This window comes from Protopterus annectens, chromosome 6.part0, assembly GCF_019279795.1.
Source record: "Protopterus annectens isolate FY-2018-M chromosome 6.part0, PAN1.0, whole genome shotgun sequence".
NCBI classification, from domain to species: Eukaryota; Metazoa; Chordata; order Ceratodontiformes; family Protopteridae; genus Protopterus; species Protopterus annectens.
Genome location: NC_056737.1, coordinates 950,485,612 through 950,629,790, shown reverse-complemented (window position 1 = coordinate 950,629,790; position 144,179 = coordinate 950,485,612).

Here is a 144,179-nt window from a genome sequence, read left to right as displayed (position 1 = left end):
AAACGTCTTAAATGCTGAACAGTTTAATGTGCATGTAAAATTTTATCAGTGTTTTGTCGATGACATATATTTTTTGGAAAGGAGACCTTGAAAGTTTAAATAATTTTCTAAGTGCTATAAATACAAGTACCTCCTTTCTTAAGTTCATGATGAAACATTCTTGTACTCACATATATTTCCTTGATGTAACCCTGTATAAGGGTATAGATGGGAAGCTGCATACTAAGAGATATAGAAAATATACACATAGTTATCTTGAATGTAATAGAATGCATCCACCACATATTTTTGAAAATGTGGTAAGAGGTCACCTTTTAAGAGTTTCTAGACTTCATGACCAAGAACAAGAATTTGAAACAACTATGTGTTCCACTAGTTTGGAATTTATAGAATGTGGTTATAAACCTTTTGAAGTTAGTAAAGCATGTGAGAGGGTTAAGTCAGACAGACAAAGTAGCGGACTTCCATTTTTTTCATGTAAAGAAAACCTAAAAAGACTGCCCATAATAATTGTTATAGCAATGTAGCTTATTGTATGACTTTTAGTACTGACAGCATAGATATAAAAAATATTACCACAAAAATTGGTATATTTTATCTTCTGATCCTACTCTATGTGAGCTTGTCAGTGCAGTTCCAAACTTTGTTTATAAAAATAAAAAACTGTTGAAAAGACAGCTCTGTTTCCCTAATACAAGTAAGCTAAGGCAACCTAGTATTATAACAACTAGTTTTGTCACCTCTATCTGTGGCAAATGCACTTTTTTGTAAATACATTGACATATCTAATACATTTATTCAACCAGGCAATAATAATCATTATGTTTTCAAAGTTAAAGCTAATTGCGACACTAAAAACTTAGTTAACCAAGCACAGTGTGTAATCTGTTCAAAATTTTATACAGGAAAAACTAATAGGCGACTTCTTAAGGAACGAATTAGAGACCATTATTATTGTGCTAATAAGGGCCATGGTTATAGTGCCCTAGCTAAACACATTCTAGAGAAAGGCACCAATCATTGGTTCAAGTTTATGGCAGTAGAAGTAATTTGTGAAAGTTTTAGGTCAGGTGATATAACTAACGTCACAGAAGGGAAAGAATTAAGATGGATTCTTAAATTATCAGCACATAGAGGCGCAGGCTTAAATGAATCAGTACCTCTTAAGCCAGTTCTGAAAGAAAGAAAGCTTTTTTTAAAAAGGTGTCTTGCTATGTGTGTCTTTATGCCAATAGCCCTTTATGGTTGCTGCCTTAAAAGAAAGATGTGCCTTTAAAAATTTGATGGCTATTGTATCTGCATGTTTTTTATTGGTAGATGTTTAACTGATTGTATTTTAAATATCTGAGAAGTTGTTTTTTGTATGGTCTGAAGAAGCAATTTTATCATGAAAGTGCTCACCTGTGTTCGAATAAAAGTCTGTTTGGATTTTATACTGCTCTTTGCCATTTGCTTTTTATTGGTTTGCTGTGGTGCTGTGTTCTACATTTTTCATCATTTTATCTGGTTCGTGGTTGAACACAGCTTTGCGGTCAGCAGGTCTTATTTCACCATACTTAAGAGACTATGTAAGAAAGCTTAATTTTAAGCTTCTGTATAAAACGGCTTCTAAACCTGAAAATGATTTTACAAGCCTAGTTCGTTCAACCCAACTTTAAGGGCTGAGTTAGAAATGTTCTTAACTGTAACAGAAATTCAAATAATTTAATTTTTTGGCAACAAGCCTGCACATAAATATTACAATCTCTCCTGTTAAGAAAGAAGTGTATTTTATAGTTTAGTGAAGAACAAAAATATTGTTACCACAAAAGGAGATAAAGGTAATGCTATTGTGGTGCTGGCAGAGAGATGTATGATATAAAAATATCAGAGCTCCTCTCAGATGTCCATTTCTATAAATCAGTTTCCTTTTCTGAAATCAAAAAAAGCATTTTCACAGATTGACTTTTTATAGAGGACTGGTTATGTAGTGGTAGGATTATGTATGAACTAAGTAAATTTTTAAGAGTGAAGTATCCAAAAATCAGTAGGATCTTTTTCTTGCCAAAAATACACAAAAATCTAGACAATTCTCCTCTGAGACCTATTGTTGCCAGCGGCAAAAGTAAAATGGAGGCTATGGCAATGTCGTGGACAAGCATCTACAAAAAGTTGCAAAACTAAGTAACTCATATATTAGAGATACATTTGATTTTATGACCAAAATTAAGAATTTATGTATAAGTGAAGCAGATTTATTAGTCACTTTAGATATTAAGTCGTGGTACTTACGTATTATCGCAACCAGATTTCTAAGCTGGTGTAATACGTAAAGTTATAGCGAAACAAGTTCATCTTAAAGTGAAAAGTGTTGTGCATGCTCTAAATTACTATTGTGTCACATTGGTTCTGAAACAGGAACAGGAATAAAGGCTAAATTCATCTTCCTGGGTAGCATCCTTTAGCGCTATAACTCAATGCAAAATTTCAAAATAGCAGCTATTCAGGCTACCAGATTTACCATTTATAAATGTTTTCACGAGTTTCATACAGTGAGGTATGAGCCCACTTCCTTCCCTTCTTTACATGCTGTTAGCTGTATCAGTTATCTTTACTTACATTTACTCTGCACCTCAAATTCATCGTTAAAGCACAGGTTTCTCTCCATCTGCACCACATGTTTCTGCCTAGCTGTTCATGTTTATTTGGCCCTGTGGTATACTGTCTCCCTCTCTATAGAGCACAAGTTATCTGTCTCTTTGAAAACATTGATATGTAGCCCAGCCATTACAAATTCAGACTTCATATCCTTCAGAAAACACGTGTAAACAAAAGGTGTTATTGCATCAAGTTTGTAAGTTTATTACAGCAGCTTAAGGACACATTAACGGAATTGATATGTTTTATTCTGCTGCTGTCACTTGTTGTTTAGGACAGGCAGAACTTGTTCAGTAATATGGGTTCTGACCATTACTGTCATACAGGGTGCTGAATATTTCCTAAGGTCGGATTGGGAGTGCTGTACTTGAAAGCAGAACAGCAAAAACTAAAAAGGGTTACAAAAGCAACGGGGACTGAGCTAAATGGGAGAATGAGGACTGTAAAAGGGCTTTGCTGTAATAAAGCTGGCTGAAGCATTGTGAATTACACAGTAATGTTCTTCCCTCAATTATTTTAAACCAAGACAGGAGTTAGATTACAGTACAAAATAATACAACATAATTAAATGCTCATTTATGTCATATAGGTTACAACTTGCTGAGAAGTGACACAAAGGAAGCATTTCTACATGTCCAGCCATGGTTGCGATAATGCATAAGTACCTAAGTTGCTTTACACTGTGATCCCAAATAACGAGGGAATGGAAGTAAGACTGGAATTCATGAAATTGAAACTTTTCTCTTTGAATACTATGCAGTCGTTGATGGAAATGTTATACATCATTCTCAGTCATAATTATTTTGAGTATAATTCAGGTTTATATTGTCAAACCAGTGGTGTGGAAATGGGGGCTGCAATGGACCCAGTTATGTCAATATTTAATGCACAGTTAGGTAAAAGCCAGTCTGTTTGAAAGTGTGTGCCACAGCAAAATGTTATTGTACAAACATTTTATAGATGATGTGTTTTTGGTCTGGAGAGAGGATATCAATCTGCTCAATTATTTTTTGGCTTATGTGAACAATGTTAGCTCCTTCCTTAAATTTACATCAGAAGTAAGTGATCAAAAAATCAACTTTTTGGATGTTACTGTGTTAAAAAAAATGAAAAATTGTTGACTACGATTTTTAAAAAAGAAATTCAAAATAATGTATATTTCGAGTATAACAACATTCACTCTAAAAGAACTAAAAAAATGTGGTAAAAGGCCAACTGATGAGAGTTAATAGGCTTACTAACAAAGATCAAGATTTCATGGAAGAAGGAGCTATCTTATACAATAAATTATCAGTACAGGCTATCCAGTCAGGTTGATCAAAGATAAGTTCTCAGAAGTTTGTGATCTTGGAAGTGTGGCAAGACCACCCCAAAATCACAGAAGAATGTAGATTACAGTATAGCAATGCAAATTAGTAATAGTGTTGATGAAAAAGCTATTTAAAAAATCTAATAATAAACAATTAGAAATTTTTGAAAAGCTTCCCTGAAATAAAAGATGTAGTTGGAGATCATCCGGTAGTTGTTCAAGAAAGAGGTAAGAGCTTTAAATATTATTTTCAAAAAAAGTTAATCCTACCCAAAACAGAATGTAAAACGCCTGGTATGTATAAATGGTATAACTGCAATTATTATTAATATTAATATAAAGGGGTGGATGAAATTATTGAGAACAATATTAAGGTCAAGATTAGGGACAAAGACACATGCAAATCGAAGTTGGTGGTTTATTTAGTTACATGTAACTCTTGCACTTCCTTTTATGTAGGCCACACCACTAGAGAATTGCATAGAAGAGTGTATGAGCACAAGTGTGCAATATCAAAATGTGATGAAAGAAATGCACTTAGTAGGCATTATAAGAGTAGTTAGTGTAAAGTTGATTTTAAATTTAGAGTTTTGGATCAAATAGAAACTTTATGAAAGGATATTTGATGCAGAGGAAGAACTAAGTTATAGAGAGTATCTGTGTCAGGTTAAGTTGAATGCCAGCTATCCACCTGGCTTGAATAATAGAGAAGAATTTACAACATATCTAAGAAGGAAAGGACTAAAACATTAATTGACTAATTAGTCAGCTTATTGATGTGATCTTACTAGTATTTATTGGACTTGAATTATGAGCTTATTCAGTCTGAAGAAGTCTTGTGGAACAGGATGAAAGTACTTACTGAATGTTTTTATTTTATTATGGAATAAAGTGCCCTTTGTTTTATACAGGAGCTGTTTTTTATTTAGTTTTTATATCTCTAAGTTACAGCTTTTACCATTTTGTGGCTATTGAATCAAAGGTTTCTATACACCTGTTGCCACTGTCCCAGTCTTGCATACCTTTTCCGTCTCACACCACCCCACAATGTCTCCCAATAACCATTGTGGTCTTTTGATGGCCTGTGTTTAACAACCCCCACTTCTGACACACCTATCACCTGACATAGAACTCCATCCAGCTGTATCACCAGAATTCTAAAGTTTTGCATCCACAATGCATAGAGAAATTAGCCTATAATTTGCCAAGCCCTCTCTCTCAGGCTTTCCCATTGCACAGTACTACAATTTCTCTGTTTCACAGACTTAAGTACCATACCTCTTCTCCTATATCACTAAATAACTGGACCATTTCCTTTTTTACTGCCTCTTGCACCATTCATTGTGGTCATTTCATTTCATCTGCTCTTAGCCATCTCCATGGGTTCCATCTTCACTTACTCCTCTGTTCCATATTCCATTTTCATTTAAAGTTTTTATTTTCATTTAAGGCATTTGTGCCATAATTTTAATCCTAACTTAACACTAGATGGGGATACACAAATTGAATACCTATTTTGGGTCGGGGGTTTGGGGAGAGGTACTATTCCCAGATATGATGTTTGTATCCTCACAAGCATTTATCTTCCCAGTTTATTGTGAACTGGTGTTTCATTAGCTTTGAGCATTAAAAGTTGGACACAATATATTTCTTCCTTGAAATAAACAGGTAGGATTGAATTTAATTTCCATAAGCATGATTTTTCTTCAGGCCATCACTACATCAAAATTTTGGAAAAAGGTCTAAACGACACCTCAGGAAATCTATAACCCCATGGTTTCTGGATGCCTGGCAGAATCCCAGGCTAATTCAGTTATTACAGTGCATTCTTGGTCAGATAGGATGTGTTGAAAAGATGCAGGAAAAATAAAGCTGAAGAGTAAAACTGAATTTCATTTTTTTTTTTATTATAGTTTTTATTCATGCAATCACTACATGAAAAAGGCTGTTTAAAAACCTCTGAAATGTACCTCAGTATGGGTCTCTATCAGATGACTGAAACGCCATTTCCGTGAATATGAAATGATCGACACGTATTGCGCAAACTATGTAAACACCGAACGTCCAAAACAGCAAAATCCGAAATGTCGAAGTGTTTTGGTTGGCCTGTCTACAGTATAGCTCCGTAAGGTAAGTTTGTGACAGTTATGGACCTTAGGGTAGGGTGCGGGTTAAGGTAAGTGTATAGATAGATAATGTATGAAAGATTTAGTGTAGTGTTAGAAGTAGGGTTTTGTTAAATGTATTTATGTGTATTATTTATTTTGTTAGGGTATATCTCTGTAGGGGAAGTGTGTGGTAGTTACGGACCTTAGGGTTAGGGAGGGGTTAAGGATAGTGCATAGATAGTTGTGTATGTGGGGTTTAGTGTAGTGTTAGAAGTAGGGTTTTGTTAAATTTATTTATGTGTATTATTTATTTTGGTTGGGTATATCTCCTTAGGGGAAGTGTGCGGTAGTTACGGACCTTAGGGTTAGAGAGGGGTTAAGGATAGTGCATAGATAGTTGTGTATGTGGGGTTTAGTGTAGGGTTAGAAGTTGGGTTTTGGTGCTTTACTTTAGGGTTAGGAGTAGGGTTTGGTTAGTGTATGCATGTATGTGGTTTATTTATTTTGTTTGGGTAGGTAGTATGTAGTGGGTGGTGGAGTTGGCCGACTATGACAGTTCGATGTTTTAAATTTTGCGGATTAGTGCATTTGGTCTATTCACGGTTCGATTAATATATGCCACTCTTTTGGTATTCACTGAAATGGATTTTTGCGGAACTGATATAAACCCCCCTCAGTCCATCTAGAACCCCATGGCTTAATACAAGTATTTTTCACTACACCGATTTCAGTGGACTCTTGGTCAGTTATGATGTGCTGAAAGGGAGCAGGAGAATACAAAGTGTGAAAGTGCGACTAAACATCTTCCTTCGATCTTATCTTTTCTTCAGACAATCACAGGATGACAATGTTAAAAAAAATTCCAAAATGAACTACAGAGCAAGTAGAACCCTTTTGGCTTTTAGGGGCCTTGCAGCACCCAGACTCCCATCTTAATACATTTCTTTCCTCCACAGTTACCAAAGTACATTATTGCTTAGCTGAAACACATTGGATGAATGAATGAATGACTGCAGGGAAAAAAAAAAAACTGAAGAGTAAGACACACCGAGAAAAATGAAGGAAAAAAGACCTCTGAACAATGAGTAGGCCCAGATGGCTCAGTTGTGGGGGGGTTGTCATGGCACCTTTCCACCTATGACATCAGATTACCTAAGGCTGGCCCTGCAAAGGAACATGTACATTAGAAAACCCTTACTGTAACATACATTTAACACATGATTATCAGACACTAAACATAACACATACAATTTCCATATGAACAACCCTCCAGAAGCATTCGAACATAAATAATTGGAGAAGCTTATTTGCAATTTACCATACTCTCTACTAGCATTTTGCATAATAATAATAAATGCTGCCCAGGTACTAGGCTATTGACCCTAGGGCCTATATAAGCCTAGCCAAACAGTATCCTGGCTTTTGCCACTCAAGAATATTATTTTCCTATGCCCCTGTCGAGCAGAGCCACAGAAGTGATCTCCGGGGTGAATTTCCTATCTCCAATCCAATCATCAAGATTGTTCTTGAAGAGTGCTAATGAGGAGCTTTGTTTGATATAGATAGGTAGTTTGTTCCAGAGTATGGGAAGTCTCTGGGACAGGAATCTATCCCTCCAGCATGTTCTGTTTATTGTGGTGACAAGGTTAAGTCCCTAGAGCATGTAGCTCAGAAGAATTGAGATTTCTTTAAGTGGAGCATGTCCAACAGCTCTGGGTTTGACATAGCTTTGTATGTTAGGCAGAGATCGCCTTTGAGTAGGCGATATGCGACGGAGTAAAGCTAGAGTTTTTTGAGACGGTCTGCGTAGGGCATCTGTTTGAGGCTGGTAATCTTCTTTGTGAGGTATTTCTGCGGCCTTTCCAGTTGTTGCAGATGTCTTGTGAGGTATATACCAAAAGGGGTGTTGTACTCTATAATGGGTCTAATGAGTGACTAGTAGAGGGGAACAATGACCTCTTTTTTCCTGGATGATAGACCTTTTGCGATGAGGTGTGCCACATAGAAGGATTTCCTTCCTGACTACTGTGGCGATGTGATTATCAAAGGAGAGACTACTGTCTACCTGTGTCCCATGGTCTCTTATTACACTTTTGGTGTTAAGTAGACTACTGCCTATGTGGTAGTTCATGGGTACAGAGTTTTTACCAAAAGGGATTTGACACCAGGCATCTGCCTCAGGAAGACCATTTTGTAGGATGTCCACATTAGGAGTTTTGATTATGGCTCCTAGTTTGCAGTCATCTGCGAACTTCATTAGCCAAAGACTTTCTGTGTTAGCCTGTACTTCAGAGAAGTATATACCAAACAGGAGAGGACCCTGGACTGAACCCTGTAGTACTCCACTTGTCACTGGTCTGAAGTTGGATTTGGAGTCTGCTACTTTCACAGTGTGGGCTCTGTCAGTGAGCCAGTTGGCAACTCATCTTGTGACATAGGGATTTATACCTAGTTTAGTGAGTTTATCTATAATTCCAGAGTGGGGGATGGTGTTGAAAGCCTTGGCGAGATCTAGATAGGCTGTGTGAACCACCTTACCCTCATCTATGGCTTTGGTGACAGCTTCAAAGAAGTCTATCACGTTTAGGAGACATGATCTTCCTTTTACAAACCTGAACTGGGTGGGGTCCAGAGTTTGGAGATTACCAATGTCTTTGTTTATAAGTTCCATGATGATATGTTCCATAGCCTTGCAGAGCAGGCTCATCAGGATAATAGGGCGATAGTTCCTTGGGTCCATGGTGGCTCCCCCATGTCTGTAAATTCTACCTTTTGGCCACAAAAGGTGATTACTCTCCAGTTTATTAACTTCAGTTAAACAGTTTAAAAGTTTTATCTTATGCCATTTTCAGTGAAGTCCCCTTTTAAACTGGGACAGCATCTTATTTCCCATTATGGTCTTCATCTTTGCTTCCAGATGCTATTCCATCATTCGTTCTCTTTTACCATCAGCATCAATCATCTCCACACTCCTCACTGTACCCTACATTCAGTATAGACAAATTTAAAAAAAGAAAATTAAAGGAAAGGAAAACAAAAGAAAAGAAAAGGGACACAATTAAGTATCCAAGATTGGTCAACTAACTTGCTGTGTCCCTGTCTTTGCAAATTACTTGCTAAGATACCTGATTGTTTATAAAGTTGCTAGCCAATTGCATTTCTTCTCTATCATCTTTTGACTAAGTCCATTTTCCACTGCACCAGACCCTTCCCATTCTGGAACATTTCTCCATTTGACCATCATCTGCTCCTCTTTCATCCCCTCCTCCTCCACCAGTATCTCCTTCATGCTTTTCTCTCCCAAGTCAGCTCTACTGTTATTTAGTATCTCGAAGGGGGACCTGTCTCTAACTAATTATTCCCTTCCTGCCATACCTTTCAAATTCTTTTGCTCAAGAATAATGTGTGAACATGAACCCCAAATCAGGCACAGTTTATCAATGTTGTTCTACTTCACTTAAAAAGTTCATAGAACAATTAATTTTACATTAATGTTCATTTTTAACAATTAATAATGATAAAACTCTTATGTATGATATTATTGTCTGACTGTAGCCCTCAGTGATTTACCATAAAATTCAAAAAAGTTACAAGGGACATAGAAAATATATATGGTAAAATCAGGGATGTTCTGCAAAATGAAGGACCGCTGAGGGGGATGCTTCTAGCCCCTTTTTCCACCCTGGTCAGGATTCAGGACATCATGTTACTGGATCCCACTGAGGTAACAGGGATATTTTTTGGTGCTGTTCCACAGTTGTCCCTCTCCATAGATCCCATACTTCTGACCATGCTGGACTTTCTCCAGGTGCTACCATGTACTTCCACATCCCCCTTCATGTATTTGAATTACTTGTATCCATCACACAGTCAACTTCCTTCATCTAAGTTTGCCTCTTGTCAATTCTTTGAACTATAACTTTCTCCAAAGAATGGCAGAAGTAAAGTCATTCCTGTCAATTTGCTATTAATATGACAAGATTCACAAAACACACTACCCTTGCTTGTTTAATATGCCTCACTGTTGGTACCAGAATAACCTGCTGCTAGGAAAGTGCTGATGAAAAATCATCTACCGGTTTGACTCTTGTTCCATCTAGTATCTATCCTTTTTGCATTGTAGCTTGCCTGAGCATCCGTTCCCTGGTCAGATGACTGTGGGACATTAGTAGGATTTGCATTGTAGCTTGCCTGAGCATCCGTTCCCTGGTCAGATGACTGTGGGACATTAGTAGGATGGGTCCACTTTTCTTGCTGGTGCTGACCTGTCACCATTCTCCTCACTCCATGTGCTGTGTCAATTTTGCCACTTCCTTTAATCATGTCTGATGTCCAGTCTTGATAAACAACAGCATTTTGTCCTTCTTCTACATTTTCTGCAAGGCTGATCATAGATATATTGTCAGGTTTACAGCTGCAATTTGAGTGCATGCACCTCTTCCCCATGTTTGTCTAACAGCACCTCTACTTTCAACAATCTAGGCCCGTCTGCAAATCTTCTGCTTCACCTTCACTCATTGTAACTGAACATAGCCTTTGCTTGCAGGTCTTCAAGTCCATCTTCCTTATTATGATTATGTTGAATTTATCCTCCATCCTGCATCTGAATCGCTTTGGATTTCAGTAGCGCATGCTACTCCACTTCCTCTATTGCGTCACCACTCAACCAAAGCGTTATCTTGAATTAAATTGTTATCTTTCTCAATTTCCTTCCTACTAAAGCCTGAGCTCTGTGACTAGGGTTGCCAGGCTCACAGTGGGTCTGAGGAGCACTCCATATGTGGTGCATCTGCTTTTATAAAAACTGGGATAAAGCTGGCAGTGATTAGGAGTGGCATAAAGCATCTGATGTTCCTCGCTCGTCATTCATTCATTCAGGTGTAAGCAAGACCAAACAATATTTTGTAAGGCTATATTGGCAAGAAATTTAATTATATATACCTAAAATATTCAACTTGTTCAATAGAAAAAGTTTAATGTTACCACAATTTTAGAGATACCTGGGTTGTTGTAAGAATGAAGACAAATATTTCTGGACACAAACTATTTCTAAAATATTGTATAAGAATCGCTCATCAAAATATATATGCGCACACACATAAAGTAGCACCATCCGTCTCATTTTATCATATGTTTTTATTCCTATCTGGAATAATGATTAAGAAACCTTGTTCAACTTTTCTTTTTATATGCCAGTGCCACATCATCCAGCATTTAGTTACATTTTATCATCTTCTGTGAATTACTACACACTCACATTGGAGCATCCCGTGAATATAAACATATTTAGCCTGCTGTATGCCATTAGTAGGAATGTATGTAGTCTGCTATATGGGAATAATACTATATTTATAATGTGGCTTGGTCATACACTATTTTAAGTATGAAAGTGTCCCTTGAATTCCTGAAGGCTAGCCCCTAATAGAGATGTCAAATATCATGTTTGTCCATGTCCTGAAATTCCTATAAGGCCTCTTTTACTCATTTTTGAGGGTGTAAGCTATGAAAGACTGTTTAATATTCCTGTTATTTATTTTCAAAATTCATAAATTTTGTTTCCAAAGATGTAGCACATGCCAGCTGTTGGATATATAACCAAGAGGTATGAGAGAGTGTGTGTGTGTGTGTGTGTGTGTGTGTGTGTGTGTGTGTGTGTGTGTGTGTGTGTGTGTGTGTGTGTGTGTGTGTGTGTGTGTGTCTGCATCTGTAAGTGTTGCCCATATGCTTGTATGTATTGTGTCTGTCTCTGTGTGGTTCTACATGCGTGTTTGTATGCCTATGCGTGTGTGCATGTGTGTGCATATGTGCGCATGTGTGCCTGTGGGCATACATGCTGAAGGATCACATGTCATCAGGCATCACTGCAAAGAATTTCAATAGAAGCAAAATAAAATAATACCTAACAAAATAATGTTTTTCACTTCATGCTAGGCATGCTAAAGCTATCCTGCCGACATTCAAAGCGGCAATACTATTGAATTTCACAACAGCAGTACATTTGCAAGCATACCAATCTTACATTTGTTTCAGTTTTCCAGATCTTTGTTTAAACTCCCATCTCATATTTTTGAACTGTGGCCACTTCTATTTTCCAATAGGAATAAATGCACTCATGTGTTTAAATTAAAGAAACGCTCACTAAGTGCACTTAATCAAGTGTTATCATGGGACATAATTAAGATCTGTTTTAATCTACAAATTAGAGCTTTAATACATGCAGATTTTTCACTGAAAGGGTGTAAATGACTAATAAACCCCATTTTCACTTTATGAAAGAAAATATTGCCCTGTCTTTGTGTTGTACCATTACTGTCTCTATCTAAGATATACAGACATCTCTTATCTTACAATATTTGCAAAAAGTGCTTTATGTGCATGCTAAGTCACAGAATCATTCCTGTAAATGTTCTTTGTTACCTGCTTGAAGGCAATAATTGCAAATAATTAAAATGCTATATTTTTTCAAGAATTCTGCCCAAGCTGCTAGGTTTGACTGACCCCTTTCTCCTTGCTGGTTGTTGCACAATCTTCTTTCCTTCTATTAATTCACAACTGCCTTTCCATTGTAACCTCTCTGTTTGACTGTGTTTTCTTAGCTACACCACCCTTCTCTGTACTGCACCCAGCTCCACACCTACACTCCTTTCATCTGTGTCCTCTTCTTCTTCACTGGACAAACATCCTCTTGTGATGCAGTATGCATACATGCTTTCATAAGTCATTCCAATAGCAAACAATGTTGACATTCTCTTTACTTAGTGCAATTTATCTTACTTCATAAGCATCCCTAGGTGACCCTGACAATCGCCTTATTTGCCATAAAAGGGCTAACAAATTAGAATTTACTTAGCGCAATTCACTGTCATTACAGCTGACAGGCAGTACATAATAACAAATGTGTTTACTTATTTATTTATTTATTTATTGACATTTGTTAACCGGGTTTGTCCAACTGGGCTTGTGGCCCATTTTCAGTGGAGACCCGAGGAGAAAAGATCCAGTAGTACATTTTAAACAAGTACAATTTTAAACAATATTGATATAATAGCAGTTATAGCAAAAAGATTCACATATGTTGGGTTACATACATAAAGTTAAAGTTGCATTAAAAAGAAGCTAAGTAACAATTTTCCACTGATATAGTTCAATAGGTCAACAATAAAAAATGTTTGTTTGTATAAAATTATGCAGATGCATAGTAGACACATTGGAGAGAGAGGTGTAATGAGGTACTAAGTATGAACCTTATGAGGGTACATAAAGGGAAGGTAGACTAGGTAGGATTATGGCAAGGGCAGATTCTGGAATTGAGAAAATAAGCTTTTAGTTCATTTTTAAAGTGTGAGGTGTGGGAGACTGAACGTAAGTCAAGGGGAAGTTTGTTCCAAGCACGGGCAAGGGAGTGTTTGTAGAGTAGTTTGCCTACTGACCTTTTTGGGTGGTAGATATCAAGTAATTGTTGGTTAGAAGTATGGAGGGTCCAGGATGGGATGTAGATGGAGACTAAGGAAGATAGAGATGGACAGAAGGAGGGTTTATAAAGAATAGAGTGTAGCAAATGGAATTGATAAGATAGCAGAAATTGGGGAAGTTCAAGCCATTGAAGAGAGTTTTAAAAAATGCAGTGGTGTGAGTTGTATGGGGAGTTAGTAATGAATCTGGCTATTTTATGGTAAGTCTGTTGGAGTTTGTTTAGAGTGGAGGCCTGGATATTGATAAGAACTGGGGCGGCATATAAGAGGGAGGGGAGGAGGAGTGCCTGGCCCAAATCATTTTCTTACCAACTTTCCCCTTACATTTTGAGCATTACATGGAATTAATAATGTATAATAAAGGCATTTATGAGAGGGATTATGCCTTAAATAGCGCAAAACAAAGAAAAGCATTTGCATACCAGCACTACTGGTCATCCTTCAAGTTATTCAAGTGTATTCAACGGATTGGTAACAATCTGACCATGCTCTTATTCATGGCCAAACCTATCGGACCATTAATACATCTAGTATGCTTTTCATAGCTTTATAATCCATGCATAACAATCCTACTTGTTTGTCACCCATGACTTATTCTGTAAGGAATGTAGTATTTCATAGTGTGACCTTGTTAGATCCAGACCTTCACAATGGCAACATGTGATATAGGACACTTTACTGAAGGATTATGAATTAAATGCCTCCCTTCATGAATGACCACACATATAGAAAGCATCACTAAGTGACCACCCACAAAACAACTGTACACATAACCTCTCCCAAAGCACAAAACAAAAAACAAAGCAAACATTTCCCCTGCTACTTATATAGACAGTAGCTCCAAGATCACACCAGCAAAAAGAAAGTGAAACTGTACTATGTAATACTGGCTCTTTCCTCTTCTCTGTGTTTATATGATCACCCGCTCAGCCATGTGCAATACATAATGGTACTGCTGAGTGACCGGTATACTCAGCTACTGACAGTGTTCTGTGAATTGTGCCTGTGATGAGTAGACCTAAGACAGTGTAGATTCACTGATTGTTAGACTGAAATCTTGAAGATTCGTTGATGAGTCCCGTTACAGTGTGATCTGTTGTAACATGGAGGAAAGAGACAATGTCATAGAGGTCATCACAGACATCACAAACCAGCTAGAACAGTCCTAATCATCTTGCTACTGTGCAATTGAAGGAAAGAGATCATGACATCATCCTACAAAGAGCTGAGAACCCATATGTCCACTATCCAATACTAGTGACAATACAGATCCAGTCATTCTGTTCATCACTGTGCACTCTGCATGCACTGACTCAAGTGTTACTACCCCACTAGCATCCTGTGGAAAAGCACTGTGGCCTGCACAGTATGGCCTTGCTTATCTGACTAGGCCTGCAGCATCATATGCCATTGCCAAAAAGTGGTTACCAGCACTGAACACAAATATCAGACTGTAGCACCTATGGAGTAGCTGGTATATTCATCATAAGCATCAGAAACTGCATTACAATGCATTTTTATTTATTTGTTTGTTTGCTTGTTTAGTTAGTTAGTTAGTTAGTTAGTTAGTTAGTTAGTTAGTTAGTTAGTTAGTTAGTTAGTTAGTTAGTTAGCTATATTTGTTCACCAGGGTAGTGCACTGATCAATACTGACCAAGTTCAGGCTCAGCATCATAGTAGTGACATTTAAAAGAAGTGATATATAGGCGAGTAGCATATAGAGTAATGCTTGGTGGCACAGTTTTGCAATTAAAATTTTGCCTTACAGGGATTGATTTTCCAGTTCTGTTCCTTATTAAAGTGCCTCATACCTGAAGTCTGCCAATCCCCTCTCCCCTGTGCCTGCATCATATCTCTGCCAGGTAATTCTATCTTTCCTCACATCTGAACAATACGTGGTACATGATGAAATGGCATAAGTGTATATACACACACACACACACACACACACACACACACACACACACACACACACACACACATATGTGTGTGTGTGTGTGTGTGTGTGTGTGTGTGTGTGTGTGTGTGTGTGTGTGTTTGTCCTGCAATAGACAGGTCATCCGTCTAGGATTTGCTGTCTGCCTAATCTTTGTCCTGCAATAGACAGGTCATCCATCTAGGATTTGCTGTCTACCTAATGTTTGCTGACTGTATGTCAGAACAGGCTGTGGCTCACCTGTGATCCTGAAAAGGATAAAGTAGAAATCAGAAAATGAATAACTCAATGAGTTCAGAGTTTATTGGTTTTATGTAACTGAGAATGTATTCTGATATTTATAACCAGGCATCAAGTCACTAAAAACACCTTAATTTGGTTGAAACACAAATAATTAGAGTATATTGTGAAAATTAAAAACAGCAACCCTGAGCAGATTAACAGCCATGCCCCAAATCACAAAATCAAAGGTAAACGCAATATATATGGGCATTTTAGAATAGCCAATGAACCTCCATGTTTTGGGGAGGTGAGAAGAAACCAGAGTACCAGAAGAAATCCCCCAAAGACACAGGAAGAACATATATTCTCTACACAATCACTGACCAAGGATCAAGACAGAATAGCTTTCTCTAGATGGCAAACAGATGGTAACCGCTGTGTCCCTGTGATGTGATTAGAAATGAGGTCCCAGGTTTAGAATTATGCCGTGGTGGTACAGCGGTAGCATTGTTGCCTCACAGCAAGAGGTTCTCCTGTTTGAGTCTCGGCTAGAGTGCCTTCTGTGTGGAGTCTGCATGTCCTCCCCGCAGTCGAGTGGCCTCCAAAAGACATGTGACATGTGAATGGGCGTGCCTTCGCTGAAGGTTGGGCGTCAGGCTGGCAACTTGGCACCATAAAAATCAACTTCCAATCATTAGCGGACTGGAGTTCCACTGTGGCGACCCCTAACCAGGGAAAGCCGAAAAGACAAACAAAAACTTGGGCAATGAGAGACTCTTCATTAAAATCATTCAGTTTGGATGAAGTTGCACATAGAAAAATGACAGACTTGCTGGAGATAATGAAGTGAAAGCAGTAAATAAATAAATAGATTAATTAATTAATTAATTAATTAGTTAATTACTTACTTTCCAAAACACAAGATAAAGTGGAAGACAATGTAAATACATTCAAATAACTCGGATATATCAATAATTTAGAAGAGATCAGCATATTATGCAATAAATAATATTCAAGAGGAGCATCTGTGGCAAAAAGTTGTAAATATGACAGGAGACTCGAAATAAACATGATGAAATATTTTTCCACGTAAAGGGTAGACAGCAGGGGAGTTATAGAATAAACAAAGTACTCCAATACAAATGAGGTTAACACCTGGAGATTTCAGAAATAACATTTAAGGATGAAAAGCCAAAAATTAAAAGGACTTTATAGACAGAGATGGATGGTAAGATGTGGGTTTAACGTGTGCATTTTGTTTCACTTCTGATGAAAAAAAGGCGCTCACATCTGGCTATCAGTTTTCGTAAGGTCATTGTCTTCTTCTTCTTTCCCGCGACAGCCTGGTTTCCTTCTCTCCTCTAGATGGATCTCCAGTTTTGCTAGAGAGTGCATAACAGACATTTTCACCTTGAGAACTGACACCAAGGGCTGTGTAGGTAACACAAGTAAATGAGGAACCATCTTTGTCAACATAACATACAACAAGTAAGTATAAAGGAGAGCAGAGAAAACAGAGAAAACAAAAATAAAATTAGCTTTTTCTTTAGAATGTGTACATGGGCAGCAAAGTGCTAGCAGGAATCCCATCTATCAAAGAAAGTTCATTCCTTTACACCTGATGCAGTGCCACGGTTTTCTGCTGTATGATTTATACACTTGGTAGAGTACACATTCAAAGTCAATGCTCGAGTTGTAGCATGGAAGATGGTCAGGTGGTTGTTAATCAGCTGGGTGAATTAGTATTTTCAGTCATTTAACTGAAAATGCAGATTCCTCTAAGTGGATTATAGCAAAGGGTATCTCTCTTTTTCCCCATATTGCAACAGTTTTGGAGCTGCTTATAACAGTAGTAGTTGTGAAGAGTGCAGAACCCCCTAGTGTGTGAAGTTGGCGCCTACACCACCCTCAAAAAACATAATCAAATTCAGTTTTGCTGGCTTCTTTGTCAACTGAGACATCATCTAGTGGTTAAGTTTTTGTAAACTGGCATTCAATTTTTAATAGCAGAGATTAAAAACTGATGTCTCTGAAAATATTTTATATCATATATGCCAATGCATGTAGATCCAACTGAAGGGCTCATGCCAGTTCGAAAGCCCAAGTAACTGCAAAATGTATGTTGGTCCAATAAAAAAGTATCACACCATGCCTGTGTTCCAGTCTCTTTATATATGACAATAAAGTCACTCAGACAATAGTTTACTGGTAACATTGAGTTAACAACTAAATGTTTACAAAACATGCAAAGGTTTTAATGATTTCTTACTCAAAACTACATGAAGACACAGATATAGTGAGCAACTCTTATGAAAACAACATATGATTAGACATGAAGTATGTCACTTGAATGGATTTATTGCAATTAATCACAGCTCATTACTTGACATGCAATTAATTACCATGAAAACACCTAAAGCTATAAAAAATTATGCCCTCAGGTAGTACACTTAAAACATTGTACAACACTCATAAACAATATTTTTGTAAGAGGGATAGGCCTCCTAACCCCACCCCAACTCCCCAGTCTCTAGATATTGCCACCTCATGATGACAGGAAAAAGGTATAAAACAAAAATAAGGCTCATCTATTTAATTTTTATGGGCTGTTTAAAGTACACTGCTGTATCTGTATCTTTAAGTTTGTTTGTATTTCATTTGGGACACTCTTTTACTCTGCTTTTACATCAGGAGGTCTGGGAGGCAGTAGGTGTTTACCTGGTCTCCCTGAGCCGAGAAGCACACAAAAAGCTGTAAGTGTAGTTTTCGTATTGGCCTGAGGGCTCAGTCAGTTTTCTATATTTCCAGTGCTGGTATAAATTTGGCACATTTGCACGGAGCTGTTTGCTGTACCAGTGCCTTGTAAAGACACAAACATCAGGAAACATTTGCTTATTTTCATTATAATGTGAACGTTTACTGTTCTAGTTACCTTATTATAGCATCCAGCACTATTGCTGTTCAGAGAGCACCTGATTTGGCACTGGACAGCATCACTGGTTAGGTTAGCTCCAGATTACACCACGTAAGTGCACCTCCGTCATTAGCTTATAAGCACCCTCCACTCCTATCCTTTCAAGTACACATTAAGACCTCCTACCATGCATGGGCACTTTCTTGCTATCTCTGCATCCAGCTTGGTGGACATGAGTTTCCTGAGGCAATATAACAACTGCCTTATGTGCACTGACAGCTACTTAATTCTCGAACAGACAAATACAGTAGTTACACATTGATATCAGAAGCTAGATTCTCACATACAGACACAAAAAGCAATAAACATGTTGTCAGCAGCTCACACAGATCACACACCACACCCACAAAGGACCATACACATAGATTCACATGTAACTTACCCAAACCTCAAAGGCCTCTTAGGCACAGTCCTCAGAAACTCTGCATGTACACAAACAAGACAATTCCCATCCCAACACATAAAGTCATGTCTCATTGTGCCTCATCTAGCAAGCCCATAAGGTGAAACACTCCACAACTCAGTATTCTGTTCAGAGGTGACTCCATTGTGAGACACACTGATGACCTTCTTACCAGACTGGAAAAAGGGAAGGTTACAGTTAGTTCCCTGTCAGGGGCCCAGGATTCAACAGATCACACAAGAACTCAGATCACTTACCCCTAGGTACTAGTATGGCTCATTTATAGTCCACATGGGCATGAATGACCTGAGACATACCTCCTTGGAGTATATGAAGATAGTCATGACTTGAGCTCTCAGAATATGTGTCACAGTTAGGTAAGAGCCTAGCACTGAGCAGCATTCTATCATATCCATGATGATGCCACAATGCCAGCAGAAAATGATTGATTTTAACAATTGGCTTAGCTACTGGTGTCATTCTAAAGGTGTCCAATACTTGTCAGCCTGGGAAGACATGGCTGCTTTGCCAGTGATGGCCTTAACCTGTCACCTCTAAGCTTTCAGATACTGGCCAAAACATTATGAACCCATATAATGCCTTTCTTGGGCATTGCCACAAAGATAAACCTTTCAGCATAACAAAAAGCTACTCAGGACAAGCTAAAGGTGTTACTGCTCAATTTTAGGAGCCTCAAGAAACTGCACTCCCTGGAAGCCCTCCTCAGCCTGGAGAATGCTGACATCTGTGCAGTTACTGAAACATGATTCAAAGCCATAAAAGCACACTGCTGTGCAGGGATATAATGCCTTTCATACATTCTGACCACCCACTGAACATGAAAGAGCTAAAATGTGGAGGTGTATCTATCTACATAAAGGATAAACACACCTCAAGGCTGGTCAAACAATATGACATGCTTGAGCTACTCCATATCCAACTAACCATGGGAAAAATCCATTACCATATTCATGCTAGCTACATGACCCCCACTATGAACCAGAAACCCATACATCATACCTGAAGTTATTAGAATCATTCACCATCAAGCCCAATACTATACACATGGGTGATTTTAACTACATGACCACTAACATGCAGGTCCAAAGATTTCTTGACTTCATAAATGTAAATGACCTGGAACAGCTAGACAGCACTCCCACTAGGGAAACACATATCCTAGATTTGGTACTCACAAATATGTGAGATTGCTGCACCCCCCCCCCATGTCATGTCATCACTAGTAATATCAGATCACAAAGAGGTCTTCCTTGAAATAAAGGTAAAACTAGTCCCCCCACCTAACGCCAGAAACTTTTAGTACTTTTCTAAGGAAAATTATCTCCTATTAAGGGATGGCATAGCTACTTTTCAAGCTCCCCTAAACGCAGAAAACACAGAAACCTATGCAGAGGCATACAAAAAGCCCTCTATGACCATATAAACAACTGCATAAAAGCAGCAGTACCAGACTAAAATAAACCATGTTAAACCACAAAAACAAGCCACCCTGGTAGACCCCTAATATTAATATGTTGTACAACAAAAGAAAGAAAGTCCTACTGAGAAGTAAGGGAATGTACACAGCAGATAAATAAGGCCCTCGTTAGTCTAAACAAGAGACTCAGGATACTAGTCAAGTCTCTGAAAGCAGGATTTAAGGTAAAAATAGCCTTCAAAGCTAAGGATAACCATAATACATTTGTCATTTATGTCCGCAATCTTAACAGCAACACCCAATAATGTGCAAAATTAGTTGCAGATGGTATCACCTATACTCAGCTGGAAGACCTAGCAAATCTGCTGGCTGAAAAATTCAACTGAAATTTTACCTCTCCATCAACCTAAATTATCCCCCAAAGAATACCCACCACCACTCCACCACCAATTGTCACCAAAGAACATGTTGCCACTGTGCTTTCTAAAGCTAAAAACACTGCTTCAGTGGGGCCTGACAGTATACTAAGCAATAGTATATACTTGTAAACAGCTTAAATTAGGACTTATCAGGCTTATTAGGATCTCTATTTAACCACAGCCTCTGGACTTGCTTTGTCCCGACAGAGTGCAGGACAGCAACAATCATCCCTCTGCATAAAGGGGGACCATCTACTGACCCAGGAAATATCAAATCCATACATTTGACTTGTCTTACATGTAAGGCCATGGAAAGAATAATCATGGACCAATTAAATAATGGCATAGGAGACCTCCAAACACTGGACCCAACCAAATTTGGCTTTGTTAAATGCTGGTCATGCCTACTAAATCTGGTGGATTTCTTTGAGAACATCACTAAAGCCATTGATGAGGGTAAAACAGTACATACTGCCTACCTCAAACTGGTCAGGGTATTTGATACAATTCTCCACTCAGGCATTATAAATACATACACAAAACCAGGGAAAATCCCTATGCCACCAAATGGATAGCCAATTGGTGCATGGACAGAACACATGTGGTTAATGTGGTGGAATCTAGGTCCAGCAAGAAGCCAGTTGCTAGTGGTGTGTCACAGGGCTGGGATCACTCCTGTGCATAATATACTTCTCCTTTGTCATAGCAAATGTGGAAGGACTCTGGATAACAAATCTTACTGATGACTGCAAGTTGGGGGAAATCACTGAATCATCTAAAGATGTAAATATCCTCCAGGAGGGTCTAGATCCGACAAATGATTGGTGCCATAGCCATGGCCTAAAGCTAAATACAAAAAATGCATTATCATACCTTTTGGGAAGTCAAATACCCCTGCAAATTACAACAACAATAGCATGCCACTTAGAGTGGGCTCAGAAGTAAGAGATCTAGGTACACATATAGATAGTAGCCTGAACTTTGACTGCCATGTGCCCACAGTGGTGAGGAAATCCTTTTATGTGGCACAACCTATAAGTAAATGTATGGCATCCAGATCCATGGAAATTATAGTCCCGTTGTACTCATCTCTCATTAGACCAAAAACAGAGCACAGTGCACCATTTTGCATGTACTTGACTAGGCACTTACATCAGCTGGAGTGACCTCAAAGATTCCTCACAAAGAAAATACAGGGTTTAAACAACTTGAACTATGTGGATATACTAAAAGCCCTATCTCTTTACTCTGCCTCCTGATTATTAAGGGGTGTCCTATGCCTGACCTACAAGGCACTCACAAATCCAAATGAAAAAATAAGACTAACTTCTGAAAAGTAGATAGGTAGTGATAGGTGCCTCCAAAACCACACCGCAAACACAACAAAGTCTTAAGTTTAAAATTGGATCCAAGTAAATAAAAAAAAAAACTTGTTTGTATAAAAAAAAAATTTTGGATTTTTATTTACTTGGATCCAATTTTAAACTCAAGACTTTGTTGTGTTTGCTGTGTGGTTTTTGGAGGCACCCATCACTCACAAAGCCGGCCTTGATGGAGCTGCTACACATCTGCAAGTCAAACAGCATGTGGGTCACGCAATCTAGGATTCTAAACTTAGCGACTCTAGCAAAACATGCTTGAGAGACAGATATGTGTCTCAGAGATCGCCCCTTCTTTGGAAAAGGCTTACTATTCATGTTAAGTAGAGACTTTCCCTGGCCCTCTTCAAACACAGTTTGGATCAATGGATGGCAAATCACAAATTCACAGCTGGGGTAGTGCCTATGCCCCTTATGGACAGGGGCAATCTGTAATACACTCAATACACAGGTGCAAATCCATGCCATTCTCATACCCCTAGGGGACATATATTTGGTAAAATCGGGTTATACTGGCTAGGCTTGTAAGGGCCATTAAGCAATTAGCCCAGTAATCTCCTATGAACCTATTTATCAGCAAATCAAATATTTTTGAAGGATAGAGCAAAATTAGAGATAGTTGAGAGGCATAGGGTTGCAATGCCTTACACTGCACAATTTGTTTTATTTATTTAATCAAATTAGACATCTAAAATGCACTTAGTCAAGAAAGTAGCTATAAATGCTGGATACATTTGCGTGTGTGTGTGTGTGTGTGTGTGTGTGTGTGTGTGTGTGTGTGTGTGTGTGTGTGTGTGTGTGTATATATATATATATATATATATATATATATACATACATACATACAATAAATACTTACATATTTTGGATGCAAAATACTTCCTCCAACAACAATTATGCATACTTCAGAAAGTTTGAAACAGTAGACGGCAGAACTATTTTACATCACAAATATAAAAATTTTATGTACTAATAAAAATGCAAAACAATTTAATATATAGCCAATTTTCTAAATGCAATAATGCCCTCTAGGGTGGGTGTTATCTAGTAAATAAAGTAACTTGTAGAAATGATGAGGCCTGACAATATGGCTCTCTGCCTATGGCCATCAGGTCGCACAACATGATCCATTATTCCCTGAATATGCCAACCCTGTCAGGCATTATTGCTTGCATAATTCATGTACTCTATATAATGAGCACAAACTGATGTAGCTATAGTAAAAGACAAACTGAAACAGTACAGTGACCTAAGAAATGCCTGCACTACAGTTGTCATTCAGTTTCTGCTAAGAAATGCCAATGAAATGATGATGATGATGTAACTGAGTTGAAACATAGAGCCGGAGAATGTAAATTTGATGAGTTGCATATTTTACTCAGAAATAGAACTGTCTGTGGCATAAAAATGATAATTTCAGAAATAAACATTTGACTTTACATTGAATAAAGTTGCAAATGTGTATAGAGCTAATGAGTTAACAAGTACACAAATAAAGAGATATAAAACTACCATAAACTGAGAAATAAAAACAAAAAACACCAAAGGCCAGTGAACCAAATTTTAAGTACATACACATACATGTACATATTATAAGTACATACACTCTATTGCCTCGTCTTGGAAAAGCCTCCAAGGCTATTCTGAGCCGAGGCACTAGAGTATATGTACTTATAATAAATTTGGTTCACTGGCTTTTGTTGTTTTTTGTTTTATAGAAATGAAGAGAGCTTGCAAATGAAATGGAGATGTGAAAAATTAAATGACCCAAGAAAAATTCAGTTTGATCCAAAGAATGGAAGAGGATTAGTAGTCCAAATGGAAAGACCATCATATACACAAACATCGATAAGGAGTATTGGTATGGAGCAGTACATATTCCGGTTTATTCCAAACATATTAGACGCTTCTACACCCTTATGAAGATTGCCTGAGAGAAATATAAAGTGCATAGGGAACAGGAAGTGGAGAAAAGTTTCAAAATGCTTAAAAACTCAGTGGTATTCTCTCCAACTCTTCATTATTATGATGTCATAAAAGCAGTTATGTTCCAAGTGCATGCCACTCAATTTGTTGTAGCAGTATGCAGAGAACAATTGCCTGTGGTTCTGCAGCGTTGATTTAGTTACAAATAAGATATATACAGGCTGTGAAAGGGCTATAAGTTATTGTGTGTGGCTGTAGAGGTCTATGAGTATATATATATATATATATATATATATATATATATATATATATATATATATATCTAGCCCTAACCCAAACCCTAACCTAAGGGTCCGACACTACACCACACTCTCCCCCCCCTGCACCCTAACCCTAACTCACCACTACCCCCACCTCCCGAACTACTGCTACACTCTACCCACCTAACCTACCCCTACCACCCCTAACTCTATATATATATATATATATATATATATATATATATATATATATATATATGTATGACAAGCAAGTGTGTTTTATATAGATATATATATATATATATATATATATATATATATATATATATATATATATATATATATATATACACATGTTGTTGAGTCTTTTGGCTTTTCCCGGTTAGGGGTCGCCACAGCGGAACTCCGGTCCGCTAATGATTGGCAGTAGATTTTTACATACCGAGTTGCCAGCTCTGACGCACAACCTTCAACAAAGGCACACCCATTCATGCATGTCTCCACACAGAAGACATTCTAGCTGAGAATCGAACAGGACAACGTCTTACTGTGAGGTGACAATGCTACCATATAGATATATTTAGATAGATATAAATTTAGATAGACATACAGTTTATAAATACACATACACCTCTGTGTGTGTGTGTGTGTGTGTGTGTGTGTGTGTGTGTGTGTGTGTGTGTGTGTGTGTGTGTGTGTGTGTGTGTGTGTGTTTGGTGCACGAGTGTGTGTGTGTGCACACATAACAATACATACATTGTGATTAAACTATGTGCAAGGTCTGTTGTTTAAATCAAACAGAATAATTATGACTGATCAACTTTGTGAAGAAAAATTTGGAGAAAACCATAATGTACATCTTGAAAGTATCCAGAGTAAGAAAAGAGAATGATATGTTATGTTTTGGCCTGGGACATCACATTAGGCTAAAATGATGGTAAAGAATTATCAAGTAAGCAACAGTGTTTCACAGAAGCAATGTAAAAGAAGAGCTTATTCCATTTAAAATTCAAGAAAAAATATGGTGCAAACTTGCTTCATTTTTAAAGATTTTCCTTATTTGCATGGATTACTCTTCAAAGTATCCTGACATGACTAAAATGAGAAATGTTCTACCAAATTCTGTCATAATGTTCCCCAAGATAATATTTTTCAGCTATGAGATTTCTGAAGTCATTGTCTCAGATAAGGTCTTTAGTTTATGAGTCAAGAATTCCACTAGTTTTTGCAAGAATGGGAATTTATAGATGTTACTACCAGGCCAAGATATACCGCGGTGGTGGTGTTGCGGTAGCGTTGTCGCCTCACAGTTAGACGTTGCCCATTCGATTCTCAGTTAGAGCATCTTCAGTGTGACAACATGCGTGAATGGGCGTTCCTTCGTTGAAGGTTGTGCGTTAGGCCCGGCAAGCCAGCACGTAAAACTCTACTGCCAATCATTAGCGGACCGGAGTTCCACTGTAGCGACCCCTAACCGGGAAAAAGCCGAAAGACACAAACAAACAAACTACCAGGCCAAGATATCCACAGTCCAATGGTCAAGCAAAGAGGGCAATTCAAACTATTAAAAAGGCATGAGAAAGTGTTACTGCTAGTGCAAAGCAAGGCTGATATCTAGCTTTATCAGAGTATAGAAATGTTCCGTGGCAACCTAATACCATATCTCTTTCAGGATCACTGTTAAAAAGAAAACTGATGGCAAATTTTAACATTGTCATTAATGTTGCTTCAATCTATTTCTACAACACCTGTGCAAAGAGTTTGGCAGGAAGTCCAGCAAAAACAAAAGACTTACAATGATAAAACAGCAGAAGTTTTGCCTTCTCTGGGTCCAGAAGTAACAGTGAAGAGTACAAAATCCAACTACCAAACATTCAAAGCAGCAATAAACAGTTGTACTAAAGTAACCGCAACTCCTAGGTCATACATTGTTGAAAGAAGAGGCAGTCATTTATGCAGGAGAAACAGGATGCTTCTCTCAAAAACAAGCTTGATGACATTATAGAGTCATACAATCATAGAAAGTTACCAGGCTAATAGTGCTAGGGCCTTTACAAGCCTAGCCAAGTTCTTACCCTTATTTCCATGATCAGCATCTATTGCACCTGTCCAAGAGTAACACAGGTGGAACCCCAGGGTGAATTTACAGTCACCCATCCAGTCGTTCAGACTGAATTTGAATAGGGCCAATGAGGTGCTCTGTTTGACATGAAATGGATGTCTGTTGCAAAGGTGTGGTAACCTCTGGCAGACAACTCTGTCCCTCCAGCAGATTTAATTAATGTCACATACCAGGTGCAAGCAACCCGTGTACCATTTGAATTATGGACATGCAGCATTTCCAATAAAGCAGTGTCAGAGATTGCCTTGTATGCAAGGCAGAGATCTCTTCTGAGTAGTCTGTATAAAACAGAATAAAGTGACAGTGATTTCAGGTGATCCCCATATGACAGATGCTGAAGACCTTGAATTTTCCTTGTTTGGAACATTTGTAGTTTTTCCAGTTGCTGCAGGTTCTTGGAAAGGTACATACCAAAAGGGACTTTGTACTCAGTTACTGGCCTGATGAGGGAAGAGTACAGCGAGGTTGTAACCTTTTTTTTCTGGAGGCAATGTCCTAACTTACGAGATGAGCAATATAGAATGCCCTTCTTATTATGGTGGAGACATGGTGGTCAAAGGTTAGGTTGCTGTCAACCTGTGTGCCCAGGTATCTCACCACTGAGTGCATATTTAAGGTGTTGCTGTTGATGTGGTAGTTAGTAGGAACATCACTTTTACTGAAAGGAATGATAATACGTATTTTTGCATTGAGTTTAAGGCCATGAATTTGGCATCAATCATTTGTTTGTGTAAGGCCCTCTTATAGGATGTTGACATAATTTGGAGATTCTATGACCACTCCCAGTTTGCAGTCATCAGGAAACTGTGCCAGCCAAAGGCCTTTAGTGTTTGCTTGTATTTCGGAGAAATAGAAATACAAACAATAGAGATCCCAGGACTGATCCCTGTGGAACACCACTGGTTACAGGTCTGCTGTTGGAGGTGGATTCCTTTATTTTGACTATATGAGTTCTATCAGGGAGACAGATTGTGACCCATCAAATGATATGTGGGTTGATGCCTAGTTGGGTGAGTATGTCAATGATGCCTGAGTGGGGTATAGTATTAAATGCCTTGGCTAATTCCAGGTAGGCTGTATGCACAGATTTCCCCTCATCCAGGGCCTTAGTGACTATCTCAAAGAAATTCACCAAGTTTAACAGGCATGATCTCCCTTTGACCAATCCGAACTGAGTAGTGTCAAGTGTTTGGAAATTACCTATATCTTTGTTGATAAGGTCCATGATGATTCGCTCCATGGCCTTGTAGATAAGGCTAGTCAGGCTGATATGTCTATAGTTCCTGGGGTCAGTGGAAGCACCACCTTTGTGCAAGGGAATAATAGTGGCCATTTTCCATTCAGCTGGTACATTCCAGGACAAAGGCCAACTTGCATCAGTTGCTACCAGCTGAGACAGAAGAATCCCAGGACATGACACATTTAGTGGGTACAGAATACTCACCATCACTTAAAGACCACTCAGAAAGACAATGTTTTCCGGAGACTTTTTTCAGAGATAATCAGTGAATTACCTACTAAGATGGCTACTAGCTGAGACAATATTTTCTTAGAGAGATATTAGAAAAAGCACATATGGAAAAATCAAGATTCCAAGAAGATGGCATGATTTTAAAATATACCTTTTGACTTATAGCAAAGACAAATTAATACAGCTGCTATAAATTAAATTATTAATAAAATTATTATTGAATTATTTATGTTATTAAGTGCTGTTTGTTGAACTTTGAGACTTATGGGTTGCTTGTGTGGCATACATAGACACTGAATGCATAGTATTAAATTTATGCATAATTATAGTAAAAACGAAATCTTAAAGGGGAGGATATGATATACAGACATAGTGAGTGTATTTTTAAAACAGCCACAAGGCTTATGTGGGTATCTTTGTGGATTCCTTCCACATTCAAACAGGTTTCTGCCATGTCAGTAAAGAGTCCACTCCTGTGTGTGGCACTATTACTCTACCTGGTATGGCTTGTGGTGACACAGAAATGAGCCTAGAAAACACTGGCATGTTTTTATTTGCAGCACAGTGAGCTGTGCTTTATGCAAACATCTGTCAACTTTAAGGCACACTTCACTTAAATGTTTTGTACATTAATAGTCATGTGATCATGTGCTTTGCTTCATGGATTTGTAACACATTTGGTTTGAAATCCATTTTGGATTAGCAAAGTCTTTGCTTATATCTAGACAAGGAATATGCTGCCAAACTTTCAAGGACCATTGCCTTCCCAATTGTAATAATTGTAATTTTGCAAAATAAATTCAAATAAATCTTCTTTCTCTAAAGTAAACTGGGGACCAGGTTGATCATGAAAAAGCCTCTGCTGGTGTTTAGAAATGCGCAGTATAACTAGGGTGGATTCCACACATTCCAAATGACCAGCATGAGCAGGGACAATATGCTGATTAGAAAGTAGTCGCCAAAGCCTCACTGAAGGACACAGAGTGTCATGATCCTTGAGGTTTAGAGCCTCTGCACAAAAAGAAGAACACTAGGGATGACAATAATATGTTGCTACTGGTTAATGTGCTGTGAAAAAGTACCAGTAAAATGATGCAATCTCAATGATATTACATCGCAGTTGCACAGATAGGTCTTGACAGTAAATCTATCCATCCACAACTCCTTTTTTTCATTTTTACACATCTGATCAGGGTGTCAGTTGGCTCTAGGTGATTGTCCCTGTTAAAATGTTTTCATGACAGGTTCTGTAATCTTAAGAAGTAATGTCCTTTATAGATGGAGGCAGAACCCATCACCAAGAGGATTAAGTTTAAGGTCATATTTCAATATAGTTCGTATAGAACTTACTGGATGATTGATTGGGGGAGGAGGTTCTAAGTAAGTGAGAAAAGGTTTGCACTGGACATGGTAAGTTGTATGATCATTGCTGGATAGGACAGCTTAGCCAGTAGACTGGAAGAAACAAAGGGGGTGGAAAGGTTTAGGGGGAGGTGATACACAGTTGATTGACCAAAACTTAACCAGCAGGGGTTCAGGAGTAAAGATTGCATAAAGAACTATATGGTAAGATGAAAACTTTGTAAAATCACTTCCTACATTATAGAAGGGTGGTATTTATCTATTTATTTATCACATATTCTTATGGTTACTTTTCTAGTACGGACTATAACTTGTTTGTACTCCGGTGGATGAGATTTTTTTTTTTATTTTTTTTTTTTAATTTGTTGTTTTTATTTTATTTATTTATTTATTTTTTGTTGTTGTTTTCTTCTAGTGAAAGTCCAGGCTATGATGTCCTCTGCAAGACAATAGTGGATTTGGGGAGGGATGTCTCTAATTACCGTGTGTTTTATTTTTTCATAATTTTTATCACAGTGCACTTTGGTGTGAGTGTTCATTGTTTTTTTACTTGCTGTATAACTATAAATTGGTAGAAACAGCTTGCTCTGCACAGGCTTTAAGCAGTAAAAGGCTACATTTGTAGAATATACAATGTAATGCAATGTAATGCAAAGAAGGGCACTGTAAAATATTGTGATTTGATGCTTATGACTGCTGTGGTGCAACATTATCTTTCACAAGCAATATATATTAAAATGCAACAACAAGCCCAAATGGTTGATAAAAATGTGGAAGCTGATTGCTAAGCATAGCTATGATAGCAGGAGGATACTGCTCATCTGCAAATCTCTTCCACTGAATGAATAACTAATTCTGTAGTGAAATCTGTCTCTTCTTTCAAAGAAGATGTGCATATGTGTTTGCATATTTGTATGTGAGTGTGTGTGCATTTGTACATATATTCACGTGGATGCATGCAGTGTGCATGTCGGTGCACATATGTGTGTGTGTGTGTGTGTGTGTGTGTGTGTGTGTGTGTGTGTGAGTATTTCTACATTAGTCTGTGCATATCCAAACATGAACATGCATATGTGTATTCACATGGATGCATGAAGTGTACGTATCGGCGTGTGTGTGTGTGTGTGTGTGTGTGTGTGTGTGTGTGTGTGTGTGTGTGTGTGTGTGTGAGTATTTCTACATTAGTCTGTGCATATCCAAACATGAACATGCATATGTGTATTCACATGGATGCATGAAGTGTAAGTGTGTGTGTGTGTGTGTGTGTGTGTGTGTGTGTGTGTGTCTGTGTGTGTGTGTGTCTATGTGCATGTGCACGTATGTGTATGTGTGTGTGTGTTTGAATGTCAGTATGCACGTGCATATCAATTAATTACTGCCTAAAATGCAGAATCAGAAAACAAAAAATTATAAAGACTGATTATTACTTCGTAATACATATTTCTTCATTTGAAATACATTTCTGTTGGTAGTGTTATCTGCAGTGATCATTATCGGTTTGGTGGTACAAACAGCCTTTAAAATGTGACATTTTTTGTGTAGGAGAAGATTTCCAAAGTACATACTAAAATATGAGGGAACATAGGGAGATAGTGCTATGTTTTATTTATCTGTACAATTATACTCTATATCCTAAAAAGCTGGAAACGTGGTTTTTGTTTTATCTTTGGGTTGCAGATTAGTTCTGCATTTGTTTAAGAAATGATGTGAAAGATTTTAATACCCAATAATAGTGGTAACATAAAAGCACAAATCCAATTTTAGTCCAAGTGTTCCTTGCCAAGCATTGCTTGTCAGTCTTCAGTCGTACTGTATAGGGACCAGCAACAGAGCAGTGGCAGCAAAGAAATATAAAGTCCAGATTTAATTCTGATACAGAGAAATACAATTTCAAAACTGGACGTCTTATCGAAGGCATGTCCCATTGGAGAACTCATTTCCCTAGCAAAAGGCTGTCACTGCCATTATGTCTTACAAGGAACCAATTTACTACTGCAGCTAAACAGGGTTACTGGTGCTGTTGTAAATTAAGTATTTGAAGTTATCGCTGCAAAAAAAAATATAGTATTTCGAATGTCACTGAAATAGGAAGGTATAATTGAAAAGTATCAATCAAAGAGGTAAAAGGGGTTCAGAGGCTAAGACTGCAGGTTTTAGTAACTGCCTTTCTTCTTTGCAAATACAGCATCAAATGCACTGGAAAGTTATTTCGCATGATACTTGTCATGTGTCAGAAGTAAAATACATTTTGCTGGTTTTCTTCTATACTTCAGTGAACATAATTCCACAAAACAAGGGCCTCGGTATCAACCTCCCACATATCTTCATTCAGATTTCTTCATTATTAGCTGCAATGCTAACAGAACAGCATTGTGTTGATTCATTTCTAGTATCAAAAGCTACTTCACTAACATTAAACTCCCATGTGCCGCATCATTCCTATTAACCTAATCTTATAGTAAGTACAGCAACAACGTCTTATACAGGGTACCTATTATAACAGGCAGCTTCGTTCAACACAGTAAGGGAAAAAAGCAATTTCTTTTGGGGTGTAGGATGCCTCCATTTACTCTTTCTTTTAGTGTTAGTAACCTTTGTCTTTGTCCCAAGGTCAGATTGTCCAAACAGCGGACAAATCAGGTTGCATCATTTCTGACCATGGATATTCAACTGGATGCATTTCAGAAATGACAACCAAGTAACTCCATTCAAGTGATATATCTTTAATTCCAATACTTTGTAATTATTTTACTCACTGTAGTCTCCCACAAACATTTTGTTTATTATTTTTTTCCCTTGTTTTTACTCCATCTGTTTGTGGAGGATAAAAAAATATAGAAATACTGGGAAGTTGCTTAGTATGGCTTACTCTCACCAGAGGTCAGCTTATTTCTTCTGAAAAGAGTTTTTCTTCCTTAGATTGTCATTTGCCTGCCAGTTTTACCCACTTCAACAACCTTTATTAAGTACAAACTTTCTTCAAATACTGGTAAGTAGATATGTGGCTTTATTCAAACTTCACAAGCAGAAAACATCACTATAGCATTGCTAGTTAAACCAATATCCTGACTGTTCCCTTCTGCATGAACTGTTTCTATAATAGGTCAGAAACAAACATCTATCTGTTTAGTAGTGCTTTGCCTGAGGTCACTTCCACGACTGCATTCACTACTGCATCCACGACTGAGTTCAGCACCTCTAGGATTCTGGATCTCAGTTCTGACATCCATTCGCTATATGTGTGGTAAGTGCATGTTCTCCTTATGTGTGTGGGAGGTGATCAAATACTTCAGTTTCCTTCCATGTCAAAAAAAATGTGCTAAACTTAGTTAAATGATACTATCCATATATAGGTTCATAGGTTCATAGGTTCATACTAGGCTATCTGCCCTAGGGCATTTATAAGCCTAGCCAGAATGTGTTTGGCTTTCGCCACCCATTTTAAATTTATTTTGCTATGCCCTTTTTCGAGGTTAATATACTGTGCCTCTGTCTAACAGTGACACAGAAGTGATACCCGGGGTAAACCTACGATCTCCCATCCACTCATCAAGATTCCTCTTGAAGAGAGTCAATGAGGGACTCTGCCTAACCTGGACTGGGATTTTATTCCAGAGTGAAGGGAGCCTCTGGGTTATGAATCTGTCCCTCCAGCATGTCCTATTTATTTCATTGCTGAGGTTCAAGTCCTCGAGCGTAGCTCAATGGGATTTGGATTTTCTGAGGTGCAGCATGTCCATTAATTCCGGGTTGGACATGGCTTTATACGTCAGGCACAGATCGCCTCTGAACAGGTGGTATGCCACTGAGTAGAGCTGGAGTTTCTTTAACCGGGCAGCATATGGCATCTGTTTGAGCCCTTTGATCCTCTTGGTGAGGTACTTTTGGGGTCTTTCCAGTTGCTGCAGGTGTCTGGTAAGGTACATCCCAAAAGGGGCATTGTACTCAATTATGGGCCTGATGAGGGATGAGTGAAGAGGCACGATGACGTCCCCTGATCTAGATGTGAATCCCTTCATGATTAGGTGGGCTATATAAAATGTTTTTCTAACCACCTTGGCCACGTGGTTGTCAAATGAGAGATTGCTATCAACTTGGGTCCCCAGGTCCCTAATTACTTCTTCTGTACTTAATGGATTACCACCTATGTGGTAATTTGTGGGCACTTTGTTTTTGCCAAAGGGGATGACTATACACTTGGCATTTAGCTTGAGGCCATGGCTCTGGCACCAGTTGTCTGTTTCTATGAGGCCCTTTTGGAGGATGCTTGTGTCGGCTGGAGAGTCGATCATGGCCCAGTTTGCAGTCATCTGCGAACTTGGTCAGCCACAGTCCTTCCGTGTTGGCCTGTACCTCCGAGAAATATATACCGAACAAGAGAGGTCCCAGGACTGAGCCTTGTGGGACACCACTTGTAAATGGTTTGGAGTCTGACATGGCTCCAGCAATTCTAACCATGTGGGTTCTGTCCTTGAGCCAGTTTGCAATCCATCTAGTGACATAGGGGTTTATATTTAAGCTGGTGAGCTTATCTATAATGCCCGAGTGGGGTATTGTATCAATGGCCTGTGTGAGGTCCAGGTAGGCTGTGTGGACCACCTTCCCTCGTCAATGGCCTTGGTGACTGTTTCAAAGAAATCAACCAGGTTTAAGAGGCAGGATCTGCCCTTAACAAAGCCGAACTGGGTAGGATCCAGTGTTTGTAGGTCCCCAATATCTTTATTTATGAGGTCCATGATGATCCTTTCCATAGCTTTGCAGACCAAGCTAGTCAGGCTTATGGGGCGATAGTTTCCAGGATCTGTTGAGGCACCACCTTTATGGAGAGGGACCACTGTTGCTGTACGCCACTCTTTGGGCACATATCCTGTAGTAAGGCTGAGATTGAACAGTAGTTTTATGTTTGGGTTTAGCTCTTCTTGGAGTTCATGTAGGACGCAGCCCGGGACACCATCTGGTCCCATTGATGCTGTGTTTTTTGCTTTGGAGAGGCGGCTCTTACCTGGGCATCTGAGATGTCAGGGGCAGCACTCTGCTGGGATAGATATTTGCCCTTTTGGTGGGGAGAAGTTTGCGCTGAACCTGTCAGCTAGGATGTTGGCAATGTCTGTGGGTTTGGTGTATTTTTTGTCATTTTGGACTAATTCTGAGCATATCTGGGAATTACCACCCAGGTTCCTAACATAACTAAAGAAAGCCTTGTGATTATCCTTAGTGTCCTGTGCAATTTTTCTCTCGAAGCTGGCCTTAGACAATTTTATGTGTGCCCGTAGTTTTTTGCTAATACTGATCAGTGTTGCCTTCCCTTTTTGGGATTTTGATCTATCATTTAGTAGCTTCCTCCTTCTATTGTATAGTTTGTTTATGGCTGGGGTCCACCACACAGGACGTCTGCCTTTGGAGGATTGGGTCTTGGTTTTATTTGGGATTGCATGATCCATGCATGCCTGAAGGTGTTCATAGAATGTGTTTATAAAGGATTCTGTGGTCTGGGCCATATTTTCCACAGGCCCGGGGGCTTTGAAGGATTCCACCTCAGTTTTGAGGAGTGTGAAATTTGCTTTAGAGAAGTTTTTCACTGTGGTTTTCTGGGCAGGGGTGGGGTCGGATGTGAATATCCAGTGAGATTAGTTTATGGTCTGATCTTACCAGTGAGGGATACACTTCTGGTCTGGAGCACAGAGTCCCCATGTTGGTGATGATCAGGTCCAGTATGTTTTCCCCTCTTGTGGGAGTGGTAACAAGTTGTTCCATAGCATTTGAGTTTATAAATTCTAGGAACCTTTGGGCTAGGGTGTTGGAGCTAGAGTAATGCTCCCAGTCTATGTTTGGGTAGTTGAAGTCGCCCAATATAATGGTGTTTGGAGAGACCTTCATATTTTCCAGTGTTCTCAGGAAGGCCGTGTGGGGTCCCTGGGTTTGGGAGGGTGGTCTGTAGCAGGCTATAAACTGGAAGGCAGTTTTACCCACTGTTAGTTGCACATGGATAGTCTCTGATGCTTCGTGCTTTGCCACCAACCTGGAGGTGTGGGTATCTTTGATGAATATCGATACTCCCCCTCCTTTTGTGGGTCGGTCCAAGTTTTGGGGCCGAAAAGCATGGTATGAGGTATAACCTGGTAGTGCTGGGGTGCTCTCGGGAGCCCTGAACCAGGTTTCTGTTACTGCACAGATATTGATGTTCTCCATGCTAAGGAGAGTTTGAGTGCATGCATCTTGAGGTTTAGACTTCTGGCATTGAGTAGCATTACTCTTAGTTTCTTATCCCTTGTGATACCTATGGAGGTGGGTTTGTCTTTTGAGCCTTGCCTATAAAAGGCACTATGGGGGTAGCAAGAGCCTTTGCCAATATCCAAAAGCCCAGGGGTGACAGGTGCAAGCCGTCCCTAGCGAAGCATCGTGGCTTGTCGAGCATATCATCCCAAGCTGACAGGCATTGGATCCCCTTTGAATGACACCAGTACTTAAGCCAATTGTTGAAATTGATCATCTTGTCTTTATATTGTGGCATCATTCTTGGTGAGGGTAAGATGCTACTCAAGGTCAGGGTCATACCGGCCTGGGCTACATGCTCAGAGAGCTCCTTTATGTCTCTTTTCATGTAGTCCAGGGAGGTACGTCTCAGGTCATTCACACCAGCATGGACAATGACTGAGTCATATTTGTACTTGCCTTGGAGTGACCTGAGTGCTTGTGTTATGTGGCAGATCCTAGCCTGACAGGCTGCTCACCGTGACCCTCTCCTTGTTCAGCCTGGTGAGCGGGACGTCAGTGTGCCTGACGATAGAGTCACCTATTACAAGTGTATCAGGTGTGTTGTTTAGTCTTAAGGGCTGTGACTGTTTGGCACACTGGCTTTGTGAGATATGTGTTGCACGTGTTTTGTTTTGGGGTAGCGGCTGCTTGGGTGTCTGCTTTGGAGGTCTCTGCTGCTTGGCAGATCTTTATTTAGAGCCTCGAGTATGTTTTGTGTGATTATGTGTTTGGTTTGCTGTCGTGGTAGGTCTATGTGAGACTGGAATTGTAGTGAGTGTGGTTTCCTTCTCCTCCTGACTGGTTATGCCAGTACTGAGTTGAGAGAGCTTAGCCTCCAGTTTGGCTATATGGTTGCATCTCTCACATGTGTTGGAATTTGTTGGGAGGAGGAGAGGGTTGTCTGTGTACATGAGGCAGTTGTAACATTGCCTCAAGATTCCCAGATTCACCAGTTGGACCGGAGAGGAGATTGACAACTGACCTTTGGACATGCTAGAATAATATTGGGAATTCCTTAATAATTGAAAACCAGGGCCAGTGGGGAGTGAGGGTGTAGTGCTTTTAATTTTTAGTGCTGACTTATATAATTGCTTTAGTGAGCAAGTGCCAGGTAACTTAAGTGCAATGTGTTACAGGTAACTTAAATGCAAAAACGACAAACAGTAACTTTCTTTCAAGTGAAACAAGGAAATAAGTACAGTAAGCAATGCAGATATCACTAGTGATCCACAGAAGTGCTGGGAAGCCGCGTATTAGGTGGAATTAGCTTTCCAGGGAAATAACAAGCAAACAAACAACAAGCATATAAACAAAGCTAGATTCAGCAGGTCTGGATCTAGTCTATGCTACAGCAAACAAGGTGTACCAATTTCAGTAAGATACAGTTCAAATATTCAGGCACTATAAACCTTTAACCAGAAATTCCCAGCTCAGAAGGGCAGAGTCCAGCCTCTTCTCCCACAAGAGTGCAGACCACAAACCTTCTTAATGTAAAATAACTGGCCTGAAGCCCAAGTGCTTAAACCAGAACTAATACACTTTAAGAATAACAGACACTGGGCTCTCAATCAGCAGTTCCCAACTTAGAAGGATGAAAGCTACCTGTCCTGCCACCACAGTGCATGCCACAAACCTTCCTAATGTAAAACAACTGGTCTGAAGCCCAAGTGCTTAATCCAAAAGACTTAGAATGATAGCTACACTTTAATCAAGTTACTACCAAGCAGTAATAAATACAATTGAATACTTTAGAGAATGCCTGGATTAGTGCTCAAGTTACACAAACAAAGCTAGATCCAGCAGGCCCGAATCCAGTCTATGCCACAGCAAACAAGGCGCACCAACTTCAGTAAGAAGCAGTTCAGATATGCATGCACTATAAGCCTTCAACCAGAAATTCCCAGCTCAGAAGGGCAGAGTCCAGCCTCTCCTCCCACAAGAGTGCAGACCACGAACCCTCTTAATGTAAAATAACTGGCCTGAAAGCCCAAGTGCTTAAACCAGAATTAATACACTTTTAGAATAACAGACACTGAGCCCTCAATCAGCAGTTCCCAACCTAGAAGGATGTAAGCTACCTGTTCTGCCACTACAGTGCAGACCACAAACCCTCTCAGTGCAAAACAACTGGTCCGAAGCCCAAGTGTTTAAACCAAAAGGCTTAGAATGAGTTACACCAAGCAGTAATAAATACAATTGAGTACTTTTAAGATGATGCAAAAGTAAAAAAGTAGGTAGAGACACAAGTACAGTAAAAGCAGATGAATTTTTTTTTTCTGAACAAGTGCTGAGATCAAAGAAACAGATTTGAGTGCTGAAACTAGAAAACTGGCTAGTTATAAGAAAAAAAACTAAGCTAGAAGGCTTCCTCCAACACAGAAGGGTTTGGGGGCTCAGAAGCCTACAAATAGTCTATACCACTTAACAGGAAAGGCAGGAAACAAGCTTAAATTTTTTTTTTTTTTCTGTTTCCCAGTAGGAGTGCCTGAAATCAGAATATGATCTCACTGCACTCAGTTGAGTGAGCAAATGAGATGGGCCCAGAAGGAGTATCCAAACACAAATTTACAAGAGGGGCGGGCAGTTGCAAGGCCACTAAGATTAACACCAAAACAAAAACAGGGAGGGTGGTTTGGACTAACTGAAGAGCAGAGTCAAAACTTCCAGTTCAGTTAATATTCCTTCCACACAGTTAAAATCAATTTAAATACTGTATTTTTTGGAAAAAAAGAGCAGATAAAGGTACTTAAATTCTCTTATACGTCCAGTTGAATATAGCAAGTTCTTAGCTGGCCAAAGCTGAGGTTTTTAAGCAGAAAATATTTCACACTGTACCACTTAATTAGGCAAGGACAGGAAATCAAAGAGTGTGACTACCCCCACACCTGTAATTACTAGCAAATAACAAAATTCAGCAAACACTGACTAACTTCCAGTTCAGCTAATATTCCTTCCACACAGTTAAAATCAATTTAAATACTGTATTTTTTTGAAAAAAAAGAGCAGATAAAGGTACTTAAATTCTCTTATACGTCCAGTTGAATATAGCAAGTTCTTAGCCGGCCAAAGCTGAGGTTTTTAAGCAGAAAATATTTCACACTGTACCACTTAAATAGGCAAGGACAGGAAATCAAAGAGTGTGACTACCCCCACACCTGTAATTACTAGCAAATAACAAAATTCAGCAAACACTGACTAACTTCCAGTTCAGCTAATATTCCTTCCACACAGTTAAAATCAATTTAAATACTGTATTTTTTGATAAAAAAGAGCAGATAAAGGTACTTAAATTCTCTTATACGTCCAGTTGAATATAGCAAGTTCTTAGCCGGCCAAAGCTGAGGTTTTTAAGCTAATATGTGTTGTATTTGCTTTGCCTTCCCTTAAGGCTTGAATTGTGTTGGAAAAGCACCAGTTCACTTATTTGTGAAATTAATCAGTGAATACGTTCAGTCCAACAATATGTTCTATTCCTCTGCTTCTTCTGCCCGATTATGTTTCTGTCCCAGATAGCAAGTGTTGCTCTGCAGATAAAGCCTAGGCCAAAATGGGCCAAGGACTGTGGTATGCTTTGTCTCACAACAGGCATTGTGGCAGGAGCCTCCCTATACTCAACAAAACTCTTAAACATTCCTTAAAGAAAAAGGCAGCTATAGTTGTGTGCCCGCAAATGGTGTATGTTTTCTAAACTGAATTCGATAAGCAGCTTTTTCTAGTATTAGCACTGTTTTTAATCTATTTGCTTTACAGTATTGCCAGATGGTTCCTGTATTTGTTTTTATGTGATCTCCCCTGATAATTTCCATTCAGAACAGATATGATACACATATACTGAACCATAACACAAATTAGCATTGAAGGGACGTTAGCTGTTGAGGACTCAGACACCATCTTAGCCTGGGCAAGACTTTAAGTTTCTGATTCACCAGGAAAATTGTCAAAGAAGACAGATGACCATGCAAAATCTTAGGCATCAATGGCTGACAGACAGTACAACTCCTATAATTGTTTTCTGCACCCAAAACAAACAACCCCTGTGAGGGATCTGTCTCCTACAATTACATGTTCCTGTTTTCAATGCCATATGTAAATGTTTTAAATCAGTAAAAACCAAGAAGAGGAGGGACCCCAGTGGAGATTCTTTTCTGCCCAATGGCTGAGTAAGAGGTACAAATCATATGGCTCGGACACTGAATTTAAAGTAATATTTATTTATTTATTTATTTATTTATTTATTTATTTCACATTTGTTAACCGGGTTAGTCCAACTGAGTTTGCAAACAAACCCATTTTCAGTGGAGACCCGAGGGGAAAAGCCCCAGCAAACATAAGTAAAGATAAAGTGACAATATGCAAATATTAAAAAACAATCATAATACAAAATAATTGTAAAAAAGAAAAGGTTATTAACTATTTGCATTGCATTGATAGTAAGCAACACATTTTCAGTGGAGACCCAAGGGGAAAGAGCCCCAGCAAACATAAGCAAAGATAAACATACAGGACAAAAACTGTTAAAAATAACCATGCAAATACGAAATTAATTATAAAGAAAAAAAATATATATATATGAACATTAAGGGTTGCACTGATAACAGTGGTCTAAAATGTACTACATATAGGACTAAAAACAAAAATATAATTGTTTTTCAAAAGAAGGACAATGTATAGACATTGATAGGAAGTGAGGGGAAAAAAAGATAAATAGTCTGGATAACGGGAGGTGGAGAGAAAGGAGGGGGCTATAGTCAGACTATAGTAGTAGAGCTGAGGGTTTAGGAGGTTAGTTTAAGCAGAAGTTACTAACAGAGAAAGAAAGTTAGGAGATGCAACAGGTTATACAGTAGAACAGACTAAGACTACGTGTGGTCAAGGCAACGGTATGATTTCAAGTTTAGTAGGTGGGATTTAAGTTCCTTTTTAAAACAGGAAAAGGAAAGGTTGGATCTAATATGGAGAGGGAGTTTATTCCAATTTAGTGAGACAGAGTGTTTATAAAGTAGTTTCCCAATATTCCTTTTGGGTTTATAAACTGAGAGAAGATGCTGGTCAGCACTCTGGAGAGGCCGGGGGGGGGGGGTAGAGAGTAACATGGGAGGTGAGAGCAGGGCAGGCAGGCAGATTGTTGAGTATGGAAAAGGTAGTGTGGAGCTGTGATTGTAGGAGAAGGTGCATAAATTACAGCCACTGAAGTTTTTTTAGTGAGAGGCAGTGATGTGAAGAGAGGGGTTGGTTTAGAATAAATCTGGCAATTTTGTTGTATGTTTGTTCCAGTTTCTGCACTGAGGTAGTTTGGATATTTGTAAGGATGGGGGAAGCATATAGAAGACTAGGTAAGAGAAATACCTGCACAAGAGTGTGTTTAGTGGCAGTAGTGAGGAATTTTTTGTTCCTATAAAGTTGTCCAAGTTTTTGGTGGGTTTTTTGATGGTCTGTTGTATGTGCAAGTCAAATTTTAGTTGGTCATCAGTTATTACCCCAAGGAGTTTGGTGTGTAAAACAGGGAAGATAGCAGTGTCATCTAAGGAGGTACGGGAAAAGTTGGATTTAAGATGAGAGAGTGTCTGAGGTAGGAAGAGAAGAAGTTGAGTTTTCTTAGGGTTAAGGATTAGTTGATTGTTTCTGAGCCATTTTTCAACAGAGATAAAGGAAATTCTGTGTTAGTGTGTGTAGTTCAGAGATAGTATTGGAGATAGAGAAGAGAGTAGAGTCATCTGCGTATTGTATTACAGATGAGAGACTGCAGGAATAATGTGGGTTGTTGGCAAAAATGTTGAAAAGTAGTGGTCCAAGTATGAAGCCTTGGGGTACTTCTGTTTGAACAGCAAGGAAGGGTGAGAAAGCCTGCTGCAATCTAACACCTTGTTTTCTACCAGTAAGGTAGGATTGGAACCAGACAAGAGTAGAAGGAGAAAGGTTTAATAGTTCACTACTTGACTGGCAATTAGAAAGTTGTGAGGTAATTCACATCTATATGTTCATAAGTTCATAGGAGGTTACTAGGCTAGCAGCCCTAGAGCTTTTACAAGCCTAGCCATGTTAATCCACGTATCCCCATTTGTTCTTTTTGGGCAGTTCACAGATAAATTTATGAACAGCACAGGTCTGTGATCAACAATGGCTACTCCCCTCCATGAGGGACATGGATGTCTCTAACGCATCCCTGGCTCCATTGGTTTCAGGTCATATATCAGATGTACAGCATAAGGGGAGAGTACCCAGGGTTTGGCTTGCTGCTTTAACATATGGCTATCCTTGGCAGGATAGCCCATCAGTTAATAATGCCACAACAGTGATCAAGGAAGGGCATCACTACATGCTCAGCCAGAAAAAAATTTGTAGAAGGTCACACTAAAAATATCACCATCTGACATCACCTAACAAAAACAACACATAAAACACTGCACTAAAGGATCCAATTTAATATGATGCAATGTTTGTTGCTGACATTGTCTGTTTAGGTCTTATATGTACCAGCTATGGGATGCTTGCTTTCTTACTGCTTTGTTGTTGAATGAGCCCCACCCAATGTCACTCAAAACCACTAAAATGGCACTATGTTGCTGTTAGTCTATTATCTACCTAACTTCCCAGTTGGAAAGCATATGATAAACTAAGACAAAGAGATGCATATAATGTCACCTGGGGTGGGTAAAGTAATACACAGTGCAGAATTCATTCCTGCATCCCATAAAATTCCATAAATTAACTATCAGCATTATCCATGCTAGCCTACTGCTTAAGGTTGTGTATTCTAGCTATTTTATAAGGTTAAAGTGGAAATAACTGACACAAATATGAAGATGCGCAGAAAGTTGAGCAGTTCCTTTCCCTGAAGTTATGCCTTTGTCTTACTTTTGTAAGGCTGCTGTGCACTGCTCATCTGAAAGATAAGTAACCAGATTAGTGCTTGTACATGCTGTTCATCAGAGATTTCTTTGACTATTACTGAAATACGTTTTTCTTGAACATATTAAGCAACTCTCCCCCAACCCTTGCTTAAGGACCATGTTTTTTTGGTGACAACATATGCTTACCATCCCTGTAAGGCTGCTGGACTGTGGAATTGTGGGAAAAGGCTTACACAATGTGGCACAGTACACAATAAAGACTGAAGTACTGTTTCCACAATAATAATGCCGCAGCATAACTTAAAATAAATCATGCAATGACATTATTTATGGAAAAAGTAACAAAAAGTTTTATTTTAAACAATTAGTAAACATAATTGTCACACTAGATATTACTGTCTATAGCACTAATACAAAAATAAACACCTAATATTCTCAAATAACACGAGCTGTTAGAATGTCATTGAACACACATGTAAACAGCATAAAGTTCCCTGACACAATGGCATTATAGAAAAGGTAAAACAAATTATTTTGAAAATAATCTAATTGTACAATAATAAACCATGATGATTATGAATAATGATAGCTTACCACAACTACCTCCATGAAAACATGCCTAAAGGTTAAATAAGTCATCTGCTCTCCTCCTGAAGGGCATTTAATATTGTACTTCCCTTCGATCCTTAACTATCCTTCACTCTTTTCACATCAAATGTCCCATTGAATATTGCTGGTTCAGATGTGCCAAGGCATAAACCCTAACTGTGTCTCAGCTGATCCAGGATTAGTTAGTGGTCTGGGATTTTGAGGGGGTGACAAGGGTTCTTGAGAATGAGTGGGTGATGCGGGCACACACATACTGGGCAGATGGACATAGTCCGGTCTGCTGCAAAACTGGCATCAATTGGACAGAAAAGTGCATGCCATGCAGCATATAGGCAGTGGAACATCAGACTGTATACAAGAATGTGCATGCTCACAGGGAATTAATAGCAGCCACTTGGCAGCATGGTAGCTAAGTGGTAAGATCTCTGCTTCATAACTCCCAGGGTTTGGGTTTCAATCCTGGGCACTGATCATTGTCTGTGTGGAGTTCTGTATGTTCTCACCCATATGTGTAGGTTTTTTCCATATATCCCAGTTTTCTCCTACCATACAAAAACATGCTGCTTGACAGGTTAAACTAAATTCTCTAGATATGTGATGTATTTACTATTGTAGTTGTGCCCTGGACCATGACTGATAAGAGTCCAGAAAGGAGCAAATAAACAGTTCACTTATGCTGTTAACAAATAAGTGTGTATATATATATATATATATACACACACACACACACACACACACACACACACACACACACACACACACACACACACACAAACACACACATATCTACCCATCTGTAGATATACACAAATACATACTGTATATTCCCCTGACATGATGTTGTACACACATACGACCCTCTCACAACTCCACATATATGCCCCTCTTAAAAGTGCTTCTAGTCTCTAATAAGAAGAAGTCTAGTTCATTTAGTCTTTGGCTGTATCCTTTGCCACCCATCCCACACATCATTCAGGCGTTTTTTTTTTTCTCTAGACTCCTTCCGGAAGCTTGATGTGCCTGTCTTTCTATGGCCTTCAGAACTACATTCAGTACTTAACATGAGGTCACACCAAAGCCTGACAGACAAACAGCATTAACACTCCACTTCCCATTTCTCCCTTGAACAAACAATGTGGTATTCTGATTGCTGCGGACACTCTCCTTTCACTCTGTTTCTAGTGGTCTAATACTGGTGTGGTCAACATCTCCACATCACCTTCTCTATTGTGCTAGCCATCAGATCTGCTCTCCTCTGCTTATACTTTATGTTAGACTTGCTGTGGCCCAAGTACAGCATCTTGTATTTGTATTTCTGACCAATGAACTGGTTGATCTTTCCAGATCCTTCCTTCCTCCCATCCTTCACTGCTGTACCTATTTTTGTGTCTTCAGATTGTCTTTTTCTTTAGCCGCTCAGATATGGCCGAGGCAAACACATTGAAGACTACTGAACCCAGCACTAACCCATGAGGTACTCCTCTAGTCACGTCTTACTACTGACATCACCCTTTTTCTCCATAGCCCTATGTGACCCTCTGTGTTTTACATATCAACCATGCAGCAATTCAATTCCTTATTCTCTGTCCTATCCTAAACCCCTCCAATTTTCCTATCAACCACATCTGTTCAACCAAGTCAAATATCTTTATGAACCCCAGAAAGACAAATCCTGCATGTTATCTCTTATATCACATATGACACAGTTATGAAACTGGAGCAGGTTTAACTGACAGCTCCTTCCAACCATGAAGCCATATTGTTTGCTTTCCCTATGACCCTACACATCAGAATGTTATCCATGAACTCCCCTGCCACTGCTGTTACACTAATGAATCTTTATATCCCCAAGATTTTTCTTCCCCCTCCATGTACAAGAGTACCATACACTCTGTCCACTTACCATTGAGCACTTCTGGTGACTGATCTGTAGTTGACCTGTACCATTTCCCCTGCCCCTGTCTGTAAATGTCTTTTGCTTACACTTACCAAGGGTACCAGAACTTATCAGATGTCTAGGCTTAAAAAGGCCCCACTGGTCATTAGCCTGGTGCACACATATTTACCTGTGAAGTTATGAACCAGGTGTCTATCAGAATAGTGGACAGAATCTTGAGTATTCTTACAGGTTCATAGGTACATAGGTATGCAGTAGGGAATAACCACTGGGGTCTTTTTAAGCCTAGCCATGCATCCCAAATCTCTGACAAGTTCTGGCACCCTTGATACTGTAAGCAGGGGCTTGGAAGATTAAGCATTCACAAGCAGCAGCCTGGGAGGTGAACCATTTACAGGCTGTCTGTATTCATTAGGAACATAATAGCCAAACCAGTGGTGAATTTCCTGTTCCCCATCCAGTTGTCCAAGTTACAGTTGAACTGAGTTAGGGAGAAACTCTGCTTCACATGGATAGGGAGCCTTCTCCAGAGAAGGGGTAGTCTCTGGGATACATACCTGTTGCTCCAGCAAGTCCTATTTTTATGACAGGCAAGCATTAAGACTTTTGAATGGGTAATTCTGGTGCAGTTTGTTTTGTGGATATACAGGATGTTCATCAGCATGGGTTCCAAAGCATGTAAGAGACAGAATACAGCTTTGAGGCAGTCTCCAAAGGGCGTATTATTTGCATCTTGTATTCCTTTAATGAGGAATCTCTGTGTACATTCTAATTGTTGTACGTGCCTGGTTAGGTACCTACCAAAGGGGCACCTTACTCAATGATAGGTCTGATTAGTGGAACAAAGCAATCCCTGGACCTAGATGCCATTTTCTTTTATCAATTGCACAACACAGAATGATTTCCTGACCAAAGTAGACACCTGATAGTCAAAGGTTAGATTACTGTCTACATGTGTCTCCAGGTCCTTGATTATTAGGTTGACTCTTAGGAGTGTGTTGTCAATATGGTAGTCACCAACAACCCTGGTGATCCCCTGAAAGAAGTCCACTAAGCTGAGCAGTATGATCTGCCCTTGACAAAACCAAATTGGGATGGGCCCAGTGTCTAGAGCTTTGCTATCTCATTAGTGACAATTTCCATGATAATTCTTTCCATGGTTTTGCATATGAGACTACTGAGATTTTTGGATCTGTAACTTCCAAGATTTGTAGATGGCCTGCCTTTGTTGAGAGGGATGGAGGTTGCCATTGTCCATTTGTGAGGCAGAAAGCCTGTTTGGAGACTATGGTTAAATAGTGATTCCAGATGGCCTGATAGGTCATGTCTCATGCAATTTAGCAAGCAGTCTGGAATATTGTCAGAGCTCATCAATACATACTTATTAGCCTTAGAGAGTACTGATGACCTGTTCCAAAATGACAGTTGGGGGAATATATCTGATGATATTTCCTGGAGGAGGTTGAGTGGGAGAAAGGTGAAAGGTTAGAAATTAATTTTTCTACCAGAAGTCTTGTTATATCTTCTGTCTCATTATAGGTTGTTCCTTTAGCAATGAGCTCTGCACACAATTACATATTGCCATTGAGGCTGCAAGCATAACTGAAAAATGGTATGTTGTTGTCCTTGGCCTGGGAGGCCAGATTTACCTCAAATGTGGCTTTGTAAATTTTATTTGTTCTCTGAGTTGTTTGTTTAGTTTGACAAAAGCACCTTTATCCTGCTGGGTGCAACACTTCCTAATTTTTGCCATGCATTTTTTCCATGTGCTATATGGTCTGTTTATGTTTTGATTCTAGCAGGATGACTTATATTTTGAGTTAGTTCTGTACTTATTCATGGTAGATACAGCTGCCTCTATTTATGAATTTATTAACGTGTTTGAATAGTGTTTCTGTGAACAGTTCCATGTGGGCAGCAGTGCCTGGGCCATGGTATACTGCAACATTTCAGAGATTCACCCCTCTTCCTCTACCATAAGTCTCAACATAAGTTCATATCGTGTACACTCCATTTCCTGTCCGTAGCTTAGTGTTCTTCTGTCTCTCTAACCTCTCATTTTATGGCCCCTTTATGTAAATTGCTACTGTATCTCCTCTCTCACTTCTTCATCACCCCTGACAATTCATATCTACATCTCCATGTGCCGCCAACTGCTGTCACAGGCCTGCGTTTTTTTATAATGCCAAAAAGGTCTGCCCTCCACTCATATATCACTGCTTACAGTCCCCCCTCCCCTCTCCCCACACATTTAAATGCACACACATGGACAGATGCACACACACGCTCACACACACACACACACACACACACACACACACACACACACACACACACACACACACACACACTATTATTGTATTTGCATTGCAGATTTGCAGTGAGCCCAACTACTTCAATTACTTTTGTATCTGAAAAGTCTCCTGTCAGTGAATTATTATATTTTATTTATTTATTATGTATTTATTTGACATTTGTTAACCAGGTTAGCCCAACTAAGCCAATGGCCCATTTTCACTGGAGACCTGAGGAGATAAGCTCCAGCAATACAAACATAAAAAGATAAAATGGTAGGCAATATACAAAATCCAGAAGTACAACATAAGCAAAATGTCATATGCAGCAATCAGGTGAAATGAATAACTGTAATAAAAATAAAACAAAATTAAGTAAAGACTCCTTTATCATTGAAAAATAGTTCAAAGAATTGCTCTTTGTGAAGCTGTCCTGCACCCATGTACATCTACTAGGATGGCCCTTAGCTAACTAGTTTTTTCTCCTGCCAGTTGTTAAAAAAATTTATGTCTAACCTCCTCTTTTATGGTACCATTGCTATTGTTGACACATGAAGACGTTTGTTAGTAATTATGAAATTAGGCAGTATTCCCATGTGTACTGAATACTTCAAAAAAAGAAATTTACAAACAATTACAAACAATTACATGGCATCAGGTGAAACGTCAGATGATGTTGAAGAAAACTGTCTTTGACATTTACTTTGTAAGTTGCACATCTTGAGAGATACTGAGTGTTATTTATATTGCTAATTATACAAGTATGTATGTGTTTTTGTATTTCTGTAAAAATCACAATAAACATGCACTCAAAGAGGAATTTATTGCTGCTACAGTATATGTCCAGGTTGTACGGTTTACAAGATATGATAATTTGTGAAAGTTTAGCAAAAACATAATTCTGGGTTTGTGAAAATTATTAATATATTATACACCCGCGGTGGTAGTGCTGCGGTAGCATTGCCGCCTCACAGTAAGACGCTGTCCGGTTCGATTCTCAGCTAGAGCGTCTTCTGTGTGGAGACATGCATGAATGGGCATACCTTCGTTGAAGGTTGTGCGTCAGGCCTGGCAAGCCGGTATGTAAAAATCAACTGCCAATCATTAGCGGACCGGAGTTCCGCTGTGGCGACCCCTAACCAGGAAAAGCCGAAAGATACAAATTAATATATTATAGTATTTATGGAAATACTATGACTGCACTGACTGTTATGACTGCAAAATATATTTCTTACTAATAACATTGCTATTCATACAGTTCTAATAGCTTTTGTTTTTCATAAATTATTTCCATTTGTTTATCATATGCTTTTATATTGAATTTTCAGAAAATGCTTTAGAATGCAATGATGTGTGTAGGTTGCTAGAGGTGTGACATTCCACACCACATAGGTGTTAATGAGCTAAAGGACTCAGTCCTCTTCAAACACATCTTACAAAAACACTGGTCCAACTGTAATCACCTGTACTAGAACACATAAAGCCATTGAACACTTGAGCTACAAGTCAGAAAATGTACATTTTCTTCAATTCTACACCCACCTACCCCTCATCTTTAACTCTTACATGCACATGCCTACTACATCCCAACAGGCCAATTTAAAGCATCTACCTCCAACTCAAAATGGAATGCATGTCACAAAAATAACTTCTCTACATTCAAATATACCAAAACATCAACATCCAAAAATGACATTACTTACGAAAGAAAGCAAACATTTCCCAAATTCTTTTTTTTCTCAATTGTTTTTATTGAAAATTTTAGCAACAAAACATTAATATATAATAGAAATATTATAAAATAACTATATGTGTTTGTGTGTGTATATATATATATATATATATATATATATATGGGTCCATGTCATATGGTCGACTGTTCATTTGACCTAAATGTCATTTGGTCGACAGTTCATTTGATCGACAGGATTTTTAGGTTGGGGGGCTTGCCCCACACAATAATGGGGGGCCCCCCCACCCCCTAACTATATATATCAACACTTTGGGGAAGGGGCAATTGCTTGTCGATCAAATGAACTGTCGACCAAATGACATTTAGGTCAAATGAACATATATATATATATATATATATATATATATATATATATATATAGATCCCCTACAGAAGACCGACAGCTCAAAACACCGACACCCACATCGCCGACACCAAAAGCCCGACACATGAAATACTGATAACAGCGCAACTGCAGAAAAAAGGAAAATAACATTTCCTTTCTTCTGCTAGCACACCCCTGTAACTTTAATATACCATCTCCGAGATCACAGTACAGTGCAGGAATGGAAATATTTACATTTCACACTATGGAGACTTACCGTTTCCCCATTGTCGGTATTTCGTGTGTCGGGCTTTTGGTGTCGGCGATGTGGGTGTCGGTGTTGTGAGCTGTCGGTCTTCTGTAGGGGACCCATATACATATATATATATATATATATATATATATATATATATATATATATATATATATATAATCTAGGACTATTGAACACAAGTTCAATAGTCCGAATCCACAATCACCAAACACAATTTAACAAAAGCACTTTCACCGAAAAAGCATTTTCGTTAAAGTGCCTTAAAAAAAAAATAAATAAATCTACTTGTGTGCCCCCCACACCCCCCTACTTTAATATTCTCACTCCAATATTGCACTACTGTGAGGAAAAGGGAATATTCCCTTATCCGCACCCCAGTATGATCTCCGCAGCAGTCATTCCCCTACGACTCCCTCTAGCTGCAGGCATACATCCGTGAAAGTGCTTTTTTGGTAAAAAGCACTTTCGCGGAAGTATGCCTGGCTGTTTGTTTGTGCTTCGGTGAAAATTTCCTTTTGGGATCAGTACCGATCCCATATATATATATATATATATATATATATATATATATATATATATATATATATATATATATATATATATATATATATATAGATTCACTTTGAATCATCGAATGTTCAGAACATTGATGTTCTGATCATCGAGACCAGAACATCGATGTTCAGAACATCGAAAGTTCAAAATGAACCATAAAAAAAAAAATTACAAACACTATGTTTGCACCCCCATCCCCCTACTTTAATATTCCAACTCCGAGATTGCACTACAGTGGGGTAAGGGAAATCTCCCATTTACCGCTATATGCAGTAGCGCTAAACAGAAGATTTCCCATACCCTACCTGCCAATGCCAACACTCAGATGGCACACACACACACACACACACACACACACACACACACACACACACACACACACACACACACACACACACACAACATGCAGGGCACCTTGCTGCCCTGCATACGCACCCAACATTCCACAATCTCACTTACCTGGCACTTCCACTTTAAACCTTCGATGTTCTGAACATCGATGTTCTGGTCTCGATGATCAGAACTTTGATGTTCTGAACATTCGATGATTTAAAGGGAACCCATATATATATATATATATATATATATATATATATATATATATATATATATATATATATATATATATATATATATATATATATATATAATAAACAACTAAACTTACTATTTACAATGGTGTCTATTATAAAACAAAGCTTTTTAAACAGAAAAAGAAATATAAGAGTAGTTGTTAGTTAATTATTAAAGACTGTTTATCAAGCAGTTCTTTGAATTTCAACCATATATTATATGAAGAGGTGATTCTAGATGTTCTTGTCTTGATTGTGATAAGTTTAAGATGACAAACTTCAGTTGCCAAGTGTACAAATTCCTTCATAGTAGGAGTCATCTGATTCTTCCAATTCTGGGTGATGACTTTTCATGCTAATGTTAAGATACTCCATAAGAGAGGATATTTTATTTTCATGACACAAGGGGGAATAGGTGTATTAAATAAAATATTTGGTCAGCATAAATTTATCATTAAAAACAGACTGTAAAAGAGAATTCATATTATCCCAATATGTTTTAAGTTTTATACAATCATAAAACATATGCTGCCAGTCAGCTTGACCCACACAGCTATGTCTCCTTCAATTCACATATTCAGATATCCACTACATGTCACCAAACATCAGGGTCTAGGCACACAATTTCAGGAAGATGTTTCCATAAGAACAGGATACTTGATTAAGTTGAGAGAAAAGAAATATAAGAAAAGCAAAAGAGTTCAAATTACAACTTTGAAAACTGAAATAAGCTGGGCAAACAAATTAAGCATAGTGTGAGAGAGGATAAACAAAAATTTGAACTCAGGTCTGACCATAAGCAAATCACCCTTAACATCCACATCCCACCCCCACCACCCAGTAAGGAAACCTCCTTAAAAAACTTCCCCAAAGCCAACTTCATGCTACTGAAGTCAGAAGTGACAAACTTCACGACACCCACGCAGACGGGATCTGGAAGTTCGATTACAGAATCCTACACTAAGGCACTGTACAAGCACATCCATTCGTGCATGAATCATGCCATCCCAAATAGAACCAAGATGCTCTTCTCCAAAAAAGGAAGCCAATCTGGTGGTCCCCTGCTATAAACCAATTATACAATAGAAGAAACTGTTGCAGAAAAGAGGAAAATCCCAGGATGCAAAAAACTCCCTCACCAGCCTCAGTAAGAAGCTGAGATCCCTCATAAAATCCTCAAAAGTTAGTTACGAAAATAAAATTGCCAAAGATTCCAAAGGCAACCACAAGGCATTCTATAGTTATGTCAAGAATCTAAATGGCAATGCTCAGATCTGCTCCGAGCTACAACAGAATGGCATTAAATATACTGATCCCAAGGATATTGCCCATATCCTGGCAGATCGATTTAGTGCCAACTTCACCCCCCTATCACCCCCTAAAGGGCCCATCTCAATACCAAAAGATTGCCGAATTCTGGTAATCACGGCCACACAGGTAGAGACCACACTCTCCAAAGCTAAGAATACAGCATCCATGGGACCAGATGACATCCCAGGCTGTGTACTACATGAACTACAAAATAAACTGGCACCTCACCTAAGTGTCATGTTTAATCATAGCCTCACCTCAGGCTTCGTGCCCACTGAGTGGCGCATAGCTACAGTTATCCTGCTCCACAAGGGAGGATCCACCTTGGATCCCGGGAACTACTGTCCCATCAGTCTGACAAGCCTGATCTGCAAGGGAATGGAATGCATTATCATGGAACTTATAAACAAAGACATTGGCAACCTTCAAACACTAGACCCCACCCAGTTTGGGTTTGTGAAGGGCCATTCTTGTCTCCTGAATCTGATTGACTTCTTCGAATCAGTCTCCAGAGCTGTGGACGAGGGTAAGGCAGTCCACACAGCCTATCTGGATCTTGCCAAGGCCTTCGACACCACCCCCACTCTGGAATCATAGATAAACTTACTAAGCTGGGCATAAATCCCTACATCACTCAATGGGTTGCCAACTGGCTTACTGACAGAACCCAGACTGTAAAAGCAGCCGACTCCAAATCCAGCTCCAGACAAGTGACACGTGGAGTACCTCAGGGTTCAGTCCTGGGACCACTCTTGTTTGGCATCTACTTCTCTGACTGCAAACTGGGAGCCATTATTGAATCCCCAAATGATGTGGATATTCTACAAAAGGGCCTTACAGAAAGAGATGCCTGGTGCCAGAGCCATGGGCTCAAGCTTAATGCCAAGAAATGTATAGTTATCCCCTTTGGAAAAAAACATGTACCCATGAATTACCACATAGGTGGCAGGACACTAAACATCGAAAGTGTGATGAGAGACTTAGTGACAAAAGCGGACAGTGGTCTCACTTTCGATAACCACATCACCACAACAGTCAGGAAATCCTTCTATGTGGCACACCTCATCACTAAGGGCTTTTCATCCAGAAAAAAGGAGGTAATTGTCCCACTGTACTCATCCCTCGTTAGACCCATTATAGAGTATAATGCCCCATTTGGTATGTACCTCACAAGACATCTGCAACAGCTGGAAAGGCCACAGAAATACCTCACTAAAAGAATCACAGGCCTAAAGCAGATGCCATATGCTGACCATCTAAAAAACTCCAGCTATACTCTGTGGCATATTGTCTACTCAGAGGCGATCTCTGCTTAACATGCAAGGCCATGTCAAACCCTGAGCTGTTGGATATGCTCCACTTAAAGAAATCCCAATCCCTCAAAGCCACATGCTCCAGGGATCTAAACCTTGTCATCACAATGAACAAAACATGCTGGAGGGATAGATTCCTGACCCAGAGACTCCCCATACTCTGGAATAGACTGCCCATACATGTCAAGCAGAGCGCCTCATTGGCCCTCTTCAAAAGGAGCCTTGATAATTGGATGGGAAATAGGAAATTCACCCCTGGGATCATGTCAGTTGCCCTGCTAGACAAGGTCCCGAGAATTAAATATTGTGGGAAGAAATATCCAGGGAATTGTTATGGCTAGGCTTGCATAGGCCTTAGGGCCGATAGCCTACTACCAACCTATGAACCTATGAAGAACATTTATATAAAGATATTGAGCATAATAGGAAACCATTTTATTGATACACAAGATGCAGAAGAGCTAAAGGCATACAAATTGATAAACTGTGTGTAGATCATAAAATTTATTCTGTGATAAAACAGATTATAGATATATTTACAACAGAATATGCAAAACGTTTTTTGCTGCCCAAAGGGGGTGATAAGTTGTCCTAGTGATATCCAGGTAACCTCAGATATCAAAATCAAATTAGATTATATTGAACTAGAACTATGTAAGATGGATCCAAACATAGCATGGGGAACAGATTTAGTAATAATGACCTGAGAACCTTTCAGCAAGAATTTATAGTACCATTAGATCTATTATTTACTACGTCATATCAATATGGGGAGATTCGTCAAGATTGGAGACATGCGCTTATTAAACCTATCTTTAAGGGAAAGGGGAGTAGGACAACCACAGAGTCATACAGACCCTTAAGTCTACTTTCATGTTGTGGAAAAATAATGGAGAAGGTTGTATTGGATATGTTTTTGTCAGAACTGGAAAGGCTGGGACTTGAAACCATATATCAGCATGCATATGTTGAAAATAGACCTATTACCACCTGTTACATGATGTTCTATGCCAATATAATAACAGCTATGAATGAAAATGTGTGCTGTGATGTAATTTATGTAGATCCAACTTCAGTATTTGACAGGGCCATACACAAAACACTGATCAATAAATTAGAATAACTAGATATTGATGCACTTTTGATAAGATGGATAGCTGCATGGCCTACAAATAGGACATGGCAAGTATTATACAGCAATCGGGCAGCTGAAATTCTTGGGTGCAGTTAGGGTATCCCACAGGGCTCTGTCCTAAGCCCGTACTTGTTTATATTGTATCTTTCAGATCTATCTTTTTCATCTGAGTTGTTCTACAACCTGTATGCAGATAACTTGAAATTGGGTAAACCGCTTACATGTCTTACAGATAGGGCATGTGTGCAAAAGAACTTGACTAAATTGACCATTTGGACACTGAAGAATAATATGCTTATAAATACATCAAACACTAAGCATATGAAATTTTGAAGACATACATTGAAAGGTGACCATTTAATACAGCACACAGTGATTAAAACTGTAGATTAATTTAAGAACCTGGGTATATGGGTAGTTCCAGCTTTGAGTTTTTCTAATCATATCAACCAATAGAACTATAGGTTGTCTAAAAAGATTTATAAAGTCTAGGAAATCAGAAATGATGAAATCATTGTTTGCTACTTACATTAGACACAAACTTGAGTATGGAATAAGAGTATGGAAACCTTATAAGAAAACAAGCATGAGTAAACTGGAAAGAGTACAGCGAAAGTATACCAAGGGCATCCATGGATGTGAACTATTAAGTTATTATGAAAGATTAAAATATCTGAACTTGTACAGTGTCTCTTACAGATATTTAAGAGGAGACTATTCGATTATATAGGGCATTTAGAGACAGCTACCTCTGGGAATGTTCGCGGTTATCAAAAAGTAGTAGAGAATCATCAGATAACCTATATATAAGATTCTATAGGAATGAGAAGTGCACTAATTGGCTCTCTGAGAGAGCTGATGGATGGAATAGACTACCAATTTAAATTAAAACTAGCAATAGTTTAGATATTTTAAGAACAGCCTGAACATTTATTATAGGAATAACTGCTTTGGTACATTGGCAGGCTAGAAGGGCATTAATGCCCGTGCTTGAAATTTCTGTATGTATGTATGTATGTTTGCATGTTATGATGTACACCAACTTTAAGCACATACCCATTTACCTGTCTTACAAAAGCAACAACCCAGATATATAGAATTATACCTGAATGTCCACAAACACTGAACACCGAAACTCTAAAAATCAGATTACTTACTCAAGAAATATAAAGTTTCCCAAATTTTTGATGACCCGCCCAACTTCTGCTTTACCTTATTCAGTGCTAGAGCACCAGTCATGTTCTGTTCTTGCTAAGTTCCGCAGCTCTGGTTGTGTAGGCTACCTTGTCTCACTCAAACGTATAGTTCTTAAAAGACAAACCACACACAGAGCTATTGATAAAATGTAGTTAATCAAGGCAACGAATTTGCAGAAATGAGTTTCGTAAATATATGGCATAAATGTAAACAAAATAATTGCATTAACTCATTCACTCCGTTGGAGCTCAGGAAGTTTGCACTGTAACTTCCAATGGGCAGAGCCTAAGCCTTTTGACAGAATCAAATTATGTCCTCACATTTCAAACTAATGTTCATATCTCTGGAACCATAGAGGCTATGAAAGAAGTATAAATGGCAAACTCTTCAGCGCAAACTGTTTTTATAGTGGTAGTATTTTAGGTTCTAAGTCCTAAACTGAATTTTATATGTCACAGTAAACAGTAACAATCATATTTGTAAAATTTTGTAAACAGCTTACTATAGCTCAGCAACCACTGAAGTTATATGCACAGTGTCAGGAGCATTTTATTCATCTATGTGAGAGCTTTCATATGAAGTTAAGGAGTTTTTTCTGTATTACTTGGTTGTTTAGATATGTAGAAAAATGTGAAAATTATATCTATATAAATTAATATCATAAAAATAATATCCTTTTACCTGCACTACACAGAGGTCAAAGATTAATGCAGTTGAGTTTGCCATTGTGTAACCTTTAAAATGAAATCTTTTAAAACTTTTGCATAGCATGGTTTTGGAATTATTGATGCAAATATGAACAAAGCAATATTTGATGACTACAGACGTCAGTAGGAGTTAACTGCAGATGCACCTGGAGGCATCACTCGGATGCAATGAGCTAAAAAGTTAAGACTACTTTCCTTGTTTACTTTAAAATAGTTTTCTCACATTAAAATGCAACTGTGAATTAGAACTGTAGGTACTTGCTGCCCAGGTGCCATCACCCAAAATCTGACACCTTATTAACTGAGTGCCGACAGGGACAAGTGAGCTAACTCAAACATCCACATATCCTTTACATCCCACAAAAATGATTTACAGAATATATCCACCGTAATTACACACATTTCACAAAAGCAGCCCCCCACACCTATAATCAGGTATACTAGCAAGCTCATAACCACTCAGCATCTGGCCCCCATGTCTCTGATAGACAGAGGCAGACAACAATGCCCAAACTAAAATACTCTCCCTCCGCCACATAACCTATAAAAACTTCCTGAGTACCATACTCCCTCGCCCCCTCGTAATAAACGTCATGATACATAGGGACACATTTTGGTTAGACCGAATGGCTAAACTAATAAAGGCCTTGTTGTTATTAGCCTAGTATATACCTATGAAACTATGACCCTGTGAACATCTAAATTCTAAAAATCAAATCACTTATACAGGAAATTTAAAATTTGTCATATTCCTACACCACACTAATGGTATAGAGAAATAAAGTACTGACTATGATTCAAGTGTCTCAAGCTCGATTAGTGAATCAGGTGTTTGATAGTGCAAGCAAAGAGGACTGGTGCACCTATGCCAGGGGTAAGAGAGCATGGTGAGAGTCACTGTAGTAGAGCAACAATGAAGGACAGAAGTCAGAGAGAAGCCACAAGGAATGTAAAAGCAGCCACCACTCTATGGGCCCAGGGTGAGGCATGCATTCAGCCTTACTCCCCATTGTTTGCCATGAGTGATAACATTAGTATGTAAGAGAGGGATGTTAGGGCAAAGAAAAATCCTGAACTCCTTCAGGATGATGGCAGCACACCTACTAGCTCAATCTTCACTGACAGAGCCAAGCAAATCAAACAGAGAAGCCAGTGTCCTTGACCTGGAGAAGTAAATATACCAAGGGAGCATTCTAGGGGATAGGTTTGATGGTAAGAAGGATGCCAGGGGCAAAAAAATAATAAGTGGAAAAAAATTCACATTCTTCACTTATCTACTCCACCAGCCTTTATCTCGAGTATCCCCACATCCACTGCACCCCCAGAAAACCAGCTTAAAGCACCCTCCTCACCCTAGTCACACGTCAAACAAAAACAACCTCACTCAATATACTCACTCTATATACAGTCAATATATTCACTTATGTTAAATACCCATAAACACTCAGCACCCAAACAATGAATATCAGATTACTTATTCAAGACACTTTAAATATGCTAAATTCCTGATCCACACATCCTCTCCAACATAGCTCATACAGAGACACACATTTGCTATATTCACTCAAGCCAGCTGAAACCACCCAAATCCCAGCCCCAGTGAAACATATATCCCCAAAACAACTGCTCCAACTATACTCACCTATACTAGAATGCCTGTAATCACTCAACACTGAAACTCCAAAGCTCAGATTACTTACTTAAGAAACTTAAAATTTCCCACATTTCTGAACAACCTATGTCTCTCCTTTTAATTCATACATCTACATATTTATACATTTCAACAAAGTGACCTAAATTACCCATGTTTCACCCCCAGCCTAGTGTAAGACTTCTTAAAAAAATAATTTCTTCAGTCATATTCACTTAAACTTAAAATGCTTCTTGATGCAGCTCATATCAATAATATTTAAACTCCTCCTAAAAAGCAGCACAGAAAGTAGCCCTGGTTGACTACCTTCAGCACCTTTGTTGGCCCCTCCTTCCCTCCATCCTAACCATCCTAGTAGCCTGCCATGCTCTCCCTTAAAGTTTGCCCTACTAAATACTAGAAGCATCAGCACAAATTAGAGCAACTTGATGTAGTCCCAGTAATACTGCACACAGACATCATGGCCATCATAGAATGCTGGGAGAAAGTTTGCACCCACCAAATCTTTATTTCCTTATTCACATTTATATATTTAATACGAGCGCAAAGAATACAGCTAGTGGCAGATCTCTGTGACTTTAGTAAAACAGCATTCATTCAAAGTGCATACCATGAGCAATAACTCCCAGTGCTCATGACCCAAACTGGCTAATAGTTAGGCTCATGCCTCCCATCCATCTCTCCTTTCATAAAATTATAGAATCATAGAAAATATGATGCCATGTATGCATTACCAGTAGCCTCTTAGACTATATCTCCTTTTTCCAAGGCACAATAGGTCAGTGTGAGCTTACTGAAACCCATCTAGCTGTCTGACTCCTTTTTCAAGGAAGTGTTTTGCATTGCTTAATTTGGAGTATGAGTTTTTCCATATAAGAAGTAAATATAAATCGGTCTTTCCAATGTGTTTCGTTTATTTCCTGAAGCAGGCTTGGATCCCTGGCTCTAGTGTTTATGGGACTGTTTGATTTGTGTAGATATAAAAGTTCTTGTACTACTGTGTCCCAACTGGCTCAAAAGACAAGCCACAAATCACCCACATGGAGTTTTTAGGACACTGAATAAAGGGACTGTGTTTCCAGGCTCTCCTGGTAGTTCTTTCCTCTTAAACCTGTGTTATCTAGTATACAAATGGAGTCCAACTGTCTGGATAATTAAGGATCTAAAAGCTCTAACATAAGCTATTGTCTACATTCCACCAGCAGTCTCTACTGCTAACAAAGGAAGTGTTTTGCATTGCTTAATTTGGAGTATGAGTTTTTCCATATAAGAAGTAAATATAAATCTGTCTTTCCAATGTGTTTCGTTTATTTCCTGAAGCAGTCTTAGATCCCTGGCTCTAGTGTTTATGGGACTGTTTGATTTGTGTAGATATAAAAGTTCTTGTACAACTGTGTCCCAACTGGCTCAAAAGACAAGCTACAAATCACCCACATGGAGGTTTTAGGACACTGAATAAAGTGACTGTGCTTCCAGGCTCTCCTGGTAGTTCTTTCCTCTTAAACATGTGGTTATCTAGTATACAAATGGAGTCCAACTCTCTGGATAATTAAGGATCTAAAAGCTCTAACATAAACTATTGTCTACAATCCACCAGCAGTCTCTACTGCTAACAAATACAATCTTTTCACACTTTTAGAAAGATTACTATACTAGGAAACTTTAACTTCAATATCCCAAAACTCTGTTATATCAATAACTATCTCAGTGACTATAATCTTAATTGAAATAGTCCAACTGGACCAGACTACAAAATAAATAATCACTGCCTTCATTAACTCCTTATTACCAGCTCCACAAATATCTGCCGGATTGCTGTAGATACAAGACTGATCCCCTTTGTGTAAGTGCAGACATGATATCTGCCACCCCAAATAAAAGTTACGTACCATAAAATCCAGTGATGTATCTGGTGCCTTCCTATACAGAATCAAAGAAAACTTAGTTAAACCCTTACTAAACCCCCTGTTAAGAAGAATAAGCAAATGTCGTCCTGAAGACATAACCCTCATCTTAGTGACTGGCTACAGTGCTATTATTCCATTGAGTGAATGGTCACATTATTACCAGTTTTAGACCCATCAGCCTTAAAACTTTCTAGAATGATTTAGGATACGTAATTCTTTTGCACGTTGAACATCATGGGTTTATTACAGGTAATCTTGCCTTTTGAACTCTGAATTCTTTCAAACGGTACCAGTTGTTCCTGCCAAAGACCATTCTTCTCAAAATCAAGAATAGGAAATAAGCTCCAGAAAACAAAATATGCAAAGGATTCAAAGCTGGTATCATAATTGCTTCAATAAAGGATCATAAAGTTCTCCAAGGAGGTCTATAAGAAATGTGTATTTGTTGATGTAATAATAACCTTCCCATAAATGTCACGTTTTTAACAGGTAACAGAGTGACTGATATAAGATTTCTGCCTTGTTATTCTGGGTGATCAGTCCAGAACTCTGGTGACTGAATATGCATAGTTTTCATGTTGTGTTGATGTCTGTGCCAACTTTCTCAGACTACTATGGATTTTTCCCATCTCCCCAAAACAACTGATTGACGTATTATGCTGAACTGTCTGACTCCCTAATGCCATTTCAACAGAACTGTCATCCACTCATAGTACAGTGTTCACAGTCCATCTGAATAACTTAACTGCAGTCCACAGTAAAGGTCACAAGACCATTGAAATACATGCTCCTCCATGGGGAGGGGGGTAATGTCTCCACAACATCTGCTGCTTATTCATTACAACTCTGACATCACACTACCTTGGGGGGAAAAGAAATCACCAAGATAGTGCACACTCAGTGTTTCCTGCACATACCCTAGAATAGCACATTACTGAGCAGAATTTAGAGTGTCATTCACTAGTATAGTGATTTTACTCCCGGTACCCATATTCTCCATATTTATCTACATATATATATATATATATATATATATATATATATATATATATATATATATGTGTGTGTGTGTGTGTGTGTGTGTGTGTGTGTGCATGGGTCTATGTCAAATAATCGAGCAGCCATATTGTCGAACGTTATCTCAACAACAATGCAGCCCATCAAACCCCCCCAAATACCCTCCCCCCACTAATTATATATACCAACTCTAAGATTGCATCACAGTGGGGAAAAGGGCAAATTTCTTGATCTCTACCATAATGCGATCTCAGTCAGAATGATTCAATGGCCTGCATTGCTGACGAGATGATATGTTCAACAATGTGGCCATTCGATTATGTGACATAGACCCTATGTGTATATGTGTACAGTAATTTTAATGGTTTGTTTAAATGAACCTCACTGCATTGAAAAAGATGCATCAAAGACACAAGCTGTCAACGACCCACACTAGTGAAAATCATCTTATCATTAAACATATTAGTTTCTTTTTTCAATCATTCAAGCAATTTCCCAGCCACATATTCCAACACGACAAGCACACTACTGTCATACTTTTTAGTCATAAAAGTAAATTACACAGAATGATTTTCTGATTGCATAAACAATGAGTCTATAATCATTAAACCTCAAGTGGCCAAACTCACAAATATATGTTTTATGTGGATTTTTTACCTCCCACCCCTCCAGCATGGGTGGCTTTGTCACATATCCCCCTTACTTAAATAAACTAACTCTTTGGTTGCACAGCCATGTCCAAACTGAAACATGCATAGTTATGCTATAGCTGGCAGTGTGTGACTATAGTGTAACATAACAACAGCAGTTGATGAATCATGCAGCAAAATCTGCACTTAGCCAAAGCAGGTTTCTATCAAATGATCTGCTCATGCACACACAAACACATATCTATCTATTTATCTATCTATCTGCCTATCTATTTATCTATGTATCTATGCATCTCTCTATTTATCTATCTATCTATCTATCTATCTATCTATCTATCTATCTATCTATCTATCTATCTATCCATCTCTCTGTCTATCTCTCTATGTAGCTACTTATCTATCTATCCCTCTATTAATCCGCCTATATATTTAGATATTCTATCTATCTATCTATCTATCTATCTATCTATCTATCTATCTATCTATCTATCTATCTATCTATCTATCTATCTATCTCTCTATGTAGCTACTTATCTATCTATCCCTCTATTAATCCACCTATATATTTAGATATTCTATCTATCTATCTATCTATCTATCTATCTATCTATCTATCTATCTATCTATCTATCTATCCATCTCTCTGTCTATCTCTCTATGTAGCTATTTATCTATCTATCCCTCTATTAATCTGCCTATATATTTAGATATTTATTCTATCTATCTATCTATCTATCTATCTATCTATCTATCTATCTATCTATCTATCTATCTATCTATCTATCTATCTATCTCTCTGTCTATCTCTCTATGTAGCTACTTATCTATCTATCCCTCTATTAATCCGCCTATATATTTAGATATTCTATCTATCTATCTATCTATCTATCTATCTATCTATCTATCTATCTATCTATCTATCTATCTATCTATCTATCTATCTATCTCTCTATGTAGCTACTTATCTATCTATCCCTCTATTAATCTGCCTATATATTTAGATATTCTATCTATCTATCTATCTATCTATCTATCTATCTATCTATCTATCTATCTGTCTGTTTATTTATCTATCTGTTTATCTATTTATCTACCTCTCTATCCAGAGAAAGAGAAAATGGTAGGCAACAGTATAAATGTTTACTAGGGTGTACCTGCCCAAGTAAGAAAAACAGATTCTGTAGCTGTTTGAATTCTAAAGCACATATATGTTCACACCAGAGACACCATGGTAAAGCTGAATTGTCTAACCCAGTTTTGCATACAAAACTGTTTTATGTAGTCTTTGAGCAAGTCAATCAAAACACCATCTCATCACCTCAAAAATTATCTCCAATATAAAGCTTCATTTTACACCAAAACAAGCACAGAAGATGCCCTCCAGCAACTTGATAACATCTGCAAGCAGTTAATCTGCAATAGGTTGGAAGATATACCTGTGTTTCACATGAAGAAAGTGTTTTGTTTTGTTTTGTTTTTGTCAGTGTAGGCCAGAACATGTCCTGGAAGGCAATTGTTTCACTTCATTACTTGGAATTTATTCTCTGGCTACCTTGGACACAAAAACAGGTAGTTGGAAAAATCATATGCCTCATTTCTTCCCAGTGAGTATAGTTTCATAGTTTCATAGTTTCATAGTTTAGTACTAGGCTATCTGCCCTGGGGCATTTGTAAGCCTAGCCATAGTGATGTGGCTTTTGCCACCCCATGAAATGGTACAAAAATGTACAGAATAAATTTAGAATACTGTGCCTTTGTCTAGTAGTGACACAATGAAGGTCCCCTTAAATAATAGAATTAGTTTACTGTGCCCCTGTCTAGCAGTGACACAGATGTGACCCCTGGGGTAAACTTACAATCTCCCATCCACTCATCAAGATTTCTCTTGAAGAGAGTCAGTGAGGGGCTCTGCCTAATATGAACTGGGATCTTGTTCCAAAGCCTGGGAAGCCTCTGGGTTATGAATCGATCCATCCAGCATGTCCTATTCATACTTGTGCCGAGGTTTAAGTCTTTAGCTCTCGTGGTCCTGATGGATTTGGATTTTTTGAGGTGGAGCATGTCCATCAGATCCTGATTGGACATGGCCTTGTACGTCAGGCAGAGATCACCTCTGAGCAGGCGGTATGCTACTGAATAGAGCTGAAGTTTCTTTAGTCTGGCAGAATAAGACATATGTTGCAGACCCTTGATCCTCTTGGTGAGGTACTTTTGTGGTCTCTCCAGCTGTTGCAAATGCCGGGTGAGGTACATACCAAATGGGGCATTGTACTCAATCATGGGTCTGATGAGGGAGGAGTATAGGGGTACAATGACATCCTTGGATCTGGATGTGAATCCCTTCATGATGAGGTGTGCAAGGTAGAATGTTTTTCTAACCACTTTGGCAACGTGGGTGTCAAATGAGAGGTCGCTGTCAACTTGGGTCCCTAGGTCTCTGATTACTTTTTCTGTACTCAGTGGGTTGCTGTCTATGTGATAATTTGTGGGTACTTTGTTTTTCCCAAAGGGGATAACTATACATTTTTTGGCATTTAGTTTAAGGCCGTGACTCCGGCACCAGTTGTCCATTTCTGTGAGGCCTTTTTGTAGGATGTATGTGTCTACTGGTGTTTCGACTATGGCGCCTAGGTTGCAGTCATCTGCGAACTTTGTCAGCCACAACCCTCCCATGTTTGCTTTAACATCTGAGAAATAAATGCCGAACAAGAGGGGTCCCAGGACAGATCCCTGTGGGACACCACTTGTGACTGGCTTTGAGTCTGACATTGCTCCAGCGATTTTAACTTTATGGGTTCTGTCCTTTAGCCAGTTTGCAACCCATCTAGTGACATAAGGGTTTACATTTAAGCTGTTGAGCTGTAACCCTACAAGAACAATTTATTATGGCTTCTTATTAGACCCACATTTGTTCACCATATTTGAGACTGATACTCTTAATGGCTCTGGAGATTTGCTGCTTGCTCATTATGCAGATGACACCACAATTGTATAACAAAGCTTACTCATGTCTGTTAAGGCAAAGTTGTATTCTAGCTTTCACTATCTGCAAATGTCACTTTATGCAAAGGGGATGTAAATAAATACCTCTAAAAGCAATGCAATGCTGTAACCCTACAAGAACCTCCAGTCTTTGCCTTTGACTCTTCCAGTTTCACTACTATTGTTGAAACCCAGAGTCAGTCTGCCTCACATAACCTCCTCGATCTCTTGACCATTTAAAAAGTCGAAGATTTTTGGCTGTGTCAGTGGGTCAATGTAACACAAAAGCCTGAAATAAACATTTTAAAAATCTGTCGTATATAACAGGTGGGATTAATATTTTGCACTGCCCATATTGCTTTGGAACGTGAATGGCCTCACAGGTATAGAAAAAGGAATGAACACTGAATTATATTAAGAAACGCAGAGAGCAAAGAGCTATGCTACAGGAGACACATATTGAAAGAAGTGAGCATATGATTTTGATAAAGTAAGGATTTCAGAATGGATATTCAACAGAATATCAAGGACAAAGGAAAAGTGGAGTATTTATATTAATTACTAGAGGCAGTACAATAGTGACAGAAAGAGAAAAAAGAAAATAATTGTAGATCTGTGGTAATAAGAGGGCTATTGGCAAGGGAGGAGGATTATGCTGGCATGTATTTATATTCCACCTAAAACTGCTATCATTGCACTTAAGAAAAGGTTGGGAGAAATAATCAGCTTTCAGCAGGGAATATTACATGTGCGTTGGGATTGGAACTTGATTTGTAACTGTTGGGATGTATCCGGGGGACATAGAAGGGAAAATATATCAAAAGAGGGTAGATTTCTGAAGAAATTTATGAAAATGGTGAGTACAGAAGACTTGAATTCAGAAGTAGGACCTCAGTGAGAATTTACATATTATTCCCAAGGTACAATAACTGGGCTAGACTAGACAGAAATTATATTTCACAGGAACATGTGCATTTAATTGAAAACTTCAGCACACATCCAACAAGTATTTCAGATCATGTGCCAATAACAACTAAGATAAAAATGCAGGATAATGAAGGTAATTACACACTGGTGCTTCCTCATCTCACTGTTAAAAAGAGAGGAATTTAAGGAACGGGTACTGGAAATTATTCAAGAAATATTAGATAAGACAGAAATGTCTTCAGAAGTTATAGCTAGTGAGTGGAATAAAATGAAAGGGGGGTTAAAATAGAGTAAAAATAAAAGAAAAATATATGGGTTAAAAAGTAATAAGAATTATTTAGAGGGACTGACAAAGAAAGTATTGCAGAATATGAGGAATCTCACAGACCAAGAAGATGCACAACTGCAGAGTGCTAAAGAGAAATGAAGGGCCTACCTAGATAATATGCATGAGTTTAGAAAGAGTACTGTAAAGCAACTGTTTTCTGATAATAACTGCAGAGCACAAAAACTTTTAGCACACTGACTTATGCAATAGAAGGTACTTAGGGAGCATATAACAAGAAAAAGTAACCATAGATCTTGTAGAGGTATTAGTGATATTTCAGAAATGTTATGAAAATTTGTATAAAGCAGAGAAATGTGAAAATAAGACACACGAGTGGAAATATTAATGGAAGGTTTAAGTAAGCCAGTCCTAGATGTAAATGCATCCATCCATACTCAACCCGTTTTCCCATTTTTGCACATGGGGTTGGGATGTCACTTCAACAGTGAAAATCATCTAGAGCTAAGGATTACACCACCGGGTGGTTAGGCCTGCCGTGGTACTTCATCAGTATCACACAGGCTCAAAAACTAATAGTTAAGATAGGAGAAGATGAGATAAAAATGGTGATGCATAATCAATTTGCAGGAAAGTCTCCAGGGATACATGGCAATTCCTATGTAAGTTTGGAAACTAGGAAGGAAGAAAGTGGTAAAGATCTGGAAGATTTTGTTTAAGAGTATTTTAAAAGGAGGGGAAGCACCAACATCCTGGAAGAAAGCTGTGGTGGATGTAATACATAAAGACAGTAAAGACCCATCAGACCCAGCTTCATATAAGCTAATTTCATTTTTAAACCATGAAAAATTATGAAGATGACCCTGCTAACCCCCCACTCATCTCTCCTATTTGTCTAAGGTCACTTCAAGCCAGACAGCTGTCTTCAGTATAGCCTAGCTGTACTCGGTTGCATACCAATTACTCAGAGGTGATCTCTGCCTGGCATACAAGGCCATGTCCAACCCAGAATTGATGGACATGCTCCACCTAAGAAAAACAAATCCACGAGAGCCACATGCTCTAGGGATCTAAACCTCACCACAACGATAAATAGGACGTGCTGGAGGGACAGATAGATTCCTGTCCCAGAGACTCCCCATGGTTTGGAACAGGATTCCAATCTACATTAGGCAGAGCCCCTCACTAACACTCTTCAAGAGAAACCTTAACGAATGGATGGGAAACAGAAAATTTATCCCAGGAATCACTGCAGTGGCTCTGCTGGACAGAGGCACAGGGAACTAATGGCTCTGCTGGACAGAGGCACAGGGAACAAATCTAAGTGGGCGGCAAAAGCCAACACATTCTGGCTAGGCTTATAGATGCCCTCAGGCAGATAGCCTAGTACTTACTTATGAACCTATGAATCTATATATGCCTTTGTCACAGGGTATTTACCCTGTCATTCAGATTTATATTTCCCTACATTCTCCTTGGCATTCCACAAACCTGCTCTTTTTCACCTACTCTTTTCCCAGACCTCAGCTGTCTTTAAGATTACATTTGCATTACCTGTAGCTGCCTTGAATTGTTCTGCACATTTTTAATGCCCGAAGCTCCTTATCTATGGTGGCAGGAAGCATTCAAAACATTGCTGCCATCTCTGGACTTCTTTCTGTTGTCTCTAGATGTAATAATAAGCTGTCCGTCACAGGCTGAAGCCAACTTTGGTTCATCTTTGGAAAAGCCCATCTGAGCCTGATTCTCTGACCATGCTTTCTCTTCCAACTGCATACCTCTCAACCTCTTAGAACAAGAAATCTGGACAAAGGAATAAATAAAAGTGGTACAAAGGCCCAAAAATAGGGACAATTTTTAAATATTGCTCTTACAAACTTATAATGTTGATATAATAACAGGTTGTGCATTAGCATGAATTTTCTGTAGGGTACAAAATCTGAAACTTAAATGTCTGTCATTATTTTAACTTCAGTCTTTAATGATTTGCCACTAATTTGCCAGAAAAGCACAATTTTATGAAAAATGGACCAAACATATGAGGCAAAAATCTGGCTATTCTGCAAAAATCTGTACTGCTGGGTCTATATTAAAAGAACAAATGTTTACTTACCCAAATACCTAAACACCGACACATCATCATCGAACCGTGAAAATATCGATCGTCCTGAAGTGCGAAATCGGAAACGTCGAATCGTCATGGTTGGCCCTTCTGCAGTATAGCTCCAGAAGGTAAGTGTGCGATAGTTACAGACCTTAAGGTTAGGGTGCAGGTTAAGGTAAGTGCATAGATGATAATGTATGTTAGATTAAGTATAGGGTTAGAAGTAGGGTTTTGTTAAGTGTATGTGTGTGTGGATTATTTAGTTTGTTTTGGTATAGCTTTTTAAGGTAAGTGTGCGATAGTTACGGACCTTAGGGTTAGGGTGCGGGTTAAGTTAAGTGCATACATGGTGGTATATGCAAGACGTAGTGTAGGGTTAGAAGAAGGGTTTAGATTAGGGTTAGAAGTAGGGTTTTGGTTAGTGTATGTATGTGGTTTAATTTGTTTGTGTAGGTAGTATGTTGCAGGCGGTGGGGTGGGACAACTATGACAGTTCGACTTTTTGAATTTTGCAGTTTAGGGCGCTCAGTGTATTTGCAGTTCGCGGAATATGTTTCGACGTTTAGGTATTTGGGTAAGTAAACATTCATGCTTATAATATAGACCCATACAGCTGTGAGGTATGCGTCCCAAGGGTTCATAATGAAACAGTGCCATTTGCAATTAATTCCCTTTGCCTTTCAGGCTGAATCTCTGCTTTTGTTGTTCTTTTGCACTACTCATCACCTCTCTTCTCCAACAATAATGCCAAAAACACACTGAATAGCAACTGCTTTCATGGTCCATACTACTAAACAGCTATTAATTTCAGGTTGCAAGTATATCCTAACATAGTACAATACCTTAGTTTTTAAATCCAGGCCTATAACGTTTATTTGGCCTTACCCCACAATACCTCAATACTGTCCTCAGCCACTGCAACTGGAAACCACTATGAACCCTAGGATTAGACCAGGCAGTAGACTACTTTAATACTATATTTATTAATGTTCTTAACACATTCACTCCCAGTAGGAAAATTAGACTGAACGCTAACTATGTACCTTGGCTAAGTAGAGACACTAGACCCCTACTAAAAGCCAGAGATAAAGCCTGGAAAATCTGGAAGAGTGAAAACACCACTAGCTCCAAGCAAAACTGTCAACAGCTTAGAAATCAGGCCAAAGATGAAACCAAACAAAATAAGCAAAACTACTTCCTCAGTGCCCAAAACAAATGCTCAAAAAATCCGCAAAAATTCTGGCATTCTATTAACTCTACTAAAACCAGGCAAGACCACTACTCCAGCTCCAAACTCTGCAGATAATACTTGAGACATAGCCAATCAATTTAATCACCACTTCACAAAATCCATCTTAGCCCTCTCCAGTCAGTTAACCAATCACAGCCCATCACAAACCCAATCCAATCTATCTGAAAGGTCCCACTCCTTTAGTCTATCACCTGTCCCCACCTCTCCAATTAAAAACTCTTTCTAAAGCTTAAATGCACTACCCTTGCAGCCAACAGCATACCTGCTACCGACCTAAAAATGGCCAATGTCTCTCTATCATACCCCATCTCCATCCTAATCAACTGCTCCATACAGGAATCCTATATACCAAAACTCTGGAAAGTATCTTATATTATTCCTCTTCATAAAGGCGGTAACTCCTATGACTTCTCCAGCTACCAACCAATTGCCATCCTATGCCGCCTATCTAAAATTCTAGAGAAATGCATCCACTTGCAAGTCATGAAATTCCCAAACACACATCAGCTCCTCTCTACCACAACATGGCTTCGGCCCACATCACAGCACAACCACTGCTCTTCTTTCCTTCTCTAATCTAGTTAACCTCCACAGGAACAACAACAAATATACATCTGCCACTTTCCTGGACCTCTGAAAGGCATTCAACACGGTCTCTCACTCCATCCTGTTAGATTCTTTAACCTCACTATCTTTCACAACATCTACCATAGCCTGGTTCAGAAGCTACCTATCTGACAGGCAACAATCTGTCCAATGGCAAGGAACACTATCCCCTCAACTTTCAACTACCATAGGAGTCCCACAAGGCTTTATACTGGGCCCACTTCTCTTTTCTATTTTCACAAACAACTTTAATAGCTCAACCCAGCATGCCACACTTATTCAATATGCAGATGATTCAACCTTGATCTGCACTGCCTTATCTCCCACCATTCTACAGCAACTTACTCAGGAAACATTTAACTCTGTAGAAAAATGTATCTCGTGTATCCAATTTATCCTAAATCTCAAGAAGACAAAACTACTGCTATTTTCCCCTAATAAATCAAAAGCTCCCCTCTTCTTCCCTATCACATCTAAAGACGACACTACCATCTCCCCTTCTAACCACACCAAACTTCTGGGCATTGAAATTGACAATAATCTTCACTTTGATATCCACATCTCCCACACCATAAAATTGGTTCACAAAAAACTGTGCTCATTATATAGGCAAAAAAACTTTCTCTCACATCAAGCAAGAGACACCCTTGCCCAAAGTCACCTCCTCTCCACACTATTGTACGCAGCACTGATTTTCACCCATATTAGAAAGCCTGGCCTAGATAAACTAGAATCCTGTTTCAATAAGATAGCCAAGTTTGCAACAAACTCCACTTACAGAACACATCACTGTACTGCACTAAAAGAACTACAATGGCTTGAGTTGCCCCAACTTCTTAACTACCACAGCTAGTTACTGCTTATAACATCCTCAAGAACCCTAAAAAAAACCTTCAATATCCAGTCTTCTTACTCACTACACTGCAAATCGGCATCTCCAAGTTAGTGAAACATCTCTCCTCTGCATCACCAGGGCAAACAATACTGCAGGGAAAGCATTGTATTCCCACACCGTTGCTAAACACTAGAACTCTCTTCTCCATTCTCTGACCACTGCCTCTACCACCCCACAATGCAAAAACTCACTCAAATCACATCTACTCCATACCTGGCTATGCCCCTGTATCACTTAACTTACTCTCACTCTTTCCATCTCCCCTTCATGTTCCAACTTCCTAACTGCTCACCTTAACCCTGTACATTCAAAAACCCAGCCAGTTCCTCTGCTACTACTCTTGCAGGCCTAATGCTCCTCTCCTTAGTAACAGCAGTATACACCTGTGCATTAAATGCAACTGTAAATATCTACTCCTTAGTGACAGCAGTATACACCTGCGCATTAAATGCAACTGTAAATATCTACTCCTTAGTGACAGCAGTATACACCTGCGCATTAAATGCAACTGTAAATATCTACTCCTTAGTGACAGCAGTATACACCTGCACATTAAATGCAACTGTAAATATCTACTCCTTAGTGACAGCAGTATACACCTGCACATTAAATGCAACTGTAAATATCTACTCCTTAGTGACAGCAGTATACACCTGTGCATTAAATGCAACTGTAAATATCTACTCCTTAGTGACAGCAGTATACACCTGCGCATTAAAGGCAACTGTAAATATCTACTCCTTAGTGACAGCAGTATACACCTGCGCATTAAAGGCAACTGTAAATATCTACCCCTTAGTGACAGCAGTATACACCTGTGCATTAAATGCAACTGTAAATATCTACTCCTTAGTGACAGCAGTATACACCTGCGCATTAAAGGCAACTGTAAATATCTACTCTTTAGTGACAGCAGTATACACCTGTGCATTAAATGCAACTGTAAATATCTACTCCTTAGTGACAGCAGTATACACCTGTGCATTAAATGCAACTGTAAATATCTACTCTTTAGTGACAGCAGTATACACCTGCACATTAAATGCAACTGTAAATATCTTAACTGTTTTCTGCTGGATAATGCCTAACTTCATCCAATATGTGATACATAATCTCAGTGTGGGGAGTGTTAAATATCTACTCCACATTGTATTTTTCACATGATGATTGCACAGCACTGTATAATTGTTACTTTTATTTTTATTTATATTGTTATTCTTTATTGTTATTTTTTTATTTTTATTTGTTACTATATTGCCTCTTTTGTTGAACCAAAGTTGGAGCTTTTCTCCCCGGGCCTCAGCTGTAAATGGACCTGGTCCAGTCGGAATTTCCCAGTTAACAAATGTAAAATAAATAAACAAATAAAATAAATATGTTGCCTCACTATCAGTACAGAGAATATACACAGGGAACTGGCTAGTTAGTTACAGATGACAGCATCATACTTGCAGAAGGTTCTATACCTTGAGAAACTATTTAATATTCAGTTATTTAGGATGGTTTAAATAATAAAATGGACACCAACTGCATATGGCCAGCTTCATATATTTCTAACTGTCAAATAATACAGGATACTAAACTGCATGCATACTGAATTCTGACATAGGTTAGGGTTTCCAATGTTCTTAAAGCTATGCACATATTTTAGAAACTTATCTACCCATTGCTAACTATTTAAAATACAAAAAACACGTCACATAATATGGTACAAGGGAAACATGCAGCATACAGTATGACCATACTTCTTTACAGGAATATTATAAATGCTAACAAGCATACATCCCCTGTGAATCATTATTTGTGCCATGCTCTCTTTATATTGTTTCCAGTGACCATCCTAAGGTAGGCATTAAGACAAAAATATTCATCATCTACTGAAGAAAGGCATCTCCCTTTCCAAAATGAAGAACCATGTTTGTTGAATGTCTGTGAGCCTGGGGAGCTTACAGGATATAAAACTAGTCCCACTGTTCTTAAGTTTGCATAAGAAGGATATAAGACCCTATAGCTGTATAAAGTGTGAATGTGCAACCTCAAGAGAGATAAAACAACTTTCTCTTTTCTAAGACCATGAATACCATAGGCAGCATTATGTTATGACCCTACACCCCAAACCCCTTACATTGTCTTTAATTGTATCTGTTTAGGTAAACGAATCATTTTTCAATGTACCATCCGATAAGCCCCTTTAACCGAACAAGCTCAGTTTCATAAGCTTACTTTTCATTTTTGTCACCTCAGACTTACTGTAGGACATAGGACATTACTAGGCTAATGGCTCTGGGGCCCTTCATAGGTTCATAGGTTGGTACTAGGCTATTGGCCCTAGGACCTATACAAGCCTAGCCATAACAATTCCCTGGCTATTTCTCCCCACACTATTTACTTCCTTGGACCCATTACAAGCCTAGCCAAGAGTTTATCCCCAAAAAAGAAACCTCAATCAGCACCTGTCACCCCTGTCAATGAGGGACAAAGGTGGAACCCCTGGGATAAATTTATGGTTTCCCATCCACTCATCAATGTTGTGTTTGAAGAGGGCCAGTGAGGTCAGTCATCTGCATTGCAAGTGTGGAGGTCTTGCCAGTATATAAAAATGTATTTAATGCCATACCCATCTGAATTGTTTATTCATTTATTCTAATTTTGTAACTGTCTAACTAGACCAGTAATACTGACATTATTCATTGTTTAGTACATTACTAATAATATTCCTAACCAACCTTGTCTTAGTATTATATAGGTATCTCTAATATCATCAGAACAAGCACTGTTCAGATATAAAAAATATAGGTTTATGTAGTTGACCTATTATTTGTATTTTAGTCTTTAATATCATCCAGTATCAAATTATACCATCATAAAAATTTATACTACATCCAAAAAGTTATATTACTACTGGAAAAGTCCATTTAAAAATTTAAAAAATAGTTGTATATTCAAGTAACACAAATATCCCATATACTCTATAGAAAGACTTTCAAATCAAAAAAAAAATCATCAACACAAATCTGTAAAACATACATTAGATTTAAAATTTTTACCATCAAAAATATAAATTTCTTGTTTCATTCATTAAAAAACTTGTTTTATTAAGTACATCTGTACGGTTTGGTGTGCCCATAGCTTAAATATGAAATACAATAAATTATTAAATAAAAAAAAATTATTAGATAACACCAAAAACCAAAATAAGAACAAATAATTAATATACCTTTGTTAGCATCAGGATCATCTAAACCAATATACCATTGCTTTAATTTTAATATAAAATCTATTGTGTCTTTTTTATCACAAGCGCATAAAATGGAAAATGGATATAACTGCTTCTGTAAATACACAGATATTCTATCCCACATCCAACCAAAACTATTCACATAGGTGGATCATGCCAAGACTTGCACCAAGACTTTGTGGATTTTCGGTATGCCATATAGTAGGAAGTAGTAGGTAAAGTAACTGTAAAATAATGAATCTATATCACCAGATAGCTGTAAATCATAAAAAAACAAATGTTAATATCTAACTAACATTTTAACATCTACACATGTTATAACTTTAAAACTACTTATCTAGTAGTAGTATCAGAGACAGGAAAATATTTTTTTGCCCTGTATTTAACACAATCAGCACCCCATCGCCTGCTTGATCACAATGTTTGAATTAGCCTGCAGCTTCTTAAGGGCTACAAATTCAGGATAAGACAAATTATAGTTCTTATAACCAGTCGATACAATGGTGATGTGGGTACATCTACGAATGGAGGTAATGCTGTTGTAGCTAACAAGATTGATGAAGCAAAGGGCTCACATCAATCTATACTTACTTTTTTTCAAAAACCATTTCAGTTATGTCGACAAACAACACACTCGCAAAACGGCGGAAGAACAACAGCCAGTAAACAGCTGAAAATAGTCCAGATAGTGGCAAGTTGTTTAAATCTTTCTGCCTTTGTTCTAGAGGCTGCACATTTTAGACTTTTGCAAAAGGGACTTGGGTTTATACCCGCTGCATCTGATAATATTGTGAGTGCACTAGTAGATCTTAAACAATTTACTAGGAATGTAAGTTTGAAATTATTATTTAAACATACCAGTTCTACGCAAATGAGTTGTAAAAGATCCTATTAATGTTCCTGTTGTTACTGCATTTTACGATTTGTGTGAGAAAGATTTAAGATGTCTCTCTTCTGAAACTGGTTATAAGAACTATAATTTGTCTTATCCTGAATTTGTAGCCCTTAAGGATCTGCAGGCTAATTCAAACATTGTGATCAAGCAGGCGGATAAGGGGGGTGCTACTGTGTTAATGGACAGGGCAAAATATTTTTCCTCTGTCTCTGAATTACTACTAGATACTTCAGTATTTAAAGCTATAACACATGTAGATGTTAAAAAATGTGTTAGTGATATTAACATGTTTATTTATGATTTACAGCTATCTGGTGATATAGATTTGGATTTATTTCATTATTTTACAGTTACTTGTCCTACTATTCCACAGTTATATGGCAATCTGTGTATTTACAGAAGCAGTTATATTTATCTGCTTGTGATACTGTGCTAAAGACACACATAGATTTTATATTTAAATTTAAAGCAATGGTATATTGGTTTAGATGATCCTGATGCTAACAAAGATGTAATAACGTTAGACATCACTTCATTGTTTACAGTAATTCCGAATGATCATGGTATTAATACAATTTGTGAATTTTTAGTACAGTCTTCATCCTTTACAGCAAGGTATATTGAAATTATTTGTTCTTTACTAGATTTGGTGTTGTCTATTAATGTTTTTTTATTTAATAAACAGTTGTATTTACTTATGCAAACTTAGTTTTGCTTCAATGGGAGAAACTTTATATTTTTGATGGTAAAGAATTTTTAAATTCTAATGTATGTTTTTACTAGAGATTTGTTGATGACTGTTTTTTGATTTGGAAAGGGTCTTCTATAGAGTTACATGAATATTTGTGTTACTTGAATAATACAACTAATTTTTTAAAATTTAAAATGGACTTTTCCAGTAGTTTAATAAACTTTTTGGATGTTAGTATAAATTTTTATGACGGTATAATGAATACAAACGTTTATAGAAAGGAAGTTAATGCTGGGAGGTATTTGTATGGTTCTAGTATGCATGCTCCACATGTTTTTAAAAGTATTGTTATGGCACAGTTTGGTAGGATTAGTAGACTTAATACGGATGATTTTTGTTTTTTGAAACAGCTAGATGAGGCGATCAAAGAATTTTTTGGATAGTTAGTTCCCCTTTGATACTGGATGATATTAAGACTAAAGTAATAACAAATAGGTCAACTACATATAAACCTATATTTTTTTCAACTAATGAATATCTGAACAGTGCTCATTCTGATGATATTAGATACCTAACTTCATATAATACTAAGAAAAGGTTGGTTAGGAATATTATTAGTAAATACTGGACAGTATTGATGGCATCTAATGAAGTTAGGACAGTTTTAGATGATAGACCTATATTTGCCTATAAGAACATGAAGACAATAAAAAGTATGTTATGTTATAAAGATTTTAATGTTGAATTAGATTCAAGTTGTACTTTTAGGAGGAAAGGTTCTTTTGGTTGTGGTAACTGTACTTGCTGTGGTGATATTTTGTCCATGACATCTGATAACAGCATCTTTATGCACCCAATAACACATTAAAAATATACATTTGATGTGTTGGCTACATGTAATACTAGTAATGTGGTTTATTTAGCAACTTGTACTGTGTGTTGTTCATTTTATATTGGAAAAACCACTAGAAAACGAACACAAGTCTGAGATCGGAAGGGCCTGTGAAAATAATGCATTGTTTAAGCATATTAATATATATGGTTCATGTCATAGGTTTAAATTTAGAGTGATTGATGCTGTTTGTTTACCTATTAGAGGAGGGGATGTGGGAAATTTGTTAGAGGTTAGGGAATTTGAATGGATTGTTAGACTTTCAGCAGATAACCAACCGGGTTTGAATTCTGCTGTTTCTCTTAAGTTGAAATAAGGTTATATATGTATAAAGTCTTTTAAACTTGTAAATACATTTATATATGTATGTATGATTTTTGAATTGTGGACATTAACGTGTAATTCTGTATGGTACTATTGCTTTAATTTGTTCACATGATGTTTGGGCTGTATGTCATGTGATCTTATGACTCCTATTTAAATGTTCTTTTAAACTGAACCTGTACTAAACATTTAGAAAGGGTGTAATACCTGAAAGCTTTGTCTTGTCATAAAGGTTGTTGTTTTGCTCAGCGTCTTTGTTATTTTTGGATTTATTGATACAGTGGGTTGTGTACAAATTATTCATTCTTGACCCAGGTTTTTTTAAAATCACAGAGACATGAGTACGTCAGATTCAAATTTACATGGACTATATATGATACAGTAAATGAGTGTAAAACTGCAAAAGTGGAACAACAACAGAAATAAACATCAGTAAATGATGATGGACCAGATTCAGTAAAGCCTACAGTAAGTCTACAGTAAGTGTACGCTAAGTGTACATGGTATGTATTCAACAACATCCCTACCATATTTTTTGTGCTTTCTAGTCACTCAGAAGGATTACACTAAGTGTACATGTAGTCTACACTTTGTGGTTACCTTTATGAATCTCTGTCTATATTTAAAGCTGCAAGAAAATCAGTAGGAAAACTGAAATTAGGGGGGAAAATTGTGCGTTATTCCTGTGTTGTCTATTCACTCAGAACAGTGTACACTTGGTGTACACTTTGTGTAGGCATTATTGAATCCTGGGGGATATTTATAGAGGTACTACAAAGTGTTAAATGATAAGAAGCTGTTGGTGTGAATGAGAGGAGATTGTATTATCGATTAGGAAAGCGATCGTCGGTGAATGTGAACATATATAGCTGAGACTGATGCATAGGAGTTTAAGCTGCAGGTATGTTTTGTACTGCTTGCTGAATGCTTAGGGTGCTCATCAAAGACTTAAAAGTAGATGCAAAACTCCAAATGCAAGTGCAGCTAAAGAATGTCTTTGAAGCCCTTTAGAGTATTTTCTTTTTTAATGTTAGCAGGAAGGTGATTCCATGTGCCTGGGGTTAATTTATTAAATGCCTTCTCACAGACTAATTAATCGAATGGAAGTATTATTAAAAAATAGTATCTGAATACAAACATCTCAATGTCTATGGCTGTTCCATAGCAGCTGGTAGGGTTTTAGAGGCAGACAGAACTGTTGGTTAAAAGTTATAAATGGAAGTGAAGAACATCATATTTGCTCTGTTTTACACTTAAAGCCTTTCAAATAAGGAGAATCAGGCAAAACCCCAACAGTGCGCTGTTTAAGTGTACTTTATTATGCCCTAACCACATTAGATTTTTGCCCTAACCACATTAGATTTCTGTTTAGTATCCTGGAAACTGCTCCTTTCTCTCCCAGGGTTGGTGCATGAGAAACAGAATTAGACAAGAGAGACCTGACATGGTAACTAAGATTTAATACTGCAACACTCACTACTTTAAAAGAATACACATCTATTACCCCCATTCTAAAAAACAGAGCAGCTAAACTTTAATATTAGCTAGGTCTGTACACTTTATAGCCATTTACAAGGCACATATTTAAACCTATTTCCAAACTTTATATTCTTAGCACTTTAACCTTACAATAAGTTATTTGAATATTTTTTTTTTATGTATTCACACAATTTGTTTCATAGGTTTTCGATATAAATTATACACGCAGAGTTGTATTTCTATGAATTTTAGGTACAATGAATTTTTAATGTATTAAAACTGTTTTACCTTTTATATCTCTAGCTTCGACTTCTTAATTGATTATGACTGATGATTGGTCATTTTGTAACTTATGTTAATATTTAATGGAGTTTCTAACTTGTAAGCAATGGTTCTAAAGAAGATCCAAGGTTTGGGATGAAAGCACTAAACCGTATTTATGTGTCTGTTTTATAATACAAGTGATTTTTGAACTGAGACTGGAGTTCATGGCATTATTTACTTATTTACAAAGTTTCTAAGATACTGCTAAGTGTTTGTAAACCTGCAACTTTCTTACTAGTCTGCACAGTTTTTGAAGTCACCAGGTAGCATTGCTAAGCTGACCTAGTTACTAAAGAACTTCTACAAGTGTATTTGAGACTGTCACTACTATTTAAGCCACCCAAGTGTTACTATGTGAGCCTCATTGTGTTAACAGATTGCAAAAGTTGGCATATTTACCTACTAAGAGTTTAAATAAATGTATTTTCTTTTCAGAAGATTGTCGTTCCTAGATATTTTGTGAGGAATGATAAAAAATAAGGGGTGGGCTGTATTCCAGTTTTGAGATCAACACATATCTAGGTATAGCATGTCGTGTATCAGGTGAATACAAATGTGAAATTTTGTAGCTTGATTTTAGTTGGCCCAGCACTTTGCTTGCAGTTGGTTTAACATGATATTTGAATGCTTCTGGATTCCAGTGTTAGTACTAAGAATGTCTGTTGGTTCATGCTGGGCATAGTTTTTTCTTGCAATTTTTTGATGATAAAAGGAGTCTGGTTAGCTAATAATTACAGTGTACCAAAGAACAAACTCCCTGATTTACATGCGTTAATATTAACTTGATTAGCATTGGTCCATTTTTAACGTCTTGGAGAAGATTTTTGTTGAAGAATTATGATGGAGTTGCCAGAATGTAGCATGAAGATATCATCAGCATAAGGAACCACTTTTAAAGGAGGTAGATCATGTGTCAGAGTATTTATACAAAGAGACAATAGAACTGACCCTAAAACCGACCTTTGATAAACATCACAGGCGAATGTTCCTACATATCAGAGATGGAAATTTACTGCAAAGTGAAAGGTCCTATCTGCTATGTAATACTTTAGGCATAACATTGCATTACACCCAAAATTAAGTCTAGAGAGCTTAGGTAAAAGCAGGTTAGAGTCAATAGTCTCAAAGCCATAGATTTATGAAAATTCTTGCAGATGGTGTACTTTCATTCAGAGCTAAAACTATGTATTCTAGCACCATAAGCACTTCCCTGATCTGGTACCCCCCTCAACTTTCAGATGAAGATAAAAAAAAGAAGAAGGTCCTTTCCAAGGAAAAAATGAAACTGTTCTCCTTTAACAACTGTAGGAAAAAACTAAATGCTACACATGAAATGCTAATGCTCTTAATCCCTGACTGCTAATAGAGTATATCGTCATTCATTTCTAAATAGCAGTACTGTACTTCCTCCTGATCGCCATCTGATAATTGTACCTCCTGACACTTTGTACCCAGTGCAGCTTCCCCCTTTTCCCCACCCCCAGCAATATATCTGCTTTCATTCATATTGTTGTGTGTGTATGTATGTATATATATATATATATATATATATATATATATATATATATATATATATATATATATATGTGAATGTGTGCATATATATATTATATGTGTGAATATGTGTGTGTGTATGTATATGTATATATATATATATATATATATATATATATATATATATATATATATATTCTTACAGGCGCAGTGGTGCAGCAGTTAATGTTGTTGCCTCACAGCAAGAGGTTCTCTAGTTCAATTCTCAGTTAGGGTGCCTTCTGTGCGGAGTTTGCATGTTCTCCCTGCATTCACGTGGGTTCCCTCTGGGTACTCTGGTGTCCTCCCACATTTTAAAGACATGTATTTGGAGCGTTTCTACCTGGGCCTCAGCTGAAAATAGGCTCTGCCCTAGTCAGACTTTCCCAGTCAACAAATGTTAAATAAAATAAATAAAAAATAAATAAATATATGGGTCTACTGAAAAAGAAAAAAATGACCCAAATATTGACGTTCACAAGATCGACCATAAAACGTCGAATTTGCAAATGTTAACATGCCACTACATGTACAAAAGTAGACTTTAAAAATAGTATCAGATACCATTTTTTGCAGGGGGCAAGATCCCCTGCACCCTGCACCCCCACCAACTCTGAAATTGCACAATGTCTGGGAAAGGGCATTTCAACCCCAAGAATTGTGCTCTCTTGCACACCTGTTGGCCATCTGTTTAGTTAACAAAATTTTGTTGGCTAAAATTATATATATATATATATATATATATATATATATATATATATATACACACATATGGTTTACCTTCATATTGTCGATCACAGTATGGTCGACCCCGCTTCCACAAATACCAAAGTGTTACTGTCCAAAACGCTGAACACCACATTTCCAAATGGCAAAATCTCGCCCTCTTTTTGACACATGGTTGCACTGGTGTGGAGGTATGGCGCGGTCGGAAATGTTGAAATCCGACATTTATTCAACATTTGGAAGACTTCGAAGTTCTGGTTTCACGGAAACAGTTTGATGAAGTGGCCGTTCGATCATGTGTGATCGACAATATGAAGGTAAATATATATATATATATATATATATATATATATATATATATATATATATATATATATATATGGTTCCCCTTCAGAAGGTTGAATGGCTGAAATCTCGAAATGCATATGGTCGAGACCATATGCTCGAAATTTCAGAAGCTCAACCTTCTGAATGGGGATCGGCATACAGCGTACAATGGGAGATTTTCCTTTCTGTGCTGTAGTGCGATCTCGGAGTTGGAATAAATAAGTAGCGGGGGGTGTAGGGAGCGCAGCCCCCCATGTGGGGGGTGCAGGGGGGCAGAAACATTGTTTTGTGTTTCGTTGTCTTTTTTTTCCCTTTCAGAAGGTCGAGCTTCTGAAATTCGAGCATATGGCTTCAGCCATATGCATTTCAAGGTTTCAGCCATTCGACTTTCTGAAGGGGTACCATATATATATATATATATATATATATATATATATATATATATATATATATATATATATATATATATTAAAACAAAGAATTAGAAGGTCACACTGAAAAACCAATCAGAAAAAAACTAAATGAAAACTCCAGCCAAGCTAGAACTTCCAATGAGTGACCTCCCAGACCTCCTGTAACAGAGGCACATGGGATATTATGAACATCAGGAGTTTCAGCTTATATATATATATATATATATATATATATATATATATATATATATATGTAGAGAGAGAGAGAAGAGAGAGAGAGGGATTCTGCTAATCGTCCTTTCCTTTAATGATTTGGAAAGTTTCATAAAGTGACGTAATAACAAATCAGATTTATATATGACAGAATGAATGACTTTTATCCTCTGTATTGTACCTGTAACAGTGATTTAACTTGATTAATGTAACAGTTTTTCTGTATGTATGTATGGAGCTTTTCTCCCCGGGCCTCCACCAAAAATGGACAAGTATCCAGTTGGACTATCCCGGTCAACAAATGTAAAATAAATAAATAAAAATAAATAATAATTTCTAAAAGGGAATTTAACTATTTTCAGTTCCCCCGTATATAAAAATATAAACACAGATATGGATATAGATATAGATATACATATACATATACATATACATATGCATACAAAGATATATAAGGGTGATGATTGTTTAAGAACCAGTGATCGTGCCGAAGCCATTATGAAATTATAAAAGTTGAGCTGTTCAAAAGAGAAAAGTCCATAGTTATTAATATGATTACATTTGTAACCAGTTTTTCAAAAACATTAGTGAAAGGACAGAGATTAGCAATTGGTCTATAGTCTCATAATATGGTACAATGTCAGAAGTAATTGAAAGTTTGAAAATGAAAGTGAGAGTTATTGCAATTCTTTTTTTGTGTGTGAGGCCATTCTATGGCCTACTGGATAGGCTTTGCTGATGGTAGCTTCAGACATTTTGTCTAGTTAATCAAGCATTTTTGTTTTTTGACTTGCAATTAAAAGGCTGGGTTTACACTTCCCTAAGGATACAGATCATTGATTAATGTTTGTATCAAGCAAAAGAGCAGGTTATGTCATAAAAAAGGAGTTCGCTGAAACAAATAGGAAGGTTTTGTATTTAGAGACAATGGGGTTTGTTAGTGATATTTATTATTTTATTTTACATTTGTTTACCAGGGAGGTCCGACTGGACAGAGCTGTCTGTTTTCAGTGAAGGTCCAGGGAGAAAAGCTCCAGAACAATTGCTAACAAACTATACATAAGATATTTACACTTTCAGTTATACAAATATAGCAGGTAATAACATTTGATTCTATAAGGTATCTACGTAAGCATAGAGATTTAGACATACAATTAAAAGTATAGCAGGTAGTAACATATGATGGTTGTTCATACAGTATGTTTAATAGAGATAATCTTGAAGATGTACTGAAGATAAGACAAGAAAGGAAAACTAAAAAGGGAAGAGAATATAGACAAGTTCATATGATATGCCTTGTAAGTTAAGTTGATAGCCTACCTGAAGTGTTTGAGGTTAACAGAAAGATCTGATTGCCTCTTTATAATACACATGGCTTTGTCTGCATTGGTGGCTAATCTACATGCTTTTCTAAGATTGAGTTATTCTTGATGTAGTAGATTTTCAGGTTGATTAGCCTTCCAGAGCTTCCAGGCTGCAACTCTCTGTTTCATCAAATGCTTTAGGTTTGTGTTATTCAAGGGTAGCATTGTCTTTTTGGTTTCCTGTTTCCTAACTATTGCAGAGAACCCAGAGTCGTGAATATTTCCGAACTCGTCTGTGAAATATGCTAAGAGTTTTATCAGGATTATTTTGGGTATGTACTGGGGACCAGGCTATGGTTTAGCTCTGATTGTTTGTTTCAGAGAATGATCTACCTGTATCTATCTGAAGTGTGTTTTTTTGTGTTTTCAATAACCAGGTGGAAATAACAGGACAGTGACTGCTAAAGCCATGTATGTCCCCTGTTGGTTACAGTTAGATTGAGAAATAAGTATTAATTTGTGGCAAGGTTAGGTCTTGCTATGTCCTTTGTAATCTGATCAATACCTTTGAGGATGAGGTGTTGCCTTAGATGAGATCTGAATTAATCTAACACATTTACATTGAAGTGCTCATTGGAGTGAATTTAGGGAACATGTCATTTAATGTTTTTAGTTTTCTTCATTGACAAAGGCTGAGGTGTGTAGGCTACAATATAGTATGTAGCTGACAATGGCCTCCCATGGTTATGTGTGCTCTTAACTGTTTGGGGCAAGTATCATTGGCAGGATTAGCTAGGGTGATATTTGATAAGGTAAGACAGGTGTCTTTTCTAGTGAGGAGCATAACTCTACCTCATGGTAGGTCTTCAGTCAAAATGAGTTATGTGATTGGCCAAAAAGTCCAAGCAAAATGGACACTTAAGTGCACGACTCTGGCCAAACGGTCAAGAAAACATAATCAAGCAGTTTCAGGTAAGAAAAAAAAAAGAAAAATCACAAGATGGAGAATAAAGAGAAAAGTGAGCAGCAGCTGGCTGAGTTTAAAGCAGCTCCACAGGAAGAACAGCTTTGTAAAGTATTCCAAACTCAGTGGCAGTCACTGATGATGTAGGCCTACTGAGAGAAACAATAGACAATCAAAAAGAAAAGTCAGTAAGCTGAAAGAAATAATCGTCTCCCTATTGAAATGTTGGCACACAAAATGCCGAGTGCTGACAAGCCAAAAAAGGCCTAAAACACAAGAGAAGAGCGGGTCCCAAAATTTCAAAGGGTTACCAAATAATCAAGGCCATGGTAGAAGACGGAGCAGCACCGAGATCAGAGGTACTGGAATGCACTAGAAGGAAAAACTACGACTGCAAATAAGAAAAGTGAATGACCCAGAAAACATATCTCGATGGAACAGCATATGAGTATCAGAGCAAGTCCTGGATATAGAAATGAAAAGAATGCTGCTATAATTGCTAGAAACATGATTTCACTTACCCAGATTACAAGAACTAGTAATAGAAACAATCCACAAGAATTGGTACAATGCAATGTAAACTTAAACCGGTAAACTTAAACAGATAAACCAGAACACTTAACGTGATACAGTTTAATAATATGTTTGTAAAATTGATGGTGGGGTAATTATGATTCACTGTATAAATGAAGAATACAGATGGATGACTTGATGGGGCCACTGAGACTCCAGGGAATTCCTGCATGGATTAACTACCCTGGTATTTTTAATTGTAGTATGGAAGGAAAACTGACACAGGTTCCACAAAGGAGAAACATGAACTTTTGTTACAGAGATTGTGCACAGTGGAAGCTGGAACAACAAACACAAAAAAATGCATTCAAATATTGCACCAGAAGTGGACTGGCAGGAAACTTGCTGAGGGCTAGAGAGGAGTTCAAATTGCAAGGGTCACAGAGAACATCTGATATAGATCAACCAGTGGGAAAAAGAACTAAAGAGAAAGTAAACAATGACACATGTTGTGATATTGTCAAGATGTGTGAGAAAGATGAGATCCTGGGCATAGTAGACTACAGAAAAGAAAGGGAGAAGAGGGACACATTCAGGAGAGAGAATATCACAAATATCTGGGAGTATATGTAGGACACACCTTAAGTGGCACAATACAAAAGAATTTGGCAAAAGGAGAGAGAAAATACAGGGATACCAGAGAAGGGAGGACATAAAATGTGCACACAGCTAGGTAAAATCAATGTGATTAGAATGATGACTTTCACAGTCATAGTACATGTGCTATAAAACCTGCCGGCGGACCCAATGGATACCGAGCTACAAAAATTAGAGAATGACTTGGGATGATAAACAGAGACAGAGATAGGGAGAAGGATGTCAAAAAAAACAAAAAAAATGTTAAGCTAAGCTAAGTAGGAAAAAAGAGGGCTGGGTACTCCTACACATACCCATCCAGGCTTTAATATGTACCCTACTTAGGAGACCAAAAGACAAGAGGAGAGAGATGGTGAATATCATGGTGGCGAAAATGTAAAAGAATGAATAAAGAGACATTAAAAAGATGGGACAACGTCATGGAGAAAAGGAAAACAAAAAGATGCATGGAGGAACATGCATGGTGCACTTTCATAGAGAAGAAACGACAGAAAAAGAAAAAAAGGAATAAGCGAAGTGTGAGAATTAAGAAAAAAAAGAAAGAGGTAAAAGGATAAATGATATTCATGACCGTACAGGAATTAATACAGCGATTTGGAAAAATAAATGACAGACGTACACCAGACTGAGAGAACAATGGCTGCAGGAGAGGGAGAAAGCAGACATTCAGCAATGGAAAAGAAAGGAGAGAAGGAAAAAGAGAGCCTGGTGAAGGAATGGGAAAACAGAGGAAAGGCAAAAGCAATATGATTTATAAAGACCTGTGGGGAAATGTGAGGAAGCCACAAAGAAAGAGTTAAGCAAAGGTGAAGAAAGGTTGCAGACCATGGAAGCTGAGTAGCAGAAAGTCCTCAAAACAACAAGAGAGATGCTGAAAATGCAGTGGGTTGGAGATCAGATGTTGATTCTGATGCACAGATGGTATATCACATTGAAAGGATTATATAAGGAGGAAGGGAAAGTAGACTGAAGATGCTGGGGATGCATAACAAAAGAGGCAGGCATGAAACATGAGTTCCTGAAGTGTAGCTGGGCACAAACGGTCTAGACAGAGACTCTGAAAATCTATAACAGGACATATAGAAAAGAAAACAAAAACCCCTGGGAATTTTACATGCAAGGTACAGGAAATGAAAAGGGGGCTGGCACAAAAAAGAAATGTAGGCAGTAAGACTAAAGGCAACATAACTGAAAAGTGTTAGAGCCAGAAAATGGAAAACAAGGGACAAATGCCAGGAAAGGTTTCTGGACAGGGGATTTTTTAACATTGCAAGAAGTATAAAGCAGAAAAAATGAGAAGGTGGGAGAAAAAGAAAGGGAAGAATAGAATGAGTAGCAACTACTACTCTAAATGAGGGAATGGGGAGAGGTGGTGAAAGTAACTAGAACAGCAATGAGGTGCAATGAAGCACTGGTATAAAACAAAAAGTGTGCCATGGATAAGGATTGCACAGTGTGTAACTGAGAAAGAACAGATATTAAAAATAAGGTCTGTATATCTATATATGGGATTCATACTGATCCCCGACGGCACTTTTTGCCGAAGCAGAAATCAACAAACATACTTAACCGAAAGTGCTGTTCACCGAAGCAGTACTTTCGGATATGTATGCTCATTGTGCCGGTCGCACTACAGTGCGGATAAGGGAAAATTCCCTTTTCCCCACTGCAGTGCGACCTTGGAGTGAGAATATTAAAGTAGGGGGTGGGGGGTACAATCCCCCACATGAGGGGTGCAAGGGGGCTTGCCCCCCTGCATAAAAGTAGATTTATTGGGTGGGGTTTTGTAACACACTTTAACGAAAGCGCTTTTTCAGTGAAAGCGCTTTCGTTAAAGTGTGTTCGGTTATTGTGGATTCGGGATGTTGAAGTTTCGTTCAACAGTTTTATATATGTATATATATATATATATATATATATATATATATATATATATATATATATATATATATATAGGTCCCTATCACATAGTCGAACATTTACAATTTCAAACGACATATGGTCGAGACCATATGTTCGAATTTGTAAATGTTCGAGTGTGTGAATGGAAATCTCCATAAGCAGAGGCTTCCATTCACTTCAATGTGGTGCAATCTCCAAGTTGGTATATTAAAGTAGCGGGGGTGTGGGGGTGCAGGGGGGTTGCTCCCCTGCATACAACAATTTTTATATTTGTCCATTGTGTTTTTATTTTTTTATAAAAACCCTGTCGGCAGCATCCTCAACTAACTGGTATGTCTATATAAAATGTTTTCTCCCATATTGCTTTTTTAATGTTGTTTTGTAGAAATAGTAGACAGATTCAATTTAGAAAAACACTCTTTACACAGCAGGAGAGTTTTTCTGATAACACGAACGGCCAAAGTCACTTTGTTTCTTCTTAAATTGGCTGTATTGTTGTCTAAGATAAAGTTATTAAATTGAAGTGATGAGTTTAATTATACAGCCTGTTTTTAAGCCGAAAGCATAGTAATCTGTTTCAGTTGCTGAGGTTTAATGCTTCATGTGATAGCTCAACTCTAAATGCTGTATTGTATGGTTAAGTCGGTGTTAAAGAACAGTAGCAGTTGTTAGCGCTATCAGCTGCATGCCTATGACTACATACGATCAGCTTTTTAAACCAAAACAAACTGTTGTATTATAAATAAAGTGCATGCATGTTCTTTTGTAGTATTGCTGCTACCTATCTTGTTGGCCCCTTGCAATTGGGTTTTTTAAGCAACTAATGAATTGTTGTTAGAACCAGGATAATCTTACCATAGCTGTAGCTTGCGGAACCTCTAGCGGACCGCAACCATGCTTGTAAATTGTAAAGTGCATTTTTCTAGCGCTACAATCTAGACTTGTACCTACTCCTTTCCTAATTTCCCTTCTGGTCTTACTCTATCTCTCTTAGGCAGTTCCCTTGCGACTTAGCCCCTTCAGAGCAAGGAAAGACTACCATTCCCCACTGGAAAGACATAAGAGCAAGGCAGTAAGACAAAACAGCACAGCAGCTTCTACCGAAGAGCCAAGGTGGTTTACAAATATAACACTTTATTGTTTGAGACTGCTGTCTGTGGGTCTAAGGTACACTAAATAATTTCCCTCATGTACCAGGTTTTCTCCCAAATAACAAAACCTTAGTTAAATATGTTCATTCCAGCTAAAAACCTTAGTTAAACTACCTGCATTTACAGCTAAATACATACCTAGCTGAGCTTTAAGCTGTTTGATATGGTATAGCCCCGCTCCGCTCGCCCTTGCTTCGCTCGGGCTCTCTCCGCTCCCCTCCCTGCCCCCTATTCCCACCCGTCCCCTCTATATCTACATTTATAACCACATAGCCACGCCCCCACCACTCTGCTCCAATCACCTTCTTGCTTAACTAATTATTTCTCTTTGTTCACATCACTCTTCCTCATTCTGCTACTTACACTCTTTAGATCCTACCTGCCTCTCTTCCTCAAACCTTATTCTCCAACAACTGATAGTGGACTACTAACTCACTACCCCTACAGACATGTGGTACTCCATTCTACTACCCACCCTACTAGCCCCATACCTCTTAACCTTATATGAAACACAACCTCTCCTAGGACTCCATGCCTCAAATGGTCATACCAACAACCCTGAAACCAAACATACCAACTTTTATCACATCAGTAATACCAAGCCACTTCTTATATCATGCTCCTACTCCCAACACACTCACACCAGTAAAATCAGCCCTAGTCTCAAATTCTGTAAAATAATAGATAAATTTATGAAATTTATTTCTAAGTTAAGACTCAATCTGTTAATTGATGGGGACATACACCCTAACCCTGGCCCTACCAACATTAATAAATCCTCTCTCTCTATCAGCAACTTAAGCTACACCCCTACAATTCCCCATCCACCCAACTCTCTCTTAACCTGTCATCTCAACATCCGAAGTATCAATAACAAACTGCATGAACTTCATGCACTCCTTGTTGATCTCGCCCCTGATATTCTGTGTCTCTCAGACCTGGTTAAAACCCGCCACTTCTGATAATGAAATACTTCCCCCTGGGTATAACATACACAGGCTGGACCGAGCATCCAGAAAAGGGGATGGGGTAGCGGTACTATACAAATCTGATATGATTGTAACTACAGATGTTATTCAACCGCATCAGACCAATAATTCTGAAATCCTAGCTACCAAACTGAAACTTAATAACAGTAAACATATCTACATAATCTGTGTGTACATTCCCCCATGTAATAATATAGCCACACTGAAGACATCCTTCATTGGATATCCATCCACTACCCCCAAGAAACCATGCTTCTCGGTGACCTTAATATAGACTGGAGAACTTGTTCCTCTGAATCTCCTACCACTCATATTAACTTGCATTCATTCAAGCAAGTTTTTAACACTCCAACTAGAACTGGTAAGCCCAACCAGAAAGAAAGTATACTTGATTGGGTACTCATTAACAATCACCCCAACCTGTATACATATGGTACCCTCTCTGATAGTCTAAGTGATCACCATCTCACATATGTAATCAAGCAGAAAGTATGCAACCCCAACCAACCTCTACTAAGACATGTCAGAAATAAAAAAAAATTTGATTTAACCAAATTCCAACTAGAACTAAAATCCTGCAATTGGTCTATGCTAAAACGCCTCCCCTTAGAAGAAGCAGTATTGTACTTTAACAAAAAATTCCTTGAGATTCTTGACTTTCATGCACCCATCCGCTCTAAAAAAACCAAGCCAAAAACTGCACCGTGGCTCTCAAAAGAGACCAGGCTTAAAATTAAACTCAGAGACAAAGCTTGGGCTTTATGGTGAACTACTAAACTCCCTCAGGATCAAATTGAATACAGGCAACTTAGGAATTAAACTAAAAAACTTACACTACTTGACAAAAAACAATACTACAGTAATCTACAATCCTCTAACAAAAATAACCCTCAAAAGTTCTGGGCTGGACTAAACAATCTAATACACCCTGGCAAAAAGACTACCCCTGTACCTGTGGCCCTCACCGATAAACCCTTAGAAGTAGTTGCAGACAGTTTTAATCGCTTCTTCACCGAGACTATCCACACCCTAGCTAGGAACTTGCCCCCTAGCCCCTACAGCCCAAACAGCTCCACCTCTAAAAATCTTCCACAATTTAGCTTCCAACCAATTGCTACATCATTTATCCACACCTTACTCAGAAAACTAAAACCTACCACACTCGCAGCTGACCAACTTCCAGCTGAATACCTACAAAAATCTGCTGACACCATTGCCTATCCAATCTCAGTACTTATACATCGCACAATAATAGAAGCTAATATTCCTAATATCTGGAAAATATCTTATGTCATCCCTCTCCATAAAGGGGGAGGCTCTACTGAACTATCCAACTATAGGCCAATAGCCATACTCTCTCCCCAGCACTACTACAGCCCTGTTAGCCTTCTCTAACACCATTAACTTTCATCGTAATAACAACCATATCTCTTCAGCCCTATTCCTGGACCTGTCCAAAGCTTTTGATATGGTGAATCACCAACTATTAATCCATTCCCTAAAATCACTCTGTCTAGATCTAAAATCACTTCAATGGTTTGATTCCTACCTAAGTGGTAGACAACAAGCCGTACTCTGGCACTCTAAACTTTCCACCCTATTACCAAACAACCTGGGTGTTCCACAAGGGTCCATACTAGGTCCTCTGTTATTCTCCATCTTCATCAATGATCTTCACACTGCCATTCCTAAAGTTAACTGCATCCAATACGCAGACGACTCAACACTAATTTGCTCAGCTACATCCCCTACAGAGTTACAGCTAAGTACCCAAACAACCTTTAACACGATAGAAAACTGGCTATCCAACCACCGCCTGATTCTAAACCCCAAAAAGACTAAAATGCTTATATTCCTACCAACACAAAAGTCCCTCCCCATAAACTTCACAATCAAATCCAAAGATGGCACAATTATCTCTCCTAACCCATCTACTAAACTTCTAGGTGTCACTATTGACAACCACTTAAAGTTTGACCTACACGTTAACCAATTGATCAAAACCATCAATAAAAAACTAGGTTCACTGTACAGATTAAAGAACTTTCTAACTCCCATAGCCAAGGTAGCCATTGCCCGTTCTCATCTTCTCTCTACTCTCCTGTACGCATCCCCTCTTCTTCTAAATAACAACAAGTCCAATCTAAATAAACTTACTACCTGTTACAATCACATTGCCAGATTTGCCACTGGGCTCCCTTTTAGAACACATCACTGCATCAATCTAACTCAGCTCAGTTGGCTCGAACTTCCTAGTCTAGTGCTATACAACCGACTGATCATAGCCCACAAAATCATAAACATCCCTGAAAACACCCCTTCACTCAAACACCTAGTCACCCTGTATAACAATCCACGACCACTACATTCTTCCAACAAAGTCCTCATCCAGACTTACAAAACTAATAACCTAGCCGGTGACTCTCTCCTGTCCAACTCCCTAGGTAGAACCTGGAACCTTTTACCCCCTGAGATTACCTCAATTTCTTCCCTAAATCACTTCAAAGCCAAGCTAAACTACACCTGGGGTCAAAAAGGCCCTGCTACTGTACCAAGCCTGGCTAATCCTCACTCTACACAATGTATTAGCCATAATTCTCTCCTTCTAACTAATACATTTCACTCTCACTTACTAACGATGTTAGCTTGTGGTTCCTATGACAATATTAGTAATGTCAACTTCTAACTCCATGTTCTAAAATGTTTTTCGTCACTTCTTCAAGCAACCCAATACTTTTGTACATTGTTTTTGTCTTTTGTTTATGTTTATGTTGCTGTTTTTGTTGGAGCTTTTCTCCCCGGGCCTCCACTGAAAATGGACATATATCCAGTCGGACTATCCCGGTTAACAAATGTAAAATAAAAATAAATACAATAAATAAATTATAGCTAGTCGAAGTTTTCAGACATATATGTTCGAACAACATATGTCAGTCGAAGTTATGTCACTTTGACTACGTGATATAGACCCAGATATATATATATATATATATATATATATATATATATATATATATATATAGATATATATATATATATAGATATATATATATATATATATATATATATATATATATATATATATATATATATATATATAAATATATACAGTGGGTATAAAAAGTGTACACACCCCTGTTAAAATGCCAGGTTTTTGTGATATAAAAAAATGAGACCACAATAAATCATTTCAAAACTTTTCCCACCTTTAATGTGACCTATAAACTGTACTATTCAAATGAAAAACAAACAAATGTGTTAGGGGGAAAAATATAAAAAATAAAAAACGTACAATACGCTGATTGCATAAGTGTGCACACCCTTAAACTAATATTTTGTTGAAGCACCTTTGATTTAATTACAGCTTCAGTCTTCTTGGGTAGGAGTCTATCAGCATGGCACATCTTGACTTGGAAAATGTGCCCACTCTTCCTTGCAAAAGAGCTCCAAATCTGTCAGATTGCGAGGGCATCTCTTGTGCACAGCCCTCTTCAGGTCACCCCATGTATTTTCTATTGGGCTCTGGATGGGCCATTCCAAAACTTTAATTTTCTTCTGGTGAGGCCATTCTTTTGTTGATTTGGATGTATGCTTGCGGTCATTGTTGTGTTGAAAGGTGAAATTCCTCTTCATCTTCAGCTTTCTAGCAGACACCTGAAGATTCTGGGCCACAAGTGACTGGTATATGGAACTGTTCCTAATTCCTTCCACCTTTACTAAAGCCCCAGTTCCAGCTGAAGAAAAGCAACTCCAAAGCATGATACTTTCACCATCATGCATCCTCCCAACCCCAACACGGTGGTGCTACATGCTGTCCTGGTCCCTGCCTTTTAAATCAAGCTTCTAATAAACCTGCAAAAGCTGAAAGTCTCACACGCCCTTTAGGTGTGCTTCTTCACCAGATGACATAATCTCCAGCAAAAGTGCAGTCCCTGAACAACATCCCTACCTCTTAAATCAAGCTTCTAATAAACCTGCAAAAGCTGAAGGTCTCACACACCCTTTAGGTGTGCCGCTTCACCCGAAGACATCATCTCCAGCAAAAGTGCAGTCCCTGAACAATGTCCCTGCCTCTTAAATCAAGCTTCTAATAAACCTGCAAAAGCTGAAGGTCTCACACACCCTTTAGGTGTGCTGCTTCACCAGAAGACATCATCTCCAGCAAAAGTGCAGTCCCTGAACAGTGTCCCTGCCTCTTAAATCAAGCTTCTAATAAACCTGCAAAAGCTGAAGTTTTCACACACCCTTTAGGTGTGCTGCTTCACCAGAAGACATCATCTCCAGCAAAAGTGCAGTCCCCGAACAATGTATGTTATATAACAAGCATAAGTTACCATGTCCTGTTTTTGACTTCTGTGAGCCTTGTTAAACTATTACTCCTGGTCAGCGTCAACAACTTCACTGTGTCCCCCCTTACCTGGGTTCTCCCTGGCCATTAAAACCCATCTCCTTCCCTCTAATCCTCATACCTCAGCCTTTAAATAGCTCTACTGCAGCCATCTAGTCTTCCTCTTGGCTACCCCCTCCATTGCTCACCCATCTTCATTAATAACTGACCCTCAAACATCCATTGCTCCCTAGCCATAGCTTGAATCACCCTTCCTTCACTCACACAGCTCTCAACTAGACTCTCCAGTCCCTATCACTCCTTTCCCTACCAGTTCCTCTATACCCACCCCTGTAGCCTAACTCCTAGCTTGGTCTCTTAATATCCCTCCCATAGATTTGTGCTACAAATCTCAAGTTGACCATTACTGTAACAGCAACCCAGTAAACACTATAGCTTAGATCTCTCTTCTATTGCATTACCCTACTACTCCCACTGATTGCTTTCCTTGACTGCTGCTGCTACTGATTCCTTAGACTGTGCTGCCCCACTCCGTTCGCTGCGCTCACTCCGCTCCCCTACCCTACCCCCATTCTCACCTACCCCTGGGCTACTGTAACTTATAGCTAAACATCACACCCACTGGCAATTCTCACACATCCCAATTATCCTATCATTTCTCTCCAATCAATCACAAACCCCTCCTCCCACCTCACCCTCACTCACACATATCCCACCCTACACACAGAAACAAATCCATATCCACTTTAATACCACTTACACCACAATAAAAATAATGCTCAAAGCACACAACACTTCTCTACTACAAACATTAATCTATCCAGCTACTGCACTTACCTTACTCCTACTCTCCTTTCTCTCCTCCTACCATATCCAACTCCATTTCAGTAACCCACCACCATGGCAAACTGAACCCATAACTAATCACAATCAGCTCAACTGCTCCACAATTACTCCCAATGCCTTACCTCCTGTGAATCACACTCCTATATGTACTTCCACCTGAAACTAAAAACCAACCCTTTCTCCTATCAAAAGCAATATAAAATACTAAACAGGTTCACCAAACTATACCATAACCTACTACTAACACTCACTTGTTGCTGTGATATACACCCCAATCCAGGACCTACACCAACTGCCACATCTAACCCTAACATAGTAAACCCTTTATATAACCGACCCACCTCATCTCTCCTCTTCCTAAACATAAATATAAGAAGCATACTTAACAAAGTTCAGGACCTTCATGCCCTATTAGCCTTATACAAACCAGAGATAGTCATACTAACTGAAACCTGGCTTAAACCACATAATCAGAACAATGAGATCATAGCACCTGGTTACAATATTATTAGGAAAGATAGATTAGACAAAAAAGGTGGAGGGGTAGCAATATTATTGCAAAACCATCTAACTATAGAGCAGTTTGGCTGTGATAACCTGGATGTAAAAGACATAGAAATTATCCTAGCCAAATTTAAACTAAACACCCACAAACAAATTATCATTGCAGGAGCCTCCCTCCCTCCAGGCAATAACATTAATTCAACAGAAAACTTACTAAACTGTATCTCTAACTCCCTTCCTCATGAAACCATACTACTAGGAGATTTTAACATAGACTGGCTCACTTGCTCCAACCACAACCCCTCTAACCACATTAACCTCCACAGGTTCACCCAAATAATACATACCCCCACCAGAACCGACAAAACAACCAAACGTCAGTGTATCCTAGACTGGATACTGTCATCCCACCCCACTCTTGTACAACAGTCAGGGACTCTACCAGACAGTCTAAGTGACCACCAACCAATCTATTTAATTATGAACAGATCCAACCAACACAACAATCAGCCCAGACTTAGGGTCATACATAACAAAAGAAACTTCATAGCAGCTGATTTTAACAAATCACTACAATCTTGCAATTGGACTCCCCTTAAACACCTACCACTAGATGAGGCTGTACAATACTTTAATTCCACTTTCCTAGATATCTTGAAATTCTATGCACCCTCCAGAACCATCAGGATAAAAAACAACTACGCCCCATGGCTCACAAATGATACTAAAACTACCATGAAAGATAGGGATAAAAGCTGGACACTACATCAAAAAAACAAAACCCCTACCCTAAGACAAAATTATTTGGAACTTAGAAACAAAGCCAAAAGACAAATTAAAGCAGACAAGACCAACTACTATAGAAAACTTCAAGTAAAATTTGCCCACAACCCCCAAAAATTCTGGACTGCCATAGCAGGAATACTCTACCCAAGAAAAGCCACCACCCCTACTCCTGTACTACCAAATAATGAAACCAATATCCCCACCCAATTTAACAATTTCTTCACATAAATAGTACTAAAACTCTCCAATGCCCAAATAAACACAAACACACCAACACAACTAACCACTCCAACACAGCATAATAACCAAAACACCCCTACCACCTTCTCCCTGCAGCCAGTCCCTACCAAGACAATATCAAAATTACTTAAGAAACTAAAACCAACCACCCTAGCTGCAGACAAGCTGCCTGCTGATTTCCCCCAGATAGCAGCAGAAGCTATATTCTATCCTATCTCTATCCTCATCAATAGATCATTATCTGAACACAAAGTACCCACCTTGTGGAAAATCGCACACATCATTCCACTTCACAAAGGCGGGACCTCTCTAGAACTGACCAACTACCGACCAATTGCAATCCTATCCCCTTTATCCAAAATACTGGAAAGGGTTGTTCACACTCAGCTAATACAGTTCATTCTACAACATAATCTCCTCTCCAATACACAACATGGATTTGGACCATCACACAGCACTACCACTGCACTTCTCTCTTACACCAACATAATTAACCAATACAGGAACAAAGGACTATTTGTATCCTCCATTTTCTTAGACTTATCTAAGGCTTTTGACATGGTGAATCACAACATGCTTCTTCAAACCATGTCAAAACTAAACATATGCCCATCACCATAGTTCACCAACTACTTATCAGGTAGGCAACAAGCAGTTCTATGGTGAGATAAACTATCCCCCTTACTGCCAGTCTCTATAGGAGTTCCCCAGGGATCCATCTTAGGCCCACTATTGTTCTCCCTCTTCACCAACAACATCTCCTCAATCCTACCCAAAGCCTCAGTAGTGCAGTATGCTGACAATACCACAATTATATGTGCCCTGCCCCCACGATAAATGAACTACACTCTCTTACCCAAACTAACTTCTCCCGAGCTGAAACCTGGTTTGCCAACATCAAACTTATACTCAATCCAAACAAAACAAAACTGATCCTCTTTAAACCTGGCAGACCCCATCCTTTAAATGAGAACTTTAACTTAATAGCCAAAGGTGATATCCAAATAAAACTTGCATCACACACAAAACCTCTAGGTGTTGAAATCGACAACCAGCTAAAATTCGAAATCCATATAGCCCAGACTATCAAGAAAGTCAACAAAAAACTAGGACTTCTCTATAGAAACAAACAATTCATGACTAAACAAACCAAAGTTACTATCACTAGAACACACCTCCTGTCTATACTGCTCTATGCCTCCCCCATACTAACCAACCTGAACCAAAAAGAACTAAATACAATGGAATCATGTTATAACAAGATAGCCAAGTTTGCCACAGAATCCACACATAGGTCCCATCACTGTTTATCCCTAAAGCAACTCAAATGGCTTGAACTGCCACATGCACTACTATTCAATCAAATCTCAACAGCACAGAAACTCTTTTACCAACCAGATTTAACCCCGGCACTCCAACATCTAATTCAGCCATATACCAGCTCCAAAGAGCTAAGATCCAGTAACCAGAACCTAATAAAGGTTATTAGACACAAAAATGAAGCAGTTAAATCTCTGTTTGCCTGTACAATTGCCCAAACTTGGAATGTTCTACTAGGCCACATAACTTCTACTACCTCAACTAAAATATTCAAACACAACCTTAAAAACCACTAAACTAACAATTGGCTCTGTTCATGCTACTCCCCTGGGTAAGCCACGCTAATAATCTGCTAACTTCTCTGTCAAAACTAGCAACTACCATCCCCTAAAGGAATAAACCTTTAAATCTCTATAAACTTCACTGTATTAGTTAACATTCTCAAAAAGCAACAACAATCCCTATGCTAGCTATATCTTACTTACATGGACAACTGCAATTACTGTCTGAACAAAAAATATTGCCTTTACCTATTCCTTTGTGTCATGACTTTATACTTACTTGATATTTTCATAAGATTGTTGTATAAATGAAACTGTTATGTGTAACATAGACCCTGCATTGTACTTCTTCCTTGAACTGTTTTGGAAATTATACTTGGAGCTTTTTTGCTTTACCTGTTTTGTAAATGATACTTGGAGCTTTTCTCCCCGGGCCTCTGCTGAAAATGGACCTGTGTGCAGTCTGACTATCCCGGTAAACAAATGTAAAATAATAAATAAATGCTTCACTGCGGAGATGGTTTTCTTTTGGTGATGCAAACTGTTGTTTTTGCGCCAAACTTACCCTTTGGAATTCTGGCCAGAAAGTTCAACCTTGGTCTCATCAGACCATAACACATTTTCCCACATGCTTTTGGAAGACTTGATGTATTGTTTGGCAAATTTTAGCCAGGCCTGGATGTTTTTATTTGTAAGAAAAGGCTTATGTCTTGCAACCCTACCCCATAGTTCAGACATATGGAGAATAAGGGAGATTGTTGTCACATCTAGTACACAACCAGTATTTTCCAGGAATTCCAGCAGCTCCTTCATTGTTGCTGTAGGTCTCTAGGCAGCCTCCCTGACCAGTTTTCATCTTGACTTTTCATCAATTTTGGAGTGACGTCCAGGTCTTTGCAACTTAACTGTTGTCCCATATTTTCTCCACTTTTTGATGACTATCTTCAGTGTGTTCCATGGCATAACCAATGCTGTGGAAATTTTTTTGTACCCTTCCCCTGACTGATACCTTTCAACAATGAGATCCCTTTGATGCTTTGTAAGTTCTCTGTGAACCATGGCTTTTACTGTAGCAGGCAACTGAGTAAATGTCAAGAAACTGCTTCTAGGACAGTTGAACTTTATTTGGGGTTAATAAGTCTCTTTAATTGATGGCAGGTGTGTACTCAAGAAGACTGAATGCTGTAATTAAATCAAAAGGTGCTTCAGCAAAGTATTAGTTTAAGAGTGTGCAGACTTATGCAACTAGTGTATTATACATTTTTTATTTTTTATATTTTCCCCCTAACAGATTTGTTTGTTTTTCAATTGTATTTGGTGTAGTGAAGTCCAATCTCGGAGTTGATACATGGGGGGGGGGGGTGCAGGGGTGCTTGCCCCCCTGCCTATACTTGTAGAAGTGCATGTAGTTCTGCTGCAATATAGTTGTATTGCTGTACTGTGTTTTTTTTTCGATATTTTGAGTTCCAGTATTTTGAGTTTTCAGTATTTTGAGCTTTAGAAATTTGGTCCTAGTATTCTGAGTATTTTGAAAATCAGTATTTTGAAGTGAACCCTATATATATATATATATATATATATATATATATATATATATATATATATATAAAATACATACAGATATATATATGTATGTATATATATATATATATATATATATATATATATATATATATATATATATATATATATATATATATATATATATATATATATGTAAAAGTCCTAGCAACATTGGCAAATGGTATTTTGGTTAGCATCTGTTAATCGACACAGTTTTTTTAAAGTTTTGCGTGAGCCAAGATTAATTGTTAATGAACGCATAGCAGCATGTTGAGGTGCATAATGTCAATCAGTTTGTTTCAATATTATGTGTAAATATTATCTGATCAGTTTATGAAGATCCATATAGACAGATAGATAGATAGATAGATAGATAGATAGATAGATAGATAGATAGATAGATAGATAGATAATGGGTATATGATCAATGACCGAACATGATCAGTGACCAAACAGCAACATGATTGAAGACAGTTTCATAAAATAGAACTGCTCAAAAATGGACTTCCCCAATGAAAATAAATAAATAAATAAATTAAGTGTCCCCCACATTCCCTGCTATTTAATTATATCAAATGTGAGACTGCACAATACCAAAGATAGGGTAAAAATGCTTCCTATTGCCAGTATTCAGTGATCTCACAAAAATACCTGTCTCCTACTGATTCTGTTCAAACTGTATTCCATTCAGTTACTTTACTCATCAGAGAATACATTCAAACAGATTGTCATTTGAGCAGGCTCTCTGAACCCATATGTGAGAATATATGTATGTATATGTATATATATATATATATATATATATATATATATATATATATATATATATATGTGTGTGTGTATATATATATATATATATATATATATAGAGAGAGAGAGAGATATGTACAGATGGATAGATATAGCTATAGATATATATAGACATAATGTCAATCAATTTGTTTCAATATTATGCATAAATGTTATCTGATCAGTTTAAGAAGATCCATATAGATAGACAGACAGATAGATAGATAGATCGTTAGATATGGGTATATATGATTTCTATTTCCCAGCCACTCATCAAGATGGGAGTGGGGTGCTCTGTTTGACATGTATGGGAAGTCTATTCCATAGCATGGGCATTCTCTGGGTTATGAAACTGTCCCTCCAGCATGTTCTGTTGATTGTGGTAATGAGGTTGAGGTCTCTGGAGCATGTGGTTTGGAGGGATTGGGATTTCTTTAGATGCAGCATTTCTAACAGAGCTGGTTCAGACATGACTTTGTAAGTCAAGCAGAGATCGTCTCTAAGTAGGCGATATGAGACAGAAAATGGTTGGAGTTTTTTTGAGACTGTCCATATAGGACAAGTGTTTAAGGCCTAGGATCTTCTTTGTGGCCTCTCCAGTTGTTGCAGGTGTCTAGTGAGGTACATGCCAAATAGGGCATTGTACTCGATGACGGGTCTAATGAGGGAAGAGTAGAGGGAGACAATGACCTCTTTCTTCCTGGATGCAAACCCTTAGAATTGAGATGTGCCACATATAAAAACTTTCTGACCACAATGGTAATGTGCTGGTCAAAAGAGAGGTTGTTGTCAACCTGTGTTCCCAGATCTCATAATGCCTTCTGTGTTCAGTGGACTACCATCGATGTGGTAATTCATGGGAACTGGGTTTTTCCCACAGGGGATGAAGACATTTTTTGGCATTGAGCTTAAGGCCATGGTTCTGACACCAGTCACTGGTCTCAGTGACACCTTTCTGTAGGATGTCAACATCACTTTGGGAGTTAATAATGGCTCCCAACTTGCAGTCGTCTGCAAACTTTGTCATGCAGAGTCCCTTCGTGTTGGCCTGGACTTCTGAGAAGTAGATACCAAACAAGAGAGAACCCAGGACCAATCCCTGTGGGACTCCACTCATGACTGGTCAGCAGTCTGACTTGGAGTCAGCTACCTTCACACTGTGGGTTCTATCTGTAAGCCATTTTCCAACCCACCTAGTGATATAAGGGTTGATGCTTAACTTAGTGAGTTTTTCTATGATTCCTGAGTGTGGAATGGTATCAAAGGCCTTGGCCAGATGAAGGTAGGCTATATGAACTGCCCTGCTCTGGTCACTGACTCAAAGAAGTCAACCAAGTTGAGCAGGCATGATCTACCCTTCAGAAAACCAAAATGTGCGGAATCCATAGTTTGGAGATTCCCTCTATCCTTGTTTATTAGGTCCATGATGATGGGTTCCATAGCTTTGCATATCAGACTTGTCAGGCTAATGCGGAGATAGTTCCCAGGGTCTGTAGTCACTCATCCTTTGTTGAGAGAGATGACTGTAGCAGTGCGCCATTCGGTAGGGACAAACCCTGAGGTGAGGCTGTGATTGAACAGGGCACACAGGTGAGGTGCCAGTTCACTCTGTAGTTCATGTAGAACACAGCCAGGGATATTGTCAGGTCTCATAGAAGCTGTATTCTTGGCCTTGGACAGTGCTGTTTTAACCTGTGCAGCAGTAATACTGGGTGCCAGGTAATCTACTGGTATTGTGATTGGTCCTTTGGGGAGAGGGATAAATTTGGCACTGAATCTGTCGGCCAGTATATTGGCAATATCTGTTAGCTCAGTATAGGAGGTACCATTGTGCAGTAGCTCAGAGAAAATCTGGGTATTGCCGTGGAGATTATTTACCTAACTATAGAAGGCTTTGTGGTTGTCTTTACTATCTGCTGCAATTTTGTTTCCATAGCTAGCTTTAGAGGATTTGATGAGGGATCTCAACTTTTTGTTGAGGTTGATAAGGAAGTTTTTCCAGTCTTGGGACTTCATCTTAGTCTGCATCAGTTTCCCCCTTCTGTTGCAGAGTTTGTTTATGGCAGGGGACCTCAGATTGGCTTCCTTTTTTTGAAGGAGAGCATCTTGGTTCTATTAGATATGATGCGATTCCCGCATTTGAGTACATGTTTGCATATTGCATTGGTGCATGATTTGGCAGTCATGCAACTATTCTCCATTTGCATGGGTGCCGTGAAGTTAGCCACCTCTGTTTTTAGGAGCCCAAAGTTAGCTTTGGAGAAGTTTTTCATGCTGATTACCTATGGGGGTGGGATGGATGTGGATTTCCAAGGTGATTAGTTTGCGGTCGGATCTAACCAGGGAGGAGTTGACTATTGGTGTAGAGTAACAGTCACCCATGTTAGTAATGACCAGGTCAAGGATGTTGCTACCTCTAGTGGGGGTAAGAATGAGCTGGTCCAGGGCATTGGAATTAATGAATTTCAGGAAACATTGGGCAAGTGTATTGGTACATGAGAAGTTTTCCCAGTTAATGGAGAGGTAGTTGAAGTCACCCAGTATGAGAGTGTTAGGTTGGACCCTAATATTCTCCAGGGTGCTTAGGAACGTGGAGTGTGAGTCTTGGGACATGGATGGGGACCTATAACAGGCTATGACTTGAATCACTGTCTTACCCAATGTTAGCTGCACCTGAAGTATCTCAGATATGTTGGGCTACCAGTCTGGAGGTGTGCCCATCCTTTACGAATATGCAAACACCACCGCTTTTTGGAGCTTCGGCACAAGTTCTGGGGCCAAATGGCGTGGGAATAAGTTATAGCCTGGTAGCGCAGGGGTGCTTTCTGCTGCCTTGAACCTCGTCTCTTTTATAGCACAAATGTCCATGTTCTCCATTTTAAAGAGTGCTTCGAGCAAGTGCATTTTGAGATTCAGACTTCTAGCGTTGAGCAGCATGACCCTCAGATCGCATTTATTTGTAGCTGTTACGGTGGAAATTTGGTGTTTGGAACACCACCTAAAAAAGGCACTATAGGGGGTGGCAGGAGCCTTGGTCAGTATCCAGAAGCCCAGGGGTGAAAGATGTAGGCCATCTCTGGCAAAGCATCGAGGTCTGTCAATCATGTCATCCCAGGCAGGAAGATACTGGATCCCCTTAGAATGACACCAGAAACTTAGCCAATTGTTGAAATCAATCATTTTCTGCTTGTACTGTGGTATCATTCTGGGTAAAGGTAGGATGCTGCTCAGGGCTAGGGTCATACCCACCTGGGCTACATAATCCAAGAGCTCCTCCATGTCTCTTTTTATTGAGAGCCTCCACAAAGGTGGGTGTGTGGCTTGTGTTTTTATGTGAAGGCAGTGCTGGTGTGTGTTCTGGAGGGCTATGTGTTCCATGTGGTGTGCTGCAAGTGTTGACCTTCTCCTCTTGACCAGCTATTCCAGTCTTGGCTGGAGAGTGTGTGGCTTCCAATTTGGATATATAAGTGCATCTCTCGTACGTCTGAGTGTTGGAAGGTAAGAGGAGAGGGTTGTCGATGTACATGAGGCAGTTGCTACATTGCCTCAGGATGCCCAAGTTCACCAGGTTAATAGGAGAAAGCACAGGGAACTGACCTTTAGACATGCCTGGAGGGGTATGCATTAATAATAAGTACTGGAGCTGTTTCCTTGTAGAACGTTTAGTGCTGGTAGCACTTTTGTGTGCTACAATAATTGCACTATGCCAGGGTAATCCTATGGGCTAGGTTTGTAAAGGCTCCAAGGCCATTAGCCTAGTACACACCTATGACCCTATATACCTATATTCTAACATTCAGATTGCTGTACCTTTGAGAAATGGGAAAATTGGACTATGCAACAATTTTGGACTTAGTATACCTAAGTACCCATTTTCAGAGCGGCACAGTGATGCAGAGGTTAGTGTTGTCATCTCACAGTAAGAGGTTATCTGGTTTGATTCTCAGCTGGGGTGCTTTCTGTGCAGAGTCTGCATGTCTTGCCTGTGTTCATGTGGGTTTCCTCTGGGTGCTCCGGTTTCCTCTAACATTCGCAAGACAGGCTGTAGGTGGATTGGACATTTTAAATTGGCCCTTGGTGTGTGTGTGTGTGTGTGTGTGTGTGTGTGTGTGTGTGTGTGTGTGTGTGTGTGTGTGTGTGTGTGTGTGTGTGTGTGTGTGTGTGTGTGTGTGTGTGTGTGCGTGTGTGCGTGTGTGCGCGCGTGTGTGTGTGTGTGTATGTGCCTTATGAGGAAGGTTGGGCTGGTAACTTGACACCATAAAAACTTTGCTGCCACTTGTTCTGTGCCCCTATGTTCCATTGTGATGACCCCTAATGGGAACAGCTGAGAGAAGAAGAAGATATCTAAGTACCCATTTCATCACATTCATTTTCATCTGCCTCCTGACTTCCTTCAAATGATATACCTTCAGTATTAAGTGAACAAGGGTCATTATTCTAACTGCCTAATATAAAAGGAGTCTGCACTAAAATATACCCACCCCTTACCACAACAGCTATACCTCTATTGCTAAACATTCACATCTTTATTTATCAGTGTGCCAGTGTTCAACACATCTGGTTAGTGTTTCTCTTTACATTGTGAAACTCCTTGATGATGTACCATTGCTAATGTCTGCCAGCTGTGGGCATATCCATAAAAAAGTCCATATGCTAGCTATGGTCTTACAGGGGGTGATTCCCCGGATTAATCTGTATCCTTTCTGTTTTCCTCACTTTTCCTAGATTTGTTGTATCTACAGCTATGATTCTACCTGCTGTTTGTCTTCCCTTAAGTTAGGTTGGCATGCCTTCCAAACACTGACAAATAACTATCTACTTTGATCCCTTATATCAGCATCATGTTTAGTCAGTAAATAAAACACACATGGGTCAGTGAATACAATATAAAACCAATTTAACAGTCTAAACACATTGTGCAAAATTCCAGTATTCAATAATCTCTCGCATCTTTGTCTCCATGGCTTACAAATGAGTTAATTACTCTAAGTAAAGCTTTCAATATAGTTTAAGTAATTCAAGCTAACTATAACACACAAATGCTGTCAAATGAGCCCCTATGAATTTATTTTTACATAAATTGTGAGTTTGGCATTAAATATTATTGTAACACTAAGATGGTTTTAAAGTTCGATTAAATTATTCATGGTATATAAAAATAAATCAGCCTAATGGTCAATATGAACTGATTAAAGCTATTTTGCTACTTCGTTTTAATTTTTAATTAACTCATTTGAAGGTCATGGAGGTTAACGTACTAGCAGTTAATAAACACTAGCATTTTGTACAAGAGATATAAATTACCTCATTTTCGTTATATAGCTAGTATTTCATTCATTCATTTATTTATTCACTTGTGCATTCATTTTGAACTAGGTAGGTGAACTTCTCCTTAGGCCTTTCAGCCACAATGTGGGCCCCGAATACAGGGGTAAAGATAACATGCACATGGAAAATTTGGGGTAGGTCATCAATGGGCCGTTTTTTTTTTTTTTTAAGAAGCAGAAGACGAAGGAAATTGGAGCATCTAGAGATAAAATATTTGCAGACAAGAGAGACCACACAAAATACCATACAGTCCACAATATATATTTGAGCAGATAGTGTAAAATAATGGCAAGTAAAAACATGTAATTTTCCAAAAATCAGAGCTACATAAAAAATATATGCATTACTGAAAACTCATGCAACAGTGATTATAACTTTAGCAGTAGCTTTTGGACCTAAGGTATTCTTGTATAAATAAGCTTATAAGGAAGTATGTGCATATTTCTAAGCATGCACTTCCAGTGAACTGAATTGGCTCATTTTACTATCTGCTGTCCATAATATCAAAAAAAAATGAGATTAGTATAACAGTTAAGGTGTTTAACTAACAACCTAACGGACACAAGGTACAGGGTTTGATTCTCACATAGGCTTAAAATGGTCCACAAGGGCAGTTAGTCTAGTACTAATCTATGAACCTGTGAAAAACAAAAACATTAGTCACAAAATCTCTCCCACCTTTGAAAATGTCTGATGCAATGCCTAATGAAATTACAAACATGATTTAATAATAAGCATACTAATTAGTGGGGTTTTTTTATTTTCTGTTTGTAAAATTGTCATGTTTTCATTTCTTGTGCATTCTATTATAACTATAATACCTAACCTATGTGCAGGTAATGCATGGCTTTACTCATGTTAATGTGGAGTTTATTCATGAGTTGTGTAAACAGTATACAAATTGGACTTCTACTTTCTGATTAAATGTGCCTACTAACACCTAATCTAACTCATTACTAGCCCAAGCCCAGTAAAATATATTATACTTCTTGTTCAAATCTGCCGACTGATATCTCATTATTGATAACTGTTGTAGATATAGAGGATTATGATAGCATCACTAATCATTACCAGATTATTATGTGTTCTCAACATGGATGCCAAAAAAACTTACCTCCAGAATGAAGCTCAAGAGCTGATTCTTTGCATCCATGTTGAGAACACATAATATTGGGTAAGGATCGGAGACCCAGTCATGATTATTTGTAGTGCATGGAGCTTTATCTGCTCCATGTATTAGTGGTTACAGGAGAATTTAAAACTAAGTGTTTCACCAGTTTTGAAAACCATAAAGTGCTTAGCCAGTACTGTCAGAGAGTGTAGCACAGTCTAGTATATTTACATTCACCTAGCCATTACTGTCAATTGTCCAGATTTTGTTAGAATTTCCAGATTTTTGCCTCATATCTTTGGTCTGTTCCTCATATTCTACCTCTATTATTGCTGGTCAGTACTGGCAGATTTGACTAGCTAATGCAAAACCCACGCTTAACAAGTTAAGCAGGGTGTCCTAATCATTTGTTAATGGGTCTTGAGCCATAGTAGCATAACTGATTTTATTTTTTTCCAAATATCAGAGCATTATCACCATGTTCCATGCACTATACAGTGACTGAACTCTATAATCATAGATGCTGCAATGTTATTTATAAATAAAGTTTTATTTCATGGCATACCTGGTAACATATCACTTCAGGTAACAACTAAACTGATCACCTGAGATGTTTTTATCAGCCCATCAAAAAACAAAGAGAACTGAGATTAATAAAGGAGTATCAGACAAAGAACACAGCAGGTTTTTCTTAATAGACACTAGAGCTATACATCAGAGTCTTTAGAAAATTAGTAGAGAAAATTAAGGGGGTTCTGCTATGAAACACTGACTTTTTGAAAGCTGATGCTTGAACAGAATGAAAAAAAAATAATACCTAAAAACGAAGAGAGCAAAAAGCTGCTTTGTTCTTGTTCTTCCCCCTGTACCCCCCCCCCTCCACACTTATACATACCAAGTCAAAGAAGGGAGAAATTCTCTGGACTGTGAATCATTGCTAGCACACTGTTAGAAATCACCCTGGCAATGATTTCCTATGGAGGTAAGCATTTAGACTTACCCTGTTTGACTTCTCTTTCTGCAAGATACTGACACTCAGGGGATTTCCTCTCATGATTGTGTAGGGAAGCTAACTTAAAGGCTATGAGTTGTTTACAAGCTGCTTCTTGCAGTGCAGGACTTGATTTCCCCAGCCTACATTTGCTCTAACCAGACAGTACCCCTTGGATGAACTTAAAAAAAAAAAGGTCTATCATACCTCTCAACCGTACCGAATTCCTCAGTATTTACTCATTTTGAGGGCAAAATAATGCAGTGCCACAAATTCCTGAGTGGCCCCTTCAATTCCTATTTTTTTTATATTTATTTACAATTTTAGGTTATAGCTGACACCATCATGCATTGCCAGTGTATTCCACAACATCATCAACATACAGGGGTGTGCGTGAGGACATCAGCTTTGGTGAGGCATTGCCTGCTTTCCTATTGGTCTCGGAGACTTAGTGGGATGCGGGAGATTTAAAAAAATGAAAACAAAGTTCAATTGTTTACAGCTGTGGGCCCACGAGTGACTTGAGTTGCAGCACATTACACCAATAACACCATCTAAATTATGGCAGGGTACTATGGGAACAGCAAAGTGAGTTAAGTTAAGTGGATGAAAAAAAGATGACTATCAGTTGGGATAACGGTCATAACACTCTTGATGTTGCAACTTCTATTACTTATGTGCAAAATGCACTGTGGTCTGCAGCCCATGACTTATGTCAGCCAGTAAGCTTGGCAGATAGCACACACATTGAGGGCTTCAGTTGCACGATCCCTCAGCTGAACATCAGCTGCTTAAATGCACTATATGTAGAGTCCTTTCAGTATGTGCAACAAGGGATTATAGTACAATTGTAGCTTTATTAAAACATAAAAGTACATTTGTATGAAAGCCCGATTATATCTACTTACTTATTTTTCCAAAGAGTTATTTTAAATTTTTGAACAAAAAGTAGATATCACACTGTGCACTGGTTATGTTTTACGTTTGTAATGTCATTACTCAGGTCTGCAGCTCAGGTGTGTATTTTTTATTTGCTGTGCTTGTGTATGTTTGAAAAGCTAATGTTTCTTTGTGCGAGTTAACCAGTAGTAAGCGGTATTGTGTAAAAATAGATCTTACACTGTGCCTGGTTACGTTTTATGTTCATAATGTTATGTTGTTACTCCAAGGTCTGCAGCTCATGTGTGTATTTTTTATCTGTTGTGCCTGTGCATGTTTAAAATGTTAATGTTTTGTGCGAGTTAACTAGTCATAAGTAGTACTATGTGTATTAGACTCACTCTGAAAACAAGGGTTAAATATAACTATAGCATTATGCAGATGCAGATCCCTGAGTTAATATGAATACATTCATAAGTGAAATTCAGTATAGCGGCTGTCTCGCTTGAACCAATAAAAAAATAAGAACACAAGAAGCACGCACATTTCAGCTTAAGGAAGTAAAAAGAGGATTGGAAGCCCAACCCCAACCTAAATTCCTGATGCTAAAAAAACATAACTGCATTCCTGTAATAATGCCTTTCTATCCACACGTGCTTCCAAGGCAATGCTCTAGTCTGACCTGTGGCTGCGACCCACAACCTCTAAGTGACAGTGCCGTCATCACTGATGCCACAGTGGAAGTATTAGAAGTGAAGAAGTAGAATTTGAAAGATTTAAGAACTGTCAGAGTGAGTTTTTGTGGTCAACTGTAAAGCCAGCCTTGGCTGATGGGCAAGGTAGAACAAATGATTTTATTTGGAATGCACTACTGGGCTGTATTCTGAATACAATGGTGGATAATTTTTAACTGTAGCAGTATGCAGGTTTCAGACCAGTCATACTTTGAGTTCATGTTGATGTCTGTGTATGGGGTGAATGCCACATAATCTGTGGTTTGCTATAGCTGTACTGTAAGTGTAGATCCTACTCTTGTCTTTTGTAACATCATTTGATTCATGCACAGACAATGGCTATGTTCAGAAATGTTCTTGTTTAGTAGATTAAAATACTACCTTTTTTTTTTAAAGAGACCGTTCCTGAATGTGATGAAAACTAATCAAGTGAACAGTAGGAAACACAATCCACTTTCTTGTTTTAATGTATGCATTCTGATTTTTTTCTAGGTCTACCATAATTCCTATTTTCAGTACTTGTCTGAGCAACACAAGTATGCTGTTAGTCTTTTTCAAGGTTCTGACTGATTGTGGCTACTTAAGTAATAATTTATATAAATCAGCACCCCATTTTTTGGCTGGTTGTACCTATGTTTCAAGGGCCTTTGTCCAGATTTTTGATGTTTTCAGTTTGAGAGGTATGAGGTCCATGTGTATTTGATATATCTCCCATTTATAAATAAATCAGACTACTTTTGAGAACAAAGTTTAAAACAAAACTTTTTCATGTTGGATGGCGCAGTGGTGCAGCAATTGCATTGTTTCCTCAGCAAGAGGTTCTCTGGTTTGATTCGCAGCTGGGGTGCCTCCTGTGCAGAGTATGCATGTCCTCCCTGAGTTTGTGTGGGTTTCCTCCCACGTTACAATGACATGCATCTGGAGCATTTCTCCCCAGGCTTCTGCTGAAAATTGGCTTCGTTCTCAGTCGGACTTTCCCAATACACAAATGTTAAATGTCACCAATAACAAGAGTTGTAACAATCATGGGTTACAGTGTATCATTCCAGAATGAAAACTAAAATAAAGGAACATGCAGACAGAACAATTCACTCTATGCAGCATAATTTCAAAAGAAAAGATTGTGTATTAAGATCCAACAAACACATTCCGTATTTTTCCACTCATTTTTACCACGAAACTGATGTCAGGGTTTCAGTGTTATCTACATTAGCTACCTGACTTAATGTTACAAGATAATGTTCATTTCTCAAAAAGTTTAACAGCAAAAGTTCCAGTGCATATGATATTAAAAGCAAGATTTTGATGCCATTGTTTGTGATGATAATACACAAAAAAGTGATTTAAAAGAATGAGAAGGAAATCTATTATTTATAAATCCATCTTTGCCATTGAAAAGCAACTTTTGAAAATAAGAATGACTTGGATATTTTTAATGACTAATCTGTTCTAGTTAAAATATTTCACTTTTAAGAAATATTCATTTGATGCTGATACATTTATTGTGAATATGTAATACAGAACTACTGTTTATTTTGCTGTGAAAAATATGTTCTGCAATTTAATGTGTTTCACAATTAGACATGAAAAATTAAGTAAATTTTCATGTCTAGAATGACTGTAGTAAAAACACAAAAGATTTATGCTAAAATGTACTGATTTTTTTATTATTTTGACAATCAAAAGGGTAATTAATTTGCTCAGAGTTGAAACTCCATAATCATCCAGTTTGAAAACGCCATGGACAGACCCCATGAACTGTTTCAGTGCTTTAGATGTCCACGGCACTCATTAGGATTAAAGTAGGACCTGCTGCTTAATCTAGGGCTATCATTACGAATCCTGAATACTGCTTACCCAAGAGTGACCATAAGCAGTGACCAGAAGCATGTTGTGATTGGCTCACTGAATCCGGTAGTTAAAACACAGAGCATTACCAGAAAGAACTTTGGAAGCAGTTTTGAACAGTCAAGCAGCTGTCATTTGTAAATCAAAGCTAGTGTGTTACCAGATAAAATAAAATGCTACAGCAAATCACCGTGGCAATGTTTATCAGGTGAACATTGCGATTTTTAATAAGATAAGTGTCCCACTTCAGGTCTGCTTACTTTATTTTGTTGTGTATATAAAGTGACACCCATTACACCAAGAGGAGTCTGCAATATCACAATAGACCCATTCAAGAAGAAAATTGAAATCTGTTGACATCTTTTATGGTGTACATCATAGCTCATGTTCAGACTTTCATTAGAAGCAGTAGATCCCATTTCAAGGATAATGTCAATTCTGCAACTTCTCTAGATATTTTTGGATATAAGAAATAATGTGGGTTATCATTTGTAGTGAGTGTTTTGTGGAAAAAATGGTGAAGAATCATTTTCTGTTTCAGAAAACAAAACTGTTACACGGGTACTATTGGAATTTCCACTAGCAGTGTCCTACACCCACAGCTGAGTAAGTGGAAAATGTCAGATTTAGCTCTGTTTGCTCATTCATTAATTTTTTAAAGCAAAGTATTGTTTCCTGATACTTTTTTCACATGTACACATCACAGCATTTAATCCAAAGCTAAGTAACTTACATTACCACATTTGTAGTATCATTTGACAATACAATATCATCGTATCCATCAATCTATATTTCAGAGTTATCATTCATACTTTATCTTCCCATCACCTAGCACATGCTCATATACATTACATAACGCCAATAATGAGTAGCCACAGTGTCGTTGCACTGCCCCTACGTCCCACACCATATAGATGACCGTGTGATTACACTTTTCATTCCCAAATTCTCAGGCACCCTCAAGCAGCATAGCACATATATGTAACAATTCAATGCAAACAATGGCATTAGTCATGAAACAACTCTAGCACCTTTTAAACATAGCTAAACATTTGTTTAAAGCATTACATGGTCAACTAATATTACATAACAAAATATGTTGGCTTGCTTAAGCATAGCATCATTGGAACTACCTGGGCTGCACTGCATATGGTCTGGGTTGATTTAGTGGCCCAATTGTTAGATTCCTATCAGGAATTCAGTGAGAAATAATGAAGATTCACCTGCTTGTCTCCCCCAGAAGACTAGAGAAGGGACCAAGCACCTCAAGAGTGAATCTTTGATGGAGATTTTTGAAGGAACAAGCCTGCCAAAGGTACCCATATCTTCTCATTGCACCTATTACATATCTTCCTTTTTACTTCTTACCAAGATGCATAAGGAATAAAAAGTCTTAAAATACTAGCATCTCATACAAAATGGCTAAGAGTATTAAGCATATATTTATAAATGACTTTTTTCCTAATAAAGTACAGGGCACACATGATTTAATTATAAAACGTATGTATTCCTTTGGGCATTGTGGGCTGTGAAATACGTGCTCATCTCATAAGAATTTTAACAGTCTTTATGTAAAGAAAGGTATGTTAATTAAGAGTTTATTACATATAGTACAGGGACACTAATTTATGTAGCTATTTATAATAACCAGCATTTATGTGTAGGAAAAAAAAACAAGAGAAGTTTTAAGAAAATAGTTGTTAAACAGGGCAAGGAGATATCTCAAATATATCGTAAAAAGTGTACTGGTACTTGCATGCCAAAACAAATGGATCATAGTGGTCTTTTTCATTCCAGAATTTTCTAACAAGTATTTCAAGCAAACTGAGAAATTTTCATGAAATCATTATTAGAAGATTTCAAATAATGTGAATGTGGCATTTCAAAGTACTTAAACACTTCTCAGTGTATCATAGTATTAATTTCAGTAGTTCCTTATTTAAACAATCATGATTTTAAATGACTGCAAATTGCATCATTGCATCTGAGTGATGCCTCCAGGTGCATCTGCAATTAACTCCTACTGATGCCTGTAGGCATCAAATATTGCTTGTTCATATTTGCATCAATAATCCCAAACCCATGCTATGTACATCGTTTTAAAAGATTTCATCTTAAAGCTTATGCATTGGCAAACTCAACTGCATTAATATTTGATCTCTGTTTAATGCAGGTAAAGAGATATAAACTGTTGTTTTTTAAGATATTAATTTATATAGATATAATTTTTACATTTTCCTAAATATTTCATCAAAAAAGTAACACAGACATAACTCCTTAGCCTCATATGAAATCTCTCATCTAGATGAATAAAATGCTGCTGACAGTATGTGTGCAAGTTGAGTGGTTGCTGAAATATTATAAGTTGTTTGCAAAATATTACAAACATAATAGTTACCGGATTTATGAAAGCTTGCACGGAGTATAAGAAGAGTGTAGGAGCTCACGGAGGCAATATGTCTGCCGTGAGATCCAGGTACAGCCAGCAGGGGCGTGCACGAGAGCTGCTAAAACTACTCTTGCACGGACAGCGTCATGGTATGCAAATTAGCTCATTTGCTGCTAAAAGCTATGCAAATGAGGTAAATTTGCAATCCAGGAAACACTAACCTGTCTGTGGAAGATTAGTGTTATCTGTAGAAATGTACTCCGTTGGTAATGGAGTACCGTTCTGCAAATAGCTAAACGGAGCTATGACAGCTCCAAATAAAGGATGCATACAGTTGAGGAAGCATGCCAATGGCCAAATATAAGGCCATTGGCATTTATAAATGTTTAAAATTATTAAAATCTAACTTTTTTTTCCCAAATCTCCGATGTTTAAGTGTAGCGCAGCACCGTACAAATGTGCGGCACTTTAAGAACGAGAAAATTATTTAAAAATAGCCAAAAATAGCCGTTTTCACTAAAAAGCTTATCCTGCCATGCAGGTGAATGGCAGGCTGAAGACAACATGGCCACTGAGTAGTGGTTGCTAAGGGGGGAAGCTCAGTGTGAGAGATGTAACCATGCATTAGTAGGCAATCCTATGCAAATGAGGATAAGGATAGTGAATCCCAGTTTTCCCCAGCATGTGAGCCATGTCCCAAGAGTGTAAGTGTAGGAGTAGGTGAGTAGTAGAGTAGAATATAGGTAACATCATGAGGGTGTCAGAAAGGCTGTAAGATAATTGGAGCACAGTGTCTTGTGTTTGCCCTGAGTTGCTCATGATTGCAAGAGGTGTGTCTACAGTTGTCCTTTTTGAAAACCAGAAACCAAAGGTGCACACCGTAGAAATATCTGAAATTTCTTGCAAACATGCACACAGCATGTGCGCACGTGTGTGCGTGTTTGCGCGGTGCTGCCCTGAGCAGAAACAGAAAGGGAAAAGGAAGGAAAAGAAGTAGTAGGAAGTGAACCAATGAGAACTAGCAGTGCTGCCATGTGAAATATATCAGAATCAGCCAATTACACAGGTAGCAGACTAGCCCAGCCCAGCCCAGCACTTTAAACTCTGCAAACAGCATTCTTCCCTGTTTTTTTTCCCAAGAACTCTGCAATACTGCAGTATACAAAGAGAGAAAGCTTAAAAACTTTAAAGTCAGACAAAATGTTAGGGACTGCTCTTGCTATCATAAACCAACATGTGCAAGGTGCTGAGGGTGGTGATGTGGTGAATGCTGCTGAGAAACCCACAGTGAGGAGACAGAGAAGAGTGTACAGACCCAGGGTAACCCATCAGGGGCTACATGAGCTGGAGATAGTGGAGCGCTATAGGGTGGACAGAGACCTCCTGCAGCAGATTGTTGAGCTGTGCCGGCCACGCCTCACACACAGAACCAACAGAGGGGAACCCATCCCAGTGGATATCAAGGTATGTGTTGGCCTAAGAATACTAGCTACAGGTACCTTCCAGAGAGCAACTGGTGATATAATGGGGATTTCACAGGCATCAGCATCCAGGGTACTGCACCAGTTCCTGGATGCCATGTCAGCACATGTCAGTGAGCACTTATATTTTCCCAATTCCCGTGAGGCATTGGCCAGCAATATACATCATTTCCACCAAATAGCAGAATACCCTGAGGTAGTGGGTGCAATAGACTGCATGCACATACACATCAAAGCACCACCCGGTGAGCGAGGTAGGGTCTACATCAACCGCAAGTGCTTCCCCTCCATCAACTGCCAGGTCGTGTGCAATGCCCAGGGCATAATAATGAATGCGTGTGCTGGCTGCCCTGAAAGTTATCAAGATTCACACATCTGGCATCTGACACAGCTGTACCAGAGATTTGCCAATGGGGACATCCCTGATGGTCACCTAGTGGGGGATGCTGGATACGCACTGGAGCCGCGGCTGATGACACCCATCAGAAATGCACACACACCTGAACAAGAACTCCATAATGAGGCACACGCACAAACAAGAAACATAATTGAGCATGTGTTTGGGATGCTCAAGTCATGGTTCCAGTGCCTGGACACATCTGGTAGAGCCTTGCAGTACTCACCAACTACATGTACGCAAATTGTCATGGTATGTGCCATGCTACACAATATGATCCTGCGGAAACAGCTGCAGCAGGAAAAACATGGGGCAGGGCCAAACAGCCCCCCACCATTGCCAAGGCCTGCAGAGGCACAGCGTGACTCAGAGGAGGAACAACCTGAGCCTGCCCCAATAGGCAGAAGGAGGCGTGCCCAGTATGCCCTGGCCTTGGCAAAGAGGCAACGCATAGCACATACACTGACTCAGTAGGAACCCCGGAAATGACACCTCTCTCTGACTCGCACATACAGTAAAAGGGATGCCGAACTTGACACTACCTGTTTTCAAACATGTATAGGGAGTGTAATATGTGCATCCGACATAGGCAGCCCTGCAGCACCACCTGAGGCATGAGTCCCTATTTTAAGCAATATAAAGCACTGCTAAGCAAATTTTACCAGTATTGAGCATATTTAAATACAATTACACGTAACTGCACACCGCACTTACCAGCGCAACATCGGGCAAAGTTGGGCAATTTTGGGCAAAGTTGGGCAAAGTCGAGCAAAGTCAGGTAAACACGCTCACACCTGCTTTACTGTTCCTTAACCAGTCAGGGCTGCCCAGCAGGAAAATAAAAAGTAGTGACAGGGCTCGAACTCCGGATACTGTGCACTATAGTCACAGTACTGAATCACTAAGCCATGACAGCATTTCACTGGCACAGACACAACTTAAGTCACTCACACATACCAGTTGGGGGGTCACATACTTAACAGTCACAGCCAGCAGGACAATTGTAGACAAACGCAAACACAAACAAATGCTGTATCATGCTCTCTGAAGAGGCATATGAGTAACCTCTCCCCAGGCCTATGCAGACAGATAACAGCAGGCCAGGCAGTGTGATGTGGGTTGGGTAGGCTATGAAGTCACAAACTAATATGTGTGTAATTGGAAGCTAAGGTCTGTAGTACAGTGGTATGCCTCAAGCCAGTACGATAGGCAAGAGTACAGACTGAAATGGAGTACCTGACATAGCAGTGCAGGCCTAGCAAATGTGTATAAGTGTCAGGTGTACCCCTCATCCTATGTACACCCACAGTAACAATCAGGTGTGCCCCCCCCAGGTAGAAATGTACAAATAATAGCTGTCCCCCCTGTATGTAGAAATGTTGATAAGTCTATGCAAATTGACTCATGGAAGCCCTGCAGGCACAGCGTGCTTCCTGTCGATGTACAACACAAAGGTGAGCCCTGAAGTAAAAACCAACTTGATTTTTCACACACATATAGTATATATACCCATAGTGGGCATGCTCACACACTTAAACAAATTTAGCAAATTTCAGTCAGCAACATACTGAAAGGTCATACTGGGCATGCTCACACACTTAGGCCATGTCTGAGTACAGCAGTGGGCCACACATATCTGGCAGTTGCAGTTCTTACTCCAGACACTTGTCACTATTCACTAATCCTGCCTTGCGCACACAGTGATATGAAAACAGACCCATATAATATATTGGACCTCTGTCATAATCAAACTATGTACTACAAGTACTTAAGTTGTTCAATGAAAGTGAAAATGCAAAGAAGATCAATAAATCTCCGATCAGTATCATCAAGAAACAATGAGCACTCCTAACATTATCCAAACCATCAGTATCATCAAGAAACAGTGAGCACTCCTAACATTATCCAAGCCATGTTCTGGCAAAAATATTGCCAAAGAGTCCATAGAGAACCATGAAGCTTTCTTTCGCTATGTCATAAATATCAATGTAAACTCATATATGTTCTAAGTCAGTGCAAAGTGTCAATGAATACATGTACATGACTGACATTGCCAACATCTTGTCAGACAGGTTCATACATATTTACCCCCCTCTCACTGACAAAAAGCCCATTATCGTACCTGGAGATTGTGAAAACCCAGAAATCACATATACAATGGTTAAACAGTTCTATCCAAACCTAAAAACATGGCGTCTATGGGATGACATGGTTTCCCTGGCTGTGTCATATGTGAACTCCAAAACAAACAGACCCTGCACCTGAACAGTCTGTTGAGACTCACCCTCTGTATAGGATATGAAACTGTTGAATGGGTTACAGCAACGTTTTGGCACACTCCGCAAGTGTTGGTGCACAACAGACTATGGGAACTATAGTCTTATAAGCCTAATAAGCCTGATCTGCAAGGCCATGGAGTCCATCATTATGGAACTCATAAACAGAGCTATTGGGAGCCTACAAACACCCAACCCTACCCATTTTGGTTTGGTCAGGGGCAGATCATGGTTCCTAAACCTGCTAGACAGTTTTCAAGGCAGTCACCCAGGACATACATCAATGAAATGAGCTCCACATGACCTACATAGACCTTGAAAAGCCCTTGTCCAACATCCCACACACATGTCGTATCCACAAAATCAACAACCTGTGCATAAACATGCATGTCATCTGATGGATTGCCAACTAGGGCACAGACAGATCCCACAAGGTAAGAATTGTGGTCTCCTGTTCAAGCTGGTAACAACTGCTGTCCCCCATGGCTTAGTCCTGGGACCCCTCCTGTCTGGTGTATACTTTTCAGAAATACAGTCAAACACACAAGGGCTATGTTTAGCAAAGTTTGTGGATTACTACAAAAAGGTTGTCATAATCGATGTTTGGGACAACAGAGACATCCTTAAAAAGGGTCTCTGTCAGACAGATGTGGTGTCAAAATTATGGCCTCGAGCTACAGTCATACAAATACCACATAGGTGCCAACACCCTAAATATGGAGGTAATAATAAGGGATCTATGGACATATGTGGATAGTCATCTCTACTTCCAGAAACACATTCACAAAGTGGTTAGAAAATCATGCTATGTGTTCCCACAAATTGCCAAGGTCTTTGCATGTAGGTCAAAGGAGGTTCCCTCTACTCATCAGTCATCAGACCCATCAGAGAGTATCACGGCACACTTGCGATGAATCTGACTAGGCACCTTCAGCAGCTGGACAGACCACTGAAGTACTTCAACAAGAGGATTACTGGCCTCAAACAGTTGCCCCATGCAACAAGACTGAATTTAACTCAATCTGTACTCTGTTGTATACTGTCTACTCAGGCGATCTCTGCCCAACATACAGGTCGATGTCCAGTGCAGAACTGGTGTACATGCGCTATCTGAAGTAAACCCAAGCTCACTGTGCCACATGCTCTAGGGATATCATCATCACAACAATAAATAGAACATGTTGGAAGGATATATTACTAACGCACAGACTTCCCTTGCTTTGGAGCAGGCTCCCAACCTACATTAAGCTGAGTCCCTAACTGACACTCTTCCACAGGAGCCTTGATTAGTGTATGTGAAACTGAACTGTCACACCATGGATCACTTCATCAGCTCTACTACACAGAGGCCTAGGGAACTAACCCCATGTGTGGTGATAGCTGCACACTCTGGCCATACTAATATATGCCTTCAGGCAGATAGCCTATTACCTACTTATGTACCTATATATATATATATATATATATATATATATATATATATATATATATATATATATATATATATATATATATATATATATATATATATATATGTAGGGGGAACACAGTCTAATAAGCCAAAGATGGATGGGCAGAGATGTGTGTAAGAGGGTGACCATGACAGGGAGCCATCCAGGACTGTCCCACCCAGCACACATCCCAATGGCACAAAAGACATGAGGTGCACATCTCACCCACTGTACATAACAGCCACCAGTATCTGTAAGCATTACAGTGTATGTGGTCCATGTGCCTACTGTACAACATGACTGTACAATGAAGTACACATCTACTATCTGTGGACATGTACCTGTCACATAGGTTCATAGGTATGTTGTGCAGCTTTCACCACCCCATTGGGTAGTCTCCCAAGCCCTAGTTCTAATAGTTAGTACCCTAGGCCCCTTTCTAGTGGGGCTGCTGATGTGATGCCTGGCATGAATTGTCTGTTTCCCATTCACTCATCAAAGTTCCTATTGAAGAGTGTCAGCGAGGGGCTCTGTCTGATGTACATTGGGACTCTGTTCCACAGTAAGGCAAGTGACTGGGATGGTACTCTATCCCACCAGCATGTTGTATTCATTGTTGTGATGAGGTTCATATCCCTGGAGTGAGTAGTATGACTCAATTTTGTTATCCGTAGATGGAGCATGTTCAACAGTTATGTGTTGGACATGGCTCTGTATGTTAGGCAGAGTGTGCCTCTGAGTAGGTGGTACGCAACGGAGAACAGATTTAGTTTTACCAGTTGTGTTGCATAACACAACTGTTTGAGGCCAGTAATCCTCTTGGTGAGGTACCTCTGTGGTCTCTACAGCTGCTGGATATGCTTAGTTGAGTACATCCAAAATGGTGCATTGTACTCAATGATGGGTCTGATGACTTAAGAGTAGAGGGCCACCACTACTTCTTTTGATCCTGATGCAAACCCTTTGTTGATTAGGTGGGCCACATAGGATTTCCCAATCACTTTGGAAACATGGTTGTCAAAGGAAAGATGACTATCTACTTGTGTCCCAAGATCCCTTATTACCTTGTCGGTTTTAAGGGGGTAACACCTATGTGGTAGTTTGTGGGCACTTTGTTTTCACCAAAGGGGATTACTATGGATTCTTCCACACTGAGCTTGAGGCCATGATTCTGACACCACACATCTGTCTCATAGAGTCCCTTCTGGAGAATATTTGTGTCATCCGGGGAATCTATTATGGCAAACACTTTACAGTTCCCAGCAAACTTAGTCAACCACAACCCTCCTGTGTTGGCATGTACTTTTGAGAAGTCTATACCAAACAGGAGGGACCCCAGGACTGAACCCTGGGGACACCAGTTGTTACCGGTGTAGAGTCTGACATGTAGCCAGCAACTCTTAATTTGTGGGATCTATCTGTGAGCCAGTTTGCAATCCATCTTGTGATGTATGGATTCATGCCCAGGTTGGTGAGTTCATCTATGATACCTGACTGGGGAATGGTGTCAAAGGCCTTAGCGAGGTATAGGTAGGCTGTGTGGAGCTCATTTCAATCATCTGTAGCCTGGGTAACTGTCTCAAAGAAATCCACCCAGTTCAGGAGGCGTGATCTGCATTTGACGAAGCCAAACTGGGTGTGCTCAACTGTGTGAAGGTTCCCAATGTCTTTATTGTTGACTTCCATTATGATTGGCTCCATTGCCTTGCAGATCAGACTCGTCAGGTTCATAGAGCATGAATGCCAAGGGTCTTTTGTGGCCCCACCCCTGTGGAGTGGGAAGAACGTTGCTGTGCAACATTCTATGGGTACATATCCTGTAGAGAGCATGTAGAGAGAGGTGTAGGTATCCTTGATGAATATGGATACATCCCCACCCTATGTGCTATGATCCAGGTTCTGATGCTGGAAGGTATGGAATGAGTAGTATCCTGGTAGTGCTGGTGTGCTCTCTGGAGCCTTGAACTAGGTTTCTGTTACTGCACAGATATCAATATTCTCCATACTGAGAAGTGCCTCGAGTGTGTGCATCTGGAGGCTGAGACTTCTGGCAATGAGTAGCATTTAGCTCACTTTGTGGTTATTTGTGTTGGTTACGGGGTTTGGTTTGTCCTGAGTGACTGGTGTTCCACACCTGAAGTCAACACCTCATTGGTCCGATCTGACCATAAGCTAATTACCCTACATATCCACATTCTGCCCCTGCCCCCCATTAAGGAAACCATGTTAAAAAATATCTCCAAAGACAACTTCATGATTCTTAAGACAGAAGTGGTGAACTTCAGGACACCCATGCAGATGGACAATACAGTTACAACTACTGAATCCTACACAATTGCACTTTATAAGCACTTACATGAGTGCATGGATCATGCTATCCCAAACAGAACCAAGATGCTATCCTCCAAGAAAAGGAAGCCAATCTGGTGGTCCCCTGCCATAAACAAACTGCACAACAGAAGGAAGAAACTGTTGCAAAAGAGGGTAAAACCCATGAGTGGAGGAGCTCCCTGGTCAGCCTCAGTAAGAAGCTGCGATCCCTGATAAAATCCTCCAAAGCTAGTTACAAAAACAAAATTGCCACTGATTCTAAAGACAACCACAAAGCATTCTATAGCTATGTCAAGAATCACAATGGCAACACTCAGATCTGCTCTGAGTTACAGCACAATGGCACTAAATATACAGACCCAACTGATATTGCCAACATCCTGGCAGATAGGATCAGTGCTAACTTTACTCCCTCTAACCCATGAAAGAGCCCATCTCTATACCAGAAGAATGCAAAGTTGCTGTCATCATGGCTGCACAGGTAAAAACCACTCTCCAAAGCCAGGAACACAGCATCCATGGGACCAGATAACATCCCAGGCTGCGTTCTACATGAACTACAGAACGAACTGGCACCACACCTAAGTACCATGTTCAATCATAGCCTCACCTCAGGCTTTGTGCCTGCTGAATGGTGCACAGTGATGGTTATCCCACTACACAAGGGGGGAGCCACCATGGACCCTGGGAACTAGTGCCCCATTAGCCTGATGAGCCTGGTCTGCAAGGCCATGGAACGTATCATCATGGAACTTATAAACAAAGACATTGGTAATCTCCAAACTCTGGACCACAACCATTTTGGGTTTGTAAAAGGCAGATCATGTCTCCTAAACCTGATAGACTTCTTTGAAGCAGTCACCAAAGCCATAGACAAGGGTAAGGTGGTTCACACAGCCTATCTAGATCTTGCCAAGGCTTTCAACACCATCCCCCACTCTGGAATTATAGATAAACTCACTAAACTAGGTATAAATCCCTATGTCACAAGATGGGTTGCCAACTGGCTCACTGACAGAACCCACACTGTGAAAGTAGCAGACTCCAAGTCCGACTTCAGACCAGTGACAAGTGGAGTACCACAGGGTTCAGTCCTGTGTCCTGTCCTGTTTGGTATCTACTTCCCTGAAGTACAGGCTAACACAGAAGGTCTTTGGCTAATGAAGTTCCCAGATGACTGCAAACTAGGAGCCATAATCAAAACTACTAATGATGTGGACATCCTACAAAAGGGCCTCACTGAGACAGATGCCTGGTGTCAAAGCCATGGCCTCAAGCTCAATGCCAAAAAGTGCATTGTCATCCCCTTTGGTAAAAACTCTGTACCCATGAACTACAACATAGGCGGTAGTATACTTAACACTGAAAGTGTGATAAGAGACCTTGGGACACAGGTGGTCAGTAGACTCTCCTTTGATAATCACATCACCACAGTAGTCAGGAAATCCTTCTACGTGGCACACCTCATCACAAAAGGTTTCTCATGCAGAAAAAAAGAGGTCATTGTTCCCCTCTACTCATCACTCATTAGATCCATTATAGAGTACAACACCTCTTTTGGTATGTACCTCACAAGACATCTACAACAACTGGAAAGCCTGCAGAAATACCTCACAAAGAGGATTAGCAGCCTCAAATACATGCCCTACACAGACCGTCTCAAAACACTCCAGCTTTACTCTGTCACATATCGCCTACTCAGAGGTGATCTCTGCCTAACATACAAAGCTATGTCAAACACAGAGCTGTTGGACATGCTCCACTTAAAGAAATCCCAATCTCTCCAAGCTTCAGCCCCAAAACCCAGACCGAAATACAAAAGGAGGGGGTGTATCCATTTTCATAAAGGATACCCACACCTCCAGGTTAGTGGCACAGCACGAGGCCTTGGAGACCATCCAAGTGCAACTAACAGTGGGCAAAGCTGCTTATCAGATCGTAGCCTGCTACAGATCACCTACCTTGTCTCAGGACCCTCACTCAGCATTCCTGAGAACACTGGAAAATATAAAGGTCCTACCAAACACCATGATATTAGGAGATTTCAACTACCCAAACATTGACTGGGAGAATTACTCAAGTACAAACTCCTTTGCCCAATGCTTCCTAGAGTTTATAAACTCAAACACCCTGGAACAGCTGGTCACCATGCCCACTAGAGGTGACAACATACTGGACCTGATCATCACCAACATGGGGATCAGTGTTCCACACCAGAGGTAAACCCCTCGCTGGTAAGATCAGATCATAAAGTAATCACACTGGACATCCACATCCCGACCCCACCCCAGTCAAGGAAACCACTGTGAAAAACTTTTCAAAAGCAAACTTCACACTTCTCAAGACCGAAGTGGAAAGTTTCAAAGCCCCCTTGCTACAGGATAATGCTATCCAATCCACAGAATCCTTTACAAGTGCATTATATGAGCATCTACAGGGATGCATGGATCGAGCCATCCTGAATAAAACCAAGACTCACTCCTCCAAAAAGAGGAAACCAGTCTGGTGGTCCTTGGCCATAAATAAGCTATACAACAGAAGGAGGAAACTACTACATGATAGAGCAAAATTCCAAAAAGGAAAGGCATCACTGATCATTATTAGCAAGAAACTATGATCGCTCATAAAATCATCCAAGGCCAGTTTCTAAAGAAAAATTGCCAAGGAATCTAAAGATAACCACAAAGCCTTCTTTAGCTATATCAAACATTTAGGTGGCAACTCTCAGATATGCTTTGAGCTACTGCAAAATGGCAAAAAATACACTGAACCAACTGACATTGCCAACATCCTGGCAGACAAGTTTAGTGCAAACTTCACCCCCCTCACCCCAAAAGGGCCTGTGTCCATCCCAGAAGAATGCAGAGCCCCAGACATCATGGACATGCAGGTAAAAACAGCCCTCTCCAAAGCTAAGAACACAGCATCAATGGGACCGGATGGTGTCCCAGGCTGCGTCTTACATGAGCTCCAAAAGGAACTAAACCCTCACCTAAATTCACTGTTCAGACTCAGCCTTACCACAGGCTATGTACCCAAAGAATGGCATACAGCAACAGTCATCCCACTCCACAAAGGTGGTGCCACAACAGAACCTGGGAACTATCACCCTATAAGCCTGACCAGCCTGGTCTGCAAAGCTATGGAGCAAATTATCATGGAACTCATAAACAGAGACATTGGGAACCTCCAGACACTGGACCCTACCCAATTCAGCTTTGTTAAAGGCAGATCCTGCCTCCTAAACCTAGTTGACTTCTTTGAAACAGTTACCAAGGCCATAGATGAAGGGAAGGTAGTCCACACAGCCTACCTGGACCTCACTAAGGCCTTCAACACCATTCCCCACTCTGGCATCATAGACAAGCTTACCAGCTTGAACATTAACCCCTATGTCACGAGATGGGTGGCCAACTGGCTCATGGATAGAACACACATGGTCAGAGTTGCGGGTGCCATGTCCGACTCTAAACCAGTCACAAGTGGCATCCCACAGGTCTTGGTCCTGGGACCCCTCCTGTTCAGTATATACTTCTCTGAGGTACAGGCAAGCATGGGAGGACTATGGCTGACCAAGTTCACAGATGACTGCAAACTGGGGCCATAATCGACTCTCTGGCTGACACAGACATCCTCCAGAAGGGTCTTACAGAGACAGATACCTGGTGTCAAAACCATGGCCTCAAGCTGAATGCCAAAAAATGCATAGTCATCCCCTTTGGAAAAAACAAAGTGCCCATGAATTACCACATAGGTGGTAATCCACTAGGTATGGAAAATGTAATTAGGGACCTGGGGACCCAGGTAGATAGTAACCTCTCCTTTGATAATCACATTGCCAAAGTGGTTAGATATTCCTTCTATGTAGCCCACCTAATCACAAAAGGGTTCACCTCTAGATCAAGAGAGGTCATTGTGCCCCTCTACTCATCACTCATTAGGCCCATAATAGAGTACAATGCCCCATTTGGTATGTACCTTAATTGGCACATGCAACAGCTGGTAAGACCACAGAAGTACCTCACCAAGAGGATCATGGGCCTCAAAGAGATGCCCTATGCAGCTCGACTAAAGAAACTCCAGCTCTACTTGGTTGCTTACTGCCTGCTCAGAGGTGATCTATGCCTGATGTATAAGGCCATGTCCAACCCGGAATTAATGGACATGCTCCACCTCAAGAAAAACAAATCTCTTAGAGCCACACACTCCAGTGAATTAAACCTCAGCAAAGCAATAAACAGGACATGCTGGAGGGATAGATTCCTGTCCCAGAGACTTCCCTCGCTCTGGAATAGAATCCCAGTTGATGTTAGGCAGAGCCCCTCGCAGACTCTCTTCAAGAGGAATCTTGACGAGTGGATGGGAAATTGTAAATTTACCCCTGGGATCACTTCAGTGGCCCTGCTAGACAGAGGCCCAGGAAACTAATTTAAAAGGGAGGTGAAAGCCAACACATTCTGGCTAGGCTTATAAATGCCCTTGGGCAGATAGCCTAGTACCTACCTATGAACCTATGAACCTACATGCTCTAGGGACCTAAACCTTGTCACCACAATAAACAGAACATGCCAGAGGGATAGATTCCTGTCCCAGAGACTTCACATACTCCAGAATAAACTACCTATCTATATCAAACAAAGCTCCTCATTAGCACTCTTCAAGAAAAATCTTGATGATTGGATGGGAAATAGGAAATTCACCCTGGGGATCACTTCTGTGTCTCTGCTCAACAGTGGCACAGGAAAATAAATTTCTTGGGTGGCAAAAGCCAGGGTACCTTTTTGGCTGGGCTTGTATAGGCCCCAGGGCCGATAGCCTAGTACCTACCTATGAACCTATGAACCTTTGAGCCTTGCCTAAAAAGGTAATATGGGGACAGCAAGAGCCTTGGCCAGTATTCAGAAGCATAGGGGCGACAGGTGCAAACCATCTGTAGCGAAGCAACAAGGCTTGTCTATCATGTCATCACAGGCAGACAGAGACTGGATCCCCTTTGAATGACACCAGAAGCTCAGCCAATTGTTGAAGTTTATCATCTTTCTGTTATATTGCAGTATCATGTAGGTGAAGGTAAGATGCTACTCAAGGTTTGACCCTGTGTGTGCCAGCATGTGGTGCATCAACCCATATATGATATGGTCATGGCCTATGCATACAATACACTCACAATACACCTAGTATGATAAGCCTGCTGAGGTTAGCAAATGTGAAAAAACCTTTGTGCAAACTGTCAGCAAGTAATGTCTGTATTGCACCCTGTAACTCCATATTGCTTGCTGAAGTGTAAAGACGTACTTAGTTTGGATTAAGAACACCGCACTTGCCAACTGTGTGTGTGTGTGTGTGTGTGTGTGTGTGTGTGTGTGTGTGTGTGTGTGTGTGTGTGTGTGTGTGTGTGTGTGTGTGTGTGTCTGTCTCCTGGGGAGAGAGCAACCTTTTGGAGACTACTCACACCCCTTAAAAGTGGTATACTCATCTTTGTCAAGTCTCATGATGTCACCATCCTACAAATATACCTGTGGAAAGGTGAAATCCCAGTAATGTGTATAGCACATTGTGTAAATGCATACTGCTGTAGTATCATAATGTAGTTAGGTAGGGGTTTGAATCCTGCACTTGCCAACTGTGTGTGTCTCCCTGGGGAAGAGCAACCTTTTGGAGACTACTCACACACCTTAAAAGTGGTATACTCATCTTTGTCAAGTCTGATGATGTCACCATCCTACAAATATACCTGTGGAAAGGTGAAATCCCAGTAATGTGTATAGCATGTTGTGTAAATGCATACTGCTGTAGTATCATAATGTAGTTAGGTAGGGGTTTGAATCCTGCACTTGCCAACTGTGTGTGTGTCTCCCTGGGGAGGAGCAACCTTTTTGGAGACTACTCACACACCTTAAAAGTGGTATACTCATCTTTGTCAAGTCTGATGATGTCACCATCCTACAAATATACCTGTGGAAAAGTGAAATCCCAGTAATGTGTATAGCGTGTTGTGTAAATGCATACTGCTGTAGTATCATAATGTAGTTAGGTAGGGGTTTGAATCCTGCACTTGCCAACTGTGTGAGTGTGTGTCTCCCTGGGGAAGAGCAACCTTTTTGGAGACTACTCACACACCTTAAAAGTGGTATACTCATCTTTGTCAAGTCTCATGATGTCACCATCCTACAAATATACCTGTGGAAAGATGAAATCCCAGTAATGTGTATAGCGTGTTGTGTAAATGCATACTGCTGTAGTATCATAATGTAGTTAGGTAGGGGTTTGAATCCTGCACTTGCCTACTGTGTGTGTGTGTGTCTCCCTGGGAAGGAGCAACCTTTTTGGAGACTACTCACACCCCTTAAAAGTGGTATACTCATCTTTGTCAAGTCTGATGATGTCACCATCCTACAAATATACCTGTGGAAAGGTGAAATCCCAGTAATGTGTATAGCATGTTGTGTAAATGCATACTGCTGTAGTATCATAATGTAGTTAGGAAAGAGTTTGAATCTTGCACTTGCTGACTGTGTGTGTGCTCCAGGTGTGTGACACCATTGGCCAATGTGGAGTGGGTTTTGATTTTTCTAGTGTATGACATATCACAATGACAACTGTATGTGCATTACACATGTAAGGTAGCTGTGGGGCAAATCCATATACATACATGTGACCTCAAGTATTTCATAGGTGGGTACTCTGCTTTCTCCATGAATGCATCTGTTATCTTTGCCAGAGCGTGCTGGCACTTTCCAGACCTTAGGTCACTTCTGTATGCTTGTGACAAGCTTAGCCACTGCAGTGATCCCTGGGCTACATCTTCCATTTCACATCCACTCATCACGGTTTCTATTGAAGAGTGTGAGTGAGGGTTTATGCTTGAGGTATATTTGAAACCTGTTCCAAAGCAAGCAAAGTCTGGCAAAGATGACTAATCATTATAGGTGTGCAACAACCTCTGTGGATCTGCATGCAAACCCTTTATTGCTTATGTGCTCCACAGAGGGATTTCCAAAACCCTTTGGTAATGTGATTATCAAAGGAGAGATGACTTAACACATGGCTCTATGTATACATTAGTACCTGTTCCACATTTTGGGGCTACTACCTATGTGGTACTCTGGGGATACTTTGTTTTCTAAAAGTGGATAACTATGCTTTCTTTGGCTTATAGCTTTACAGCATGAGTTTGACACCAGGTATCTGTCTGTATGATACCCTTTTGGAGGATGTGTGTGTCATCTGGAGAATAAAGTATAGCCCACAGTATGCATTGTCATCAAACATGGGCAGACATATCCCTACTGTGTTTGCTTGTACCTAAGAAAGCTATATGCCAAACAGGAGTGGTCCCAGGACTGAGTGCAGGTGAATACCACTTGTTACTGGCATAGAATAGTACATGGAGGCTGCAAATGTTACTGTGTGTCCTACATCTGTGCATCAGTTGTCAAGCCATCATCTAACAATTGTTTATGGTCAGTCTGTTGAGGTTATGTATAATACCAGTATGTGGGATGGGTATGAATTGCTGGTGAGCTATAGCTTGGCTGTGTTGACCTCCCCTCCCTCACCTATAGCCTTGTTGACTGGCTTGAAGTCTACTAGGTGTAGGAGCCATGATCTGGCCTTTAGAGAACCTAAGTGGGTATGGTGCAGTGTTTGCAGGTTCATAATGTCTCTGTTAATGAGTTCCATAATGCTGTGCTCCATAGCCTTCCAGATAACATTGGTCTGGCTTATAGGGTGAGAGTTTCCAGGACCTGTTGTAGTTCTACCCTTAATCAATTTATGTTAACATTTGCACTGGGTGTGATGAGGGTGGACAGGTTTAAGAATAAGTATATTAGAGGGTCAGGCCAGGTTTGAAGGTTAGTAGACCATGCCAGATAGGCAGGATTAAGTTGGTTTGTACATGTGCTGAGGAGGGATGCAGAGTATATTGTGAAATAGATGCTAAGGATGAAGCCACCAGGTAACAGGAAAAGAGGAATGCCTAAGATGAGGTTTATGGCTGTGGTGAGAGAGGACATGCAGGTGGATGGTGTGATAGCGCAAGATGCAGAGGCAGGAAGAAATGATGTACTGTGGCGACCCCTAATGGGAGCATCCGAAAGGAGAAGAAGAAGAAGACATTGTAGCTCAACCCTTGTGGACTGTGAACACCATTACCGTGTGTCATTCCACAAGTATGTAACCTGTATAGAGGCTGCATCTGGACAGAGCGTTTAGGTGAGTGGTGACTTCATATGTCAGCTTGTGTATGACACAGCCAGGGACACTGTCCAGTACCATTGCCACTGTGGTGTGTACTTTGTTAAAGAGATGTTTTAACTAGAGTGTCTGTGAATCATCAGGTTTTACATTCTTCAGGTCTGGAAATGTGGCCCTTGTGTAATGACAGGGTGGTGAAATCCACATTCAAACTGTCTGACAAGGAATTGGTAATGTCAGTCAGATAAGTGTACTTTGTGACCATTTACATTAACTGTGACCCGATCTGAGATTTCCCTATAGATTATGAACAACACTGAAGAAAGCTTTAGTGTTGTCTTTGGAATCCTTGCCATTTTGTATTTTGAAGCTTGCCTTGTATGTTTATTGAGGGATTGTATTTTCCCAATGATACTGACCAGAGAGGTTATCCCTTCTTGGTATGTAACTCTTTTTGGTACAACTTCACACCTTCTATTATATATTTAGTTTATGGCAGGGGTCCATGAGACTAATGCACTTTTACTGTATAAGTGAGAATTTCTTGTGTTTGTGATAGCACGGTCCATGCAACCCTGTAGGTGAACAGTGTGCATTAATAAAGGATTATGCAGCTGGGACAGTGTTAACCTTAGTAATGCAAACCAATGACAGATAGCAACAACAGCATCACCCACAGCACAGTGTCAACCCATGTCATACACACACATGTGTACTCAAGTTCCAAAATGTGTGTAGTACAATGCATACTGGCCACCAATAGAAAGTATGGAGTGTTAACACTGGCCAATACAGGGCATGTCACCCTGCCCATGTGTCCAATATGCATGTACATGCAGACAGTGCACCTCCACCATGTTCACAAATGTACACCTGCAAACCTGTGCTGCACACACCCCACACTTACTGTCCACTGTATAACACATGCTGACACAACTACACACATCAGCCAAGTGGCACATGGGCAAACAAAACACAATTGGAATAAACACTGGTGGAAACAATACAACATTGCTAATTACAGCTTTAATGCATCATGCCTGCTCAGCTACACCTTCAAGGATATCATTACACTTTACTGCTGACAACATGCTACACATTCAACCATTGCTATACTTTATTAAAGTCACCCTGTGCATCAGCACCATGTTAGCCTGTTCCTGCATCAATGTTACAGATGACAGGAGGTGGCACAGGTTTCATCATATGCACAGGGTGTGTTGTTGGTTTGCCAGAGGCCTACACTGAGCCATACAATCGACACATGTGTGTGAGTGTGTGTGTGAGGGCCATGAGTACTGTTATGGGCCAATGTTGATGTAATGTGTGTGGGTATGTGTTTGCCCTAGGTTTCTGGTTTATGTGTGTGTGTCTGCATGCACACAGTTCCACCATGTGGCTGCCATATACGGGGATTTGTGAGACAGCTACAGACTGTACCTGGCAGGCTTTACAGATCACCGTCTCTGGCCATGGATATGGAACCTGTGCCTGGCAGGGGTGCTACAGACAGTATCAGGTACTAATCCAGACTGGGTACTATCTGAAGAGGTTGACATATGTCCACTGGATCCAGGTCCCTGCTGGGACTGGCCAGAGCCATGTGCACGTGGTCTTCTAGGATGGTCTATGGACAGCCCCCCCAACATTGCTGGGGCTGGTACTGGCACTACGGGAGTGGCTGTGACTTGCTGGATGTCCACGGTGACCTCCAGCTGCTGATGTTGCTGGCATACATCCACGTCGACATCTCAACCATCCCGCACTGTCCTGACACATGGACATGACATTGTGGAGGACATCCAATGTCTCACCCCAACGTCTATCAATGACCTCAGTGTAATTACGTATGGCACCTGCTAGGTCATGGATACTGTCATTTACAGAGGTGTTATGAGCCCTCTGTGCCCTTAGTCCCTGTCTGGTGTACCGCTCCATTCATGTCTGTGCCTCCATGACAGCCTGGAACATGCATGTGGTAGAAAGAGGTGTGGCACATCTGCCAGGGGCATGATGACCAGCAGTGCTCTGATGAGAACCCCTGGGCATCTGCCTATGTGGTACCATTCCAGACATCTGGCTATGGCTGCTGTGTCCTGATACATGTGCCATAGATACCACACTGTCCTGGCCAGTGCCAACCATACACTGTCCCTCAGCTAAGGGCAATGGTGATGATGGATGTACAGGCAGTATGACTGTGTGCATGGATGGGGTGGAGACTTGTGTACTGTCAATTGGTGGCCCAACAACAGACCCTGACAAACCTGCCTGTGCCTCAACACACCTATCCTCATGATCACTGTCTGTCTCAGTGACATCAGGTTCCCTGCTGTACTGAACCAGCCCCACCTCGGCACCTGTGAGAGGAAAACAGGAATCACACTTTAAGACCTGAACATGATGTCAGACCACATGCACATGCACACATGCACACATGTGCACATGCACACATGCACACATGCACACATGCACACACACAAAAATACACTCCTCCCTAAAGCAGACACACACAACACCAGCAATCTCAGAACATACACAATAGCAGGTGATGGTGGGGTACAGTATCACAAGCAAAACAGTCATATCACACATGTCAGCATGCAGGACATGTGTTGCTCAACAGCATGCAGTGCAAGTGTAGACAGTCCTTGTTACTAACAGTATACATGGCTTTGATGCATGTGTTTTGTTATTAGGTGATGGGCCTCCCCCTGGAACACAATGCATACATGGACACAACATTGCTGTGCAGGTATTCAAAACTCTGTAATGTACTGTGCACCATAACAAACAGGTGTACATACCATGGCTGGATGTGTATCTGTGTGTCAGATAGGTATCCAATGCTGATTACAGCCTCTGTGTCTTTAGCAAATAATTGTAGACACATTTTTAGCACATGCATGATGAGTATTCACACAACATCATCAGTGGTGCATGGATAATTGATGGAATACCATTTGGCCACATACCCAATGTACGGTACTTATGGTGAGTGTAGATCATATTGTGGACATGCCAGTGTCATCCATGACATGGCATGCTAAAACACAACTGCATATTTAAACACTACACATACCCAATGTGTGTCATATGACCTAGCCACTCAATAGCATCACAAGACATATATGTGTCAGTTGTGCAAATGGTGATTGGTATGCATATTGTTTAGAGGTGCATATGTGTGCACACATGCAACATTAAGGTGTATAGCAAGGTGTATAGCAATGAAAGCTATGTGTAGTACTGTGGTTACAATAACTGGATGGGGTATAGTACCATAGGCCATCATCATGAAGCATCATGTGGTCACTCAAGGCTACAAATGTTTCCCAAACCAGCACTACTCATGCTGTACCAGAACTGTACTACCTTGGCTACATTCACCATTTCACAACCAGTTGTTACATGAGTTTGTAAGGAGGCCAATAAGGAGCATTCCCTGACATGAATGTGTAGTGTGTTGCAGAGTGTTTAAATGCCCCATGATAGGCCTCTACCCCTCAGGTATATTATGTGTAATGTGTGGATGAGATTTTGGATACTGGAGTGTGTCTTTACAGAGGGTTTGGGAATCCTTTATGTGTAGCATGTTAAAATGCTCTGTGTATGACATAGATGTGTATGTTATGTGCATGTTGAGTATCAACTGTGCCTATCCAATGGTCACTACAGTCTAGCCACATTTGTTTGAGATGGTCTGGGTATTGCATGTGTTTGAGGCAGCTAATCACATTAGTGAGATGTGCGTGGTCTTACACCAAACATGCACAGCATGCATTATGGGTAGGTGTGTTACATGTGTACATGGCCTACACCTTAACTATGACATGCACTTTTATTTACAATAATAAATGTAGAACACACTCACCAGCATCTGTCCGCTGCCTTGATGTCACCCCAGAGGGACCTACATAGAGATGAGACAGTTTGTCAGTGGCCACAACTGTGGCATTGCTACTGTGTGTTTGCAATCTTACAGTACAACAACAGTTTACATTCACAGGGCTACAGATTATGTTCCAAATGATCAGTATTGCACAACAACAGGCTCCACATCTTTTAACGACACACTCCACATCTCACATATGCATGATCTACCAATACAGATAACAGTAGTCTACAGATATGCCATGTTACCTGCATGCTCCATGTGTGCTTGCTGGGTGGCTCCAACCTCCATCATGGTGTATGTCTGCTGCTGTTGTTGTTGGGCAGGTGCCACCAGGCTCAGGAGCAGCTCCTCCACTCTGGTGAGGGGGGTGGATATTAACACCACCTCCTGTTGCAAGCTGTTGTCTCTGCACATCAGCAGCATGCTGACGGACATGTCTGAGAAGATCACTGCAGTGGTGGCGTACCTGCTCATATGTCCGGTTATGCAGGCCTACTTCATTTACCCTGTGGACAACATCTTGCCACATTGCAGTACGCTCCTGCTGGTCCTGGCTGGTTCATGAGAACATGAGACTGTAGTGCTGAATCATACTGGTAGTAATTATGTCATCTTCAGCACTACTGTAACTGGGGTTCCTGCGATGTGCCATGATCCCTGGAAGACATAAATATGAAAATATGTCTGAGCAAGTCATATGGCACATTTAACATTATACAGTACAGATATCACTGAACTGCCATATATAGCAACCTATTAGCTAACCGAGAGTGAAACACTTTAACTGCCACTTATCACTGCTCACCCCACAACTGCTTGGAAGTGCCTGGCTCACTCTCAATCTAATGAACCATGTTCTGCACAGCAACAAAATAAAATCACTATATAAGACTATACAAGAGTACCTGGCACACTGTATGCAACACGATGCACCACCTAGCCACAGCAGATATACATCAAGCTGATGTGTAAAGAAATATATCATCCATCACAATGAGTGTAAGGTCCAGTAAATGTATTACTATTATACCACACAACTTGTTAATGGCAAACCCGTGTCCAAAATATGTGCACAATTGGGAATATAGGTTGCATACTGCTGTAGTACACTATGAATGTTGCTAGATATGCAGTTATATGTTTTACCACACATATGTCAAAGGACATGTTACAGACATACCCACACACACATCAGACATAATTACAGGACACAAAGGTATGACAACCCAGATAAGCTTTCAGTGTGTACTATACAGTACTGTGTGTCAGTACTTACACAACCTTAATCTTGAGAAATGTAATCTGTGATGAATACAGGGACCACACAAAACAGTGGATGCAAGCAATGTGGACATACACCATACTTTGCTGTACAGGCCCAGAGCTTCAAGTAGTACTACAGTACACACAGGATTTGGATTCAACATCAGTACCAATCAATAATCATAGATGTAGTGCTTTAGCCTCCAATGACACACCCTAGTTAAAACCAAGGGACTTAATCACACTGTATGCAATAGCACTTTTCTGCCTAGCAACAGAATACACAGCTTTTGCTAGGATCAAAGCAAGGACCCATAATACCATGACATAAACAGTTTCCCACTAAGCTATCCCACAGATACATATCTTTGACGTATTCACAAACACATTGACCATCACAGTCAGTTAACAGTACAGAGAATCTATTGCAACAAGTAGATGTAGGTGTGTATGAGTATATATATATATATATATATATATATATATATATATATATATATATATATATATATATATATATATATATATATATACACATCCATTGGTGTACATATACATATATATGTAGGCACATATACATTTCACCTTTCATAGTGAGAATATCAATTATACAAAGGATGTGAGGTGTACAGTAATGTAATAAAATCGCACAGTCTTGGGATAAATGCATTGAAGGTGTTCACAGCCCAGGTAGCTTTAGCAGGCCTCACTGGCTTCAACATTGCAAACTGAACAAACCACCCACAGTGTTTAACCACCACATGTCATATACCAGCACTGTATGCTGTCTTGTTTGTCACACACTAAAACCTACATACAAATATGCAAATACTAAACTTCACCAACATATATATCTCCACCCTTCACAAACAGTTGCAATATGTCCCCTGCTCTATGCACATATACAGATGTGAATATATATGACACATATATATTTCTCCATATGTGTGTGGCATACACACACAAGGTCCACACTGTTGTAAGTCCCTGGACCTCACAGCTGAACTGTTGGGCCTTGCTGCAACACAAACAGGTGTCACATATGAACACACACACTAACATTAGGGGGTATATATGGCTACAAATGCTAGATAAGCATACTAGACTGCTACAGCAGTTGCCAATGCTAAGCTACACTTTAATATGACTATCATGCATGTGTTGTTCTGTCACACCCATGTTTATATAATGTCAGCGCTAATCCCCCAACAGCCATTGGCCACACTACTGTACAGAACACAGATAACATGGATCAGATCTTTGACATTTAATGCTGAGCTACACATTTCACAGGTATGTCCCACTGCCCACAGGTACACACTGTATTGTCCATAGCAGTAGTTAAGCAGAACATCTATGCATAAATAAGTACTGCTGCCACATATGAATGGTTCACATTATGTAGACTATTCTTCAATAACATCTACTACATGCCAGTAAATACATATGTGTCACATACCTTTCCTTTGTATGATTTGGTAATATTTCTTTTTCTTTCTCCTTTTCTCTCTCTCCCTCTCTGTCAGTCTCTGCAATAGAGTGATGAGTTTGTTGGCAGACATTGCAGCCTGCTTTTGTAGGTATTTGCACATGAGCATGTGATGGCCTCTGCACCAATTAGTGGCCACCACTTGCTAATTGCATGCAGCCTGCTGTGTAGTAATTGCAGTAATCACTGTCATAGCAACCCAGTACTATAAATTGCTAACTCAGGTAGGCATGGCCCTTTCAGCTTTCCAAGATGGAGATCATCCTTGTTTGCTGTGGACATCATTGTTTAAGACAGAAGGTTGGTATAGTTCTTATATCAGAAGCCAGGGTTGTAGCCAGAGATTTACATTTTGTACTCAGACCTAATGTTGCTGCTTCCAGTACCCACTTGTCAGTGTAGAAATGTACTCACCCCTCAAAATGCTACCCCAAGATACATGGAAAGATGTACTTTCTTTTCAACTTTTACAATTAACTGCCATACAAAGCTAGTTATTGAGATGTATTCCTTTGGCACAAGAATTGTTTGTGAACTGCTATACTGTGAATATTCATTTACTCAGTTCTAAACAGTTTGTGCTTTTTAGTGTTGACATTAGCACAAGCTGCTCAGAAAAACTGGACACATTTCAGTACTGTGAGTATGCTTACCTACATCCTTGGTAGACCCTGCACACACAGGTATATTCTACATTTGGGTAGGGGTGCAGAAGTACAGAGAGCGTAAGTATTATTGTGTGGATTTTATCTTGCTGGACTTACAGGGTTGCTGTGTACATGTTAGTTTATCAAGGCAAGTAGTCTGTCTGCATAACTCCCAACTGTGGACCTATCCACATGGTAGCCAGAGAATAGCCTGTTATTTTTTGTCTGTGCACCACACAGGTCTTTTCAGCAATAGAGCAATGGCATTGTTACAGTTGGTTGCTACCAGTACATGGCTACATCCATTTGTATTTCAGTGTTGTATTCCTACATAAGGGTATGCTTCTGAAACTCCTTCCAAAGCTATTTGCACAGTGTGTAACAGCAGAAAGGCTGATATGCCTCTGTGTTTCTGCCTCTGCCAGACCTCTCAAACACTCAGGTACATATTTGAACAGACTCAGGGAAAAGTAAAGAAAAAGTCAGGGACACCTTTAAAATGTTAGTGCCATTAAGTTGAAACATTGAGAGAATCAGAGCATATGAATTAATACACCTTTTCTGAAGTAAAAGAAGTGTCTAACTCTTAATTATTGTCATTATTCATTAAGTGTAATTCACCACCTTTCTGGCCAAAGTCAGTAGTTTTAGGAGGGATTCAGAGGGACAGAGCTAAAATTTGTGTCAAAATCAGGGACATCCCTGAAAATTAGGGACAGTTGGGAGGTATGGCCTCTGCCCTAAACAGATATGCCAGTGTTTGTCCTGCTGTGATACTGTGTGGGGTTGTAAAGTGATGGTGTAACATTATTTCCTGCTAGAATGGCTGCTTCTCTTATCACAGTCATGTAATGTAATCCCACAACAACTGTTGGTAAAGATCCACAGAACAAGTTGTGTGGTATGGCATTCCTATTTTTCCTTTACATTCACTCATTCTGATGCATGATATATTTATTTCAGCACCAACTTGTTGTATATCTACCGTGGCTTAGTGGTACTTCATGTTGTGTAGTGTGTACAAGGTCCGGGGTTCGAGACTGACAGAGGTGTTTTATTTTGCTCCTGAGCAGAACAAGGACCCTCACATACAGAGTGACTAAAGCACTTTTAAGCAGTTGTAAGTGGGTTTGCGTGGGTTTGCGCGATGCTTAGCAATGCTTAGCTAAGCGCAAACAAGCGCACACTCGCACAACCCTGCTAACTACTGCTTAATAGTGCTTACTCCCGCTAACCCCAATGCTCATTTCTTTGAAAGAAAAGAAAAATGGGGAGATAGGAAAGTGGTGAAAAAGGGGCACAAAGAGGGGAAAGACAGTATGGAAAGTAGCTCTGGATGTGCAGAACAGGTGTAGGGAAGGTCCATAGCTGTCCATTTCTTTAACAGCAGCAGCTGTGCATATGGAATAAATTTGGAGGTAGATATGAAACCTTCAACCTCTGAGAGAGGGGTGAGGACAACAAAGTATGTTGTAATGCCAATTAAATTACATTTTATGTGTCCAGTGGACATGTGTGCAAAATGGGCAGCTATGTATGGGCGTAATTTTTTTTGGGAGCAGATTGCCCTTTTTTTTCAGGTGAGAGTGGAATGTGGGGTAGGGGAAGTAGGTATATTTGGGGAGGTAGGTTGGGGAGGTAAACAGACAAGACAAACAAGATGCATACAGGGGCGGTATATGACACATGTGGTGGGTGAACACCTTTGATGGGGAGGGATGTTTGGAAATCGTAAGCCCATGAGCCCACATATGGAAACAGTGGGACTGAGGTCCCCACCCATAGGCAGTCACCACTGCACCTTCACAGCCCAGAGGGTGGCTGTGCTGGGGGCTGTGTAGGAGGGGCAGGCTGACCCAGGAGTTGCACCACTCGTGCCTCAAGCTGGCATAGAGGTTCTGCAACAGAACATTCAATCTCTCTACGCACCACAGCCCGGACCGTTCGAAGGGTGATAGGTGGCCCTCCTCTGCCCATGCTTGCACAGGGGGGCCAAGCCCCATCCCCTGCAGCACTTCCACCTGAAGGTGGCACAGGGCCAATGGAGGAGGAGGTCCCAGGCTGGGCACCGGACCTGCTGGTGCCAGGTGCCATGGCCAGCTGAGGTGGGACAGGTGGGTCCGCTGGGACCGGCCTTCCCATACAAACTATGTTTTGGAGGGTTTAATAAAGATATGGGTTAGTAACAGTCAACAGCATTCCCAATTAGTTATAACAGCATGCAGAAGTATTCCCATTAACCCAACACACCAGATTTTCAACAGTTGAAAAGCAAGCATAACACATGCATATATAGAACAATAGTGGACATTACAACAGCATGCAGGTTGAATTGATGGCAACAGGCCACCAATATTGTGGTATTTTAACAGGGCACATGCATAGAAATAAATGCAAATATTTATAAACCAATAGGACATATGTCCCAACAAATGTTTTGAGATTAGACATACCGATTGAGGTGTGGAATTGCATTTTTATGCACATACAGTAGGGTGGAAAAGGATAGCTCAATTAACAACTTATATATCCTTCTAGTTTTCACTACATTCCTATTAACTGCAGTTATATGTCCCTTACATGTATTATTACACTACCCAATGTCCTTATATTGTGCAACTGGATTTTGCTAGATCATTATATACATGAGCTGTATCTTACATACAAACTGTCCAAGATGCAGATGTTACTGCTACATATTTTGAGAGTTGCTCACACACACTACTGCTAAGATGGTACACTGACAGCTCTACTTTCATATAATTATCTAGATATGTTCAGGTGAAAGTATCAGTTATATGTTAACAGCTCCCTACATTTCTGGCAGCACACTGACATTTCTGGGGAACACAATACCAAGCTACTCATGTGCCAGATTAACCTGTACATGCTGGGCATGAACCAACAGTTGAGGGCTGTAAATATGCATGAAAGCTACTGGCACTCCCTTCATCCACATTATATGGCCTACCCAAGTGTGGGTTAACACTGCTTAATACAACAGTACTATTTGTAAAATGCAACAGTACAACAACATATCAAAGAAAATGACACAGATGCACTCCAGGAATTATACATTTATTAAAGGATTATTACACCTTTATTTATTGGTTTAAAACACTTTTTGAAGGCTCTCTCATTTATTTTATATAACAGTACATGCAGAATAATTACTAACCTGCCTGATGACGCAGCTTTTGCAACCTATCTTCATGGGCTTGCTGATTCATAGCCCAGACACCTGCAGCTGTGAAGTAAATGCAATGATATTGAGACATACCTATCCATAGTATAGACAAGCATAGCAATTCTTAACTACTTAATACAATGGCTACTTACTCAGTACTGGGGCATTAGGCATTGTACTGGACTCCTGGATCCACTGGTCCAGTTGATCCTCCTTACATCGCTTCAGGTCAGAATAATGGTGCCTGACCTGCTCACCAGTACGAGGAACACCACTGGCACTGGTGAGATCATGAGCAAGACTGTTCCAGGCCTCCATTTTATATTGGGTGCCCTGGTACTGGCCCCGCAGGAGTCTTTCCTCATGATTGTGGACAAGGAGCCAAACCATTACTTTCGTCTCCTCAGTGCCCCAGCGTTACGGTCAAAATCGAGTGCCTTCTCCAACACTGGCCATGCTGACTGCAGAAGGGAGCTACAACCAGTTATGGCAAGTATTCCCACCTGTGGAGCTTAAATATGCCTCATTTCCCACACTTATTTGTGATTGGCCAGTTTTGAAAAAAACGCAGCTGTAGGCACACCTGCTTAGCTGATGTTGGCAATGTTTAATATTCATTTTATAGATATGTGGCTGTTGAAAGTGCATGGTTATGAAATGCTGTCATGGCTTAGTGGTTATGTACTGTGACTATAATGCACAGTATCCTGAGTTCGAGCCCTATCACTGCTTTTTATTTTCCTACTGGCCAGACCTGAATGGTTAAGGTACAGTAAAGGAGGTGTGGCCGTGTTTAGCCGACTTTGCTCAACTTTGCCCAACTTTGCCCAGCATTGCCCAATGTTGCTCGACGTTGCCCGATGTTGCGCTGGTTAGCACGGTGCGCAGCTACGCGCAAATACATTGCGCTTGTTAACGCAGTGCTCACCTATGAGCAATTGGTTTTAAATATGCTAAATACTCCTAAAATGTGCTTAGCAGTGCTTTATATTGCTTAAAATAAGTTACTCATGCCTCAGAATGCATAACCATTTCACCTTCATATATATATATATATATATATATATATATTTATATATATATATATATATATATATATATATATATATATATATATACATACATATATATATATATATATATATATATAAAATTCGTTCACTACTACATATACCATTTGAATGCTTTTTACAAAACTTATACATGATAAATGTCAGGAAATATTTTTGGATACAGATTTTTCAACAGAAAATGGAACGTGCAGTAGTGGGACTCAAACTGGGAATGCCTCCTGTTTGTGCGAAGGCTCTAACTGCTACGCTATCGCTATTTTGCTTAATTTGCATATTTTTTTCTTATTATCCTCTTCGGTGTCTAAGCTGCTAACTGTAGCTAAGTAATGGGCAATCCCGCACAAATACGGGCAGCTATATTGGAAAAAAAACAAAAAAATAAATAAATTTCTTTTAATTTTTAAATTTGTACGAGGTTTAACATATGGGGGAGTGTAGTGTTACAATGTACACATGTGAGCGGACTCGCTCATGTAACTCGACATTTCTTGGGTTTTGTCGGTGCAGGGGCGTGGATTTTTCAACTGCTCGACAGTCCGACACGCCCCCTACACTCGTCCATGCTCTATGTAAGCTTTAGAGTTGAGGCAGCATGCCCTCATTAATATGCATGGCGAGCTGCCATCGTACTCTTAGACTGGCGTTTCTGTGTAAGACTAATCTAGTCTTACACAGAAGATTAGTAAATCCTGGGGACTGTGTTTACTGTGATTTAGAAAATAAAGTTTAAGAACTGTTACCTAAAAAATACTACCAGTATAAAACTAGTTTGTGCTGAAGGGTTTGCCATTTATACTTCTTTCATAACACCTATGGTTCCAAAGATATGAACATTTCTTTGAAATGTGAGGACATAATTTGGTACTTACGTATTATTGCAACCACATTTTCGTGGTTGCAAAATTCGCATCCTGGAATCAAAACGACTTCAGGAAACACTGTTAGTTGTTATTCAAAGTCATCATTGCCAAAAATTAAGTTTGGATTATTTTCAGGATGACAAACATTTGAAAAACCCTCTTCCTATTTTGCATGCATTACACACGCACGCATGAATTATCATGGATGCTTTCTTTCTGATAAACGGAAATGCTGACATGGACTACTAAAAAGAAAGATGTTACATGTATGAATCTAAATTTCTTTGGGTAAAAACAAAATGTATGCAACCTGGTATGTCAATGCAAATGATGTGCACTGTTCATAAATCGATCAATGTATGTCTTCGAATATCGGTTAAGAAGCACTGGGCTGCATGTCTGAAACACTACAGTTAGTGGCAGCTCTGTCAGTATTAGTGAGCGCACAACTGCAAACTTCCAGGACTTACTGAGAGCCCCCACTGACTGCAACTTGGGCGCATCAGATTTATTACATTAAGAATTAGACACTACACTATCACTCTCTGACTGCATATCTTATGTAAAACACAAGAGATTTACTTTCCCTTAGGTTCTGTTCCGACTTCTTTATTGCACTGCTCACCTTTACAAAGTCTATGCTGTGAAAGAAAAATAAGCGACATGCTGTCAGTAAAGTGCATAAACAAACAACAACACTATGTTGTTAACATTTTTTGGATAACACTCCAGAAAACAAAATGGAGTGGTAAAGAAAACATACTATATAACATTTTACCAACATTGATGAACAGATTTCATGATCGGGAAGCAACCGGTATTGCCATAAAAATCTAATTGTGATAAAACATAAGTACCAAAATTTGATTCTGTCAAAATCTTTGGCTCCACACATTGGAAGTTACAGTGCAAACTTCCTGAACTCCACTGGAGTGAATCAGTTAATATAGCTAGTATGTTTTGGGAAGAACTCACAAATGTAGTATACAGTACACAGAGCTCAAATGGATGAAAAAACTATAGAAAATGCCTGCACTTAATTGACAAATAACATTACTAATTCAATACAGAGGCAGTTATACTGTGTAACTATATTAGATCAGAGAGTGTGATGGACCTTTAAGAAACATTCCAGTCAGCGGGCACATGCATATAAGTACTGAGCATGTGCAAGCAAGAGTGCCATTCTGAGTGACCAGCCAGACTGAAAGCATGTTTGAATGGAGCAGTCAGTTAGTTCAAGTTTAATGTTCCTAACATCCATCCTGATGTGTTTGTGTGTAACAAAATAATTAAACGAACACCCAAGCCTCATCGTCTTATTCAGATATACAAGACGAGCGACACCTAGGCTGTCATTTAACACTGCATTACAGTACAGTTAAAGATGTCTGTCACTGGTCCAGTACAACATAGTCAAAGAAGATGAAAGCACACTGCTGTAGCACTGCATGCACATGCAAGCAACACTATTCACAAACACACAACAGCCCTGAGTGCAAACTCACATTATATATATCTATGTATGTAGATATAAGATAGACAGAGACAAACAGACAGATAGAAAGCTACACAGATTTGTTAATGAGGTAATCCCATTGGACACAAGTGGCCCTTTTTAATAGCAACCCAGAAGCACTGTCTGGTTAAGTGACAGAGTTTGCAAATGAGGTGGAAGAAATCAAATTATGTGCCACTTGATTACAAGGAGTAACTCATTAACAGTTCAGAGCCTTTATCCTCTGTGCTGCTAATATATATTTTATATATATATATATATATATATATATATATATAAATTACAAGAAAATCTTAACCATGTTACAGATTTAACTGTGTTATACCTTAATCCTCCTGTAATAGAGGTCCATGGGATATATGCAAATAACCCCTTTATATTTTACATATATATATATATATATATATATATAGGTAATATATATATATATATATATATATATATATATATATATATATATATATATATATATATACATACTGTATATGTGTGTATATATAAGGGTCACACACACGGATCTGCTTCGTAATATTGAAATTCCAAAACACCGAGATGAGATCCACAAAAGTTAAAATGCTGAACCACTTCAGTTTTCCCAGGGCAAAGAAACACTTACCCAACACCACATTAAAATACACCCCACTATCTAAAACCCGCTTAGGTGGGGGGTTTGTGCCCCCCATATACCTCCTAACTATATATACCAACTCCAGAATTCCACTACAGTGGGGAAAAGGGCATAATTCCCCATGTTGGGCATGTCTTTACTTGCCCTGGGAAAACATATGTGGTTTGGCATTTTAACTTTCGTGATTCTTATCTCTGCATTTTGGAATTTCAGTATTCCGAAGTAGACCCATATACACATATATAT